General features: G+C 43.3%; 3 protein-coding genes across 4 annotated transcripts; 2 read left to right on the forward strand and 1 right to left on the reverse strand.

The window, feature by feature from the left end:
* The first annotated feature begins 40,976 nt into the window (after window positions 1–40,976).
* On the forward strand, window positions 40,977–56,750 carry klhdc8a (kelch domain containing 8A). The gene is made up of 7 exons (XM_036530322.1): window positions 40,977–41,304; window positions 42,153–42,204; window positions 51,601–52,112; window positions 52,467–52,631; window positions 53,154–53,372; window positions 54,947–55,048; window positions 55,862–56,750. The coding sequence occupies exons 3-7, from the start codon at window positions 51,737–51,739 to the stop codon at window positions 56,062–56,064; spliced, it is 1,065 nt and encodes a 354-aa protein (XP_036386215.1). The 5' UTR covers window positions 40,977–41,304; window positions 42,153–42,204; window positions 51,601–51,736; the 3' UTR covers window positions 56,065–56,750.
* Window positions 56,751–70,553: 13,803 nt separating this feature from the next.
* slc41a1 (solute carrier family 41 member 1) lies at window positions 70,554–92,078 on the forward strand. Of its 2 annotated transcripts, none has more exons than XM_036530896.1 (11): window positions 70,554–70,796; window positions 72,359–73,534; window positions 80,959–81,066; window positions 87,702–87,773; window positions 88,115–88,259; window positions 89,192–89,338; window positions 89,864–90,011; window positions 90,198–90,277; window positions 90,480–90,614; window positions 91,187–91,335; window positions 91,845–92,078. In XM_036530896.1, the coding sequence occupies exons 2-11, from the start codon at window positions 73,076–73,078 to the stop codon at window positions 92,028–92,030; spliced, it is 1,629 nt and encodes a 542-aa protein (XP_036386789.1). In that variant the 5' UTR covers window positions 70,554–70,796; window positions 72,359–73,075; the 3' UTR covers window positions 92,031–92,078. The 2 variants fall into 2 exon arrangements, with proteins under 2 accessions (XP_036386789.1, XP_036386790.1); XM_036530897.1 differs by having other exon boundaries at window positions 70,601–70,627.
* Window positions 92,079–97,447: 5,369 nt separating this feature from the next.
* si:ch211-112f3.4 (EF-hand and coiled-coil domain-containing protein 1) lies at window positions 97,448–106,480 on the reverse strand. Its single transcript, XM_036530762.1, has 8 exons — window positions 105,848–106,480; window positions 104,444–104,981; window positions 101,122–101,234; window positions 100,801–100,936; window positions 100,152–100,296; window positions 99,531–99,689; window positions 98,914–98,983; window positions 97,448–97,784 (listed from the first exon to the last, which is right to left on the reverse strand). The coding sequence occupies exons 1-8, from the start codon at window positions 106,440–106,442 to the stop codon at window positions 97,645–97,647; spliced, it is 1,896 nt and encodes a 631-aa protein (XP_036386655.1). The 5' UTR covers window positions 106,443–106,480; the 3' UTR covers window positions 97,448–97,644.
* Window positions 106,481–121,046: the final 14,566 nt, after the last annotated feature.

Here is a 121,046-nt window from a genome sequence, read left to right on the forward strand (position 1 = left end):
ATGGTCTCAATGGGTCCTTTGTTGGCAGAGGCTGAGGAACAGCAGTGAAAAAAACATAGCACTGACTGACAGTAATACCTGACCCCCCCCCCCCCCGCCTCGGTGACTCAAATACCTCAGTCATGCACTGGATACAATGTCCACAAACAGCGTCTCTGTCCTCCTCTGCTCTCGCCCGCTCCTTCTGCCTTTGTGTGGGAACAACCGAGGCTTTTTCTCCCTCTCTCTTTTTGATTTCACCCCCTTTTCACACGCAGGCTCTCAGTTTACCTGTGGACGGCGCACAGGAGAGGCTGTGTATCAGGCAGGAGACGACAGGACAAATGTGGGGGGGGGGGGGGTGGGGGGGATTCCTTTCTGTCTCTGTCTGTAGTGGCAGGAGGCTGTTTTCGATGTGTGGGTTGCTTGTAAAACTGTGGAAGAGGCTGAGGGTTTGGAGGTGGCCTGGATTGGAGGCAGAGCCAGGTTTATGTCATAGGGCTGGAAAAAAACTGCGCTCTCTTCTGGACATCCAGAGAGAGTGTATGTCTGTATGTGTGTGTGTACATGCGCATGTGCACATATGTGCATCTGATTTTTTTTCCATCTTCGCCATGTGTTTGCAGGAGAGCTGTGTTTAAAAGATCCGTTGATTATCTTGTGCCTCCTTCTGACCATAGTGCAACAACACCAAACTCTCATTCTTTCATTCGATCCATCATTCAGCCTCTGCTGCTAATTTCAATTAAGTATGTTCTCAGACATCAAGCACTGAGTTTCATTTGTTAAATATTTTAACACCATGTTTGCTGCAGTGTAAACAGTAGAATCTGCTGTTAGTATTTAATCCTCCAGCCTCTGCATTAAACAAGAAAGAAAAAAAGACTAAAGAAAAAGGGGGCAATGGTCCAGCTCTGGTAGCGAGGTGTTTAGATGCAGGGCACTCCACTCTCATAGCAGATTAAGAAGCAGAAGGAAAAGGTAGATTGTGCACCCCCCCTCCAAAGCAATCTCACCTCAGACAGAAATTGTTTTCATTCGTATGATTGAAGCGCTCGGGCCAGCGCAGCTGGGGCGGTCGAGTCGCTGAGGGTGCGACTGCTTTTTGAGTTTTAACTTTAACCCGGCCGATCGGCTCTTGCTTTGCGCTTTTCTTTTTTAAACACAGAGGGAGTCAGCCGGTCTTAAAAATGACAGCTCTGTCACGCACTCCTGAAGCGTTTCTGCATCGCCGCAGAGGATAAGTTGTGATGGGCGACGCGCAGATCCGGTCAGGAGTCGGAGGGGAGATTGATCCACGACGCTGATCGATGGATTTTGCGGCTCCGTTCTAATGAGGTTGCTTGCTTCATTAACAACTTGGATATTATTTTGGCCAGAAACACCCCCCCCCCTCTCCTCCCCTCCCCTCCCCATCCACCCCCACCCCCCTTCCCACAATGGTGAAATCAATCAATCAAACGCGGCAGCGAGTCTGAGCGGCTGCATCCGCGCGGCCCCTTCCCGTTTGTCTTCGTTTGCCGGGAACGGGCGTGCGGCGAAAAATAATGACATATTTATTTCAATCAGCTATCCATCGCGTTCGTTTTCTATAGAGCCCTCCACAGTGGCATTGTCATTGTCACAGACTGTTTGCAAAGCGCAACGCGGAGCTGTGATAGCAAGAAATTAGATAATTACCAGGCATTACCTCAGCATGACAGCATTTCAGACAGGACCAGGATGTGACGATCCGGGGACTAGCGTGTCGGAGTGAGGACCGAATGGGAGTGGAGGATATTTGATACCGTGCGTTAAAACCAGGTATAATAATAACCTGCTAAAACAAAAGGCTGTCTAAAAAGCAAACTTGCAAGGCCTTATCAGCGGCAGTCATGTGTGCAGATTACCATCCCATCAAACAGAGGCCCTGGGGATTAAACAGACGGCTTTAAATAATAGAGGATGCTTAAGAAGCTTTGTGTTCAAAGTTGCTTTGTTGTTGACTACCGAGATTAACTTTGGATTTTGTCCTTCACGTCGACGGATGAGGAATCTTCGCTTATCTGCTAGTCTCATTAAAAGAACACTCCATCTGTCTGTTTCCACAAAGATCTCGGTAATTACACAAATCTGCTTACTTCCCCTTGTCCTAATACTGAATACAGGGAGCGTTCTTAAATCTTTTTTTGTCTGCAGTTCAAAATGTCAGAATGAGGGCTCAGCTCAGAGTGGAAATCTCCATTCTCACTGTGGATTTAGGGTCTACCAGTGCGTTCCAAGTACGAAATATTCTTTTGACTTGCGTAGCACCTTTTTGTTTGTATTTTTTTTTTGTTTGTATGTTTTTTTTGTCCCAGGTACTGGTGGCTTATCAAGGCCTTTCTTTGTTTTGTGTGCAGCTGTCTGTGTGTGCGTGTGTGCGTGTGCGTGTGTGTGTGTGTGTGTGTGTGTGTGTGTGTGTGTGTGCGCGCATGCAAGAGGCCTCTGGGAATTCAGACCAGTGTAAATATCCCCCAAGTGAAGCGCTGAAAGGGGGCTCTCAATGAGGAGGCTTTCCACAAGTCAGAGACGCTCTGCTCTTTGAGGGGGAAGTTGAAAAAGAATAACAAGCTACAAATTTGCTATCACTCGCAGGGTAGCGGAAAGCTGAATCATACATATTCTTCTGGTGTATTATTTATGCAGTCTTGGATTCTGTCTTGTCCATTGCCTGCAACCTGCCCTAAATAATTGCATTCCTCTCCTCTGGCAAAAAAAATAGCAAAGAACCCCCAAACGAGAAAGAAGCAGAGGAGGCAGAGAGTTGCTCTGACAGCTCACCGGCTGACCTTCCAGTCTGCCAGAATGCTGAGTGCTCATATCCTACAGGGATGTAGGTAGCAGTGCTGTCCCTGGAGTAGCTTTGGGACCCAGCTCCCCCACTCGCCGCTTCCCCCCCAAAGACCTGCACTTCTCTGCACGATTCCAACAGTACTTTACTTTCTAACTTTAGCTTCGAAGAGTCAGCCCCTGAGGTGTTCATTTCTGCTGCAGACAGACAAATTGGCCCACTTGCGTTTGGCACCCGGGGCTCGGTCTGGTTCGCTCACTGATTCTGGGGACGCGCGGGCCACCGGTGTGAGTTACAGGGCCATGGGCTTGGATGGATGGGCGTCTCCGGGGACGGCCTCTTTTTTTTCCCTCCACTGTCACTGCTGTGTTTTATGGCTTTCTATTCCTATGTGATTTTTCTGCAGTATCTCACGTAGGGTTCAAAGCCATTAGGTACAGAGTGGAAACGCAGCCAAGAGGGCCCGGGGACCTGACGAAAGAACACCGGAGTGGGAGTGGGGGGCGCGAATGAACGGATCGAACGGGCTCCTCGAGACGGGGCAACACGACGGCGTAGATGTCGGTAGCCTAGCAACGTGCGTTCCCGCTCAATACTCCACGCGACTCAAGCCGCACTTCGTGAGGCACGGCCGTCTCGGATATTACCGGCTAAACCACATTAAGGGCTCTCCAGCCGTCAGATGTCGCCTTAATAACATACTTCAGATCGGAGGCTTCAGCCATCGAGCAGCACAACAAAGGCCAACTGTTCATCTGACATCAAGGCGCTAAGTTTGCTCTGTACTCTGCCTCTCTCTCTGGGGAGGCTCTTTACTCTTCAACTTGTACTAGATGGCATCCTAATGAGACATGAAGATTTTCAGAGCTGGAGCACAATGCCACAGAGAGTAGCGCAATACAACATCTGAGGTAAAAGATATGTGGAGCCTAGGTTTCCTGTAAAGCCTTTGTGCTTTTAGCAACTCTCCCAAACATGGTGATGTCCAGATGGGGACCTCCAGGTCTCTCTTAGCGACAAACGTGGGCGAACAGGAATGTGGTGGACGCATCTTCCTGGAACGCCTTGCTACAGTAGTAGGAACCAAAAAAAGATCTACGCCCACACTTGTGTAAGAACACTGCAAATTACTCCTAAGCAGAGGCTGCAATGCGTTTAATTAATGTGATTCATTCGTGGGTTTTTTTTTTTTCATTCAAACACAGGGGCTGCGTGAGGCAGCGAGGGTGGTTCTGTGAGAAAATAAAACCGAGGGAGAGCTTTTGGTTGGACGTACCGAACACTCGCTAATCCACTGTGAATCAGCCATTTGACGTGTACATGATGAGTCCAACTGAACACTCTCCCAAGGGTTAATTATCCGAAGGTTTTTGTTTTTTTGTTTTTCCCTAGAAACCTTGCTGATTTCAAGCTTCAGTTTGACACGTAGTTTGACACGTACGCTAAATGATAATTGTAAGGTAAATTACTAATTATTTTCTAGAGAACAACCCAGAGGGTGCCCTCTAAATAAACTGTGATCTAGTTTTCGCCCAGTACTTAATGAATACAGTAAGTTCAGCATTTCCCAGTAGGGCTTTACTGAGGCATCTCAGAGAGGAGTTTCTCCCTCACAGAAAGGACTTCTCCTCCCGCAGTCAGGCCAGATCAGGTGGTCTGCCTTTGACTGTCTTCCTCCCGCAGCTCCGGTAGACAGATCTCTTTATCCAAATGTGGCAGTGCTGGAAACAGGTGCTCCTCTGGGGCGAGCTCTTTAATTAGGCCTGTATCGCTGTCGCTGTCAGCACATCGGTGTGAGCTCGTTCCTGAGGGTTTTTGTGGCCGTGGTACCCGGGGAAAGGCTAGCAATACGAAATGAGTCTCCCCCCTCCCACGCCGAAGCACTTTGTCTTTTTTTGGATGTGCTCTTCAGAGACTGTGCCTGTAGCTGAAACCAGTACCTGCACTTGTACACGGACACACACACATACACACACACCCTCTTCCAAGCGCACATACGGTGCACACATTCACCCACATACCATACGTCCCCACACACACACACACACACACAATCACCAGACACATTTTCATCCAAACACACACACCTTCCTCCACACACACACACACACCCATACACACACAAACACTAGTGCAGTTTGTGCCCTGGGGTACCATTTGTGCTCTCAGGCATCTTAGACACTGCAGCTGGTAATTGTTTCAGTAGCAGCCAAGTTAGCGGCGTGTTGAAAACTCTGGTCTCGGAGGCGGGAGCTGCTGAGTCAGGCCTTCTCTCTTTAATGAACTCCTGCGTATTTATCACCCACCCTGCTCTCTTAATTAGACTCATCGGGAGCGACTGATGGAATCTGAAATGCGATCGTTTCTTTCTCCCGGGCGGTAAATCACCTCCGGGCACAGCAGTGCCGCAGGGCCACAGCTACCGGAGCCACAGAGACGAAGGAGCCGGCTACAGCCGAGCGCCAATCTGACTGTGGGGTGTTGGGGGGTGTGTGTGTGGGGGGGGGGGGGGGGGGGGGGGCACTGCAGAGGGGCCTCCACCGCAGGTGGAATTCAGACGGGCAGACGGTCGCGGTCGCACGCGTCGCACTCGCACCCCTCCCCCGAACAGTCGCATCATTTGTCAACCTGCAGATGCGATTCTGTCACTGATGGAGCCGAAGCCGCTCCCCCGGCCGCCTCTCTGGCTCAGCTGCCACCCTGTATGTATGTGTGTGTGTGTGTGTGTGTGTGTGTGTGTGTGTGTATGTGTGAGTATGTGAGTGATGTGAGTGTGTGTGTTTGTGGGTGCATCTTGACCGACAGGCTTTTCTGTGGCGTGTGCATGTTGGTGTGTGTGTATGTGAGGTGATTGACAGTGAGGCATCTTGTGCGTGTGTGTCCATGTGCATTAGGAGCCAATGGCTGCGAAGAGGAACTTCACGCGGCAAGTGTTGCTGTCCTCTGTCACGCCTGGACTGGTGCACATCATTGAACCAATGTCATTGGAAGAGCAGACCTGTTACCGATGCAAAAAGAGTAACTGCTTACTGCAAAGTCAGCAGCAGCACCCCCCAGCTCTCTTACACTTGGGGCTGTACATTTTTGAAGTCGGCTTCAAGCGCAGTACATGGAACTGCTGCGAATGGAAAAGCCTTTCAGCTCGCCATCGGCATGGCTGGGGGCCATGGCAGTGCGTGACACTTACACAACTCATGGCCGTAATTACTAAACCCGTCTCTCTCACACACACATACACACACACGCACACACGCACACATGCAGGCACACACTCACAGATGTGGTAAGGCTTTGATTCAGTTTGCATGCTTGTTCTACAGATTCAGCCATACTACTGATTCAACCCTTCGTCCACGGCCTAAGCCTGGCTGCCATTTTACGACAAATTCATTCACCGCACACAGTATTTCACGTTGCTGCACCCATCAGAGGGCAGCTTTCAATAGGCTTGGATTCCATTTTAAAATGAATTCAATTTTTTACACAACAAAACTGTTAAAAAATCAGAAGATGGTTAATAATTTTAGAAGTTTCTAAATTCAGCCAAGTAAAAATGGTAAAAAAAAAATTCAAATGCTGTTAATTAATCATCAGTGAATATTCATTTACACTATAAGCTAATAAGTATTGACAATGAATGATCTATCAAGAAATATCTGCTATTGATGCATTTCCAGGTAATAAATTGTCCCTCAGAACACCCCCAATAGCATTACTGAAACTAAACATAATTCACTAAAATATCCAACCCCCCCCCAAAAAAAAAAAAATCTATAATCAGTCAGTTCAGGCCTAGTCACATTAACTAATGTGTATTTGTTAATAAAATTAACTTATAGCTTATAAACACTTGGTTAAGAGGTAATACATGGCTTATGAAATGCATGTAAAGTATTGTAATTACAAGAGAGCATCTGCGACAACATGAACAAAGTTGGCTGAATTGATGAGATAATGTTGGCCCAACTTCACTTTCAGTCTCGGGAAATGCCACCTGCAAGCGTCTGCCAGATAAAAAATCGGCCAGATGAATTTCTCACCATAGCGTTTCCACTTCAGACGGCATTCCCAGTAATCTCATTTTTTTTGGTTAAATTTTTACTTGCTGTCGACTACACTGACTCCTCCACGCTCACAGTAATACAGTACGCAAAATGTGCATTTCGAGCATGTCAAGCATTTTATGAAATCCTCAGCTTCTTCTCGCTCTGAGAGTTGGATTTTTAGCCCCTCGCTTGTGGGTGGCTAATGCGTTTCCGAGCGCAGTACTGGAGCGGGATCCCTCAGGTGTTTCGGATGAAATCGTACCTGGGTCACGGAGGCGAGCCCTGTGGGACTCCCTCCCAAAACCAGCGCACCACGTAGTGCCGCGTTTACCGTGGAAACGCTCCTCCATTAGCGCCGACTGCCTTAATGGGCCCGCAGAGCCTCCCGAGGTATTTACAGCCGAATTCACGGCACATCAGGGCTCCCCGCATTACTCTCTTTCATCCTGGCAACTTTTATATATTTATATACGTCCCTCCCACCCACCCACCCAAACAGCAAGCGCCGGTGGGCTCGCAATAACTCAGTCATCACCCGGTGCGAAGGGCTTCGGAAGCGGTGCCGACGGATTTACGCAGTGCTTAAAAAAAATGCTGTGAATTATGTAATCATCCACAAAGGAAAGCAGGTCACTTTAATACGCTTTTTATTATACCTGGGGCCATTATGGAATCTAATGAAGTACAAAGACATTCATCAGATTTTCTCCTCTCTCGTTGTTTCCTTCACACCCCCCCCCAAAAAAAACCTTGTTTTGACTGTGATCAAATCAAAACGACAAGCCTCCCCCAGTCCATCTCCAAACCCTCCCCCACCCCCACCCACCTTGATCACCTTTAGTTTTTTCCCCTAAAAGTGCTTCAGATGGTGGTGTTACTGTGTGCCTGGCATGTAATTCAACCTCTCTGATAAGGAGAACGTGCCTGGGATTTAGGACGGTACCCTTACGCCCACACTGTGAGAATGCTGGAGAACGATGCTGCTGCTCTGAAGCGCTTTGGTCCACCTTCCGTAACCCTTCGGACGCCTGTCATGACGCTGACCAACAGCCCGGAGACGCAGCCTTTTTTGCTTTCGCCAGCTGTGTGGTTCTTCAGCTAATTGTGGCCTTTGGCCTCATTTTTTTTCCTTGCGGGACTCAATGTCTATGATTCATCTGCACGCAGTGAGAACACTTATTAGCGCTCGAGTGCTAATATGTGCTGCTCAGATCCACGGTCTCGGCTCAGAATCCTTGAGGCACTGTGAAGCCTGGATTGGCTAAAGCTGGCTATGCAGTCCGATCCTCACACAAGCCTTTGGACCCTGCAATCAGTGTCCTTCAGTCCAGACTGTCTCTTCCTTCCCCAGAGCTTTATTGTTGTTATTTCATGCATTTAGTTTCCATGTAGTTACTCGTTCTCATAAATGTAAGGGGTCATCATACACTGAGAATTAAACAGAACTCTACAGTCTATTCTTACAATGCACAGTATAGCCCTTTTGTAAGTGCAATGGCAGTGACAGTGCTGCCATTTAATTGGCTGGGGTCATCATTTTTTCCCTCAACAGGTTTAAATCAGTATTTCAAATTGTATTTCCAGGTTTCATCCAATAGTACCATGGATTATTCCTAAGAAGGCAGAGCAACAACATAGAAATCAGTATAATTGATAGCAGTGTCTTACAGCCATGAAAGATTCATGCTATTCAGTGCTCTCTTTCCCTCTGTCTGCAGGAGATTAGGCCATCGGATGCCAATAGACAGGTAGGCAATGCCTCAGTTCACCTTCGCCTGCTTCTGCGGCCTCCACGGCTTCTGCCGGATGAAGAAGAAGAAAAAGAAGAAGGAGGTGGAGGAGAGGCGACGCGACCAAGAGACGGAGGTGTGACGAGGCCAGGCAGGGCCCCTGGGGGCCACGAAAAAGCCCTAGGGGGGCCCTGCCCTGCCTCCTCCTCCTCTGAGGAACGCCTTGCCCATCAGCTATTAGCTGACATGTGGGCATGTGCTCATGACGGGCGGGGCCTGTGGGGGGGGGGGGCTTACTGGCTCCAATTCCCAAAGGGCCCGCTTTCTCGCTCTGTCAGGGTTTCACCCCTGCGTGTCCAGGCTTTCTGTGGTACACTGTACAAAGCCAAAAGCCCTGTTCTCTTTGCGTCAGTGTTTCCCAACCCTGGTCCCTGAGGTCGCCTGAGGTACCGTTAGCTGGGTTATCAAGCCGGGTGAGCTGAGTGGAAACCAAAGGCTAATTATTTCTGTGACTTTTTTTAGCAGAGCTCTGAGACCTGCTTCCATTGCTGGGTTGAAGCACTCCGGCTCCCCAGGTGAACAGTGGCAGAGGCTGATTCACTTGGTGTAAAGTTGCCGGAACTTCACCTGGCCTGGCCTCCACGTTCAAAAAAGCGCATTCGAGAAAGAATGAATTTTCGGGTAAACAAGTGGCATTTTGAGTTACGGGTAGTATTATGTTCATAGCTTAGTGTTCAGGGTAGGTAAGATCATAGCTGAGATGAATGCTAGCACATTCTGAAGTTCCACACACCAGGGTTGGGAAACCCTACCATTCTTCAGACGTGTCAAAGTGGGCCATGCAAATGACACTGTGTAAAGAGGGAGCTCCCATCTGCTGAAGGAGCTCCTGTTTTTCCTGGGCTCCTCACAGTTCATAAGCAGAGTCCTGTTTTTCCTGGACTCCTTACAATTCATAAGTGAAGCCTGCAACAGCACAATACTTCTAATGATAGGTTTCTTTATCAGAGACTTTAGCCTCGCATTTCACTTAAAGGTGTGGATTCACAGGAACAATTTGAGAGATAAAGAGCACATGCACTCTTTCAATTTTTACTGTAACTACAGTGCACACACATAGCCATCCATTGAAAATAACCATTTGAAATGACTAACCCAAGGCAGTCGAATGTAATATCTGTCTGCTGAGGACTGCTCGAGCTGTGGAATCTGAGGGGTTCAGACTCTGACTATGGTAACACACAAAATCAAAGGTGCAAAGCACCACCAGAGATGACGATAGGTGGACAGAGGCCCTCTTTGCAGATCTGTACTTTTTTTCGCAGACGGGTTTTACCCATGGGTAGTCGGTTTCCCCTGTTCTGTGGCCTCATCTTATGGTCAGGCCGAGAAGGCTCGATCCCTGCATCCGTGACCGCAGGAACTGTAACCCTCATTTACAGCGTACTGCAATCACGGTTTGGAATCCTTCACCAAAAAAAGGAGAAAAATAATAATAATAATAATAAAATAAGCCATTACATACTTAAACCATCACTTTTCCTCACTCTGTGTTTTATAGGTTGTCTGCTGTCGCTCTTAACCCCGCGTGCAAACGTCCTGAAAATAAGCATGTGGCTTTAGGGCTGCTGCAAAACATCAGCTGGCTTACATATATACATTTAATAGCGGTTCTGAGTGGCTCACCATGGCAACCAGTCTGACCGAGTACGTGGCCCTGCAGGCTGAGGTTGAAAGGAATAAAAAATAAGCATAATTGTAGACCTGGGTTGTTCCAGTGGATTCATTACAGCTGCTGATTATGCAGTTCATGCGATCGCTGCGCAAGGGCGCAATTAACCTTTTCAGGGGGACATATCTCGTAAAAATCTGACAGTTTGTTACACAAACAAAGGCGAGATAACCGTGTGGCTGAAATGAACTGATAATCCCGCGGCGTGTTCGCGCCAATGGCTTAATAAGCAATTTAATGCAGGGTTTTTTTTTTTTTTGTTTTTTTTTTTGGGTGGGGGGGGTGGGGGGTTGTTTTTTTCAGAACACACCAATCCACAAAGCCCTAGCAATGAGCAGCATGTTTTACCAAGAGGCTAATTAATCTCAATGATTATTTTTTTCATAGGAAACCATTTTTTTTCTCGGACATCACTGCTAATATCCTACTTTTTTCATATAGATTTTTTTAACAGAGAAGGTGAGCGCATTTTTTTCCTGAAGGGAGAAAGAAATAACAACGCCTTATGTGGCCCAAAGCGGCATTCCAAACTGGTTGAAAGCTGATTGGTGATATTTAAAGTGTCTTGAAAAATAAATCAAATCCAATTTAACGTTGACGAGCCCTGTGTATCTCATCCAGTAATCATGGGCAGGAGAGGAGCGCGCTGTTAAGTGAAGGAGAGCGTTTGATTTAGAAGAGAAGGCAGCTATTTATTCTCCTAGCCTCATTAGTTGGTATTCCTGCTGCTACTGCTGCTGAGTGCGCCCTCTTAAATGGTGCGCGGTTTTAAAAAAAGAATCATTTGTATATCATTAGAGTCAGTAGACCCGCTCAAATGGTATCTCTGCTTGAGCAGTGTCGCTGAATAATATGCATAATAGGTTATATTTATGGGAGGGATATTTCCCTTCCGATGCCTCTCTTCTCATTCCCCAGATCATAGCATTGTTCACAGATATTAAGCCGGGAGCAAATTATGCGCGGCTAAAAATAGGGGGCCGATCGCAAATCCTTTATTAGCGACACCATAAAACGAGTGCTGTCAGGCTCGGTTTCCTCAAAACAAAGGAGTTGAGGGGTTGCGGCGGAGATTTACCAAGCGTTTTGCTCCCACCGCGCGCTCTCACCCTCCCTCCTCGTTCGCTGACGGGGACCTTGGCACGCACCCTGCGTACGCTCCGCCGCCGTCGGTGCCAGTCCTTCTCTTAGGAGACAGTTGCCCTTTTTTCCCTAATGAAGATTAAAGCGGGCTTCCTCCTCTTAAGCAATTCTAATTAGCCAATCGGCCAGCCGGCGAGCGCGCGAGGCAGGGGGATGTCAGGCGCTGATAGAAAGCTGAAGAAGTGAGATTGGTTAATTGCGGACCTAATGGATTTTGTCAGGAGCACCTGTCGGGGACTTGGGTGAGAACAGACAAACGGCAGGAAGAGGGAGAGGTGCGCGCGACGCCAGCCGCAGCCCCTCCCAGACTCCACTTGATTGCTAATTTGTGCAGGTCTACATAGATTAATCTGCAGCGTGCCATGTACACTTCAGGGAGGGAGGTGATTGTATATGTAAACCAAATCACAGAACAGAAAGGCCTTAAGGGGGCTTACCTAATTGGTCTGGAAAACATGTAATTTGCATTCCTCTGCACCTGCCGCTTCGCTGCGGTTGCCACATATCTCGGTTCGAAGTCAGGCGTTAACATCGCCTCGCATGGGGAAAAGACTATTACCGCAATCGCGTTCAGAAGTGCTAGTTTCCATTCATATTAGCTGTTACGTGGGAACCCAGAAACCATTCCGGAAAATGCAGACAATCCCACAAGAGCTAAAAAGCCGAAACATCACTACTTCTCCGATTCTGAAAGCGGTTTAAAATGTACAGTGAATGTTTAAACTACGTTATCACTTCAGCTGCGATAGACTTAGAACTGAAGAGAACACACGGGTGGGTGTTTATCTCATAACACACTCTTTACTGAGTCCTTAAACCTGAAGAGAACGAGACTGTTGGAATTCACTCTCTGAGCGCATACATTACTGCCTTTGAAAATGTCTGTGAATAGAAGGTAGTTAATCACAAGTAGGGGATCATCAAAACTGTGTCAATGACACTTCAGGTTGAAAATTCCAAAGCATTTAATGCCAACCCCAACTCGCAGGCATCATCCTGAAAGTGCTTCAGCTTGCCATTCATGGTGCTCCGTTAATATGAAAGATGAAACATGAAGACTGTAAGTTATGCAATATGGATTGGTTCTGGCAGTATCTGTCTGGACAGGATGTTCCCTAGATTTGACATTGGGCCATTCCGGGAGAAAATAAATCAGAGAGAAAGTGTTTGATTGGATGTGCCAAGCGCTTATGACTCTGGTTTGCAAGGGCTATTTACTGAGTGTATGCTTTTTACATTGATCTAAGCATATTTCGGGGACTTCATGTAAAACTATGTATTGACTTTTTTCAGAAGACTTAAAATATAAAATTCAAAGTCCTGATTACACCTACCAATTGAAAGGCCAGTTTCTTTTAGTGGATTGCCTGAAAGTACCTTCTAAACGTGATGTAACCTAACATGCAAGCCTGTGTACAGCATTGAGCTGTGGTTAATATTTTGCTCCCAAGAACTTTTAATGTGTCTTTTTGTTATGTAAAGTCTACTATTTCTGCACTTTTCACAGTATTGTGTTCCTCAAAGGGGCCAAATCGTGACAGTGCTCAAAGAGGGTGAGCTTGTAGTCTGATTGCACAAGTGTTCTATTAAATATTCCATTGATGTCAGATCCACGGCCGACAAACTTGCACTAGCAGAGGTTCTGAACAACATACTTACTGTACGCCGTGAATGCACAGGTACAAAAAAATTCTATCAAGTGAAAAATAGTTTTGCATGTACTTTATTAATCAAGAGACCGGTTTTACAGATAACAACCAAAGTAGAGTGCTTGTTGTCGTTTAGTGGTCTTGCATTCAGAAAGGCTGCCAGACCAGCCATGCAAGCAGCATTGACATTAAATCTTAATCAGATGTCATTGGGACATGCAGCGTCTGAATGTATCAATAGGACAGGATGATTTAATCAATGGTTTCCAGCACGTGCCCGGGCACTGCGATTGATCAATCGAAGAGGCTGTAACGAGCTTGACGCTCTTGATGCAGTGAACTTTTCTCTGTTTCGGAGTGGGTGTCCCCTTACGGCGGATCATACCCAGATATGAATTAATGACCAGAAATGCTCATTATGCGGCCGAATTAGGCAATGGGAGAAAACGTGGTGGGCTGTGTCAATTTGTATCTATTTGTTTCAGCTGCTGATGTTCCTATCTGACAATTATTTTATATTAATATAAGGTGATATGTCCAAATGATTTCTGATTATGCCTGTGGGCGCACATGTCTCCAGACTCCATTCATTTATCACTGCAGAGACTGGACTGGAGTTTTTCTAGTGTCCATTTTTACAGATAGATGGAGTTTGGGGTTTACAATATGTGATTACATAGGAGATGTACATTGTTACAATTAATGGTGGAATATATTTTAAAATACCTTTTTGTACCTGTCACAACTGTCTTTATTACAATCAACTATATAACTATATTTTGTGCAATTTAAAGCAAAGGTTACATTGATGTATTTTTGTATGTGTTCAGACAAAATTTCAGTATTTCTATTTCCTATGTCTTATTATTGGGTAAATGCACACCCATGAACTTAATCATTTGAAAACATGAATATTGTATACGAGAAATGATAAGTGGTGAAATGTATTTCTTTAATGTGAGGTATTACAGGCTCACCTTGGGCTATCCATTCAAAATCAATAAAACCCCAAACCATAGTGCTGTCTTCATCCATTACTATTAATATTGTTGATAATTCTAATTATAATAATTATTATTAAGAAGTAAAAGAGGGGTGCCACTGTATGAGCATCTTTTTATGTTATTAGAAATCTTTAACGTCTTAGATTTAGAGACCCTTTCAGCTTTTCCAAAATGATGACGCTGTGATTTGTGACGTTTTGATTTAAGCCCCAGCCCCTCGCCCACCTGAATGTGTAGGTGCGAGTTTTGTTAATATTGATAAATTGACCTGCTCTTTGCCTGCCTGTCACCACCTCTCTGAATGGGCAGTGGCAGACCCGTGTAAACTATTTCACTTCAGTGACAGCAGCGTTTGCATTATTCATGCCACTGGAGCAGGGAGACAGCTCTCAGGCCGCTTCACCGGGGCTTATTGAAAGGGAGACGAAGCCAGAACTTTGGACATGTTTGGGGCAATGTAATATTAATTGGCAAAGTGAAAGTTGTTCAGGTGCCGCCGGTCCGTTTTCGGTGATGGTGCACACAGATACCCCTTCAACGTGTCGTGTCGAGATAAAACCTCTGTCAAACTGCTCCGTTGGAAGCAAACCACCACCACCATCACCAGGAGAGGTAGGCGCCACCAGTGCACAAAAGTATTATTCCTTCCCCAAGGTGTGCTTTAAAACATTGCATTGTTACCTCACAATTATAAAAATCTGAGAGAAATACAGGATGGAGTATTTTTGTATCAGGTCTTAGTGATATTTTTCTACGAAAAACCTGTTGATACTTTCAGGAGAGGAATTTAAACATTATGTGTAACGTTCCGTGCTATTATCAGTGAGTGACTGGCATACTAAGCTGAAGAAAACAAATTATATTACAGCTTTTTAAGAGGTTTTTGTGGAAAACAAGCTTTGTGGCACCTTCAGAGAGCTCAATACAGGGCACATTCCGTCGCAATTTTCATGGCATTTGGAAACCACTCCTTCACCCTAAACGAGTTGCCGTTTCCGATGTGAATGAAGAAAACAAAAAAGATGACAGTCAACCGTGTCTCACAAATTCTCATTTAGTCGCTTCTGGCGGGAGGGAGAGCCACAGTCAATAAAAACTGCTCCAGACTTGCTGGAAGGTGATACGAGGCGTATCAGACGGTGCCAAGGAATGGCCGTGTCATTTTCACGACCTGAGCCGGGACCGGCGCTTTTTCTAGAACCGAGTACGGCTCGTGTGCAGGGAAGGGAGCAGAAGAAGGGATACAGGCAGCGTGCAAAGTGTAGAGACTGCAGCCTTGTCGGCCAAGTGTCTCGGCAGGGCTTGTCTGTAGGGGTCTGAAATTAATGAATGACTCTGCGCTGTCTGAGACAGGGGTGGAAGGGAGGGGGGCCGTGTTAGCATGCAGCGCACGTAGCCGGGCAACAGATTCCTCTGGACCAGAGAGCCTTATTAGAGTGACTTGTACACCAGCCTTAAACCCGGGATAAGCTTGCAGCCGGGAGCCTGATAAAGGAGCAATGCATCAGAGCCTAACACGGGCGTGACAATAAAGCCATTTAATCCAGGTGGAATGCAAACCCGGCCTTATATCATGTGTTACAACACAGAACCTTAGAGGGTGCACCAGGTTGTTTCCTGTTCACCGATGAGTTACAGGGAGAGGGGGGAAAAAAACTAAGTAATGAAGAAAGGGAAAAGAGAGGTTGTGTGTGGAAGAAGAGAACCATGAGAAAGAGCCTTGCTGGTAACAGGTTAAGGGTAATTGGAGCTGTTTGTGTGCACTTTTCGAATGAGATGTCTCTCTGCGTTCTGCTTGATGATTTTCTAAGTATATGTGAAACGAATGTATCGATCAATATTCTACAATACTTTGTACTTTTCTTGATGATTGTACAGTGCATTAACTTTATTGAAAATATATATGATTTGAAATCGTGTAACATGTTTTTATGTATATTTAATTTCAACCATTATTGTGTTACCTATTTTTTCTTTTTCCACATGTAGCTGCTATTTTAGTAATGTTCACATTTGTTAGATTTGTTAGACATTTGTTAGAAGAGAAAAAGCCATACTACTGAGAAGCCATTTTGATGTTCAATTTTGACTTGTATCTTTGAGAATACAGTATGTGGAGAGTATTGCCATTTGAAGCCAATTGAATCTGCTGCAACAAGAGGTCTTTCTCTATTTTGACATATATTAAGTCATATATTTAAACTGTATGGTTGTATGGTTTTTAAGGCAATTGAAATGTTACTGTTTAATAAAAAATGCAATACATTAAAGAGAGAGTTGTCCTGAATTGCCCGGTGCAGTGTGTGGAGTGTAAGTTGAGAGCATCACGTTGTGAGGGAGGTTTTGTATTGGGGGGGGGGGTGAATCCCCAAATCCCCATCTCCTTAAAGATCAAATCAAAGCAAACGCGGGGGCTGATTTGCACTGTTTACCTTCAGCTTCCTAAGCTCCAGCTTCCCAATGCAAATGCCCTCGCCCTTGCTCTCGCGCCTTCGTGATTTTAATCACGGAAACCTCCTCTCCCTTTCTCTTTCTCACCCTTTGTCTCTGGCCCCCCACCTCACCAGCATTCTCGTTTTATTTCCATTACTCCTCACCTGGCTTGTTTATAACCCAATTGTTTCAAATTTGAATGCTACAACTGATTTGCATGCAGTGTACAGAAGACCCGCACCATTCACGAATTTGCAATTCACAGTTTCAAGTATTTGCATCAGGCCACACTCCCTCTTCCTGGACTGTTATTACATAAATATGCACTTTAACCACTTGTTTATTGTATTCTTTCTAAAACGTACATATAAATCACTTGTTTATCACATCACTGTTTTGTGTACCCAAAATGTGCCTGTTTATGGGCCATTCACAAGTTTCCCCTTTTACACATGAACCTTTAGTAACATCACAACTATCCTGTGTATGTTCCACAGAGCGTGGAGAAACAGTGATGCCTAAGCAGGCATATTGAAAGAAATTCACATTAACACACCACACCGGGGGGGTGTTGAGTAGTATCAGCCCCTCTCTCACAAAAGACAAGGGCCCACATTGTAGCATAGCCGGGATAAAATTCTTTATCCTATCCATGTGACACAAAACAAGAATGTCTCCTTCCATGGTAAAATACAAAGGTATACGTCCTGATGCTAATTTGTGGCACCAGGGTGGTTAGTGCGGGCACAGCACACTGCGGCATTCGAGTAAACCCACCTGAACTTTTCCCATGCCAATATTAATCGTCTCTTGGGCTGGCCCTACTGAGCACCTGTCTCACAAGCATCTGTACCTCCAATAGCTGAGGCGCACCAAACTACGAGGGGTAAGAAAAGGCCTGAGAAGATCTCAGTCCGAGTCTAAAAGCCCCAGTAGTGACAGCTTTGTGGTAATGAGAGGGAACTTCTCTATTTATGCAGGAAAATAGGCTATTTTGGTCCCGTCAGGCTGAGGTAATGGCAGAGTGGAGTCGGTGAAGGGTACTTTGCATGAAGTTACTGCTCCCAGTGAGTCTGGCAGCCCTGGACCATCCTGCAGCTGAACAGTGGGCTCTTTGCACTCTGCTTTCCTGGGTGAACATGGCAGTTCCTGCTGAAACACCATCTACAAGCCTTTCAGCTGGGAGATTTTATAAACAATTGAAATCAAAAGAAAGGACGTCAAGGTTTGTGTTTGTGTGTCTGTGGCCTATTATGGGCCCAAATTATTGATCTGCAGTATTAAATTTTGTGCAGGTCATGATATTTTGCAATGGTAAATATTGATTGATAGACTTACATGCAGGATCAGAAAGAAAAGATCAGTAGTGTTTTTTTGCTGCATACCGATAAGGTGCTATTAAAATGTGCTATGATGGTAGATTTCACTATATAATTATCTGATTATGCCATTCTTTGGGCAAACAAGACACAGACCAGACAAGTAACACTTGTCCAATGTGTTTAACCTATGTATACATTTACTGTAAGCTTTGAAATTCAGGTTTGTGGTTGAAAAACCTTTTCAACATAAAAACCATGAAATAGTAAAAGAAAAGTAAAAAGTAAAATGTACAAATCAGTGAAGCTACCTCAACAATCAGTGCTGTCGAAACCTTGCACCAAAACTGGTCATTTGAAGCATATAATTACGAAGAAATATCGGAGTTGGTTGCACAAACCCATGATGTTTTGAGCATACTTTTTAATTTTACAGGTGCTCCTAGTTCACAGACTGTCACTTCGCTTGGGAAATTGCAATATCTAGCATGCCATTAAATAATGGATGTCCTTTTCTTCAGCTTCAATGGCCTGCCAGGTGCCATAGAACAACAAAGCAGTTTGTCTGCTTTCAGATGTCTTCCGAATGACAGCCCATCTCATTAGTGTCAACAATGCCATGGTGTCACTCCATTTCATGCACACTTTGGCTATTCACTGCTGAGTATCTTGTTGATAATAAGCTCTGTGCAAAGACCACAATGTAACATTTGATCAAAATAATCCGTTACCCTACAAACAGGGAATATTAAACAATGGAAATGTAAAAAGGGAATATTAGGGAATATTAAAAAAAGGACCGATACCTTTATTTGAGCCCATTTTTTTGTAGCCGACAAGCACAGCAAGTTTTTGCCTCCACAGTCGATTTGCTCTGGGGTCCTGAGGTTAAATGGTTTGAGAGGAGACTGATGCGTGTGCCATAATTCCACTTCAAGGTTTTGCACATTGCTTTTCCGGATGGTCATTCCTCTGAAACACCCCGCGTGCGCTAATGCACGCCTGCTGGAAGACTCCCCCTTAGGGCAAGGCAGGAGACTAATCACTGACTTCCTCCATTTCCTTCCTACTCTCTCCCTCTCTCTCTCTCTCTCTCTCTCTCTCTGTCTCTCTCATGAGCACTCAAAGCTCATTTTCAATGTATCTTCCCACCCATACAAAGAGTGCAAAACAATGCTTTTTCCGTAGTTCTGTTGTCAAGCAAGTCAGAAAATATGTGTGTTTAAACTGACCTAACTGAAATATGTCAATAAAGTGAAATCTATCAATATGGTAGATATAGAGATTTCTTATAACACATTTAACAGCAAACGCACAACCCTTTTTACAACAATTTGCATGGAATCTCAGATGAACTTCTCTGGACATGCACAATCAGATTTTATCAGGTTTTATTATGATACTCAATGCTCAAGACACTGTGTCATTGCTTTCTAAGCCAAAAACAATGACATTTTAACCTTTTTTGGTTGTTATCATTTCAGTTATAGACAAAAGAGTGATGTGGTCAGGGTCAGAAATGTAACCAAAAATCAGTTTAATAAATACTAAAATTAAGATGAATGATGTATAACATGTTATTAAATAAGGTGCATTTACCCATAAACCTGTTGGACAAGGCAGGCTCTTGGGATAGAAAAAAGTTAAATGTAATGTATAGCCCATATTTTCATCATTGCTTTGCTCAGTATTGATAAATCTCAGACGTCCTCAGATGTCCACAGTATCGCTAAGGCTAAGGTACAGTCAATCAATCACAGTGTAATCAATGAGGGACCCATAAAAGCAGAATAGCACTTTTATATGAATATACAATACCAGTCTGTTGTTTGAACACACCTGATTAAGATAATGGGAAACATGAATTCAAAGACATTTTGATCTAAAGACTTGTGCTTAAATGCTAGAATTTTTTTTCATAGACAAATATAAATAGTGAAGCTGATGCTAATGTATGAATTTCTTTCCAAAAATGTTTTGGCTACTTTGAAGAATCTGAAATATAAGATAGTTTTGATATAATACTTTTTGGTCACTGCATAGTTTTGATATCTTCACTATTATTCTACAATGTGGTAAATAGTAAAGAAATACCGTTCGATGAGCAGGCGTGTCCTGCAACTTTTGACTGCATATGTATGTACAGTGTGTGTGTGTGTGTGTATATATATGTAGGTATGTGATGTAATAGATTTTTTAATGTTTATATGTGTCTGTATGTCTCCTAGATACCTTCTGTGCAAGTTAATTATGTGGGTGGAAGTTGCACTGATATTTATTTAATGCAGCTGGCAAAATGAAAAAAAAATGTTCTTTGCCTTCTAAGAATAGACATATGAGAAATATGTTATAAAACCTACTGCTTGTGGGAGTGTGCTATTTAGAGTCAAATATGTACAATATGTAGCTAAGTGGGCATGCACTCTTCGAGTGATTGTGTGGGCGCTGTCAGTTTCAAGAGAGTGTTTGCATAGAGATCACATATGCTGTCAGCTTAATATAATTATAATGATATCTGTTTCTCCATTGCAATAGTCCAACAAGCATTATGTCTTGAAGTAATTGTTTTGCCTAGAACTTATGATGGCTGGACTTGACCCACAAAAGGGGGGAGGGGGGTGCTCTTTGGCAAGTAAATGTCATCTTGAACACAATGTTGAAAAACAATATTGAGGTGATCAGGTTTCTGTCAGAGGGATAAGGTGTCCAGATGGTTTCTTGCTGCTGTGAGTAAGAAATTTGTAGCCATGCACTGTTAAGTCTGCCTAACTCCCCCCAAAAAAAGTTCAAGCCACTTCCCACATGTAAGCCCTTATTTCCCCATTGAATGCACTGCCGAGTTAAACCTGAAGTCCCGCTCTGACTTCTGGCCATCTTTGTAACGGTGTGGCAGCCTCAGTGCGCAGTGCATGGGGGACATCTGAAGCCACTGTAACGTCCCCTGTGCGAGCAATCCCGATCAAGCCTGGCAACAAGGAGCAAGAGAGCAGAGAGGATGCCGTTTGATGTCTCCAGAAGAGCCGCGCTGAAAGGAAGGGAACTGGGAAGCAAGAGGGACTAACAACATCGCCGCGGTGTTGTTTTGCTGGGTGGAATATATCTTTTTTAAATACTTCATTACCAAGAGACTCCCTTGAGCATGTGAGGAAGAGGAGCGATAAAGAAATGAATCATAAAGCGCTGCAGGAGGCTCAGTTGTGTTTGTGTGAAATTCGATTCGCGACGTTTTTCGCTGCGGCGCTGCAGAACAGTGGTTCTTGATGGGCTGCCTTCACAGCTGGCACACAGTAAAGAAACTGTTTTTTTTTTTTAGGGGGAGTGGGGGGGTGGGGGGTGGAGTGGCAGGATTTTTGTTTTTAAAACCAAAGAACCATCACAAAATTTTTACTCTACAGAGGATGGGAATGTTTTGAAAGTCCCATATCACTTAAAGTATATTTTTAAAACTTGAAAGTCAATTCACTTTGCAGCTTTAAAAAGCTGAGACTCAATTAAGAGTCTGGGACATTTTAACAAAGGGTGCTGCGTTTCACAGGAGTGTGTTGATTGTGAAGTTGGCAGCCTCAGGAAAAGCAATGTTAACAGCAAGGGCCAATCAGAACAGCAGGCTAGTTGGTGGGCTGCAAGACAGGATTAATATTTGCTTTCTTGCTGAAATGGCGTCCAGTGAAGAGACTGATGCTGGCACTCTCCCTAAGGTCCTGGAAGAGCCTCAGAAATATTTCACTCATGTCACTTAAGTCTTTGAAAAACAATGGAAGTCAGCCAAATCTCCCACAGTCCTGGAAAAAGTCAAGAAAAATTGCAAATACCTGAATATGTCACGCAATGGTGCCCACAGCTCTGTGTCATCTTTCCAGTCGATAAAAGAGAGAACATTCTCTCTAATAGGATTGGCTCGTTTCCACAGAGACTCTTTATTTACTTATGCAACCCAAATCTTGTCGATTTGCATATGACCACCCATAGTCTCTCACAGTCTTCCCTTGTTGTCTTTACTGACGTCATGTCCTTTCTTTGAGGTCCAGACCTAGAGAATGAATGACAGCACAGTCTCAGCAACATGGCAGGACACGTACGGGATGGACCAGTACATGAAGGCTTTGGCTTTTAGCCCCCTTGGTAACTGAACTGAAGCGTAAACATTGACCTCAGTCCCATTCTGTACTCCTGGAAGGGGACACACTCCGCTTAGTTTCAAACAACTTGCTTTGCAGAAAACTTGAATGTGAATTAAAATTCAATTTGTTCATTTTAAATAAGTGAAGGGTGATGGAAAAGCACGGTTGTTCTTTGGAGGGGTCAGTGGCTGGGAGGAAGGGGGGTTATGACTGTGCTGTGGTGATACTTTCATCGTCTTCTTTCTACAGGGCTGGCTATGCTGGCTTTTGTTTTCTTGAGAGATTTGCTTGCTTGTTTGTATAGCGTCATCTTGTCTCCATGTGTGTTTAAACTGACTCAATCCTTGAGGCACTGTAATTACAAAGTAACAACTATGTAATTTACATGGAACAGACTCATTAAAAGTGTAATTGCATGGTAAGTACTGTGTAACGTACATGAAAATGCTGTCTTGTGACTGCCGGTGGTTCTGCACCCCCACGGTTAGCAAAGATGGTATTCATACCAAGCATTTTCCTGCTGTGCTCCCATCAGTTCTCTGATTCATATACTTGGGCGCATTGTATGTTTTCTCTTCGTATAAATACCCATAGTTTTGCCAAGGACACTGAGCTTATTTCTAAGTTTTTTGTTCGGAATAGTTCAATTTGCTGCAGGACAACGGGGAATCCAACAGCCCGCGGCAAGCTGAATTCCTTTTAAGCCTTCTGTTCTTTTTTTTAATAAAATTTTGCACCTTGCCCTGTGTTAGTTTGCTTCCCTGCTTTCACCTGTTTTGAATTCGCTCTTCGTCGGCTCACCAGTTTTTCCCTGCTCTCCTTGGTCCTTTTCTTTCTTCACCTGACTGAAATCGACAAGATTCTTCTCAATCAGCTATTGCTGCACTCACCGTTCTACATGTTTGGGATACATTTAATATCTTCTGAGATATTACATCCATTGGGGACTTTAGGGTATAATAATATCAACAAACAACTAAAAAATATTGGAGAAAATACACCTGCAGTTTGTGCAATTAAACAAATTATTTTAATAACCCTTGCCAGAGCCCCAACCTGAACGCTAACTACAGTGCCACTCCTAACTATTAGCCCAACACTAAACCAAACCGAAACTTTGACCCTGGCCCTTATGTCATCACACCAGTTGTGTAACAATGTGTAGTATACCAATTACACGTTACATGCATGTCAATGGAAACAGTCCCGGAAGTGATTGAATTTGTCTTGGAAAGGATTTTGGGAAAAAATCTTACTTGTGTGGAACACCTGTCTAAACAGTGCTGACGCTGCCACAAAACAAAGCTGCTCATACTTCCGGGCTGTCCTGTAAAAATTAGACAGTGGCATACTTAATAGGTATCATTTATCAAACATATCTATTTGGAGCTAGAAATTAAATATCAAGTGCTCTGGAACAAAAAAAAAATCAATACACTTTTGAAAATGAAAATTGGTGAAAGTGTTATATTGGGCATACCAAGCCAATAGCCCTCACAATTTGTAAGTGATTTGTGTATCAAACCAAACATTTTTTTCTCTGGGCTTCACTATCTTAGAAAAAAAGCATGGCTTCCCCATAAATAAGCTGCTTTCTATCTGGTCAGCTCAAACATTCTCCCTTCAGTAAAGGGCTGCAATAGGATGTGGGTGCCAGGAAAGGAATGGCAGATCTGGGTCAAGTCAAGGTCCGGGACTCAGTACCAAGGCATCGAGTTTGGGCAGCATCCAGAATGCATGTTTTTGAGCTCCGAAAGTAGATAAACCGAACCAAAAGGAATGAAACGCTGTTCTCTCTGTCTGTATGTGCACAGTATGTCATACGCATGCTTGTGGACCTTTCTGAACTGTTTTTTTTTTCTTCATTCATATTTTACCTCTAAGTAGTTTTTCTTCTCCCATGTAATTGTACAACAGTTCCAAAACAACTGTCCCTGTCCTTCACCGTTCTTTCTAATTATCACAGCCTCAAAAGCCTCTTCAGAACTGAAGTGCTTTACTGTGTGCCAGTGCACCGCTCTGAGTGGGATGTCGCTGACGCTTCCCTGTGACACCAACTTGTGTGTCACTGACTCAGCCAGGTCAACTTTTCCCCTGCTCAGTGCTGCAGTATATCTTTGTATCGTTACTCATCGTCCCACTGTAGCAGTGGTGAGACAAGCTGCAATGCAGTCAGTTTTGTTGACAGTACAGCTCCTAAGGGGAAAGGAGCACATTTAACTGGTGATCAATAGAGAGAGCACTGCTTCCTCAATGCATGGAGCACACGGAGGAGCTCAACAGGCTAAACGCAGCGCGATGTTGTTTCAGCAGCACTGATGGCAGTTGAAGTCCACATTGAGAGGCCACGGAGCATGTTTTAACTAGCTGTGGACGCCTCCCATCCCACCAGAAACTGTGGAGCAACTTTGTGCAGTGATTTGCCTGGTTTATGATATCTGGGCTGGTGGGGGTGGGAGTCGGGGGGGAGGGGGGGTGCAGGGGTCACGTTTTAGAAATACAGATTTCAATTCCTGTCACAGTGAAACCTGCTATACTGAGGCTCTTCCAGCCGGGTGGGTCCTGATTGCTGTTTGTTTGTTAGGTTGGCATCCAATGTGGTGCCACAGTTTGCTGTCCTCTGAGGCCCATGTACTCCATGAACTTCCTTCAGGCTGTGCAGGTTAAATGACTATTTCCATATTATGTGTAGACTGTTTAAGGGCTGTCTCTTACATTTCATATCATCCTTGTTGTTATGATTAAGAATAGGGTATAACATAGCCTAGCAAACAATTGTGAAACAACAAATTGCAAATTATGCATAGCAGTTTCAAAAATCAGAAGAGGCTGCAACAGCACAACCTAAACACAATACCGGCACCTAGAATAGTAACATGGACCAGGGGCTTGGAGACTCCTATATATCCAGAGTAGACAGGGAGAGTTACACTAAGAATAGCACCAAACACCAGATATTGCATCAATTATTTGACCATGTGAACATTAATCTTCTTTGATGACTATTCTGATACTTTCAAGAGCAAAAAGCAAGTGACAAAAACTGAGTTTTATTCTGCTGAATCAATACCCACATAGGAGAGAATAAGCACCCTCCATAAATAATTGATATTTGATTCGTTTTTTATTAATATTCATTTTCCTGCCTGAACGTGTGAGCGAATGCAAATCTCTCGGTGAGTCATTATTTACACAGAAAGAACAGGAGTCTCAAACCGTGCTTAGAGAAAAGACGCAGTGGGGGGGAGGGGGCTTGATTGTCAAAAGCATCAGGAACTGTAGAATATTGAAATGTATGATCATTCCAAATGCATATATATATATATATATATATATATATATATATATATATATATATATATAAGAGGTAGGTAAGGGACCTTGGGTCAGGAACCTCCTTGCCCCAGGGCCCCAGCCATTTTATTCACACCAACACGATGGGAGTGCACATCAGAGGTGAGGTGGGTGGTGGTGGTGGGGGAGGGGGTGATGGTGTGAAACAGTCCTGTGAACAGAACCCCCGGTCCCCGTGGCTCAATCGGCGATTGTGGCGTTTGCGCTCTAGTTGCACTGCATTGCATCGCATTACATCCGCCTCTGCCGAAAAAAACCTCACCGGGGACCGGGGCGACGCGAACAAATGCCAGCGCTGTTCGGATGTGGTTGATGGCTCGCTGCGTATCAAGTTTTTTGGAGCCCCGTCCAAATGCGGCAAAGTGGTAGCGCCTCGCCCGCCTGATTATTTCTCCGTCACTTGCCATTAAGTGTGAATAAACAAAGCTTGTGTTTTTGTACACAGGCATTCTCCTTCTCGGTCTTAATGATAACAGGAAATTGCATCACCCGGTTTACTTTCCCTCATAATTTCTGCTTTATAAGTAGGCTTACTTTAAACAAGGCTTATTTTCAGAGTGTGAGCTGCAACATGCTTCCTAGCCTTCCTTCCCTGTTATTTAATCATGAATAGTTAAGAAATTTTTTGATGCTGGAAGCATGAGCTTGGTCCAGCGGCACTCAATGCCGAGTGTTTTCTGTAAAAAAAAAAGGTAGAAATTTTCTTAATGTATTGACATTAAGTGAATTTAATCTATTATTCAGGTGTTCTTGACTCTGTTTGCAGTACCGTTTCTGCCACTCTCTCTCTAGAGAAAGCTTCTGAACATGTACTCGCGTTCGAGTCAAGGTAACATTGTTGAACAAGCTGTTTGGCAGCTTTAATAAAAACAAAGCTTGCAATATTGACAGATGGGGATTGTAAAAGAAGAAGGAAAAACTCCGTAGCTCAGCAAGCGTGATGTGGATTCTGAAGTGGGAGTTTTTCAATTTGGAGAGTACACTGCAGTGGCAAAGAACACATGAAAAAGTATCTGTTTGTCTATAAGTGTGCTGATGAAGATTAAGACAGACATAAGGGTGTGGAAAGGTCGGTTCAATGCAAAAATAATAATGTAATTGCTTTATTCATGTATATTGAAGACGAATGCAGTCCTGTATCTCACTGACTATAACACATCTGCAGCTGAGACACCATCAAAATTTAATGACATAGAGAGGATTGTAGCCTATTGTCAGCACTGCCCTATTTGTGTGTGTGTGTGTGTGTGTGTGTGTGTGTGTGTGTGTGAGTATGTGTGTGTGTGCAGGTGCGTGTGCGTGTGTGTGTGTGTGTGTGTGTGTGTGTGTGTGTGTGTGTGTGTGAGTATGTATGTGTACGCGCATGCGTGTGTGTGTGTGCAGGTGTGTGCGTGTGCGTGTGCGTGTGTGTGCGTGCAGGTGTGTGTGCAGGTGTGTGTGCGTGCGTGTGTGTGTGCGGGTGTGTGTGTGTGTGTGTGTGTGTGTGTGTGAATGCGTGTGTGTGTGTGCGTGCGTGTGTGTGTGTGTGTGTGCGGGTGTGTGGTTGTGTATGTGTGTGTGTGCAGTTGCGTGTGCGTGCGTGTGTGTGTGTGCGGGTGTGTGTGTGTGTGGGTGCGTGTGTGTGTGTGTGCGCACGTGTGTGTGTGTGTGTGTGTGTGTGCGCACGTGTGTGTGTGTGTGTGTGTGTGTGTGTGTGTGTGTGCACGCGTGCAGGAGTCAGTATACGTACACAGAGGATACAGCTGCGAGGAGTCCAGTCTCCAGAGAGGTCTGTGGTTCAGAAGGAGGTTATAACTTCAAACAAGAGGAGTCCTGGTTGAGGGAGGCATTATTTTTGTAGTTTGAAAGTAGTCATGTAAGAGGAGTCTGTGGTTTGGGAGGAGTCTGGGGTCCTGGGGTCTACAGCCCAGGTCACAGCAGGAGGACTGTTACCCCTTTTCCACCAAGGCAGTTCAAGGGCCGGGTCGGAGCCGGTGCCTAATCTCGAACCAGTTCTTCACGTTTCAACAGCCAAAGAACTCAGCCAGGAAAACTGGTTCGACAGCAGCACCAACACTTTGCTGGTCTAGAACCAAGCACCGCTTATGTCAGGGGCTGGGAGCGGGATTATCATGACCAACAAGACCAACTAAAACTTTGTGACCGCCATTTTAAAAAAAAAACAGAGCTAGTTTTTTTTTAGCATTAACATTAACATTAACATTAGCAAGCATAGCTTCTAATTTCTCACATCAATGTTAGCTAGCTACCGTAACCTTGGTAACAGTATCTAACGTTAGCATGCTACTTTCTAACATTGCCATTGACTCACCTACCAACATCACTTAACATTTGGCTTCACAAAAGGCTAACATTGTATGAAGTGTAGTGGACAAGTTTGTTTTTTAAAGCAGTGTTCTCTTGTACAAGCAACACTTGTAAAGAGATGATGTAGTCCGCCATTATTGTTGTTGTGCTTGGCGCTAGCAGGAAAGCGGCGACGCATACAGGCGTATACAGTGACGTAATGACGTGGATCTATGGTGGCTCTCTAGCCTGTGGAAAAGCAAACCGGTTCTCCAGCTCCGAACTGGCACTAGCACCAGCCCAGGACTAGCACCTAGTTCGCGTTGGTGGAAAGGGGGCATGTGTGCATTGGGAGGAGTACCAAGAGTACAGGCCCATGTCACGATAAGAAACATCAGGGTGAGGATCTTCACATGATGAATGGGCCAACTGACAGACTACTAAATTCATTAGAACTAAATCTTCTTCTGTATGCACACATCCATGTTTTTATGTCAGTCAGTAGACATCACATTTTATGGGTTCAAATTCCTTTTGAATATTGTCTGTTTATACTTCAAGCATTTTCTCTGTGTAGAAATATAGCAGTTACTGACAGCTAACAGAATGTCAACAAAAGACAATCATACAATATCACTGTAGACTAATAAAAATTAGATGATATACTCTGACATTGCAACAAACCATGTAACTGATTAGTAGAACAAAGGAATGGATGAGCATTAGCATGAGCATTAGTATGACACAAAAGCAAAGCACTACCATCTGCATATTACATAAAATACAGTAAGAACCACATTACCAGCAGACTACATGCTGTAATATTACAACCATAAACAAGCGACATTAACATTTACAATTTGTTGATTGCTTCCTTTATCTACATATACCTGTGTAAAAGCTACATCTGTGTGTATGTTTGAGCATGTGTTTGTGTGACTGCCGGCACAAGTGTGTGTGTCTTTGTGTGTGTGTGTGTGTGAGACTATCTCTGCCCAGACTCTGTGTAAGGCAGGCCGAGAAAAATGATTGGATTCCATCTTACGGTCCAGTCTGCGCAGCATCGCCCCTACGGTCCACAGCCTCCATAGCAGGGAGGCAGAGCGGGTGAGATATGGAAATGCAGATGCGCTCTTCTGTTCTGGCTTAAAGAGCTGCGCTGCTGCTGTGCTGCCCAGAGCGCACAGTGAGCTAGCCCCGTCTCTTCTGGTCACATTAGGCTCGCAAGGCTGGTATACCTGCTTGCAAAATGAGCCACTGGCTAATTTATATTTCTGTCTCCAATCAATCTGTGACCTTCTGAGTGCAGAATTACGTATTTATTGTTTCTAATATTGCACGTTCTCATATCTTGTTCTCATATCCATTAACGTTTGTTACTGTTTAGTTTGAGTAAATTCAACATGTGTCTTGTCATCTGTAGTCCACTAATGACTGTGAATGCCTGCTGGGTTCACAGGCCCTCCACAGAGATGTGCATGTCCAGTCTGTGCTTCTTTTGGCTGTGTAGATTCAGAAATAGGTCCAGGTTAAGGCAAAAAATTACCTGCGAGTACATCTCCAGGCTGACGTGCAAACCTGGTTCAGCTTTGTTCTGCCAGAGCAGGGTGAGTTTCGTCAACCAGCGGCCTCTCATCCCGTCACTCATTTGTACCCTCTATCGGCATGTGAGATGTGTTGATGACATCATTGGAAATGAACCCATCCTACAGTCAGTATTTGCTCCACCGCACTGACTAATTGATGATGCCAAAAAGGTAAAAAAGGAGAAAATAATAGATAATAAAATTAGATTAAAAAACATGAGATGGTATCCTTTTATACAGCTCTTTACTGAACATTTCTTAAGCTCTTTGTTCAAAGCAAAAAGCATCACACCAACAAATCTTATCCTGCAGTGTGCTGGATACAAGCCAAGCTGCCTTACCACACCTCGGTGATGCCGCCCATTCCAGCTCGTTAACCAGCATGTAAACCTTTGCTGCTAACAAAATGAGAGTGCCGTGAGGTTATTGAGCAAAATTATGCTGGTGGTAAAAAAAAAAAAATCCCGTTTTACAGTGCAATCACAGGCTGAGAGCACAGCCAGCTCAGCCACAGCAGGGGGGGCATGGACCTGGGTAATTAACCAATATCAAGCTGCCCGTGGTGAGGATGCTGACGGTCTCCCACCAGCTTTGGTTTGGGAAACTGTGATTAGCGATGGGTTAAATGTTTCGCCCAATCTGTCCTCTCATCTCCCTCAGAGGCACTTAAGCTCTGAATTGGCTCTAAGGCTGGTACAGGGGTGGGCAGTTAAGCAGGTGTTCTCCAGCTCTGAAATGCCTGAAAATTCTTAGAATAGGGAAGATCTTCAGTTACAGCAAAATTTAGTTTAATTAGGTGCGGATAACGACAGCCCGTAAAGTTCAGAACCCCCACTCCCCTGCCCGTCACCCTCCCCTTAGGAGAATTATACATTATCTTTTTATTTTGACAAGGCCAATATTTTGTGTCCTTCATTATCCCTGTATATGTGGATAAATCATGTATGATTCTGTTTGTACTGCGGTGTGCTGTGTTTTTTTGGTGGAGCATTGCCATCTTGTGGCACTTGCTTGTAACTGTGCATGGTACAGTATGTTGCTGTTTTGGGCTACATGTACTGACAGAACATTCTTTTGCATTTTTAAGTGGATACATGCCGATGGGGGCTGCTGTCTAGAGATACACACTGGGGAATAGGTCCAGCTAAACAGTCAACAGAAAAACAAAGGAGGTTAAATTTTTCAGCATAAGTAAACATATTTATATAAGCATTAATATACTTGGGACGTAATAAAAACTCATTAGGTAGTAGCGCAATAAGAAGATCTAGTTAAAGCTTAATTACAGCCAATGATAACTTATTATATTGAAATTCACAATCCCTGCTGTGGATGTTGAAATGCGTAGAGTGAATTGATTTGGCTGAGCAATTTAAGAACCACAGAATTTTACATGGTATTAATCCCCTGTCCCTATACCCTAGAGTGGGGGAGGAACGCCCCCGCAGTGGCTATTTCTGTCCAAAAGCCCAAGAGTTAGCCCTGCATATGTCTGACTCCACAAGCCTTTCATTACTTTTCTTTATATCTACCTTTGGTGTTTTGGTTCTCTCTTCATTTCACATTTCTCAGATGTGCATTTTCCTTGGATCTGAGGACAGTCTTAATGAGGTTCTGTCGGCCTCCCACAGACCCGCTTACCAGATGCATTCCTCCTTTGGAGAGCGCTTTCTCACACTGTGATCCTGTGCGAGCGCAGCCTCCGTGTGCATCCCCCGGGGCCAGTCATGCCGCCCCCTCCCTCCACCTTCCACCCCGCCACCCTCCTTCTCTCCGAGGACCTCCAGTCAGTGTCACTCAGCTGGAGGAACAGAGGAAGTCTCACTTCCAGCCTCCAATTCCCTCACCCTCGCTAGAACAGCCATGTTCTTTGATTTCCCACTCCTAACCTCACGCTGCAGCCCCCTGACTGCGGTTCGCACATTTTCCCAACTGTTATCAATTAACTTGACAGAGACGCGGTGACCTGAGACTGCTATGGAGATCAGAGATAGACACCCACGGAATGATTTCTGGCAGAATATGCAAGTTACAGTTTATAGATAACTATGAAGGATTTTTTCTTTCAGACTTCACATGCAGATAAGGTGACTCCGTGTACAATTGGGCTTATCGCTGAAAAACAGCACTACTTCAAAGTCATATAAAAGCGAGCACACTGAAGTGTCCTAAAAAAGAGAGCGGATTTAGGCCGAAAGAGTTGGTTTTGACTTCATGTTTACTTTAAATTAGCAGCTTAACAAACTGCCTGGCCATGCTGTGGTGAATATGTGCAGTCGGGATTTTCTGTTTGTGAGGAGATGGCGTTGCGATGTGTATTTGGTAACAGCTTAAAGATGAAGAAGAAGATGACAACGATGATCTTGGCAGTTATGGTAAAGGCAGAGGTGAGATGAGGGGATGATGTTGGTTATGACAACCATGGTCAGGATTAAGATGACAGGGTGTGATGTCAAGCAAAATTCACAAAATCATGGAGGAAAATGGGAGAAAAAAAAACATTCATTCTTCAAGCCTTCATGGAATGGTTTCTTAAACAAATCCAGGAATGACTGAATACACAAATCAGACAGAGGGCTGAATGTGCTGGCTGCCATCATCAGTCTGTTCCAGAGAATTATCTCAATTGTCTCACTGGGATGCACAACCCACAATGGTCTCCACTATATCACTCACAATACCTAACCCTAATCCTTTGTGCTGGGATTCAGACAGTTAAAACAAATGTTAAAACCCTAAAAAGCAGTACGGCAAAGAGCTGAAACATTCTCACAAAATGTAAGCTGTAGTGGGATCTGGTGTGATGCCAGGGTACCATACATACCATATGGGAGGATGCTGAACTGGCACAGATCAAAGAAGGTTATGAAAGTTATCCTATACTACAAGACACCAGTACTGCCCTCCATATTTTCACATACATGGGCTATATGTCCACCCAGTGCCCTTCAATTATTCCCTCTGCCATTTTCCACTTGGAACTTGCAAAGGTATAAACCCAGTGAAACCCAATGAAAATATTTAACAGTGACTAAAACTGTAGGTGAAATATTTTATCATGCCATGTTCAAAATCACTGATACCATTTAGATGGGTCCGGTGGACCTAATGTGCGGCTATGCCGTAATTTGATTTGGACAGTTCCAATGGGGGTGGACCAATGAGTAGAACACATACGTCCTAAAGTTTTAAAACTGTAAGGCAGGTAAATTCATGTTTTTTTTTTTTTTTTGCCTCGTTGCGCATTTCTACAAAGGCTGTTTACAGTCGTTACCTGGCATCTCCTGACAATTCATTCAGCACTATACAAACCAAAAGTTTTCACTAAACCTCTCTGTTCAGACATGAATATTTGATTAATCAGCTCAGTTTCAGAAAACTGCCTAAAACATTTTTCATAACTGGGGAGCTTTTTCTTTGTTTAATGGAATCCTGCTCAGTCTGGCTCTCCTGAAAGCCTCCATCTCTTTTGGGAAATTCTATTTGTATACCTGTTTTTTGTTACACTGACACTTCTGAGGACAGTTTAGCCGTGATATGTAAGTTAGTGGGTTTTTTGTTTGTATCCTATTGATTGAAGAGCAAGTTTTATATTCATTCAAAAACTATGCCCCAGTTATGACAAAATGGCCTATTTGTATATTGCAGCATCTCACTTCTACATCTCGCCTCTAATAGCTGTTTTATTTTAAACAATATATCTCAGTCCTCTGAGAGTGCTATTATCAGCACATTGGGGGCCACAGAGAAAACACAGAGAGTGCGTGGGAGGCAAATTTAAGCTCTAGTCATCTGTCAACCCGTGAGGGTTACCATGGGAACTCCAAAGCGCATGCGAAAGTAATGAAGCAGCCCATAATTGTTCTGGGTGACCTTGCCTATCACATCAAGGTTATAGTTCTACTGTGTACGTGTTGGAGTACTTTTATGAGTGGGCTCTGAAAAAGCCTTGTTGTGTGTCTATTCAGGACTGATGTGTGGAGTCATAGTGGCAGCACTCAGACCAAGGTTTTGAGTCCCAGGGTCGGAGGAAACTTGCCACTGCCGTTTTTAGAGTGCTCTTAACCCTTTACAGCCAAATTGAATTATACTAGAATTCTTCTGTACAGCCCAAGCATTTTAAAGGGAAGCAAATATTTCACCAATTATTTAGTAAGAACAATGCAAACTGTCTGTAAAATTACAAGATATATTGATTCATAAAAGTATAATTGTTCTGCAGTATGTTTAAATATTTGCCACTTGAAAGGGTGATGTGGTTTCAAGCAAACCACACATTTATACCGTATACCTAGCTACCTAGCTGTATAGCTTACCTGCATCTATAAATATTAAAATCTTGTGGCAGCCATTTTTGTTGGATGTAAAAGTATTAAAAATGCTACACACAGCAGTGTCATTCCCGATTTAAGTTTGTTCTTGATTTGAAAAATGTTGGAAAATATTATTAATGGATTAATGATGGATTATTGGTACTGGTACCAGTATCAAAAAAAATCTTAAACCCATCCCTCTTTATGTTTTGTTACTATGGTATCCTCTTCTGACTTCTTTGCTATGTTTCTTCATTAAAATCACAGTACAAGACCACAGTCAAAGCCTCTTAATCTGCTGAGCACACTCTTCAGGCTGTCCCATTAAAAACCTAATATCTCTGAAATTTAAAGTGGTCACATGAATAATTTCCTTTGCCTTGTTGTAGCACAGAATCTAGGGCTGATAATGCAGCATATACAGAGTTCATATGTGTGTGTGTGTGTGTGTGTGCGTGTGTGTGTGTGTGTGTATGTATTTGGTACAAATCACAGACCTGTTAAAGTATTCTCAACAGTGGTTCCTCATAGCTACTTTGGGTGCAAATGGGTTAACTTTAATCTTACAGAATGTGTTGAAGAAGACATTATTCCACATGTTGCTGGATGATGGGATGGTGTGCGCAAACTCCAGCGATCAGTCCTCTTTCGGTATGCCTCTTTTTCAATAAGGCACTGAGGCTGAAGGGTTCAGCCTTCTTCCCAGCGTGTGGTGCCATATTTTGCCTTTCCAGGCCAAGCGTTCGAAGAACATGCCAAACGTTCGGAGTGGTGCTGATGGGAGGGGAAGTCCACTGTTGTAGGTTAGTGGATCATGGTAGATCAAGCTGCCTGGGAACATCAACTCCCATCAGCGGCTGGGCAAAACACAGCGCACAGTTTTAGACTCTTCAAAGCCCTCTCAATCGCTAGGACTTTTCTCTCCGCCCCCCTGACGGTTTTTCAGGCCCCGTCAGCGCTCGGCCCGTCTCCTCCATCAGCGCATCCTCAGTCAGATGTGCTGACGGACGTGTCCCCATCCCACCTGCGTCTGGGGAGATCTGTGAGGCTTTGATGTTTATCAAATGAGGATTCAGGGTGAAGTTTTAAGCATTTCATCACCGCGTCAGACAGATGAAACGCATAGCTTTTTCTCACTTTTGTGAAAGGCTGCAGAAGTTATAAACAATGTGATTTTTTTTTTTATCTGAGCAGGGAGGGATTTATCTGAGACATGCAGTACTGTACGCCTCACAGTCTAACCATGATGAGACCCATTAAGTTAGCTTTCACAGGAACCTGAGCACGACAGACAAACATAGATGCAGCAGACTTGTGATTTGTGAGTCTCTGGTATTTATTAGTGTTTAAGATGAATATTTACCTTTGAAATGTTTTGTTTTCTACATCCCAGGACTGGTGGGACCACAGAGAGTAGAACATCCATGCTGCATCTCTCCTGCTGAACGGAATACTCTGTTTCTCTCAGCACAGAGTATTCCCAGACCTTGCTCTGACAAGCCTGTTATGTAGAACACTCTGTGGACCTAATTTACCCAATAGCTATATTGACTTAAATGTACACAATAGCAGTTTTACCTGTGTTTTCCAAAAGGATTACCACTAATGAGTAGGTATTCCGCTCACAGCTTCACTGAAACGTGAAGTAGCTAAGGGTGAGGAATTCACAAATGGATTTTTAATTGCAAGTTTTAAATGTGTTGCTTTTTCTGATATGGAACACTCACTTGCTGGCTGTTGAGTGCTTGCTAAATGCTGTGGGTTGTGTCTGCAGAAGACAAATTAACACCGCCGTCAGGTCCCTGTCAGTCCAGGGTCAGCTGCTCTTGTTCCGATTGCCGGGGCCTCTGTCTGGTGGCGGCTAATGAGGACGAATCGCCCTTGTCTTGGAAAGGGAACGTGTCAGATCGGCGCTCTGTGAATGAGCACCATTTGAGTGCGTCCATCGTCCTCCCCAGGTAAACTACGACGGTCACGCAATTACACGTAACCCTTCAAATTAAGCTCTGCGGACTCTGCCACGAGCTGTCGGCTCAAATCTTCGTTATTGGAAGCGGCCTGACTTACGTGACTGCATTTCCAATTAAGCTTGTGATTATTTCTGCAGGGGGAAAGTGAAGTCCCCTGTGCTGGTGAAGGGGATAGACACAAAGTCATACGCACCAAATGGTATGATGCTGTAAGTCACAGTTTATGAATATAGACATTCGTTATGCATAAAAAGAACAGTCGATAAGCCACAGGGTGTCCCGGTACCTTCAAAGGGAGAGACGACTACTTATCCCACAAGTCTCCAAAGGATTTCACCCCCGCTCAGCACTACCCCCCCCCCCCCCCCACCACCACCACCCCCACTCCCGCCCCCGTCCCTATTTTCTTACCCTGCACACAGGGAGAAATATGGCAGGCTGCTTTCGTTATCACCTTAATTGGTACAAATCCCCACAACTGGGAAAGAAAGATTAAATAGGAACTGGAAATAGCGCCTAGCTTGATGTGTGGAGTCCTCCCCAGGGACGGAGCCAGCTGTAATTCAGGTGTCTCCTCCACAACACTCCCGACTCGCCTGCTCTACTAACGCGCGAGTGATGACCCACTTAATATCAATATCCACAATTAGAGGGATCTCCTCATGCAACGTATCGCATACTTTTACCCAAGAGTCAATGGCCATTTTTCTCCTATTAGCGGTGCAGCTGATCTTTGTAGATCATGAGGGGCTTTTTGTAATATTTATAATATTCCTATTATTTATTCATGTATTCAAACTACTGTAACACTGCCATTAACAGTTCTTTAGTGTCTTGAGCACACACTTATTTTAGGTAGCTCTGGCTGAGGAGCGATGCAGTTGATTCATGCTTTGGATGAACCTCAAGGAAGAAAGAGAGAGAGAGAAAGCGGAACCCTTTCCTGCATGCCGGAACAGGATTTGGAGAGGCAGTTTCAGATGGATTCCATGAGTCACTCGCTGTGAAGCACAGTCTGTACATATTTAGGCTTTCGTAGTCCCCGTTTCACATTGTGTCAGCCTGTCCGTTCCTTTATTCCACCACGCACCACACTCAAAGGGTAGCATGGCAATCTCTGCAGTCTTAAGTACACCAACGTCCCATCCAACCGCTAGATCCTGTGTAGTTCTTAGGTGCAATGCAGCCTGGGCCCACTCTATGTTCCTGACTCATCTATGTCACTCTGGAATCTAACCTAGTTAATCCTTTCTCCAATAATCCTTGACAATTTCAGCCTTTCAGGAAATTGAAAAACTAACAACCAACCATCAAGCCTTTTCAGAAAAAGAGGATCCAGAGAAAAATCCTACAGATTTCAGCTGTAGATTTAAGCACAGAATTGAAATGTAGTGAAATAATAATAAATAAAACATTAACTCAAGTAACGTAAACTGCTATGTGTAGGCATTATTTATTGATTATACTGGATGGTTCAGTCTTTGATTCATTCCCCTGTGAACCCAACAGGTCATCTTTAATTAAAAATATAATATAAACGCATAGCTGTGTGGTGCAGTGATAAGGGATATTGGATCCCTTGAAGTGCTCAGTTTCAATTGATTAAGTAAATATCCAGCTGTGCAAATGACAAAGGTGTAAAATATGTTTGCGCTTTTTTAAGGGCTTCTGCTGCGCAATGGACTATTCAAATATTACAGGCAGCCTTTACTAGCGTCTCATGTTTTGCTTTTCTTTTGCCCTCCTTTTCTCACTGTTCAGGTTATCCTTATGCCAGTTAGTCCAGTTCATACTTTACCTGTGGAGCCATTCTTAAGATTGTTACCACCATTCACAGGACTGAGACAGGACCGGCTCTGCAAAGCCACATCAATACATCCCAGACAGCTGTTTGATTGCAGTGCCCATGTTGAACAGGTTTCCTGTCACGTCAAATCCAAAGGAGTGTTAGATTTGAAGGGGAACTCAGTGGTCCCAGGTGCAAAAGTGCATTTCAAATCAAGGGGATGAGTGTCTGCAAGAGCTGCGTGAGAGATGCTCCCACTTCAGTCTTCATTAAACCGGAGCTTCTCCAGGTGACAAGATTGACTGCAGTTGATTTTTGGTTCTGTTTGGCCAGTGTTCAGTTTACTTTAAACATTTCTGTCTTCCTCTTTTTTTTGAGAAGTGAGATTTTGCAAACGCTTTTTGGAAGAGAGGAAACAGGAGCAGCAAGCTCTTATTAAACAAATGCCAACCAAATTAAAAAAATGGATAAAAGGATACAACTACACAAAAGCTTGCTTACCTTGCGTGGATGATTTAGAATTAACTAGGTTTTTTTTTTTCTTAATCTGTGAATTGTCACAGTGGAATCTGCCCAGCACTCCCTCTGAGAAATGACAATTTTCCACCATTTTCCACTAACAACAGGCTGCTGTCAATCTCCAGTCTGCATCGGCCAGGATAAGTGGGGAGGAATGACTTTCACAGATGTCTTTGTGCACCTCCTTCTACAGCTATAATGTAGGATGTGATCATGATTGTCTTAATCATTGTTTTGCAGAGTGCGGTTGTTTATTTGTTCCCACTAGGTAGGATTTGTGACTGAGTTCAGTGCCACTCTAGATGTGAAAATGAAAAATCTTTGGGGTTACAGTAACATCCAGATATGTTCATAAAGATAAAAATACATATTTATAAGCTTTTCTTTTTTAATGAAACCAGTCCCGCTTTTCTCCGTGCCTCTTTGTAGTTCCTGCATTGACGATGATTGATGTTGAGCTTTCAAATGTTTTGCATTTTTTTTCTCTTTCCCATAACTGATCAAAGTCTTCAGTCTGATAAGAGGATAGCATCCAGACTTCACACCTTGCCTGCAGCGAACGGCGTTCTGTGCATTCCAAAAGTGTTGTTTTCGATATTCCAGTGAGGTAAAAAGGAGATGTGTAGTCTGTATTGATGATACTGTGGGGAACCTAGAGGCACACTTCCCTGAATCCTTTGAAAGGCATTTTCTGAACGCTGCAGGGTATCCAATACAAGTGAGTTAGCTTTTGTTAGAGGGACCTTACTCTGTTCTTGTAGTTGGCTTCAGTTTGTCATAACTTGTTATAAGTGTGCTGTGAGGCGAGTTGTATGTTGATGTCAGGCCAAGTTACTGTCATAGATTTCAATGGAAATGAATTTAAGATGCCCCGCATTGCATGGACACCAAAAAAATGTACATTTTAATATGATAAACATGGCAAAAACATAAATAAATTTGTGTCACTTTGGTATATACAATTATATTTGCATTGTGAGACTGTTATTCATTCATTTTGGAAAAATGTATACAAATGACGGTAAATGCATAAATTTCAGAGGCTAGTTGAAACAAGAAGCTGACATCAGGAAAATGGTGGGGCCATTCAGTGTCTGACCCCCTTCTTTGCTTTTGTTGCTGTCTCAGGACTCACTGAGTTGCCATGACATCCTTGGTAACCTTACCTCCCGAAAAAGTAGCTTTTATCTACTTATATTGTCCTAATTTATCAGTTAGAACATATCTTAAAACTAAACATAGTTCTAGTATTTTAACCAGAAAACATGGAGTGAAATTTCACTGTCTGTCATTACAGGATAAATCTATGGAAAAATTATAATTTTATTTTTTCCTTGCCTTTAAGTAGTCAGTATTCATATTTCTACATTCTTTCGTGCCTGAAATTCAACACAATAAGTTGGTATTGATACATTTCCTATGCACAGGAATTATATAATAGATAACAAATACAACAATACATTTTACACTGGCTGCCTTAGCACTCCATTCTCGTGGGAGAAAGAGTTGTCTCAAAGTTTTGACAGCTTGAAAGGTTGTGATAATACATATCTCTTTCCGCAGTGGTGGTGATTTGTGTGGTATGCGTGGGACTTGTAGTTTGTCATGTATTTTTAATTTCAATTAAATCAGAGCTTGAAAGCAATGGAACAGTTTTTGAGCAGAGGGGGGAAAACTGACTTCAGTGTTCATTGTGCTTGGAAATTAAGACAAATTAGTCTTGACAATTCATCGAGCTGCTTTGAGAGTGGGTGTTTTGTGTTGGGAGAAGGAAGAAAGAAATGGCTGGACTGTTTTTTTTTTTTTTGGTTTTTTGGTTGGATATTAGACATCTTTTCTCATACAATTCCAGAGTTATAGAATCCCGGGTATCTGTGTCTGATATCCCAGTGCCGTGGTAAACCCTCTGAGAAAGAGCGCTGCTCTCAGTCTGGTTTCCCATCTGAGGTGTTGATGGTTAGATGATGAGGTGGGTGTCTTGAGTCAGATGAAGAACGCGGAGAGCCTGCTATTTTCGGAAGGATTTGGAGGCATTTTAGGGAACCTTTAGTTAAAAAAAGGCGTAGCATTTAGAAACAGTTGCCCAGTTAATTAGAAGTAAACACACATACCTGCCCTGACTTCAATCCAAACTCTGACCTATCCTCTATAACAAGTGATTTATTATCAATAGCTGCTTTGTTTACCTGACAGAAGGGGTTTTCTTTCTTTCTTTTTAACTCTATACCAAACTAGCAAATTTATGGAGTTCTTGTATGCTCTTGTATTTGCTCAATTTGATTTGATTTAATCTGGTGGCCCTTCCTGCACTGTGCCTCCATTATTAAGTATTTGTTGCAACCCCTGTAGCTCCCGCTGTAATTACTATTCTGAAGGTAAGCAGGTGAGGTCCCTTGTGTCCTTGAAGAAATGGGTCTTCTAGTTTAACTGTACAAATCTGGGGCAAATTAGACGCGCGCTCCTTCCGGTGAGGCTACAAGAGTGAATGGAAAAATACAGTGTACTTAATAATGTGACGCATGGTCACTTGCTACTTACAGTATCAGCTTGGCTTCACTGCTGTCCTCCTAAAATCGGAATGGCAGGTCTCAACGAAATGTGGAACGCAAATAAATAGTTGATGCACTGTGTTTTAGAGGGAATCGGTGCTAGATGATCTGACACCGTTTCGCTTTGGCTGCATCTCCCGGATCAGCGAGATTTACTTTGGCTCTAGCGTGTACAGAAAAGCACAATGCGACATGTTCCCTGCGTACGCATAACCAGGATTAAAGAATGGATGTGCTTGTGCTATTAATATTTTATAACCCATACGTGGGTTAAGGCAAAACTGCCGTCAAATCATTTCGTCCTCAAACGCATAGCTCCTGCGTTTTGCGAGGATCTTGTCATCAGGAAAATGCATTGTATTATTTATGTGTCTCCAAATAGCCCTGTCGCGAATTTATGTATAAAGAATTCACTGTAAAACTACATGTAGCTCATAAAGTGTACCAAGGGACCCGCGTTCTTTTAAATAACAACCTAGCTTTGTTGGAAGTTCATAGGACTGAAAGTAAAGCCTAACTATTTTAACTCAAATTGTTAACCCGTGAAATTCCACTGAACACTTCTTTATTATTATTGTCAGTCTAGCTGTGTCTATGATATTTAGGTTACGAAAACAGCACTTGATCCCACTCAGTGTCTTTAAAATCTGCCCGTACGACTGAGAAGTACGAGGGAAGAGGCGTCATGAATGTTTGAAAACTGACCCAGATAAAACCGAAAACGACACTAATATCGGTCAGTTCAGTGTGACATCGTCTGTGGATAAATCCGCCGGCAGTATTCTTGATCACTGCATCTGTAGCCTGACTGTAGCTAAGGTATCGGGCTAGGAAGGGAGTGCCTATTGCACGAGTGGGTTTTTTCTTTTTTTTTTTCTGCACACTGATCACTCGGTGCCGTTTCGAGCTACAGACGGACACGCGCTTTGCTGGTGCTCCACGCTATCGTTAATAAGAGTGTCTCAAGCGAAAAGTAAGTGAACGCATTTAATAAATACATCAGTTCTTAAATTCTGTTGATGCTCGTGCTGCGTCTGCCGCCTGTTTACTTTACGTTGTTTCAGCGAAGGTTGCGTGTTGTCCTGTTTTTAATTGTTAACAGTGAAACGCCGTTGTATTAATTTCGCCAATATTAACAAAATGCGGTGTGGCTCGTATTCGGAAATAAATACAGTACAGTTAATTACAGTTTTAGGGCTTTCTGTGTTGTAATTCGTGCAGCATTTAGTTTGGAGACACACAATGTTGTTCTTTCCGACAATCCCTAGAAATCTGAGGGATGTATATTCTTCAACTTAGGAAACATATCTATGCGTCCAGTTGAGTGTAAAACCTTCTAATATACAGTCTTCTAATTATCATTGACAGAATTGGCAACATATTCTCTTGTTATTTGTGATAACGACAACAACTACAATAGATATACTACACAATGTAGTATATATTTTTACAGTTAACAGAAAACAAGGCATAGCAAAAAAAAGAAAGAAATTGTTACACTCAGTAACTAGGAGAATTTTTCTGGAATACTTTTTGGCCGCAATAGCAATGATTGTTACTATGGTGTCATATTATGCGATTTAAACAAATGAAAGGTCATCTGTTTAGTATTCTGCCTGACTAACCTTCAGCACACACGCGCCTATTCCACAGAGATGAATATCTTGTATGATTTACTCTGTGCATAGAATGTGAAATGACACTGTTTTTCATAACTTGCTTTCTGTGGTTATTTTCAGACCATAAATACTGTTTTATCTGGACCTGTTCGTTCTTAGATCAAATCCTTTCCTCATACTGTTTTTTTCTTCTTTTTTCAAGATCAGTGGGTATCCAGAATTGTAAACAAAAGAACATCACCACCCTGTACAAGGTAGAGTTTTCTCAATAACGAGGACGCTGTAAGATACTCAGACCTACTGCTTATGAATGGAGACACCTAAGAGTATAGGTATTTAACCCATTTTGCACAGCAATGGAAAACAAGTTGTAGGAGAACAAAACAATAGAAAAATCGAGGCAAATTTGGTAAAATCATGAGTCATGCACAACAGAAAATTGTGTGATTTTGTTGTTTGTGCTGCTCTTCTCACCAGTATCCTCCCATCCTGTTTTTATGTCATTGTTTCTCTGTAACTCTATCTTTCAAGGCCCACCAGGCTCTCCTCTGGTCCACAGTTTGACTGCTTGCATCCATTTTTAACCACATTGTTGGTCTTAATTATGGCATTATCTGATGTAGACCATCTTACGCCCGCCTGGTGCCAGATCCAGGGTTGCTATGGAAATGACTGTGCAAATAGATTTGCCAGTAACCGAACAATTAACATTGCAAAGGAGAAACGCAGAGCATGGCGTGGGAGAGGGAAGCGGTTACATGTCGTGACAAAGGGTTTGACTCCCATTAAAGTGGGGTAGGTTACAACAGCGTCATGGGAATAGGAATCAAGGATCAATTTAGGGGAAGTAGATCTGGCTTGAGCTCTGCTCTGCTGACCACAGGGGCAGAAGCTTGCATCATCTGTGGAATTTTGCTGTTCTGCTTCACTGTGTGATTTACCACAGCGAGGACCCATCGGATCTATGAATAATGCCTGAAAATCCACTGAATAAGTTGGCGAGGTTCCAGTAGCAATTGTGAACGTTCAGACGTTCAAAGCCTCCACCGGACAGTTAGGACTGAAACCAGCCAGAATCCTGACTCTGTGGTTCTGAGTGCTGTTGTGCTGTCTCTTCTGTTGGGCTGCATGGCAGCTGTGGAGTGCAGAACCGTGTTGCATCAGTGCTGTAATGAGGCTGGTGCTGACAAACTGGTACGAGCGCCGTGGGTGTGGTTGCCATGTCCACTGTCAGGTGCAGCCAATCTGGTGAGGGGTAGTTATTCATTTAAAAAAATATTCTTGCCAGCATATCAGTAAAAATCAGAAAGCCAAATACAGTGCACTCCAATAATGAGAATTACATACAGTAAAAATCAACCTTTTTTAAAGAACAAGTTATAAAGTTGTGCAGTTCAACTCAGAAAGACCCTTTCTGCTGATGAAAAGCCCAGTGAAAGGAATTCTACAAGCCAGTCCATTATTTTCATTTTATTAAAGGGTTATATAGTAATACTGTACATTCAAATACTTTTTTTCCATGTGTAAAGAATTTAGTTAAGGGCATTTTCAATAAAATAATAATAATTTTTAAAAATTTGCTACATAATTTCCATTTAATGCATTTGTTTGTGCTTCTGCTTTTAAGAATCAATTACCTGTAAGAATCAAATCATCCAGAGTATTTTGTCTTTGATTTATGATCTAACTGACCTGTTAAAATAATAGCTCATTGCTTGTTAGATTGTTAAAGTAGCTCTAAAATGTGCCTACTGTAAATGCTTACTGTAGACACCAACATTAACTCTCACTTTCAATATTTAAATTATCTCCACCTGCAGTTGTGATAAGTAAGCACTTTCTATATATCTAGAACTATTAAGCAATTACTGTAGCAGACCATACAGTAAATGGCTATGTTATGATTCCAGTGAACCATGAGCTCTTGTGTTAGCTGCATGAAAGATGAATACTTTACACCATCAGTAGCCTAAGAGCAGGTGTTCATCGAAGAATAATTCTTCGAAAATGTCATGTACCATGGGGTAGCCTGCCATCTTGTTAATGAAGTTTTATACCTGTCGGTCTGCCCTGACTAGGCCCCGATGGCCCCGATTGGTGGGAGCAGCTCTGTGAAAGGAAGGGCAAAAGAAGCAGGAACCCCCGGTCAGCTTTTCTGTTTGTGGTACATGGCTGCAGTTTTAGTTCTCCAAAAAGTGACTTACGTTCCTTTAGTAGACAATGGGCTCATTTGTCATCGTAAGGCTTTTTTTTTGTTTATCTGTTGAATGATCTACTTGACTCTACCTGTTCTGGATTATGAGTGGATTATACTTTTTATAACGATAATTCATATTTTTAAAACACCATCAGCACCAGTAAGAATGGTTGTGCATGTTGTTCTGTTTTTATATTGTTGTATAACTATTAAAAATCATTAGCAGTGGTAGCTTTGCGCTTACCAATTCTGATATAAGATGCTTCTTTCAGTTTTTGTAAGGTTTAACACTGCCTAGAGTATATAGGCACCCTTTGAGATGTAATATCATTATATCGATCTTGTAAGAAAAGGGCAAATAATATTGCAGAAGAGGAAAAAGGTGTGAATTGGGCAGACTGGAAGGTAGAATTTGAACTGTCTCCTCTGCGAAAACGAACATGTGAGAGGTAGTCAGTTTACTTTGTCGCACTTTGGCACCGTCTGAGGAATCAAAGGCCCCTAATGACCAAATTTCTGAAGCCTATTTTAGCCATAATATGTGACTGCCTCCACCACTGCAGCACATTGCAGACACTCCCTTTGTATATGACGTGTAGCAGGATTTTGATCCACAGCACACGTTGCTCCTCTTCCCCGCCCTGCTTGCGGCTGTCACACATCCCTAAGCTTGACAGTGAAGATGTCTCAGAGGAAGAGGGAAGAACACATCAGGGGATGGCTAACACACCAGCCTCACTCCCCGGAAGAGCCTCTTCCATCAAAACGGCGGCAACCATAGCCATGCTTTCACATACAGTATAGCTCCATGCCTAGCTTTCTGCCACAGAATGCATACATTCCTGCATCTCATCTTCGGGTGATGTTTGGATCTTCCCTCTCCTTAAATGTGCCTCTTTTGGGATAGAACAAAAGACTGACTTCCAACCCACAAACAACACATCTCTTGCCCTTCTGTGTCTGTGAATTCGGATGGCGATATTGATGTCTGCACCTCCTGCATATCAGGAATGCTTAGACCCCTCTCAAAGTTCCTTTCCACTGAGGGATAAACACAGAATATAAACCCAGACATGAATGCATTTTCCCTTTACCCAGCCAGCCTAAAAAAGTGAAGAGTGCTGTTTGCCAAAAATTCTGACAGGTCCCACTTTTCCGGCGCCATTAGAAATACACAGGGATATTTCAAACAGATCTTAAAATATCCTTGTTCCCTCAGAAGAAAACCTTGCCATCACAGGAAATTGAAACCCATATTGAATCTAACTGCAATATGTTTTGGTCTTAACCTGTAATATTAAAACTGAGTCAGCTTTGCATTGCTTACACAACATTGAATTATTATTATTATTTTTTTAAATATTGATGGCAGCAGCAATTGCTTCGTTTCCTTAACTAGAGATAAGGACACAGAATGTTGTGGTTAGTTTGAATCTAGGTCTGAGATGGAACACCCAGACCACCCTTTGTCCTAGCACCCAAAATGTCACACACCCCATCCCTCTGACCCTATTAGGATTCTGAACTTGTGAACCATTCCTGCTGTGGATCCTCAATCTGTAATTCTGTTACTGTTGAGAGGTTCTGTCCAATTTACTCCCGCCCTCAAGGTCAGTGATCAGTGGTATTTGGCTACCCTGTAATGGAAGGCTCATATCCTTGTTCTTTGAATGCCTCAATGCCTTCGACAGACACAGCTCCATGCTAGTTAAGTGGTCTGGCTGTGATGAGCTTTCCTTCATTTTGTGCACTTGGGTCTGAATTTAGCTCTGACCACATACTCTATCATGCCAAAGCGGGGATATCAGAGGATTTCTCAAAACAGGGGTTTTGAATCAACAATAAAAGCTCATTTATATATTCACAGTCAGAGAGGATCTCCCTTCACTACACCTGCATGTACTTCAGCTGATTAAATTAGCACAAGGGTCAAGGAAAGCAAAGCACCATGTGTTTAATTGCTGTGAACATTATGCTTATTTTGGCAAAAATGAATGCGGTATTTATGAAGTCTTTGGCAGAGACATGAAATTCACACTAACAAGTGGACATTTTAACTTATAATAATACACTGTTAAATAATGCTGTGAACATCATTGTCCTACCAATATCATGCAGTGCCAATACATAAAATCAGTCTGCATTTGTAACCACAGTAAATATGGATATATTCAAAAGGAAGAGTATTTTTTATACAGTCTTTATAAGAGTCTTTTTTCAATAGTGGTGGGTTGGGTAGGGAGGATGTCTCCCCGTGGACATCAATCACAAATGTCATTGTTCTATGGGATGAATTATAGGCTGGGGTATAAGTTACATGTGAATACTTACACCCTCCCTGCACTAGACCATGTGTCCCTCAGTGCTGCTCTCAATGATAGGAAATCCAGATGGATGATTGATAGGTGATCCAAAAATGGCACAGTTAAGTGAATCTGGCATTTACGTATGTGGGCTACATTCTATTACTGTTAATGTACTCAAATTTCTAAAAGAGACAAGTCACATTTAAAACCTTTTTGATGTAAATGTTAAATTTCCAAAAAGCTGAGGCTGAAGGACCATGCGGGAACCGTGCATTAAAAAGTTACCACGTCCATCAAAAAATATTAAGCCTGCTGCACACTCAGTTCAGGCACGCTGCATGTATTCATTGTGTACAGGCCAGAGGAGGAGCTGAGTAGTCTACAAGTGCTGTCTGTATGTAGAAATGCATCTGTTGAAATGTGTAAATGTACAAACAGGTTCCCCCATGCACCATTTGGTGGCAGTAATCAAAAAATAAGTACTATATCTGGAAGGGAAAGCTCATCCCAGTTCATGTGTCGATAAAAATAAGGGAAAGTAGATTTATAAGCAGTACTCATAGTGATAGGTATGGATTCCGATGGAAATGTGGGTGAGTTTGTCAATAGCTAGTGTGGATTCTCATGGAGGTATTGATGAATTTGTAAGTAGCTAGTGTGGATTCTGATGGAAATGAGGGTGAGTTTGTCAGAAGCTAGTGTGGATTCTGATGGGCATATGGCTGAATTTTTGTGGTTTTCTTCTGTAGCCATTATGAATCTAAAATCTGAATCTGCCTTCTTCCTACAGTTAAAATGTTCTTCCCATGGTCCCATGAAACATCTGCCCCCCAGTGTATGTGGAGGACAACCTATCTTTGAAGGATCTAGAAAGACATGTTAGAATTTCGGTCATGTTTGAAGAGCTAGGCGTTCTGACATCCCAAGAGCACTGTGATGTCAGAAAACGCAAGCACAGCAACCCCAGCTTTACAATGATCTGGTTCATGGCACACTGTGTTTATGACATTTATAAAAATGGCACCATCAAGTTGTTTCATCATGCAAAATGTAGATTTAAGATGACAGAGAGTCTGAGAAGTAAGAATGAGAGTTAGAAAGTGTTGAGTTAAAAAGTCTGAAAAAGCTTGATTTGTTCCCATTGGGGGTCTTTGTTTTTAGGTTGTTGTGTTGTCTGTCTTATTTTAGTTCATTGTTTTCTTTCAGTGAACCCGTGGGAGGAAGTTTTATTCATTTTTATCCTTTGTGTGTTCATGTTGTCTTCCTCGCCTCTTCAAATTCTGGTCCAAAGACTGATTTGCATCTTGCAATTTGTGTCCTATCTGTACTGTTATATAGTGTTTCTTAATATTAAGTAAGTACACTGTATATTAAGTAAGTAAATTGTGTATTTTAAATATACTTTTTGTCCCATATTTATGTTACCTTTTTGTGAAAAATTTCCAGTGCAAGCTGAGGAATGTCACTGCTGGTTTAAATATTCCTTCTGATTGATCTACATTGAATATGTAGCAGGCTTTAGATCATAACCTGTTAAATGTGCGGGGAGCGGACAGACCATCGACTTGAAGTGGCTGGAGCTTGTATTTATAATGGAGTACAATTGTCATGCTCCTGTCTATCACACTGATGTGGTGGGCTAGGCGACTTGGAATGAATTCCAATCATCATATGAAGCAGCGTGCGCCTGCAGCGAAACGCATCAACCTCGTGTGTACGAATGCATTGAACAGAAGGTTTGAATTTGGCCCTAAGTTATTCAAAAGGAAAAAAAGAGACTTTCTGAAGTAATTAAAAAGTTTGAAAGGGATGCGCACTGATTGTAAATAACTTGACTCCTGTGTGCGCGTGTAAGCCTGCTGTTGCTCTCAAGCTGTTGAGGCAGTTAATTAAAAATACGAAGAGGTGAAGCAAATCAGTTACAGATTGTAATTAATGCGGTTTACAGGCATGCCAGGAGAAAGCAATCTTATTTCGTTAACAAGGGGCTGCCCGCCTGGGTCACCGCTGTGAGTAAAGCGACGATTTTCAATCCATTATTAAAACTAAGCGAGATGAAACGTAGGAATCTGCTCCGCGCATCAGAAGACGGTGTCATTGTTTCCATGGCAACCCACCCCTGCACATTGAAGTTGCGGTTTTAAAAAGAAAGAAATGGAGAAAAAAAAGGTTCTTAAGAAGCGGTTCTTTGCCTTGTGCGTTCTTTCATGTTTCTGTTTCATTGGGCCTGAAAGAATTTGCGGCTTACCGTTAAATGAAGGAGTAAAATAGTACAGTAATGTCGAGAAGGAGACAGACAAATGCCAGGCAACAGTAATGGGCATCAAATCTACCAAAAAAACAACACAAAATGTATTTTTTGCCAGCTGACATTGATAGACGTTTGCAGCATTTCATTGGAAACAAAGCTCTTTTTGTGACCATACGCAGTTTTAACCATTTTTTTAACCATTTTTCTTTACGCTGAAATGACCATAACCTGGACGATGATCTCCTCCTAATGAAAATATACTGTGTTTATAAATATATGCTGGTTTCAGTGACATTATATTGATTTTGGTATGTCAGGGATCACATGCGGTTGTTTGCTCAGATTAACTGGGTCTGAGGTGATTTGTAATCCATCATTCTCGCGGTTTTGTCAATAAAGCCGATCCTTGCAGCAAGCCGTCGCGGAGAACAGCGTAAAGTGGCAGCCGTGGCTGGAACAATACAGCTGTAGCCTTGAGCAAGAGCACAGTGCTCGCAGTAACTTCCTCTGCTTCAGTAGCCACATCCTGCCAATTAAACATGTAACATTCAGTCTGTGTAAGTAATCATGGATAGGACAGTCTGCGAGGCAAACAGCCAAACGGAGAAATGAAATACTGTGGAAGAATAAAGACATGAAAGGTTTTCCCGGATTAGAAGATTTACACACCTATCCTTTTCTTTTCCAAGGTTATGCTTCCATACTCAAGCGTAACTCACCTCCCCGTATTTGGGTAGATTTATTCCAGTGTATGTTGTGTTGCGCTTAGCCTATGTATCAAAGCCTGTATACACTAGTTATCACAACATTGTGTGACACATGTTTGAATATGGTCAGCATGTCCTGGGTTTACAATCTTTCAGGCAACTCTATCAGATGCACCTTATTTGCTTTCTTTGGATAAGACCGTCTGCTAAATGACAAAATGTAAATGTGTCGCTGAGGGGTCTCTGAGGACCAATGAGAATCGGCGTATACATATCCAAATCAGTCTGAGGCCGTGAGAGTTAGAACTGTAAATTAGAGAGACTAGTTCATTTACAGCTTGATTGATTTTGATTAAGCACTTGCCGGTTCCAAGGGTCCCCCATGTACTTAGCATGCTCCTCTCAATCACAAAAGCCCAGAGCGCTGGGCCTCCAACGAGCCAATCAAATTATATTACATTACAGCTAGATAATTGTGACCTTCGGTACAAAAAGCCTAAGTCATTCACTCAGCATGAGGTAGAAATCAATCCTCATTTGACAAACACATTTGCATTATTTGCCATGAGGAGGCTGGCGAGCCCACTGGGGAATAATCTAACGATGTAAAAGCTCAGTCATTCCGGCTGGTGTTTTGAGAAGGGTATTGCTTTACGTGCACCAATCGAACGCTATGAAATTTGCAGCAGCCTTACGTGCTCCGGTTAGGGGACCCGTCTTCACTCAGCGAGAGATATCATTGCTTTGATTACCTCTGCACAGCGTGGGTCGCCCGGGCAAGGAAGCTCTATTTACCCAAGGTGCACCTTGGCCAGCGCGCACCGTTTGAGCGCGTTGGGGTGAGACGGGCGAGCGAGTGCAGAGAGAGAGTGCAAGGGAGAGGAAAAGGACGGTTGCCTGGTTACCGATGGATACTTAGCTCTGGAACAGGGCTCCACTTCAAGCTAATTGTGTACACAGCCAGGGAAGGACATGGCAAAACAGCCGTGCAAAATCAATTCCATCAAGCGCCAGAGAGTTTTCGCCCTTTCCCTCGACGTGCCAGGCGGAAGATTGATGGAGGCAGAAAATGAAAAAATGAGTGTCATCGGCTGTCTCAGGTGGTTCATCAATCCATGCAATCTACCCATTTATATCCACTCAATGAAACACGGACCTATATATGCTTTTACTGGGGGGGGGGAGGTTACCCTGTAAAAAATGCATAGAAATTTCACGTTTTTTCCCCTCAACACAAAATCAGTAGCACCAGAGGAGCCCCGAGGAACTGTATAAGCCGAAGAGCTGACACACTCCACAGAGCCAGGGGAGGGTGAGAAATGGCCTGATAGGATTACAGGAGTATCGCGGTGGAGTTCCTGTCCATTGTGTGTATGAAATGTAGTTCTCAGCCTGTTTCCCACAGCGGAACACAAAAGAGGCACGTGCGCTACATTACTCACGGTAAACTAGCGTGTGAAGAGTAGCAAACCAGTGTTTTTATGAACATGATCAATACAGGTCGCCCCCAAATTGCAACAATCTGCATTCACGAGAGTACAAATTCTACCCTTAATATTCGTGTTCCAGGAACTTCTGGTTTCAGTGTGTGAAAATATCAGTAAGACCCATTTTCCAATTCAGATTCTAAAAGTCCTTAGGCATATAAATATAGGCATTTAGATGCTCATGCATTAAAGACACTGTTGTCTTTGACATTTGGCCTTGAAGATTTTTTTTTTTTACATGAGGTTTATGATTATTGTTATTGTCATTTTAGTCATGCATGCCTCAGGGCAAGGACATGAAAAGGGAAAGTAGGGCAAAAGTTTGGCTGTTGTGATTGGATCATTACTCCAAAAGCTATCCTATCAGTGGTAAGCAGCACTGTGATGATGACCTAGGATGACATGGAGGGACAAATTAAAATAAGGTGACATCTTCCAGACTAAGAAGTGTACTGTGTCTCTGTCTCCTGGGCAGGCTATGTCAAATGACTGCACAACTTTGTGCTGATTGCATTGCAGGCTGGTAAACCCTGATACATAACCATCCTTAAAACAGTAATTTGCTGACATGACCATGTGCATGAACACGCACTGAAGATTCATTCTTCTTTCAAAAAGCCATCATACCAGAACCTGTCCACTGAGATTGTGGATTCTCACTAGAGGGGTTTTCTGGTTGAAATAGCCTCTCTTCCTTTCCAGGACCCTCACAGAGAAAAGGACAGACAGCAGACCTGGCCCTGGGAGAGAAGCCCTCACTCTGGGCCTGCCTGGAAGTGACCCCCCCTTCTCTCTGATGCGGAGCTGGTCCCGGTGAGGACCGCGAGGCCCGGGAGGAATGACGGTGCCGTCGGCTCAGGAGTTCCACTGGCAGAGCCTGGCGCGGCTCTCCAGCGGGCGCGTCTACCACTCCCTGGCGGAGGCCGGGGGACAGCTGTACACCATCGGGGGGTGCGACGAGACGGGCCGGCCCATCAGCGCGCTGGAGCTCTACTCCCCTGAGGTGGATCAGTGGGTCACCCTGCCCCCGATGCCCACCCCCAGGGCCGGTGCAGCCGTGGCAGTCCTGGGGAAGCAGCTGCTAGTGGTGGGGGGCGTTGGGAAGGACCAGCGCCCCCTGAAGGCTGTGGAGATGTACAACACAGAGGAGGGAAAGTGGAGGAAGAGGAGTTCACTCAGAGAGGCTGCCATGGGCATCTCTATCATGGTGAAAGGTCAGTCTGTCCATCACATGTGTTGGGATTAACTAGGATCAGTATGCTTGGATATATGTAGCCACTGCAAACTTTTATTCTTGTTTTGTCATAATATGCATGCACATAATGTACAATGAATCATCTAGTATCACTTTATCATCAAAGTTACTATAATAATAATAATAAGTAGACTATTAATATTTCTCATTCTGTTGTGTACTATTGTCTGATGGTATTATTGTAATATTATTAGCATTAGTATTAATTGTATACTTAGTAGCATAAACTACAATGCACAGTATTCTGTTTATAATCATCCTTCTTGTTCAACTGCCAACACAGGGGTGTCCCTTTATTGTTCCCTCTCTGTAGATGGCAGGGCGCTTGCGGTGGGCGGCATGGGGGCAGACCTTCTCCCCAGGAGTGTTCTGCAGCAGTATGATCCCCGCAAGGACATGTGGGCCCTGCTTCCGCCCATGCCGACGCCCCGTTACGACACCAGCGCCTGTCTCCTGGGCTCCAAGATCTATGTGGCAGGTGAGGCTATGGTGTGGGTCCTTATGCTGGCGGTTTTATAATAGTATGAGTAACTCCCGAATGGGATTTGGGCTGGCAGAGTTTTAAAGGGCATTAAAGACTATTCTCTGAATAATTAGCAGTAGATTTCCCTACGGCGGAAATGTGGCTGGTTTCAGTAACGCAGAAGCTCGTGCTTATTTAATTAAATCAATTAGATGTTTGATGACACAACAGAATTCTTGTTTGATTGAGCAAAATACCTCACTGGTGTTTTTCAGACACCAGAGAAGGAAGTGTTTCCCATGAAACCCTCTGGGTTAAGACCCTCAAGGAACAGGGTTATGACAAGCAGCATATAACCCTTGGTTCTTGATAGGCTGATGCATGCAGTGAATACCTTGAATATCAACAACCAGCCACTTGGTTGGGTTTCTAGTTTCTCAAAAAAACACCCTTGGTGCCTTCTAAACAATGTCAGGTCAAATCCTGGTGGATTCTTTGGATTATCATCATTTGGGTGTGTGTGTGTGTACATTCTAGGTGGGCGCCAGTGCAAGCACTCTGTCAAAACCTTTGAGGTCTTTGACATAGACAGCCGCTCCTGGACAGTACTTCCCAGCTTGCCTTGCAAGAGGTCGTATTCAGGTGTAACATGGGATTGCACAGGGCGTCTCCACTGGCTTGGTGGCCTCCGGCAAGGGGGCCTCCACCAACGTTCCAAATTCACTAAGAATGTCAACATCTTCGACCCCCATCAAGGTGAGTGCTGACTTTCTCCAGCAGGGGGAGCTCCCCTGTGCAGAACTTTTGTGTTTCTTGGCAACTGCCTAAATGATACTGACAGCTTTTGTCAATTTATCAAAAGTTACACATGATGGTTGTACTGTGACCATTTTTGCTTATCTTCACTTCAGTAAAAAGAAAGGGTGTTGCATAAATTTTGACAAGATATAAAATCTAAACAACATAAATTATTTTCCTTTAATCCTTCACTTTGCTCAGATTCCATCAATTTCCTATACACCTCGGCAATGTGCAGGATTATACCTTTTCAGGGCCAGAGCTGATGACTGAACAAAGACAGTTTTTCCAAACATGCTTTGATGATCCAGGACATTTCTCATAATGGTGGTCAGATTTGATTTCCAGGTTTGTTGTGGGCGCGTGTCAGTTTTCCACCCGAAAGTTGCCTGGCATGAATGTTATTTCTGATAGAGGGCCATGACTGGAACAAAACCTCACGTCTCTCAGCAGACCGGGCTCCAGCTGGGTCCGGGAGATAGGAGGCTGGAGGACGAGGATCCCTCCTGCCATCAGACACTCCGCCACAGCTCCGCCAGTCGAGTTTTAACCGGAGTTAGAAACTGAATCGCCTGAGGGTGGATTTAAAACGCCTCCATCTGTTTGCCGTAACCGCGTCATCTGGCGCTATCCCTCCCCGTTTCTTCGAGCATGTTTGCCCGTCGCGGGTTGCCAGGCCCCCAGAAAACAGCGCCGCCCGTCAGGGAGACGGAACATGCTGTTCCTAGGCGTGCGTTTCGATCGCTCCCCACCCCCCCCCCCGCGCTAATTAAACAGCGGTGATATCAGACCGTTAAAACGGGCTCCTCATATCCTCTTCAAACTGAGGAGCGGATTCAGAGGCTCTGGCAACACCTTGGCACGTTTGAACAATATGTCAAATTAATCTCGTTCTCTGGGAGGAAAGGAAGAAAACAAAGCTCTCAAGCAATTAAAGTGTTCCCCCTCAGTGGTTCCGTAAGAAATCATCCTAATTTTCATTGGGTTAGGCCGAGCGGCAGCCTGCCGCCCGTCTCTCGGAAAGAAATTATAACCCCAGGCTCTGAAAAGTCCATTCGATAAAGTGTTTTGAATAAACAAACATCCGGGAGCAGAATGTAAGCTGTACGGGTTACGAGCCTAACTTCACATTAGCGTCGGAGCTCCGAATGCAATACCGACAATTAAATATCTAGCTCTTATTGCTTTTTACAGTCGAAGTCAAGAACATGCCACAGATTAAAATTGACCAAGCGATTGCATTATATAAGTGTTGAATCCTTCGAGCGGATTCGCGTGGAATTAATCAAGGAAGCGCGGCTTGCCAATCACGTGCGGAGGTTATTAAACCGGCGAGAAAGTAATCGCTCCTCTCCGCCTCCCACTCACAGGCGGCTCGCCTTCGTAAATGCGGAGATAATGCAGGTGCGGCGGAGAGAGAGATTCAAGGACGGGGAGACGAAACGAGGGAGGTGAGCCGGTCGCTCCCATCGTTTCCGCCCCCACAGCTTGTCGACATCACTGTTCTCTCCCCCCCTGCTGTTCTCCCCCAGGGGCGTGGCTGAAGTCAGAGGACACGGTTGCCATGAAGACCAAGCGGGCGGACTTTGCGTGCGCCTTCCTGCGTGGGAGGGTCATCGTGGCTGGAGGCCTAGGTGAGAGATCTTCCAGATGTACTTTTCCCCCCATTCCAGTCGGCTTCCCTAATCCCAAAACACAACCGATCAATGAAGTCTAACAAACAGACAAACAAACAATATACAGACCTCCTACGAGTTCTTTCTAGAGATTTCCTAGAAACCTGACATTTCAGTAGTAGGAATCAATCTTTTTTTTTTCTCTGATTGTAAACAGAGGTTACAAATGCTGTGCCATGACCATGAACTCTCGGAATAAACCAAAGTTTGATTTTGTCACTGAATGGCTTTGCTTGTAAATATAAGGACAGAATGTCGATATTCTTTTAAGTAGTAGGATCAGGGATGAGTTCAGTAAGCAGTGTCTCACAGTGGTCCTCGTGGGAGGTGAGTTCCATCGCTGGATTAAAACTTCTGCATGACTTGTAACTATGATCGTCACCTCTCATCGACATTGTTTCATTATTCATCATTTGGTTGCCGGACTCAAATCAATCAAAACTATATTTGTTATAGGGCATTTTTATATTTGAGTGATAAACTGTTGATTACAATGCATGCAACAGGGAACTGAATAAACTACAAAATTGCATCTGTTATTGAAAATATGGAAGATCATTCCCTAGTCCGAGGAAAGACAGTCCTGGGGAACTGGAATGTTAACAAACAGTGGAATGATATGAACTAGCCATCAGTGTATTGCATCAGATCAAGTCCAGAGACTGTTGTCTGTAGGGATGGTAGAGTGGGCTACAATCTCTCTCTGCATGAGGTAACTTTGAGGCCAACCATTTGAATACAGCAATCAGAGCTCTGTGTCTGTTTGTGCAGGTAACCAGCCGTCTGTAATGGACTCTGTGGAGGCCTTTCACCCGGATAAGAGGAAGTGGGAGAGACTTGCTCCCATGGGCACGCCCCGTTGCTCAGCCCCCAGTATTGTAATCCGAGACCGCCTCCTTGTGGTGGGAGGGGTCAACCAAATCCCCAGCTCTGCCCATGAGATTTTATATGTGAAGGAGGAGGAGATTCTTTAGTCTCACCCAGTGGTCTTCCAGCATTAACCTGAGGGACTTCTTACCTGATTACCTTACGTGAAATTTCTGTTTGTATTTACATGCACAAGAACATGTAAGTGCACTGATGGATGTCACAACAGCAGTGCCATTGGTGTTCTTATCTATTTAATTTACTTAATGGAAGGAAGAAAGTGAAGACAATAATCACCCAGTGTAAAAACTAGCAATGAGATTCTCTCTCCTACTCCATGTAACATACAAGACTGCTAGATTGGTTCAAACAAAGGCACAGTGCTTATTTTTCTGTGCCCGTATGTTTTACTTACACAAGCATATACAGTAGATCTAAAGGCACCAAGCCGTTGTTTCAGTATCAAAAAAATCAAAATGCTCACAAGATTTTCGGTATGCGCATGTGTAGCCAAAACTAGCCTTATGTCACTTTAACAATATCTTAACATGGAGATAACCATGAGTAAACAAAGAATTAAAATCCACATTCAGATGTGTGAGATTGTCAGGTCTCTGCATGAAACATAATCCCAATTCATGAGTCTGACACTCAACATGTGTAATGTGTCTGCACACACTTACACAGGTAGACACAATGGGAGAGTGAACTCGTACGGTGAGAATCAGTGCAATGCCATGTATACACATGCAAACAAGTTAGAAGGGCCAGCTAGCCATAATTGTCAATATAATAGTGCCATTTATTTTGTATGAATATAAGATAGCTCTTTCAGAAGAACTGAAGAGTAATTTTTAGAACAGTTTGTAGGTCTGATTTGTAGCATTTCCAAGGCATGCGTAGTTTTTTGCCATTTAGAAACTGTTACATGGTGTACTTAGTTTTTACAATAGATAGGAACTTCACATGCATTCAGGTAAAGTTTCACATGAAGCAATGTTTACATTTTAGTGTAGTCATAGTACACAGAGTACTTTATGCAATTAACAGTAGAACTGTGTGCACTTTGTAAAGGTGACTTCAGAATTGTGTTTGTTGATGCCAAATACCTCAGCCGTCAGTCTGTCATTAATTTCCATATTTAGTTATCTACTATATTATGTAATGTTATTACCATAAGTAATATTAATAACATTCATTGTTTACTGTTTCTGTATTTGTTATTTATAATAGTAATAAATAGGTATTTGATTTACACCTCACTGGTTCAGCGTATGAATATACTGAATAATTATTGTGTTGATTGCTTTTTCTGTCCCACAGGCACGTTTGAATATTCCCATTGTTTGTCTTTTTATGCGCTCGTGCTTGCCTCTCCACTGTTTCCACCATCCACCAATAGTCTGGAGCCGCCATTGGCTGCCAAAGTCAATCGCACAGCCAATTGCCAGTCACGCCGCGGAGCTCTGAGTTGCACCTGACTGGATGTAAGCAGATGGAATGAGTTTCGCTCTGATTCGATCCCATTTCCATGCGCCGCGTATCCAGGACGTCCGTGCCATCACCCAGTAACCAGGGAGGGATGTTGTCCGTGCTCGTGTCTGCCTGCTTCCAGTTCAGTCTGTGGCAATGAGAAACCAATGCTGGGCTTCCACAGTGATGGCAGTTTGTGAATCGTGGCAGGAATTGCAGAGGTGATTACTGTGGAGCCAGTAATGGTCAGGGGTGTGCAATAGTGATGAATGCGCTGATTTAATCATAAGAGTGTGTATAGTACTGATCTGTGATCAGTACATAGTGAAATGGTTGTAGAGAGGAGAAGTTGTGGAGAGGTTATGGAGAAGCACAGTCATTATGTGAGCAGCTGGGAGAAACAGGTGCTGTGCGTGATGTTTGTGGATTAGGGTCCATCGTTTGGGTCAGGTTTATTCTGAGTTTACATAAACCAGAAGAACCAATACAATCTTTTTAGACCAAGAAAGAATGGTTTGTACTAACAATCCCCATCAAAAGCAGTCATGAGTACCTATTTCATAAATTTTCATGTCCACATAACTTATCTTGCATGTGACAACGACAGTATGCCCTTCTTTACCAGTTCCAGAATCGGAACTTGTGAACAGGCTGATTGCAGAAACTGATTGCAGCTCTTGGAATGTCACGCTGCATAATTCTCAGATTCCATTTTGTATTAAAACACACATATTATGGAAGCTCTACAAATCAATAATCAGGATATGAAACGGGAAAAAACTGAACCTTCGATAAATAGTAAGTAAGTAGTGGTACTGTTCATCTACCTATGGGGGCAGCAGGGTGTATCAGTTTGTGAGCGTGAATAGTAAGCAGAACTTTTCGGGTTCAAATCTGGACTGGGGTTATGCTGCTGTACCCTAAATTGCTTAAGTACACAGCTGTTAATAGGTCAAATACACAACAAGAATTAGCTATGGGACTGGGACTGTTTAAGGCTGCCTTTTCAGCGCCCTAGTGTCTGCGGTCCTTCTGAGTCTTTGGTCTATAGTCCCAGCCTGCCACTAAAAAAAGAAAAAAAAGAAAAAATGATTAGTGATGTTATTAGATTTTTAAAATTGTCTTCAGCTGTTCAACTACACCAGCCTTTAAGATATAAATATTTTACACATGAATTTAAAACACACTGACTCTGCTGTTCGTAGAAGCTTAAGCAAAAGAGACTGACTTATTCAGCAAAACATAAGCTTCATGCGCTGTTCAGGCCATTTTCAATTAGGCTAACTTGGAAGAATTACACAGCCGCTGAGCACAGTCACAGCATCTTTCTGCCCATTTTAGGGAAAGCCCAAGAAGGCTCGTGGCAGCGTGTGATGAAAGCTCTTACTCTCGTGTCAGTTTGCTCACATTGTTACCTGACTTTACATAAGTCTTCACATTACATCTTTACATAACTGTGACTACTGATCTTTTCACAGATGTGTAACGCCTGGTGAAGCATTAGCATCACTCTTATTTTTTTAAGCTGATCATTCTCGTGGTGTTCTGGTGGCTCTCTCAGTCACCCTCCTGACTCCTCCCGTGTTTCACAATACATAGGCAGCCCTCTGCCCTCTCCTGCGACACCGACCTCATAACAGCCCACCCGAAGGGCTGTTCTGTACTACCAGGGCAGCTTTCGTCATGTGATGGAAGCTCTACACACGGCTACAGTAGAGGCACCACTTTCTCTCATCTGAGGAGAAATCCTGCAGATACCGGCCTGCTATAACGAGGCATAACCTGACAAGAAACTGACTCTATCTGGATGTGTCTTCTCCCACTCGTGCTTCTCAGGGAGTAAAGACTAGTTACAAATTAGCAAGCCGGTACAGTCTGTTTGCGGTCTCTGTGTCTGTCCTGTTTTATCCCATTCAAGCTCAGCTCTTTCTGCCATTTCCCTTTCAGATGTCTAGATGCCCCTTGGCAGATCACTCATCCCCTCAGGTTTAATGAACCTAGTACAGAGCTCTTGTTCCTCTCTTCTGAGCAGGCGAGGGCAGTTTTTTCCACCAGTTTCTGAGATTGTTCACTCTGGACTCAGCGCTCAATTATCTGAACTGATTCTTCTCGCCCACTGCAGGGGCAATAGAGGAAAAAACCTGCCACAACCGTTTGTGATGGAATGGCATCGGCTGCCATCAAGTGAGCATTGTATTTATTACAAGAATAGCTATATGTACCATACACCATTACTACACAGATTTACATGGCCTTTTGTCCACAAAATATTTGCCTTTCTCTGGTATTGGGTGGACCTTTGTGTTGCTTGTGTTTCAGGTACCTTTATTTTGGGGGTATGATCCTGATGTTGACAGATTCAATGTGACTCCCAGAGCAATCCTTGTCAAGAGCTACTGGTAGCACTGCAGTTACATGTTCGAACCACCAGGGGGTTCCCTCACACAGTACAGTATCAGAGAGGGGGGAAATGGCTGTAACGTACCACACCTGCATACCAATTAATTCCATATTCAGCCAGACTGGACAAAAAAGGCTGATTGCTCGTGATTTGTTTCGTACACGTTCTCTGCTGCAGCTCTCCTTTGCCTGTTGTTGCCTCCATCTTCCTTGGGAGAGTAATGTCATCTCCTCACGCAGAAGCATTTGCCACTTTGTGGGTCTTACTCAGCACAGACACTTTGAGAGGCAGGAGTCCCAATTCTGTCTTTGCACTGATGAATGTGTTTTTCCCCACAGCTGCGGAGTGTGTGTTTGTGTATGTGTGTGTGTTGGGGGGCGGGGGTTGGGTGGGGGGTATAAGGCATTGTAGGATTGAGGAGGAGTGGGGCATGCTAGAGGGGGCATGAGGATAGGGACCGACGCCCAGAGGCAGCTCCAGACTCACCAAACGGTGCCGTTTGGCTCAGCCTACCTCCTCATTGGTCACTTTGTTGGACCAATGAATGAGCATGTGAGACTGAAACTTGGGGGAGACTGGTAAATTCAGAGTATTGGAGCACCTTGGCTGAGCGGTGTAAACAAAAATAAAGCCTTGCTTGCACTGACAATTCTTTTAATGTTATTTAATATGTCCCTTGTCCCTCAGGGTTCGAGACCACCCCTGTATCTTTTCAGGAGTGGTCTTGAACCCTGAGCTTCTGATTCTTTGACCCTTTTTAGATTTTGGTGCTTACAAATATTAGGTTTTCAAAATATATCATTAAGGAAGTGTTCAAAAGGAAATATTCAAGAGCTTTTTCGGAGGGGGGGATGTTCTGTATAATTCATTTCATTTAGGTTTGTTTTCTTATTTTTTGTAGGTTGTCCCCTTTTTTAAAATTGATGAATGATAATGTCCGTTGAGTTATTAAATAAAGGAGGAGGTTTAAATGTCAAGTCAACATTCAAGAGCAGCAAACTCTGAGCTCAAATATTTGTCATGCACATATTTGCCAGGAGAATGTACAGAAAACCTCTTACATAAGGAACTGAACTCTTACATCATTTTGGGGAATGATTGGCTCAACAATTAGGTGGAAACCTGAAAATTTCTCTACCATATGGACACACACATTGGACAATTGCAGTGGTCCAACCAGCACGATGGGCCGGGTGGCCACTCCCCTCCCTGCTACATACTCTGGAACTGATTCATCCCTGGCTATGAAGTAAGTCACTGTGGAGTAGCCTGTGCTCTGTGTATCTTTGCACTTTACAATGTGAGGTTATTTGTAACATCCATTACATTATTTTTCTTTTTCCAAACATTTTTTTAATAGTTTCGATTACTGCCAAACTGGAGATGTTGAGCATATGAGAACAAGACTCAGGAGAACAATGCACCATGGTGATGTCTATTAAACTGTCTTTCTGTAAATTGTAATTCTGTCTATTAAATCTTCCCCATAGTGGACTGAAGAAATCAGGTTTAATCCATTGCTGGTCAGTGCCTGCTATAATATTGCCTGTCTTTCAGGTCATCTCTGTGCTTCCCTAGTATGACTTTATGTCATGTATGACATACTGGGTGACTAAGAGCATAACATCGTATTATTTACCTGTTTATTTATTAATTTATTGATTCAGTTATTTACCCAATGACCTTATCCAGGGTGGCTTACATGGTTTACACTGCACATACTCACATATGCTCCATTTATGCATAACTTGCTATACTGCGGTGCCCCATGCAGGATTTGAACTGCAGTCTCCTGCTACAGTAGTGAATAGCTGTCAGTCACAATTTACTCTGCTATTGCCTTTTTTTGCTATTGCCATTATTTTGTACTACTTATTACTACTTATACTACTACTACTACTTTTACTACTTATTTTTTACTACTTTACTACTTATTTTTTACAATCTTATATTTTAGAGTCTTCAAAGTAGCCAAAATATTTTTAAATATTAAATTTTTGGAAAGAAATTCATACGTAGGGATCAACTTCACCGTTTATAATTGTCTAAGAAACAAATTGCAAGCATTTAAGCATAAGTGTCTTAAGCATAAGCAAAACGACTTTGAATGCATGTTTCCCATTATCTTAATTAAGTGTGTCCAAACTTTTCACTGGTACTGTATGTGTGTGTGTGTGTGTGTGTGTATGTGTATACTGTATATATATATATACTTCAGTGACAGTAATTAGGATTTTTTAAAAGTGTGCTGTAAATTATAACAAATTATGCGCAATTATAATTGATACTTCAATTGTGTTGCAGTCATATCACATATACAGCACAAAAGGCTGTATGTGGCTTCACCTGCAAGACCCAAACTGATCGTTGTGCAACAGTCCTGTCCTACTTCTGTCCCTGCATGGCAGAATGTTCCGTGCAGTGTCACTCAGCACAGACAGCCTGTCCGTGACCTAAAACCGAGTGCAAAGTTTGACATTTGAAGAAATGATTAATGGTTGATGGCTGTGATGATCAGGGTTACGTATAAATTGCATTATGGTGGGGGGTAACATCCGATGTCGGTTAATAGGTGAGGTTCTTTGGTTATCCATGAACGTGCTGCATGATACCATGCGGGTTGATGTTTGCTTGATAAAACATCTGCGGTTTCTTAATTTCTTAGAAAATCATTTTGGAATGCAGCTATTTACCCTTTGCATGCCATGTATGCAGCATCTCCATGCCCCTAAATGAGTTTAAATTACCATTAGCGATAATGTTGGTATTATCAGTTGTAGTGTTGTTATTATGCAATTTAGGAAAGTCATTTGTTTGCACCAGTAAATTTTCTTTTATCCTGTAATAATTCCAATTGATTCATGATCAAAGAAAAACCTACAGGTTGATAAAATGACTTTTATCTGGATACATCAAACACATGTAACACATTGAAACAGAATTTAAATTAATATGCACAAAATTTCATACACCTCACATATTCACACACATTGCACTGACAGCATATTGCACGCTGATTGGCTCCGACTCCCAGCTTTTTAGAAGTCTGAAACCTTTTCATATCAATTCTAACGGCTCTGATTTAAAAATTCTCTCAGATCAGTTCAGCTTCCCATGAATCAAGTGAACACCAGCAAGCAAGTATGTGAGTGTCATTCACCTCAGAGATAAAATAAAGGCTCCATGTCCCTCACAGCTCAAAGATCTGTTTCAGAAGAATGAACTGTGTAAGAATTGCATTTCTTGTGAATTCTCTTCCTGTTACTAGAAATGGATGAAAATCAGTTGCAGGCCATCAACAAAAAATGCAAAGAAGGGCTCATTTCCGCTGCAAAGACAGTGTATCATTAAATGTAGAGCTACATCGGATGTAGTTAATTGCATTTTGTGGGCCTCTCTCTCTGGCTGAAGGGAGGGGGCGAAAGAGGGGTGGCAGTTGGGCGACAAGCATTCAGACTGGCTCCCCGGCAGTCCAAATCCGCCCCAACATTCTTCTGGTGAAAATAATCACATGGACAGAACTGGCAGCCATTTCCTGGACGTTGCCAGGGACAGCAGCTTTCCTGGAGGTTGCCGGGGAGAGAGTTGTTTTGTCTCTCTCCGCGCTCCTTCTTGCCACCTCTCTCGCCACCTCTCCCAGGAGCCCCCCGTCACTTCCTGTCTGAGCCAAGGCTGCAAAAAAAAGGAAAAAATCGCTAACTCAGAGTGTCCGCAATGGCTAATAAGGCACAAAACAGTCAGTGTTTTACGTAGTTATAACACCCCGAGTTACCCATTTTCCTGCCTTGGCTGAGAGAGATATTCTATTTTTATAAAGTCAGATATTGATAAACTAGTTTATCAAACACATTGAGAGTGAGCTCTCCATGCTTGTCTGCCAAATCCACCAAAGGTCACATACGTGGGCAAGCTTCTGTGGATGGATAGGTCAGAGATGGATGGCGAGGTCAGAGTTTTCAGTGTCATTGATTCCTTTTCGCTTCAGCTACGCTGTAACTGTGGTGCGTCCCTGGCTCTCCTGCATCCCCAACGGCTGGTGAAACGACTGCGGAACACCTGCTTGCCCCACTGTGCCGTGTGGCGGGAACCCTGGGGGTGGCCCACCCACCCCCTTCTCTGAGGCACTCCTGACAATCTCGCGGCCTCCCCTGTTCCCCATTCTCGTCATGTTCACAAGGCTTCACCCTAACTCCAGTTGGCAGCGCCGGTGCTGTGGGCTGATGTAATGTTTCCCCATTTGCTGCTGAGAGATAGAGAGAGAGAGAGAGAGATAGAGAGAGAGAGAGAGAGAGAGAGAGAGGAGGTCTGATGGGATGCAGCCAGAGAGGAACGCTTACAAACACTGCTGTGCTCACAGCTCCCTCATCTCCCGCTGGCCGTCATGTCTGCAGCGGCCCCTGCAGCTTTAAAGCCTGCTGTTCCTGAGCGAGGGAGAGGGAGAGAGACAGAGAGAGAGAGAGAGAAGGAGAGAGGCATTTGGAACCTAACCATTCCAATTGCTGCCTGAAGTCCACTGGCAGGAAAAAGTGCTGTTTATGAAAGGAAGAGTAACACTTTACCATAGAGGCTGGCTGTAAGTGCTCCCCACATAAGGACTTTGTAAGTGCCATGCAAATCACTTTTATGTATTTATAGCTTCATCCAAAGTGGTTAAAAAAATAGTGTCCAAACAGCAAGTAAGCAAATGCAATACTACAAGTATCAGCATGTATCTTCAACTTACAGCACACATCTGGCTAAAAGATAACACAGAGCCGTCTCATGTAATTTAAAACTGTAGTAAAAGTGTGGTGTGATGACTCCAGTCTAAATCTTCCTCAGGACTAGTTGCCAGTTATCAGTGCAAGTCAAAATGTGAGAGGTTTGTTTTAGATCTCAGTCCAAATGCCTTCCACCACCAGTGTCCATTCCACCACCAGGGGGCGAAAGCTGGGAATGAGCAGGCCGTCATCGTGAAGGGACAGACAGTTGACCAGAAGAGTAGAAGTGCAGGGCTTGGGCCAGCCTGTAGGGAGAGATAAGAAACTTTAAATAAGTGAGGGCAGTGTGGTTAAGTGGCCTGGTACGCTAATATTGGGGTCCAAAGTGGATACAGGCCATAGCTCACAACCAGTGGATGGAAGTAAAGAAAGGGTGAACCGAGAGTGGCTAATGACAGAAAATTCCAGTTAGCAACTGCTCTTAACCATTGCAAATTAGCATCATAGGTAATAAATGGCTAAATAAACATACAATTAACTAAAACAATTTTTATCTGTGGAGCTTATGAAATTCAGTGTTACCATAAAGAATAACTGGGGGGTTCTGAGTGGGTCAGTCAGTAAGGGGTTCATCTTGAGTGTGCAGGCTATGCCCCACAGCCTCGGTGTGACTGATTACATGCCTGCGAGTTGCTCAGATGACATCAGTAGAATAACTTCTATCCTCTAATTAGCTTCAACTTCACAATAGTGCACTGTACGACATGTAGTGTGACATATAGGTTTCACTGGTGTGTGGATTTGTCAGAGACCAGCTTTTGCTTTGTATTCTTGCAAGTAGTGGTCGTTGGGGTGAGGCAAGCCTAAAACAGCACAATTTGTTACAAAAAATGTTGAATGGGTGTAAAAGGGAGAATAATATTTTTTTAAAGTGTAACCAGTTACATTTTCTAAACAATAACATAACATAATGTTATTTATTCATAAATACTGAATTAGCATTCATAAACAATGATTGCCTATATGAATGCTCATATAGTCCATATGCATATTACATTACATTACTGTCATTTAGCAGACACTCTTATCCAGAGTGACTTACATAGGCGGCAATTCTTCCATGTTATCTATTTAAACAGCTGGATATTTACAGAGACAGTTCTGAGCCCAAAGGTACAGCAGCAGTGCCCCAGCGGGGAATCCAACTAACAATCGAACTCTGGTCCTTACTACTATGCTACATTGCTGCCCCAGCTTATTATGTAGTAAGGACCTTCACTGGAATTGTTGTCGAGCAACCTTATGACGCAAACAAACCATGTGTCCAGTATCATAATGTTTAATGTATATCTGTAAACATTTCATAGATGTTGATCCATAACTTGTGAGGGGCCCAAGCATGCCCAGGATTAACTGGTTCATAGGACTGATTTGCATTATTTCCACTCTCACTCCCCACTCTAGGGTCATAAGTCATGACCAATAGGATTTCAAGCAGGAGCTGTTCCTGTTTCATCTGATCCAGAATTTGACATTATCGAATAATCTGTAAAGGTTAGCTGAAGCAGAACAATAACAGTCGTGGTAGCGCCAGGCAGTTGTCTTGAATGGTCTGGCAGACAAAGCTGGTTTACTTTTTTACTTGATATAGGTCAGGAAATTGTGACGGAAACCTTTTTGACTATATCTATGACTAGTGAGGTGGTCCGTGCATCATGCCCCAGATAGACCAGCACTGATTTACCGCCCAGTTGAACTTTAAATTCTTTGAGGAGACAGTGCAATTCATACCTTCAGGGAGTATCACTGCATGAACCAGCTCCACATAGGGTATCTCCAGTTACATTTCACTAGTCCAGCATTATCTGTGCTTTATTTTGTCTATTCATTTCTTTTGTATCCACCAATCTATGCTTTCTGACATGTATGAGGTTTCATTAAAATTCCTAATTCCCAGAAACCAGCATTGTTTTCCTTGGTTTGTGTCTTGGATGTGATTTCCTGATCGAGAACAATGCTTTGTATCAGGTGGAGTTACTCAATGCAACCTTTAAAGTTCACCAGGGTTTAACATCACAAATGGTATATGGAATCTCTCTAGTTTGAAAATATATTGTTCTCCAGAGCAATTCTGTAAAATTTGTTCAGTTATGAAGTTCAGTTACAATTAAAGTATAAACTTGGCTGACTGCTATTTGTGATACTAATTTTATGTTTTAAAACCATAAATATGCACTACTAAAAATAAAGGATGATTACCAATTCAAAAAATTAATATTTGAATCATAATCATTTATGTAGACTACAGAGTGACCTTGATAAATAAAACTATATCATAATGCATCCATATATATAATACATTAAAAACTTAGTGATAAGCATGTGAATATTACTTGAACGTATGATAAATACTCTCAAGACCAAACTCAAAAAATCTTCTCATTCTATAATTCTCTAACCCTTTTAACTATTGTTTTTTTTATTTTACAAAACCCTAAGGTAATGTTAAGTGCACGTCAACGGTAAGATCAACATCACAGTTGCCAGTCCAGGAAGGTGACACTGCAGATGTTCTGGCTGGCTTCCAATCAGCAACTGCAACAACAGATATTCTTATGTGTCAGAATGGATTAAAAAAAAAAACGCTCAATGAGATCTATCAGTGTTATGCTGTCAGATATGGGAGGCTCATCTTTGTAGGTTTTCAGAGCTCATAATAAAACAAGCCCTACAGAAGATATGACAGACAGGAGGACATTCACTAGATGTAGTAGTGTTGACAGGTGTGAACACTATGGCCCTCTGTTGCATTAGTGCTACGTGTTCATCACAGTCAAGCGTTCATTAGAAAATCCTTTCAATGTGGTGTAGCAGTGTTTTGGAAGCTGCCGTACTTTCTGCTCGTATTCGAAGGTGGATGTTTTATGAATGTGTCTATGGGAGGTGAGCGTTGTATGATCATTTCCTCTTGAAGTCTCCGTGGTATGGCCGTGGTTTCATTTTAAGTGAGGCGGTATGACTGTTTTAATGAAGTCCTGGTGGTATGATCTTCTCTTCGCGAAGTGCTGGTTAAATGGTTTTGTCTTCGTGAGGTGGTCTAGGACAGATGCAAGACCAGCTTTGTATCACGAGGACATGTAACAGTCACAAAGCTGCTGTCGGGTGGCTGTCAATAATTTGTCAATTATTGGTCCCCCGGCAGTTTGTGGTTTTCTTGAATTGTGGTCATGAACTTCAGTTGTTTAAATTAACATTATTTGACTTGGATCTTTTATGGTGAGATTAAAAATGTATGACCCCATCCAACATATAAAAAACCCATGAATGTGATGTGGAAGAGGTATAAACAGCAAGTGGTTCCACCTTGAAGGATGTTTAAAAAGTGTAGGGTCAAAGCCTCCTAATATGTGCTTGTTTCAAATATTGTGATTCTTGAAAATCACAAGAGAGTGTTCCGTGAGAGAACCTGACACATATTGCTACAGGGCTACTGTAGAGTCAGGACAGGTGCTGAAATGCCACCTCAGGGCGCAACAACAATTCTAGAGCCATAAGGCACTACACATTAGTCAATGATCCAGCAACATTACATTATGAAGCACTTGGCATCCACAACACACCAAGTCACAAAGTGGTTCAATCATGCTATTTCTCACCACTTATCGTGCCTCAGCCGTTTGGAGTAGTAGCTTCTTTTGAACAGATTCAAAACACCCTCGTCATCTGTATGTATTTTGGCTTGATATTTGGCTTGATTTTTGCCTTCTATCTTATTTTTCAGTGGCTGTTTAGAGTCTTTCATTGCTAGTGAAAACAAACCCTGAGCTTGGCATGTAATATGGCCTAAGGCTTTACGCTGTGGTATGTTTTCAGCACACGTTTGTCTATGGTCTACAAGGATGATTAAAAGGTGTCGATTGGGGATAAAGTTGCTATGTGCGTACTTGTCATTAGATATTCTTTGGACCTTAAAAAACCTTGGCACTGCACAGTGGCATCAACATATATTTTAAACTTCTATATTTATGGAAAATGACATTTTAGTGCAATTTCAACATTTTTTTTTCTTACAAGGATTCATGAAAGTGAAATCAAGGATGCCTTGAATAAGAAGATTGCGCACTGAAAGGGAAGAATTCCACTCATGTATGAGTTCATAATTCAGGAACTCTGCACTAGTCAGTCTCACAAGTGCTATAGATCTCATCAGGATTATTAACAACAGTTTCCAGTCCCCATTGTTAAAGGACTTTTACTTAAGCAGCGACCTAAGATTGTACGTGAAAGGTCGTAGGAAAAATCTGACGACACGGAGTAACCTGGGTTTGAACTAAGCCTCTTGAAAAAACACCAGTTTCACAAAAGCCTCCAGTGCAGGGTGTTTTTCCCTAATGCCCGCCTGAGCCGTCAGTACGACCCTGTCCTTCATCCGTTCCTATGACGCTTTCCCGTCACCTGCTAATGTTCCGCGGAAAGCCAAACCTTGTGACGCTATGGTGCTTATTTAGTCGCTTCTTCTCATAAACCACGAGCTCCTTCAACGGTAAACGTTACTGTTGGAAATAGTCAACATCTATCTATCTAGCTATCTTTCAGTTTTCCCCGTGACTTTGCTTCGATCTTTAAGTTCATGTTCAGTGAAGTCATAGTTGAGGGAATAATATTGTTTTTTCTGTTCTGTAACTGGAAGTGAAGTCTAATTCCGTAGGGAGGAACACAGATCATGTTGCCAACTTTCCAGAGCAGAAATTTGCCGGTCTTTTCTCCTCCCAAAGTCTGTTTCTGTGGACAAAGGTTGTCATGAGTATGACTGGAGCTTATCCCAGGGGATAAGCTGTAAATTTTCTAATAATTTGGTAAAGAGAGGTTAATATCTTATTAATTCTAAATCAAAACAAAACCTGGTCGCTAAATTGTCAACATTGGATTCAGAGTGGCTTTACGAGTGAAAGGTCTGTTTTTTTTTTTTTTTTTTTTTACTTTAGGCCGTGGTCCTTCATTAATAAATATCTCGAATATTGTATCCATGGTGCTGAGGTGTCATCTCTCTCTCTCTCTCTCTCTCTCTCTCTCTCTCTCTCTCTCTCTCAGAATGATCCATAATTTTGATCGACAGACTTGCTATCGGGGGAAACACGTAGATGCCCTCACGTCGTCTCTACAGGTTAATTTATCACTTGAGATGCAGATGGAGACGTATCTTACTTCGCGGCTCTGTTTAGACACGCTCTCGAGAGAAGCGGCTTGCCTTCTAGTTAATCAGTAAGAAGGCCACCTGGGGTCTGCGGTGTTCAGTATTTTCCACTCTTTCAGCAGTTTTACTCTTTAGGTACTCAATTAAGAAAATGGCTAAAGTATCCAGGTATTACCATTGAACAAAAACACAATTTAGTTTCCTTTTCAACACTTGTAACTAAGTGTAAGCCAAAGTGTTGCTTCACCTCGGAAATCATAGCAGAACATTAACGATGTTATATAACAGTGATATTAGTGTACAGTACTCTGGTGACAGCTTGGCGGCTGAGAAATTAACTAGATGCATAGTCCAGCAGTGCTTTCTTTCATACCTTCAGTTAACATTCAATGTTTGTTCTGTTAAGTACTGCGAATGAAGTACACTTGTTTTATTAAATAAATGTAAATCAAATACGCATATGTGTGGTGCGCTCATACACGACAGACACTGAGTTGCACAACTGGATATCCACATTGTCAGAGTCAATTGGTGAATAAATTACAGCACCGGGAACATTCAAGTCACGGGACAACTATGCATAAAATTTACCGCATTTATATATCACCCTTAGGGGAATTGTTAAATTAAAACCCCTGTTTTTGTTAAGTTGGTAAATTAGTACGCACCGACTGTATTTCTTGGGCACGCAGTGTAGCGAACTGGGCGCAGTCCATGTGCTTGCGGCCAATCACTTTCAATAGAGAGCCGGCGGGACCATTGGTGGCCTCAGAATTCGCAGTGGCTGTCGCGTCAGCTCTGCCCGCCTATTCACTTCCTGCGAGCTGAAGTAATATAGATGCGCAGGACTTTCGGTATGCTAAATGGAACAATGTAACGGATCGGAGTGACAGGCTTAACCGGTGGGTTACTTATTAATCCAGGTCCAGGCCGATATCCTACATAAAGCATGCTAACCAACACAGCTGCCTCAGGCAAACGGAGAGCAGAATCCGGATGGTAATGACAGGTCGATGCAGAAGATTTTAGAGCGGCGCTCTTCCTTTCTTGGGACTTCGGCGTTTACGCAAGGTAGCTGGCTTCATACCTGCAATACGCAAAAAGCTTGCCATTATATTCAGCGGCTTTAACGGCGTTGAAACTTCATTCTGCGCAAATTCTTGCTTCACCGCGCAGATATATGCTTATTGTCGCCTCATATCGTTGCCTAGAATCTCCATATGTGTTAGGTGTCACGCTGTTGGTAATAATTTTATAGTGAATGGATCATGATAAGCACAGGATATCGTGCTCGTACAGTACATTACAGAGCGACTGTCCCGCTTAAGACGATGAACTGAATTTTATTATTATTATTATTATTATTATTATTATTATAACTATAATTATTATTCCATTATTTGCATTTGCTCGCCTGATGCAATTTCTATTTGAAACGTAACTAATATCATTAGTTCAGAAATGTATTAATCTGATAAATCTTTGATATAATATGGTTTTTACCCCGCACATGTTGTAGGATATTTTAAATGATTAGCAGGCAGTGATTGTTCCAACGCGGAAATAGAACGAATTGGCTTTGACGCTTATCCTCTGCGGATGTCGTTCCATACGGACAGAAAATTACTTGTTGCGGCTGCAACTTCGGAAGTGCATCAGTGTCGGCTGCTATTTAGAGATATCAGAGGAAATCGTGTTCAGCCGAACACTTCGTAATACTAGCGGTCTCCTGTCGGAAGGCCGAGTGAATCATGCATCGTCCCATGAAAGTTACATTCATAGTGAGAGAGAGAGAAAAAAACTATATAAAACCGTATTTCTTTCGCAGTTATTTATACACGGGGGTAATTTAGTGTTTATCGATACTTGAGGCAAAAGTATATACTATTGTTAAGCAGCCACCATCTCACCAGTAAAGTGTATTTAGAGTAATATCTCCTACATTTTTGTTGACATCACCTTAGATGAACAACAATTGAATAGTGCTGGACAAACTCGAAACTCCACATTTTTTAGTCTGACATCGGCGACAAGTGCTTGTTGACTAGATAGCCTAGTTTTTGTTTCGTTACGTGCAGACAGACGACCAGGACAATCGTAGTATGAAATTGTGATAATACACTCACACTCTTTCGCAAAAACCAAAATTCCCATCCCAAACCTCTGTGTGGGTTTTAGAGTTTTCTTAGAGGTACACCTACGCTTTTTAAAAAATTTGTACCACACATAATTTGGCATAAAACCAGAACGGCATTACACTAGGTAGTAACACGCTCCCACTTGTACTATTTTCTTTCCAACTTAAAGGAAATTGTATTACATGCAAAGTAATAAAGAGAAGGGGTTTTCTCTTGCTGGTGCTTTTAAAGTGCGAATACAGAGGCAGTGTAATTTAATCCTGACAGTTTTATTACGGACAATTTGAATTTCTTGCACGTTTGCGTGAGGGTACGGTTGTTGTAAGCTTTTTTGTTTGTTTTAGCACATTTGAACGGACTGCATGGCTAGCCTATGAAACGTTGCCCTACAATGACCAATTTATGTAATTAAATTAAAGACGACGGGGCATGTTTTACGTAACGATTATTAATCTGTGATTACAATGTCCATAGTCAGATACGTTCTTCTTTCAGGTAACCCGAGGCCAAACTGATCAAATCTGAAGCCTTCAGTTCCGCTGCTTGTAACACTACCCGAGTACCGCAGACCTTTAAATAAATTGAGGGCGAAAAAAAGTTTACCACGTGGTGAAAGGTGAGACGTTTCCACCACACGGAGACTGTCCCAAACTAGTCTGAAAGAAGCGGTGAAGAGAAGAGCGTCTCTGCCAAGACCCCGGGAGGCGAACACAAGGCGATTATAAGGAGCTGCGGCATTTCAGTTGGGGAACTTACACAGTTATAACTGTTGACAGTGTCTGCACGATTTAAGGAGTTAGTCAACTATATACACCTGAGAGTGACTTGTTTAATGCCCTAGAAAGAGCCGACAAATAGTTACTGGATTTGTTTTCCTTTGAAGGAAAAATTGAATTGTGGCACTTGCTTTTTAGTTGGTTTCCAGAAAAAAACTGCAGTGGATGGAGAGAATTACCCTGACGCTCCATAAATACAGGCCAGATCTCGAACACACCTGGGGAAGGGCCGTTCACCTGGCCTCATAAGCAGCATCCGAGGAGTAAACTGAAAACCCCACTCCTGCATTCAACAGCCGTTTCATTCGCCTGTCAAAAACATACATACTTTAATGGGATAAATTATCTGGAAGGCCATCAGTAGGTGAAAAAGATTGTTCCCTGCTTCCAAAGGCTAACATTTCTCCTTTGTGACATTATCCTCTCAACCATCCGTATGGTACTCTGGTCGAAAGAGCAAGACAAACCGTCAGACATGTCCAGCGGCGCGATAGAAGCGAAGAAGGACGGGGCGCCGCCGGCCTACCACCACGCGAACGGGACAGTGCACCCCATCATCCTGACGGACAGCCCCGAGGAGCTGCGGCCCGAGGCGGGCGACTATGAGCTCACAGAGGTCACCTCCTTCTCGGACCGGACTGAGCCGGAGAACGAGCGGTCCGAAATGGTGGTCATCGACTGCAGGGCCAACGCCAAGGGCCAGCGCGAGGAGGACGCTCTCCTGGAGAACGCCAGCCAAAGCAACGAGAGCGACGACACCAGCACGGACCAAAGCCCAGTGCCTTCTGCCCCGCTCAAAGAGACTTCCTTCTCTATTGGACTTCAGGTCGTGTTCCCATTCCTGCTGGCAGGTTTTGGGACTGTAGCTGCTGGCATGGTTTTGGACATTGTGCAGGTGAGTCTATGCTACCATGAGGTTAACAGGATGTCACACCCAACAAAAGTTTGTTGCATTCAGGAATAGCTAAAATGCTGTTGTGTTGCCAATGAGAAATGTGGTGAAATGAATAATTTCGCTTTTCTTTCCCTGAGAAAACACAGAGTTCTTCAAAACAGGCCTTGTTGAAATAAACTGTAAGTGAAACTAATGAGAAACATGCATACCGTATGCTTGAAGTACTGGGAAACGCGCATGAGATCAGCCCCAGTGTAATGTATGAGATCAATGAGATATCTCGCTCAGATTCTCAAACATGACTCAGTGTGAGTCCAATAGCAGCTCTTCAGCTGTTCCTCTCAGTTGTTGGTCTTTGTGGGGTTTATTTTAGGAGATCTCAGGCCTTTCACAGAAAACAAGAGAAAAATCGTGCAGTACTGAGTACATTTGCCTGAAAAAAATCTGCAATATACAGAGCCTGATCTAGCACAGTGATGTGTTTTACATGTCTCACTGTTATGAATATTAATAATATTAGCACTCGGGTTGCTACACTGTGTAGACTGAGACCTGCTCTTATACTTTTAAGAAGTAAGTATTTGGTCTGCACATGAAGTTAATTGATCATATTTACACCTCACAGAGTCATCAATGATTGCCATTGAATTTGTTTTTGTATCAGAGGTTAGATTTCCACAGGCCTCCTTATTATCATCAATATTATCATATGTGTTAGGGCTGTAGTGGTCAACTTCTTACTCAGACTAATTAATCAACTGAAGCTTTGCTTGGCAGAAAATTTTTTTTCATTGAAACGGATTGTGTTTGATAACAAACTGTTGTTTTGTAATGTTGTGGGGGTTGTCACAGGGGCCAGTGTAGTCCCCCTTTCCTTGTTGTTTCGCTCTGTATGTTTACTGCTGTGGAGGGTGAAGATGGGGTGAACACACTTTAGCTAGCCGGTAATCTATTTCATAAAAGTAAAAACATGCATCTTTTTAAACTTTATGCATTGCAACAATACCAAAGAAAACACAAGAGTGGGTGTGGGTTAATTGCTGTGTTAAATGTATTTGAAAGTAATTGACATTACATAGGTAGCACTTAACATTCCAGGAACAGTGCAAATTCCAAAAGTGGTTTGAACGTCAACATAGAATGTAATCACAACTAAACTAGAACTGTCAGAAACTAAAGCAATGTGGCATGTCAATAAAAAGCTTTGCCAGTTCTGCAATGATGTGTCATTATGCTAGGTAGCATGTATGTTTAAACTGTAAACCCTTAAAAAAACATTGTAAACAAAGGGGGTGCTGCATTCTGAATATCCAAATGCCCAGGACAGCGTAGTAATATAACCAACTTAAAACACGTAACAAATCTGGTTAGTCTATTGATTCATTCAGCGAATAGGAAAAACATGTGCCACCTGTTTACTTATTGATCAGCTGCCCTAATATGTATCCATACAATGTTGTGCTTTCTTTCTTTCTCTCTGACTGATGCTGTTCAGTATTGCAGTTGGTTCTGGGCAGCAGCTATGTTCCTTCACTGAATAATCCACCTGCCTCTTCATTTCAGTTGCTTGTATTTATTAATCTTTTTGATTTACAGCTATTTTCACTGTTTACCTTAAATGATGTTTAACATTTATATGATGACACATGATCTGAGGCAGTATAAATTAATTATGGGATTACTTCAGTGTTTCCCACTGCTGCAAAGGTCAGCTTTTGAGTCACACAAGGGAACTCACTTGGGAAAGCCAGAGATTCAACTGTTACGAGGATAGAAGGTGGCTAAAATTTACCCGAGGACTTTCTGTTACTGACATTCTTGGTCTGGGACATGCTCAGTAACACCACTATGTTTGGAACAAGCAGTCTGTTCAAGTTAGATTTATTCATGTGTAAGTGTATGGAATTTTTTTAAATACGTACTTGCCATTTTGAAAAAAATTGGTTCATAGCCCATTTTCCTATTACACACCCATTCCTTCTTAGCCTACCAGGAGCATCTCTGCCGATAAGATGACATTGGAAATCTGTCTGGTTATTTCCATAGCGTGTGATTGCATAGAAACCTCATGCACATGTTGAGCGACACTGTCCCATTTTAAGGGGTGATGGGCTTCATGAACCCCCAAATGAACCCCCACTATGAACATCATAGTGTACTGCTGTTTAGAGGAAAGTGTTTTGATTGGTTTGTACCAGTTAGTGATTGACAGCACATTGTGGGGCTCATGAAGCCTCGCTCTGTTATCGGTACTGATTTGCCCATCTAAGACAACAGTGAATGTCTGTGTAAAATTGTTTGATGCCATATTTGTATCAGCTGGGTTTGACCACATGGTTCCTGCACATGCTCCTAACCTCTTTTTGAGCGACAGTCACAGATTAACCTGTTGTGGTACATTGTATGCGCGTTTAGCCTTTTATACAGTTTTGTGATAAAAGAAAAAGTAAAAGACAATATTTATTGAAATTGGTGTGATTCACTGAAAATACTCTTTAACAATTATCCATCCTGACCTAATTCAATACACAACATAGTCCACTAACTCTCTTTATATCACCTTGTGTAATAAAATCACCTTGTGTAAGTTTACCTATTTTAATGAACAGTTTTAGAAACCAAGCAGCAAAGCAGCTAGTTAGGTTGGTAGATGTCACCACAGTGCGTTTTAAATGAATCAGCTGTGTGACTGTCAAATACTGTAGATAGCTAGCTCTACAATGTTATAATTCCATATCAAGTACAGGAAAGAATGAAGAAATACTGAGATTTCTTTGCCCTAAACCCGTTTGGTGCCTACCTTTCATGGTAACCATGGTAACAGCCATTTATCGGAGGGATCTGAGGCTCAGCTGCATGCTGTGGTTTCTCTGCTGTCAGTGTACAAACAAACGTGGCGTTACTGTGTGCAGAAGCAGGAGTGAACACGGTTACAATTTCTTGTGTAAATGGCCTATTTTATACATGGAAGATGGCATAATAATAACAGGAAGCAAGCAGTCCTGTCGGTACTGATCATTAGACAGTGTCAGAAAGTTGCCACTGAAGACGCTTGGGCCACAAATACGAATGTTCTTCGAGCTGTAATCACTCGCCTGTGTTCACTCCTGCTTGATTGGTGCTGTCTCTGCGTGTGTGCTGCCTGGCTGTTTAAAAATAACGCCCACTGTCTGTGTGACGGGTCATATATTCTCTAAGGTCAGTACCTCCATACAGATAAAGTTGGAGGTGTCTGGTTGCTGGGAAATGTTGACATTTTAGGCCGCATACTGGCGAATGCCAGGCCATGCTCATACCAACGTGTTTAGTCAGGGCTTGAACTGTTGTCTATGGCCAAGGTTTCAGAGGGTGATACAGAATGTTCGTGGGTTAGCATATTCTAGGAAGCACCCTCAATGAACCTGACATGTTTTCCCCTCTTATAGGTTGTAATATGTACCCTTATCATCTGATCTCTGTTCTCGCTTTTTACATCTGTTCCAGTTTACCTCTGCAGTGTGTAATGTAATGACTAGTTCTGATGATCAAATTCAGATTGGTTAATATGATTAAGCGCAGAGCTAGTGCACCCAGCTTTTTTTGGCATGCAGAAGGAGATTCCGTCCCGTGTCAAGCCAATTCAATTCAACACACAAAGTGGAGCTCATCATTTTCATACTGTCCTGTCTTCTGACCAGCTGCAGTAATGAGCTGAGTGCCTGAGGCAGCCACTTTTCAGGTACACAGTGTGGGGGAGGGGGAAGGGGGGAGGGGGGGGGGTTGCATCACATTGTAATTCCCCGTTCAGGGAGCTAGCGCAGCAGAGTGTAAGCTGCTACGTTCTTGCGAGGAAGCAATTATATTGCTGACAAAAGAAGCTCTCTCTCAGTGTCTGACACGGATTTAAACAGGTGTGGATTCTCGGAAGCGATTACTGTGTCAGTCTTGTAATGGGAGGCACTGTATTGTGAAGCTGCTGCTTGCTTTGGGAAGCTAGGGAAGGAGCAAGGCCGCTCGCTGATTGGGCAGTGTGTTCACCAAGGGTACAGATGATATGGATATCTGTCTGACAGGCTCAATAGGGCTTCTCTGTGAAATGTCATGCCCCCCCCAGTCTTTTGCACTCCGTGGCGTCACACCGCTCTCTAAAGAAGGCGTTGGCCTCATTTGGAAATGGTCACTTGATAAAAATGTCAAGGAGGGAGTCTAGTTATGTGTCAGTCTCACCTAGTCATGTGTTCCCCACGTCACAAGAGGTGTGCGTCACTCATTCACGATCCTTCGTAGTCGAACGAACGCGTAATGAAACGTTTATTGTTTACTTACACATATACACGGCGGCATTTGAAGTAAGTTGAAAGTTGACAGTCAGAGGTCATAGGCTTGCAGGTTTTTGTTTTGTCTGATCGAACAAGACTACACTCATGGCCAGGAGCAAAATATTAGTAAAGCCCGAGGTGTCCCGAGGTCTCTCAGTGTTAGAGATGTGACAATTTTTTGTGTGTGTGTGTGTGCCACCAGTGTTTGTTTGTGAGGTCATGGAGTACAACACTACAGGCATGCTGGGAAACTTGTTTATCATGAACTCCAGAGAATACTTTGCAATTACCACACCACACACTGCCTGGTGAGGTTAAAGCCGTACAACCAGGGGCTAGATCCAGCTGTTCCAAAGCAAAAAAAAATAAATGAATAAGGAAACTGCTGTTTTTTTTTTAGAGAGAGACAGGAAAACAACAACAACATGAAAGCCACTCACCAGCTATTCCATCTGTATACACAGACAGCCATTTTGGGTCTACCACATCCAGACTCCTTCACCCATTACATTACTGAGAAAAATGAGCGTGGGCTTTCTCTCGTAAACCGTCTGGGATCTCTTCCCCTCCTCATTATAGCAGGTCTCTTCTGTCTGCTAACACTGGGCTTTGGTCAGGTCTTTCACTGGGTAATGTTGAATATGTGTGCTCTAAAATTGCACCATATGCTTCAAAAAACAAAAGAGCAATTAGCATTTCTCAATGTGTGATGCACCTACCAGTTTCATATATGTTGTAATGGAAACAAACCGGTTTCAAGGCAGGACCAGTTTGACCGGTTTGTATGATATTTATCTGAGCTTTGACATTGTTTCCAAGGCTTTGATGCTTTCACATTTTTGTCAGTCCGCATAGCACATGCAGGCCTTTGGATAAAGTGGACATATTATCAGGGGTTATTCCAGCAAATACTGTGTTTGATTCCATGACATTGAGCTTGGCCTCCACAACTACTAAGAGAATATACTTTCTAACTAGCAAATTTGAACAGCTTAGAGATTTAGCTGCTTATAAAGTGTTAATATCGGGTTTACAGTACAATCTCTTTTGCTTTTCCCAGTTGAGGACTCAGTGGTAAACTAAGGTTGAATAAGTTAAATAAAAGCAAAGGTCATGATGATTGGTCCATGTTTGGTACAGTATTGCCACATTCCAAGTACTTTATTTTCCAACACTTGTTCCAGGAAAATTAAAACCTGTCTCCAGCTGATACTTCGGTGTAAAATAATCATAGGGGGGTGAACTAGTGATCAGCTGTCAGTGAAATTCTTTTTCAGAATGCCATATTTGCTGTGATTAGTGCTGCACTATTACAGGTCCCATGCAGATCACACCCAGGGGTTCACAGTGAGCGACTGGATTCCACTGTGACCATATATGCATTGGTCTGGAATCAGGAGCACGCTGCCCTGACGAATTGGCAGAATTACACAACTTGGCAACCCGACCCTCCGATCCGCATGCCTTCACTTCTGTCTGCAGCGTTCACGGAACTAAAGCATATGGGGTGCTTGGCTGGGGGCCACCCCTCCCCAGAGACGACATCATATATCTCCCTGGAAAGGGGTGATAGGGGGTGTTGGGTGGAGGGGAAGGGGGTAGGTTTAGACCCAGGCAGCCAAAGGCACGGTGGCCAGAGGCCAACCCTGACAGTCCAAATGGGCTGGATTTAAAAAGGGAGAAGGTTCCCTGCCAAAAATCAAAGAACGAAAACCGGGCTAAAGATGCATCAGTTTCAGCACCTCTGTGCAAAAATCCCGATCCAGCTCTGATCCCTCCCTTTTCTCATGTGTATTTTTAGAAGCACAGTTTTCATGCTTATTGCAAGATGTTATCGGATACCCATAAGGCTTATCCAGCATCATTATCTTTGTGCTGCCCTCCCCCCACACACATACTTCCTCTGCACTTTGATGGGCCCGCTGCATTGATCTAGTTGTCTGCCGTCAGCACTATAATTGCTCTGTGTCTGCCGCGTTAGGTTTAAAGATAAGCACTTTCTCTGGGTATCGATCTCTTTCAAAGGGGGCAGTGTTTCTGCAGCATTCCCCTGTGCCAGCAATAAATTGGAGACCAGCATGTGAATAACTGCAAAGTCATCAGCAGGAGGACCAGCATGGGAATAACTGCAAAGTCATGGGCGAGGCATTTCTGGGCAGATTCACTCAGGTGCTGTAAAAAAGGAGGGGAAGAGGGCACCTAAGGACGCAATTTCCTTGATTTGTAATTTGGGTGCGTTAAATACAATTTGCTTGCAGACTGATCCTCTCTCTGACAGCAGTGTATGCTACCTTACTCTCTCCTTATTCTTGATCATTTTACTGTCTACCTTACAATCCCCTGTTGTCGAAAACCCAGTATTGTCACATATAAATAAACAAAATAATTTCCAAATCAGATTCAGTTAATGCACTGAAGGGGATAACATACAGTGATCAAGTGGCATAGATCAAGGAGCTGTCTTCTGCATTCATTCATTAAATATGTAGTATTTTTGGAGAAATAAATTATCTGTGGATGGTGTTTTCCTGTCTTTGGCTTTGTCTGCTGCAGCCCGTACCAGATTTGGTATGTGAGTAATCACGGGTGGCCTGGTTGCTCTGTGCCCTTAGATTGAGGCTGTGAGTGGGCTGTGATCCTGAGGCACGGCTCAATATGACAGCCGCCCCAGCTGTGCAAATAACCGTCCAAACAAGTGTGTCTTGTTTACCGACTATGTTAAAGGCGAAGATTGTCTGAGAGTCCTGCATTTTAATTCTGGTTCGCCCACAAAATATTTACGCACGGTGTGATATCGTTCCATCGCAGACGGTGGTTTTGTATTTATTTGACCTTCTTGGCTGAGATTTTTTTGTCCTGGGAGGTTTAATGCCGGTTGCCTGTGACAAAAATGAAGCGTACACCGATTTTTATGAACCACAGCTATGTGGGAAAACATGGGTTTGTGGCTTCCATTGAAATTCCAGACTGCCACAGTGCTGTTTTACACTGCCACAATTCTGCTATATGGTTTTGAGAAATGCAAATTGTTATGTTGCCAGTGCTTATTGTCAGTCTCACCCATTAGGAGCACAATATCATGGATGTCATGCGCTAAGTTCTCTCCACACTGTCTGTTGCCAACAGCACTGGACGGTATTCACGAAGGTGACGGAGGTCTTCATTCTGGTGCCCGCTCTCTTGGGGCTGAAAGGGAACCTGGAGATGACCCTGGCCTCCAGACTGTCCACCGCGGTAAGTAGACCTGGACTCCAGACTCACCACAGCCACCACACCCCCAGACCCCCACACCCTTCCCCATCCACTCTCTTATTAAGCGCATAAATAGCAGCCATGGTTGTTGGTCCCGCTTGAGGTAGGGAGTTAAAATAGTTGTTGTTTCCGCTTAGTGTTATAATGAGTATGAACTTGTATGTGTAACCAGGAAGGGTCATTGACCACGGGTAGTAACTGCACAAGAGAAATGGCAGAACTGGCCTTTGTTCGACTGGAAAGCAGATGACTTGTGTTTCTCGGACATGTGGATAACACTTGTCACTCCTGTAATTTATGTAAACACGATGGAGGGACTTCTTGTATGATCCTTGTCAAGCCCTGTCAAGAACTGTGTGTGTAGAAAAATCTAGTGCTTACACAAAGCTGGTGAGGTGTGTCATCAAGGGTACGCTGTAATGTTTCCTTGTCTGTATTCCAGAAGGCCCTGACCTGAAAGTGCTAGAAAGGTTGCCTCACAATAATTTGAGATTATCCTTCCAGGAGGGTCACGGTTAATTTGGAACACAGTGAATAATGTCCACCCAAAAATGCTATTAGCAAAACAAGCATTTTACACTGCAATCTCTGTGTGAATATGCAGAGTATCTCCTTTGCAGATGTTAGCTAGAACCCCATTTTAAGGCACATATTTGGCTGTAATTTCAATTACATTGTGGTTCTGCTTATCTTTGTGCTCAGGTGAGTAAGCCCCCCCCCCCCCCCACCATGTTATGCAAATGGTTCTTAAAGGCTCTGTCCTTTGTGTAATCCTCACCCTAATCGCACATCCCCTGACGTGTTATTCCTTCTGAGCTGTTTAGTGTCCTCCCAAACCTTCAGCGCAGGCCTTTAAAAGCACAAAGGGCCACTTTGTAGGCTGAAATTGTGTTTGTGATTAAGAGTGAGCTATTTGAACAAATGGCTCAATGGCCTCTCCCTGGTGAAAGGGGCAGGTTTTTTTTTCTGCTCCACTTCATTGACTAACACCGACAGGTGAGCTGGAGGTGAACGGAAATTGCTGGTCGTCTTCTTGAGGCTCCGGGGTCATGCTCGAGCAAGCTCATTCCTTTGAAGGTGCTCTCTTTCTTCCTCTGTAATTGTGAAAAATAGTAGCAGAGGGAAGAAACCTGAGCAATGCTGAAATAGATAGGTAGCCTGAGGACCCTCCTTGGAAAAGTTTGAAAATCAGTATTGTTCGCTTACAAAAATGAAATCTGCCCCATGGGAATCTCTTGTTGTAAATTATTTCAACATCGGCAGCCTGCACATGCTGATTTTTTCAAAACTGTTTTTTATTGCAAGGACATTAGAAATGCACACTTCAGTGTTCAACTCAACAACTCCAATATTCACACAGCTGTTGGAATGAAAATGATGTTGTACTTGTGCTAACATGACCACCAAGTGCAGCTGTAGCCATTACTTCACAATACTTATTTTCCAATTTTCACCGCATCTTTTAAAGTGCTCCCAAATGTTGCCTTTGCTTAATGACTCAGAAACTCAGAAGCCAACAATGAATTGTCGTGTGAAGAGCCAGCACATATATTGCACAAGCTGAGATCAGGGTTATCAGACAGCTCTGTTGAGTATGATGGTGTCTGTTAGTTTTGCCCTTGGAGGAAGCGATGTCGTGCATCTGCTGTTTCTGTGCTGTGGATTTAAGGAATTATGAGGATTTGAGAGCAGAGAGCAGGTAGATTTCTCATGACAGCAGGCATAGAATACATTTATTTCCCTGGATTGCTTCTTTTAATATAATCAGTTCAGCTGAAGTCATGCTGATTCAGACCAGTGGTCTGACCAGTGAAGCATGTTGTTTTTTTTTCATACCCAGCGCACATCATTGCTTTTACCATCTTTAACAGATGCATAGAGATCATTACTATTCCTCTGATACCTTGTAATGGAAGCAAACAAATGTCACCCAAGTTCCACTTATTTGCCTCCCAAGTCTCTTGACTAATTACTGCTAGCACCTCTGACCCACAATCCTGCTCAAAATGAATCAAAACCTGCTAGAAGAATGAATTATTTATCTTCATATATTTGTCAAAACAACAAATTTAGTGTTCAACCATGAGGAATAGTTGATGTATTGTCCGGTTCTGTTTCTATGTAAAAGCAAGAGGCATGAGGGCAAGATTAGAAAGGGTGTTTGTTTGTATTGATAGATAAGGACATATTTCATGGGTCTGTTCAGACAAAATGGATTTGCCCACTCCAATTGCCTAGATAACTGCCAAGATAGTTTTGAAGAGGTGACTGGTTAAAAGGTTTCATGTGGTGTTGCAACGCCTCTAAGGACTATATTTGCCTTTTTTATGGTCTCTCACAAAAACCCCTAAGTGATTCAACAACACAAGTGCTTTCTAAGTTGGCACTGAGGACTGCTAAAAGTTTCCTTTCACATGGGGTACGTGACCTCCGTGACAAGGTCTCGACCCAACAAGACAAACAGCCAAGGCCATAATCCTCCACCCCAATCAATCATTCTGTAAACATGGAGCCTTGTTTCTACAGGCCTAGCTTAGCTGCACATGAAGCATATAGTGCTGCTAAAGCTTTGAGATTTACTTATCCTTTTCCAATCATTGTAACTTCCCTAGAAAACTTTCCAGCCCCACACTGCCCCTGTCATCATTAATACCTTTTTGGTTGATTTTTATGTGATAACAACGACCTTGATTGACAATTGCAAAATGCTTGTATTATTTTTCTCGTCATAACACCTTTTTTCTTTTTTGTGGGTCAGCTGGCAAGTGTAATTAGATTAATAGATTATTAACCACACAAAAATTATGTAATTTCACCAAATTGCTGAAATTGCCATTTTGAACGTAAGTAGCAAGGATAAAGCAAACAGAAAACAGAGTGTTCTGTGTGGGGAAATGAAGTGTACCTTTTTCTTGCTTAAAATGGGATTTTCCCTGCACGTCGGATCTTTTCGCTCCTGTTTCCGAATCCACTTTCACCAAGCTTTTCACCACTTTTCAGCGGGGTCTAGTCTTGAAGTGCCAACCTGACCTGTGTACCTGGCTAGAGTAGGACACCGTGTTTTGGACATGGCCTGTCCGGGGTAGAGCCGAAGCAAGAATACAGCACTGGTCGAATGATAGGCGTCGAAAAAAAACAGGTCTGCTGCGTTTCACTCCCTGTGTTTCGCACTGTGCCCTTTCAGCATTTGCTGGAATGTGCTCCAAGACTCAGACCTCTCAAGCAAATTAGTTTTCATGCTTCCACTTCTCTCGGAAAAAAAAGCAAAAAAAAACTGTGGTGGAAAAGAAAATGATTTGCCTTTGTGCTCAAGTCCAGTTCCCAACAGGTGGACTGAAAAAGCATTACCCCTGACATTTTCCCTGCCCAAGGGCCTTTCCCGCTGTAAAATCTGCTGCTTGGCGCAATCTTGGCTTGCCTTCCAGGCCACGTTTTTTCCTTTCCGCTAATTATCTGCAGATTAGGCGAGATGCAAGTTTCTGATGCCCTTATTTAAAATATAATCCTTTGCAAGCTTAGAGGGAATTAAACTCACATGACCACTTTTTCTTTTGCGATACTTTTTTCCACAGCGAAAAAAAAGGTTCTCTTTGTCATAGGGTGGTTAGGAATTTAGATCTGCTTTCATCCACTTTGAATCTTCTCTTAGCTCACTTACAGCTCTTGCTTAAAGGGTGGCAGTTGTCCATCACTGGTTAGGACTCTACCTTTATTGCATTATGAAATCAAATTGGGAAATAATAGCAGATGTTTTGTTATACTGAAAGGTGTGGTCATTTCCACCAGAAATGTACTTTGTCCAGGTTCAGGTAATGTGAACTGGAAAATATTGAAACTGATTCTTTCTTCACACTCCCAGCTTGTGATCTGATTATACCCATTTGAAAAATAATCCTGGTAATTTAAAAGTTATTAGTACCAACAGTACATTATAAATGCAGCAATGGCTTGTGAGATGTATTCACCACCAAACTCACCAGCAGTATTTCTTTCAAGGGAAATATAAGAAATACATTTCTAATGCATTGTTGTGCTAAATAGCTTCACATTTTAAAATGCCTTCTCCTGAATACACTTGGGCAGGAATGTCAAGCTCCTTTATGTTTTGACATCTCCAGTGTAACACCCAAAGGAGTACATGACTGTATGGTAATGCCACGGCAGCTTTGTAATTGACGTTGGGAGTCTAGCCTTGGGGGGAAGGCTGTTGACCCCTTATCTCACCGGCGGCGTGTGACATCAAAGACCCCCGAAAGCTACCCGCTTGGCTAGGGGGCTACGTGTCTCCAGCTTTGGACTGACAGAACCCCTCCCCGCGGCTGTGCAGAGGCGGGAGCCGGATTATCTGCGGGCACTCGGGCTGCGGCGTTTGATTTTCCCCAGCTTTTGCGTGGCATGACATGCCCTGCCTCTTATCTCCCTCGCCTCTGCCTGTCTTATCGCTCCCAGCGGCCGGCCTGTTCCCCTCTGATCTGCTGCGCCGGCCCGTTCCCTGCAGAAGACTGAGCGCTCAGCAGCCACACAGGCAATGCAGTGGAGTCTCTGTGACCGAGTTAGGGTCACCTACCTCCAAGACCGTTTATAAAGAGCAGGCTGTTGGCAGCAGCACAAGATGCCACCCCCCCCCCCCCCCCCCCCCTCGCTCAGCTGCCACCTCCCTCACCACACACACACACACACACACAAACACACACACACATATGCACACACTCACACAAACACACCCCCCCTAAAAACAGCACCTTTTTTACCTTCATCTGTCTCTGGCACTATTGTAGCATTTCAAAGATATTACCATTGTCGTGAGGAGGATCTGAACTATTCAGTCACAAAATTGCGACAAGCCAAAAAAAGGGGGAGCCAACATCTCTTCCTGACTGGGTACCATGGATACAGAGGCACAAAAGCATTTGCCCACAACGTTGCAGCCTGTTCCTTTCTTAAGCACACTGCAATGGCCACTGAACATCGGTAGATAGTTAGGAATTTACAGCATTACAGTTGTTCAACAGTGAATAAAATGGTCAGGGTTCCTACAAAATTCAACAAACAAGCAAACAAAAAGCGTGCCCACCCCCTCCCCCCCTTCTCGAAAGGAATGGGCAAACAAATTAATGTATTTCTGCAAACTAGTTCGAGCCGGCTCGCCCCTCGTCCCAACACTACGGTAAGGGACGTGGACGGGCGCCAGCTGCTGCCCGCAAACGTCGACGTGGTCTAGGCGATGGAGAACGTGCTGGCCGCTTCCTGTGGGAGTGGGGCCGCCGCTGCTGTTAACCGCTCGGCTGAAACAGGAGGAGAGGGAAGGGCGAACGAGCTGCCCGGTCGAACTGAACGTCCTATTGCGGTACGGCTGTGTGCTCTGGCGTTCGTTCAACCCCTCTCAATTGAAATGCCCCCCCCCCCCCCTCTCTCAGACTTTGTTACTTGGTCGACCTGTTTCCTTATTTGATCAAAGCTCCTTGAATAAAACAGTTTCCCGGTGTTTTCTGTGAAGACAGCTTGTGAACTGTTATGAACCGAATGATTTGCCGCAGATGATCCTGAAATATTTTTCTCCTCAGAAATAACATCTCAGATAATCTTTATTTATTACTGGTACGAGACAGCATGACGTGCATCCTCAACATTATGTAAACACACACCTGTTGCCCTGGCAATGGCTAAGCAGTAGACTAACAGTTTAAGTAGCGCAATATGTAATATTATCATAAATAATTACACCTCCAATTTATTAGATGCAACAGATAGCAGCTGTATGCACAAAATGGTCGTACTGTTTATGGCCATTAAATAAGGATCAATCCACCCCACAAAACACTTTATCAGATCAATCTTGTACATTCTTAAAGTCTTAAAACTGGATGCACTCTTTTTCAAAAAAAAAAAAAAAACATTTTTTTTCACAGCGGTGCATCCTGAGAAGCATTACATTGTTTTTCAAGCCTTAGTGCAGCGGGCCCAGAGATGAGAACCCTTCATCTGGCTCCGTTGTGTCTCTGCGAAGAGCCGGCCACTCAGATAGAGAGAGGAGATGAGTGGGGACGTGTGGATGCCAGTATGTGCAATAGATCAAACCCTCTTTGTGTAGAGAACTGACCAGTGTTTGTTTGAGAGAACTGAAGCCAGAGGCAAGGCGAGCACACATACTCACAGAAACACTCACACAAGTGCACATGCACAGACATAAACACACAATTACACATGCATGACCACACAGACATGTACGCACCCAAACAATATGCTAGCACAATGGCGAGTGCACACGCATGCACGTCCAAATGTGTGTACATTTTTACGCACACATTCAAGGTTAAGAACAGTAGCGGTAAGGGAATGCTGGCTTTGTACATGAGCTTCCTCTGGTTTTCATGAAATACCTGAAAATGCGTATTTTGATCAGTTGTTACACTGATGGAGTTCAGTGTTTCCCAGGTCCATTTTTATAATGAAATGTGAGATACATTTAGCAGTCTTTTCCATCTGTGCCCCTTAAGGTAAGATGTGGAGCTAATGGAAAATGTAGTAGCTCTTGGCTTGCTTGTTCGGTGCCTGAGTTATTTCTGTGATGCGATCATAAGGGTTGTAAATGAACTTCCTGCCCTCTAATTCCTCAGGCTAATATTGGACTGATGGACACTCCCAAGGACATGTGGAAGATGATCATGGGAAACCTTGCACTCATTCAGGTAAGAAAGGTCACAAGCCCTACAAAACCTGGCAAATAGGAACATGAATCCAGACACCGGAGCCAGATAGTACGCATTGTGTAACATTTGGGCAAACCCACTCTTCCCAGAAGACACTCAAACTCAACAACTTGGGCTTTGTGTAAAGGCTGTGATGAAACGCCCCTAAGCAAACTTGGCATGCAGCGAGCACAGGACTTTGCACCGTGACTGACAGCAGGAAAAGCAGCATGCACGTGCGGACTGAGAGGCGTGCATGCGGGTGACATGCTTGAGGGGACGGGGACAGCGTCAGAGTCGAGCATGACTGTGACATCACAGGATTCTTCCTCCCCACCCAGGTCCAGGCCACCGTAGTGGGGTTCCTGGCCTCCGTCGCGGCGGTCATCTTTGGCTGGATTCCCGAGGGGCATTTCAAGATCGGCCACGCGGTCCTGCTCTGCGCCAGCAGCGTGGCCACGGCCTTCATCGCATCCCTGCTGCTGGGTGAGAATGTCACGCCGCTGCCATTATCTGCTCCTGAGGCTTGGCCAGGGGCCCACGAGGCTGGTGCACGGAATCCAGAATAGGCTCTCAGGCATTGCCAACAGATGCCGTGCAGAAAGAGATCTGCTGAGGAACCTTGTATGGATTGGTACTGGGACAGTTCCAATCCATCAGTAAATCCATCATAAATTTCTTTTGTGGAATGAAAGCTTCAGGCAAAGATATAGCCAAAATGGCTTATTTTCTTGACGGAAAATAAATATCTGGTCTCATACACCTTCGCAGACTGCTGAACAGATTAAAAGCCGGAGTGTGTGAAGAAGCTGGCCAAGGCTTCTCACAAAACAGAACAGGAGGAACAAACTTACCACAAAAGTGAAATAATTTATTTTAAACTGCAAGGCAAAGAAACTCAGCCTGGATCACAAGCTGCACACAACAGTCTCCTAGCAGCACCCACACACCTGTATTTAATGTGATTCTGATTAAGCAGGTGTGGTCCATTAACCAATGGCTGGCTTCACACACACACACACACACACACACACACACACACACACACACACACACACACACACACACACACACACAGGTAATTATAATGACAAACAGTTACACAACTAACAAATAGCAGAATATGGATAGAAGAAAAAGGGCCCTTGAACTTTTAACATTTTAACAATTACCACAAACTAGCCATTAACAAACATTCAGTTTCTAGGGGAGGTGAAGGTTCTCCTTCACAGGGTGATCAAAGGTTTGCCATCTTTGATCACTAAAACCAGGGTGAAGGAGCCCACTGCAGCCATAGGGTGTCAGCCTTTGTAAAATACAATTGTGCTGTGAAAGGGTTTTGTTACATTATGATGCTGTGGGACCATGTGCACCCCCTTCTCCTGTTTTGCTGAAGGAGTCTGCTTTTTTGTGAACAGGGCTCATCATGATAGGGGTGATCATCGGCTCGAGGAAGGTGGGCATCAACCCGGACAACGTGGCGACCCCCATCGCCGCCAGCCTGGGGGATCTGATCACCCTAGCTCTGCTGGCGGGCATCAGCACAGGATTGTACGAACAGCTGGGTAAGAACCCGACCCCCCCACCCCCCTCTCAGCCTCTGCGGGACACAGGCACCCCTCGCGTCAAACAGGGAGGGTGCACGTCTCAGATTGGTGGTTTGAAAAAAAAAGGAAAAAGAGGATCATGTCTGGTATTTAGACACACCCCGGTTGGTAGGTTAGGTCAAAGTTACATAACCGGTACAGGGCGGGTGGCACATGTAAACACCCAAGACGGACAGGAATAGCCCTAGATAGAATTTCTCCCTTGACTGATCCTTCTGGATTTTCAAGTCTGCCATGAATGAAAATTCGAGCATAAACACTTCCATGCCAGAAGAGGTGACAAATGTCCCCTGTTCTGTGGAAGTTGCTGTCAGTTAGATTTTAGCGTTAGTTTGTCTTAGAATTAGCCATTGGGGGGGGGGGGGTTTGTGAGGCTCCAAGGAGTAAGATACAGAGAAAATGCCAACTGCCACTTTGATCTGTCAGCCATTTCTGGTTCTGAGGAATAGTGCCCTCTGACTTTGTGCGTTGTTGGCTTTGCAGAGCACAACGACTATGCAAACCCGCTGGTGTGTGCCTTCTTTGTGGCCCTGACGCCCATCTGGGTGCTGATCGCCCGTCGGATCCCCTCCACCCGAGAGGTGCTGTACTCCGGGTGGGAGCCGGTCATCATCGCCATGGCGATCAGCAGGTACTGCAGGAGGGAACAAACCTTCCCAGCATGCTCTCTGTGCCATCATAATCACCATGATGATGACAATGATGATGATTGGTATTATTGTTATCGTTCTGCTCAAAGTTAAAATAATACTTAAAATACATAATATAATACGTAAGCTATTGCAAAATTTTTGACTTCAGCTGCTTACTCCTCTAGCATTGGAGGGCTTATCCTGGATAAAACTGTGTCCAACCCCAACTTTGCTGGAATGGCAGTCTTCACACCTGTCATCAATGGTTAGTACAACATTCCTCATCCCTTTACATACTGAATGTATCCCTCTATTGGCAGGGTCCTGCTCTAGAGTTGCAACAGGGCTGTTTACCTATGTCTCAACCCCTAGTATAGAGGCTAGCACATGCTCAATGGGTGTGCTAATCTTGGTTGGAGTAAAGCATTGACTTGTGGTTGGCTCATCCAGAGGTACTGTGTTTGCAGGTGTGGGCGGGAACCTGGTGGCAGTGCAGGCCAGTCGGATCTCCACATACCTGCACATGAACGGCATGCCCATGGTGGAGCCCAACCCCACACCGCAGAAGTGCCCCACCCCCTGCACCACCTTCTTCAGCTCGAGTGAGTGCCGTCACACACCTCCAGCCTGCCACGCTGCGCCGTGAGCTTCTCTCACAATCGGAGAAATTCAAACTGGCTTTATGCACCTGTTACAAAGTGCTCTAAACAAATACAAGATGGAACAGGATACGTGCTAATACAATGCTATTAAAAAGGCAATCAGCAGTTTTGTCTTCCTTTGTCCTCTTGCCATATAATCGTTTATTGTATATGTGCTCAAAACTATGTCGGTCTAACAAGTCTACGGAATACTTCTGATCAACAGAAATGAACTCCCTAGGTCATCCAAACATAGGTCATCCAAACAACAACAATTTGAATAACAGTCTACGTTCAGTCAACCTCTCCTTATTTTTCACTTACAGACGTTACTTATTCTATACAAGAACAAAATGTCAGCAAATATTAGAGCTCAGTGAACGTGTCGAACTTATGATTGCGAAGACAAAGGATTACATGTCATTCCGAGCCAAGATTAAGGACGAATGTGCGTTGAGCGCAGGGGTGTGTCTTTGCCCATACTCTCATCCTGCACGCCCCACCTCACCTGTGGGTCCATGTCCTCCCTCTAGATGTGAACTCCCGCTCGGCCCGTGTCCTCTTCCTCCTTGTGGCCCCGGGGCACCTGGTGTTCCTCTACACCATCAACTCCATGCAAGGCGGACACACCACGCTCACTTATGTCTTCATTGCCTTCTATTTGGCTGCTGCACTGTTACAGGTAATGCTGGAGCTCCTGTTGTCCAAATGTGGTCCGACAGGAGCCGACATAGTTACTCTAAATTGCATTTCATCGTGATTCACAAAAGAGGACTCCAGATACAAAATCTGAAAGAGAACAGAACAGAACAAGTAGAAAAAAATATCTTAGATGTTCAAACTACTGAGGGCTTTCATTTTCCTCCTATACTAATCTATCTGTCTCTTTGATACCCTTCTCTTTGAAGCTTTTGATTCTTGTAAGCAGAGCTTTTTATAGCTGCGCACATTGGGTTTGTCCCTAAATGGCCGTCATAAGTGGCTGATTCTTTTACCGGTGATATTTATAAGCAGAGAGCACAGCAGAGAGAATACAAGAGAGAAACAGTATCTCCCAAAGGAAGAAAGCAGTGGTCTTCGGAGAGAGAAGCTTCATCTATTGATCCAAGGCCTGCACGTGGTTACCATTACTGGCAGAACTGTTTTCCAGTCGGTAAATAGTGCCCTCCCTCCCCTTGTCTCTCTCCATAGGTGCTGATCCTGCTGTACCTGGCGGATTGGATGGTGCACTGGATGTGGGGGCGGGGAATGGACCCGGACAACTTCTCCATCCCCTACCTAACGGCCCTGGGGGACCTGCTAGGGACCGGATTCCTGGCACTGTGCTTCCACATCCTTTGGCTGATCGGGGACCGTGACACCGATGTGGGCGACTAAACCTCCCCCCCCTCTTCCTACACACAACACTTTACCCCCCCACCTCCCTCCACCAACAGGACTCTTTATTTATTTTAGTAATTAAGGAGTTGATGTTATTATTATTATTATTATTATTAATATAAATTTTTTTATTTTTGGTGGGAATCCTCATTATTTTTCAATGGGGGTGTTCTCCCTTGGCCAGTCATGTTGGCCACATTTGCGAAAGCTGAGATCGACTTACACTTGAAATGATGAAAAACAGCAAAAAATAAAAACAAAAAACATAGAATGCTCAATCACCAAGTGCTATATTGATAGAAATTAAAATGAATGTTAAATATATATATACGAATACAATGTATTATTTTGAAGAGGAGATACTGTCTTTTGGTGTCCTCCACTCCCCTTCCTGCCTTGCATGACCAATACAAGCCAATGGGAGTTCTGGACCAGAATGTAATGACCTGAATATGCCTAAATAACCTCCTTGTGTTGGAAAGGAGTTGTTTTATTCAACTCTTGGAAGCCAGAACCCTATGTTTAAAAATCGCTGACCATCTTGCACCGTGCCTGGTGCGGTGCTACAGTGGTGGAGAGGTTCAGCTGAGGTCAGTGAGAGCTAATGTCAGCGAGGTCTAGTGTGATGCTGGATCAGGTGATGGGGACCTTTAAAACTGAGATTTAAAGCAGATAGAGATTTTCCTTTAAATTTAGCTTTGGCCCTTCTTAAATTATTTTTATTTTACCATTGCTGTAATTTCCTGCAATGTTTTATTTTTTACGCGCTATGGGGGCCAAGAACAACGTCTTAAAGTACCTTGTTGTTTTTCCTTAAGCCCTGAATAAGAAAATGCTAAGTGCTTAACTGGTATTTCTGTTTACTTTGCCAGCACAAAAATAACCGGGGAAAAAACTGCACAATCCTCATTGAACATCGGCTCTTATTGGCATACAGTTTAATTCAATAAGAGGCCACTCTTTATTGCTTCAGCATAGATGGAATGATTAAATGGTGGTATGTAGCCATTATTGTAACAGCCACTTTCAACCAGGAAAGCACCATCATATGTTCCTTGTAGTGGTGTGTAATGTCATCTAATGGAAGTCGGACTAGGAAGCGGCCAACTACTGTAAACTGCTGGGAAAGGCTTCAGAAATTACGCTTACAGCAACATGGTTTGATAGTTAGTAGCCTGTATAGGATCTGGCAAGAAGATTTTTTTCCCTGAAAGGGGGTGTGCTCTTAGTGTGAGGGGATTTTGATTTTAAAAAATGTTGATTTATTGCTGAAGGTAACAATAAGTGAATAATGAAGCCGTTGATCCTTTTCAACAAGCTGATAACATGTCCTTCTAATACATCTGCTCATTGTTATTCATGAAATATGACAAAAGTAGGACAGTCAATATTATTTTGTTATATATACATAACATATATGTACAGCAAATTTGAAATATTCCTTTGAATAAAAATGGCTTTTATTATGGAGAGACTGGGAGGAAAATGGGAATATTTCAAAAAAAAAAAAAAAACACTAAACCGTGTATAAAAAAATTCTTAAATAGTTTTACACAGTGGTTATCAAAGGGCTATTTACCACTACTTTTCACCATTGACTCCTAACTAATTTAGGATCCCTGAAGGCGATGGGGCTACCAGTAGTCCAAATGGCATGCAAGTAACACTCGCAAGAGCCTCCTGAGCATGTCACATGAGACTTGGAATGTACAGGGTTTTAGTTCTGCATAAGAAGACTTAGACCTTTTAAACATGACACGCTTGACCTAAATTGCGTATGTCCATACCTCAGCATAGGCCACGGGAAAACAAAACGCGTTCATTGGTGACTGTGAAACAAGAGCCTTAATGAAAATCCTCATTAACATGACTTTGCTTAAGCTTTTGTAAATGTACGTCAGTGCGATTACTGTAACTTCCTATTAAACAAAATGAATAGATAGCTGAAGTGCTTTACTGTGCTTTATGACTATTAAAAAACATTAGCATAAAAGCTAAATAATGTCTATTGCCTCCATTACATAAAACTCACAGATGGCACAGTATCTAGATCTGAAAATATCAGGTAATTGTAGTTAACTTGAATGCATATTTTTTTCTTTTTCAGAGGACTGCTTGCCATAATATTCTATATTGTGTATGGGGCCACCAAATTGAATTATGCAGGGCATATTACATTTGATATTCAATGCTTATGAAAGGCATGCGATTTTCTTCTCTTAGAGACAAGTTTTTTCCCAATGTTCCCTATACATACAGTATGGAGACTGTAAAATATGTTCATTTGAAACAGAGCTGATTTTTTTAATTGTGAAGGATTTTTTATCTGTTTTATTCTATGTTTAATTTTTTATTTTGTGTTTTGGGTAGTGGATGATACAAATCTGTCATGTGGTGACCACGCCTGAATGAAATGATCGAACGCATCACTTTGTGCAGAAATACTGTAATATTTGCAAACGGCCACATGAAGGCACTCTTGGGACGGGAAATGGCACAGCTGTTTTGAGACGATAACTGGTTTTCAAAGATGGCATTAAAACATTAAGAATCTGTACTTCCTCTGTTTTTCTGTTTAACAAACCTGGTGCCAAGATTGTATCACACTACGTCTCTTTGGTTGTCAATACTTTTTCAGGGGGAGGGATGTTTATTTATTGTCTAGAAGCATATGAAACAAATTGTACATACATATATTTATTCTACAAATAAGGTGTTTATTTTTAATTTTATTTTGTGTCTCAGTTCTTTGTTCATTTGTGCATGCGTCAGGCCAGTAGAGTAACCACGCTTGCTGCCTTAAGCTTGTGGCAAATCTAACATATCAGATTGGTGCCTAATATCTGACAAACCTCGTGTCCGAGCTGGAACCGTATACTGAACCTTAACAAATCAGAAGTAAAGTGTCATCAAGGAGTAACATTTCTTATGTGTACTTTTTAATGAAATGAGATGATTTAATGAAGGTGATGACATGTGAAGGAGCTGTTGAGAGCCAAATGTACAAAATGTGCTGTGTTGTTATCAGCAGGTGAAGGCTGTGAAACACTTCTAGTCCTTTATATCTCAGTGTACAGACAGGATTTTTAAACTGGAAATGGAGCCGACAGGGGACTACAACTCCTAGTATCACTTGAAAACCTGTAGGTGTTCAATGAGGACTTTGAAACCCCAGACTGAACATCTGTCCCACCAGGATTACTTTTATCCCCTGGGGCCTGGGGCCGAACATGGACAGTGCCTACCTGAAAATGTGTGGGTTAAGGACAATGTGGGTTTTTTGGCAATTAAGAGTGATGCATGTGTCACCAGAAACATCATACAGTGGCTTCTGAGTGTGTGATGATTTATTGTACATCGGAGTAAGTTTGGACACAGATGGGCCCCTCACCACTTGTCTGTTGTCTCTGTTTAATTTTGTGTGCTCCCATCCCCCTTGCAGTCAGCATGGTTTGCACACCTCTCCCCACCTTGCCCTCTGACACAACCGCCCCCCCCCCCCCCCACCCCCACCCCCCACATTCCTCCGCGTCATCACACTCTTCCACCTAACTTCTGTTTCTGGACTCCCATAAACCGATGTATGTGTATATTGCTGGAATAAAGGAATATATTATTTCGTACCAGACCTTGAAAGTCTGAGTCTTCTGTGCTAAAAAGATGGAAATCACTCAAATCAGTCTCGGGCAACCCGTGGCCATATTGATGTTTCAATAAACCCGTTTACACTGTGGAATACCTTGAGCTGCATAGTACTATCCACTGCATTTGCCTCATGGGTATTCTGTCCATGTCAGTTGCTTAAATGTTGGTGTGAACAGATCCTGCAACACATTATCTTCTCTCAGTCTCTCCTTCAATTCATTAGTGTAGCCCACCTGCTAGGTAGATATCACAACTGCACAGTTACGTAAGGGCCAGTGCATAGATCATACAAATAACATCCTGATTGCCATGACTGGGCAGGAAGATACCAGAATGGCATGATAGTGCAAGTGACATAGTTACTCAGAGACTAAAACGCCCTCCTTCTCTCCTGTCCTAGCAACTCCAGACTATTCATGTCATTCCACACCCAGGGCTCAACTCTCAATCAACAGCCATGCCGTCACAATCCTGAGAGTCACCGGGGCGATAATGATTGAAACAAATAGCATAAAGTGTGTCCGGTATATTTACAGGGCCCACTCCCCCTTTAAGGGGAGACAATGAACAGCTTTGTGGGAAGGAGGAGGATGTGTGTCAGGGGCCAGTGTGTGTGGGGGGGTGAGGGGGATCTCCCCCCGCGGTGCTAATGACCTCACCGGGGGCTCATAGTGCAGCCTTACGTGGGCCAAGGGCGAGGAGAGAGTGTCACGTCTTGGCCGAGCAGCGCCTGGGGCCCAAACAGAGTGTGCTTTATCAGCGCGAGAGGCAGGAGACACCCCCATTCCTGTGACAAAACCCATTATTGTCCATGGCCAGATGTGCATTTAGTGTCTCTTACCCCCGAAGGACAAAGAACTCCCTGTGACTCCCACTGTAACTGCAAGCAAGAACATTGTTTCCTTCCCCATACATGCTCACAACTTAATGTAACTGTATGAGTTTGCTCATTGGCTTTACAGACAAAGGTGCGGCAGCTTAGAGGGTGAAAATATTTGCAGTGATGTCATCCCCTAAGCATGTTTAAGATCTCTGTGACAATCCCATTTTTATAGGCATTAAAAGGCAAAAAAAAGACTTATGAAGGTCTAACCCGCAATGATGGTGCCAAGAAGTGGATTTTGTCATCCAGCCATTGTGCGAATTGTAACCTGGCAATGATACAACATACTGTTCAATGAGCTATGAATGAACAGTCAAAAACCGGTAATGAAAAATCTTTCTTTATGATTTGGTCCCATACTCGTACAGAAGGTCTATACGTGAAGGACAGCAAACCTTAGCATTAAAGGTGCTTCATATACATACGGAAGTAGGACTTGCCCTTCAGGAAGATTATCCCCAGTGACATTCACTCAGATTAACTCCCAAGCATTCTCTTTTGTTAACAATTACAAAGTAAACCAGCAGAGGGCAGTGTAGCCCCCAGCTGATAATAAATTTGCTGTACATTGTGTATATTAAAGGGTCTAAATAAATCTCAAGAATATAATATATTGCATGTACATCCAATAATAATAGTCATAGTAATAATAATTTCTATAGCATTACAGATGGATCCCAAAAGGGGATATTTGATTTATAAGTGCATTGACAGCATTGATAGCATATACTATGGGCAATGAGGAAAGTTACTGTGGTCACTCTGACTGGGCAGATAACTGGTAACAACATCTGGCTGCCGAGTGACTCCATCAGACCACTTTTTCCCTTATTTCCTTCGTAAGACATGAGTCCCAGCCAATCTGGTATGCTTCAACAGTGGGACAGAGAGGTAATTACTCAAGGCTTGAAGGCATGGTATCGTTCATGTCCTTTGCTTGTCCCCAAGGCCTGCGTCTACAACCGGCGCTTTGTCCCCCCTGGCTGCACCATCACACCCAGCAGCTGAACGAGCAGCTCCATTAGTAGATCTGGTGTGATTTGGGCTGTCTGACCCCAAGACAGGGGCCAGCGAAGGTTGCTCTCAGCAGGAAATAAGCAGGGGGTTGGCGGAGTTTCGGTGAGGGCCCGCGCTGGTCCGAGACCCCCCCTCCTCTCCCAGCAGCTCACAGGAGAGGAGTTGCGAACACAGAGTGTCCAACACCTGCAGGCCGTGGGAGGGGCCTGGTAGAGGGGAAAGAGAGAGAGGCGGAGTGATTTATCCAATCACCTATTCCAAAAACCCCGTCAAAAGCACACTTACAGTCTGCGACACAAAAGTGGCTATTGTTCACATACTTATATGAACCTTGTATTGACATACAAACTAAAAAATTTTCAATATTTTTGAAACCTTTGCAAGTCAAATGAATTGCAATAATATAGCGCCATCTACCCCATTCAAGGATCTTGAAGTGTATTATAGCTAAGAAGAGGATATTTGGTAGGTGACTCAACCACCATGTGTAGAAGCATGTGTAGCACCCACCTGGGTGATGCAGGCCAGCCATTTTGAGCCAGAACGCTTTGCTGATGTGGAAAGGGAGGGATTTATTCAGCCGATTAAACTACGACTGGGGGAGGATTAAAGTTAGAAGGCCGGACTGAAAGCCAGGCTGGGAATATGGCCAGGAAGCACACTAGGAAACCCCATTTCCTTTGGCATGAATGCCATGGGATCTTTAACAGCCAAGGTGAGTCAGAACCTGGTTTTAAAGTCTCATCCTAAAGTCTCCTACAATGGATCATTATTGGTTCTGATCGGTGCAGAGAGAAGATTTTCCCCATACAGACCTACACACACCATCTGCAACAGCAACTTGGTTTTTCAAGCAGGTCTACCATCCAAGCACTAACCAGGTCCACACCCACTTAGTTTAACCATTTGACAGGAGAATGCTGTAGTGTGGTATCATTGCTGGCTATACTCACAGCAGCATCATCATCATCATCACCATAATTTCAAAAGATGTCACATTGCAATGACTGTTTTTTACACTAAATGATTTGTTTTTCTGAATGTTATGATGCCCCAGATGCCATTTATTAATCCCCAAGTGTCTTTGCACGCCTGATGATAAACCATTGCACACTACTGTTTAGCCAGCATATTATGCAGATGTGTCATTATGATTTATCCAATGTCTCATCTTTAAATTCACTCTCATTAGACTCTCATTAGATTTTTGCGTTTAAAATTCAGATTATTGTCTCCTTTCAGATATCTGATAGCAGTTATTTAAGTTAAAGTTTTATGCTGTTATGAAGGTAACTGCTCCTGAAAGACTTAGAGAGAGAAAAAGGCTTCACTTACCATGCCCATTTTTGCAGCAGACATCTAGCATGTCCATCAGAATCTTCCCCAGAGCTCTGCGGGAAATGTTCTACCAGGAAGAAAGGCAGATGGAGTAATGACAACTCAACATGCACGGTTCTGGTAAATTCCACAAAAGTGCGGTTTACAGTATCTACCACTAGAGGGTAGCATAAGCCAGTGAACCAACTACAGTGTGGCTCTCACATGACTTCACCCATCCAAATTATTTTTGTATTTTTGAGACGTCTTCTCAAAATCATATACTATACACTCATCTTTTGAATGTTCATAATATTCAAATGTTTTTCAAGTGAATTATAGCAAATCCGGTCAGCTCTGTTAATGTCCTCTTCTGAAAAAACAGAACTCCAGTGCACTGAAATGACTCGGCATTAGTAGGCAGTCAGGAACGCTTTAGTTTAGTTTAATTGAGGCAGATCCATAGGAAGGTGGTGGAGAATTCTTTGGTGTAGCTTTATTAAATTATTTCTGCAGGCAGTCGTGGCTCTTCAGTGTAGTTTTATGAAATTATTTCTGAAGGTAGTCAGGACTCCTTGGGTGTAATTTTATGGAATTATTTCTGTAGGCAGTCGGGACTCTTCAGTGTTGGTTACCTTGGTGCGCAGTTGCAGTAGCAATGTCAGTGCATCTGTCAGTTTCTCCTCCAGGAGAGACAGACGGACTCTCTCTGTCTCCACCATCTGAATCTCCAACCTTAGCATCTCCACCTCTTCCTGCTTCAGCTGGAGATCTTTCTCTAGTGAGCACACCATCTTAGAGGCAGAGAGGCAGAGGAATAGAGAGATGAGGGAGAGAGACAGGACACAGAGAAACAAAGAAAGCAGAGAGAGAATGCAAAAAAAAACATTAATTTAGTCAAAGAGCTTTGAAAACATGACACTGGTCATACTCTTGAGAGTTAGCAGGAGAGGCAGAGAGAGAGAGGGAAGGAGAGAGAAAGAGTGCGTGTGTGAGTATGAGTGATTGAGGGTCTACGAGAAGAACTTCCACACATTCAGATTTACACAGCCTGACAATAACTTCAAATCTCACACCAGGGATAGCCTTCAGTGTAAATGATTCTGATCAGTTATATTCAATCATATTTAGTCATAAGTAATTCTTAACTACAATATACAACCCTAGTGAGACCTGTTCAAAGCTGCTTCCTGCTTGGTTGTTTACCTACATGCAATATCTCTTACCGGCTCTCTCCGAGTACCTCTGAATCTCACCTTCTCCAGCCCACTCTCCTCCAGGTGGCCGTAGCCCCTGTGGCCCCGCCCCCTGGTCTCCACTGACACCGAGATGCCACTGGGGACGCTTTCACAGCAACAGGCCCGTGGGGCGAGCAGATGACGAGCAGCTGTGCTCTGACAGCTGGGGAATAAGGGAAGGAACCACGCGGTCAGGGCTGCTTAATAACACTGGAGTGTGGTAACAACTGTGTTTGTGTACACCTGCATATGTGGGTCAAAGCACGTGAGTGTATACATTTGCGTGTATGTGTGCGTGTGTGTATGTGTCTGCGTATGTGTGTCTCTCCCCTGTCTTCTAGATTAATATTTTCCAAATGTCATGAGTGAACATTTGTTATTTTCGTAGTTCTCTGTTTTCAGTTTCTAGACACCAAAATACGTAAAATTCCCTGACTGAATCATCTGCGTGCAAGTTTGTGTGTTCAAGATCAGTTTGACGTCTTGTGTTTGTGTGTGTATATGTGTATGTCAATAATACAGACCTATTTCGGAAAATATGCACCACAACATACACCAGCTGCATTTAAGGACATCACAAGATCACAGCTAAAATAACAATATATTTTCAAAATGAGTGTAAATTATGTGATAAATATTTATACTCCCATGTTAGTGTAGGACATACCCCTTAGAACAGCTGTGCAGCCTGTTGATCAGCCTCTTCAGCTCCAGCAGACAACACTGCACTTCCTCCCCCCCTCGCTCCTCCTCTTCCTCGTCCGATGCTGCTCGGCCCTCTACCGCTCTCTGAAGGCCCTCTTCTGTTAGAAAGAGAGGGAAAAGGTCAAGGGGTCATCCCCTCCTTTGTTGCCGAGTTCTTCATTTCCGACCCCCAGCTAATCAGGGCAATAGAAACACACCACAGTCAACTACATATTGACACAGCTATCAGAGGCCGCATTTCTGCCATATTTGTCAATTGATTAACTGGATGGGTGTGGCTCACCTCCTCTGATGCAGGACTCGTCGTCCGTGGGGAGGTGTCTCAGAAGAGGTTCAAAGGCCATGGCAGGGGGAACCTCTTGGTTTTCCTGTTCAGTTCTACAGGTGCGCTGGTTCCTGCAGGGAACACAGGAAAAAAAGAGCAATGATAAGGCGAGTGCATGGCATGTGTCACTGAAACAAAGCTCCCGTACAGTGCTCTGTCTTCCTCAACGAAAAAACAACACTGCTGGATTATCTCACTGCTTTGTTTGATAGCGCTTTGAAACACGGATGATCAAAATGCTGTCCTTTCATGCTTGACAGCACAAATAATCTGGGATAATGGCTGACAAATACATATCAAGGAAATAGAGGAAATTTCTTTGAAGTGTTAATATTTGCTCTAGCTCCTAGCGGGGCTTCTGTCATGTTAATACTGGAACAAATGAAGCCTTGGATGAATTACATGGGGTGGAAGTATAAGTCATGCTATACGAACAAACTGAAGGCCCGCAGGAAGTGAGCTGGCACAGCTTCACAAAAGGTCCACGTGAGGTCCATCTGAGCCTCAGCCACTGCACCCACTGTTCCGGGAGCAGTCAAAGGGAATTTCTGGGCCATGCTGTTGGGTATCAGTCGATCAGCATTATTCTGTACAGTTAAGCGACTCTGTGTACATGTTAAAGAAATGGATCTACCAGGACCCACTAACAGGGCTCTACCGAGCTAAAAAAAAAATCCATCAAATCAGATGGGTTGCCTATGATGTTAACAAGGTTTCTCAGGGTAAATGCAAGCCAGATCTGTGAAAGCAACCTTCAGAGAGAAAAAAGGAAAGTTCTTCGTTGGACTGAAAATCACATTAAAGCAAGCTGTCTATCGATACCTAAAAGCACGCAGCCACGCTAACTGTCAAGATCACTATCAGCGGAGTCTGTTTATCACACTTTCCAGCTGCAGTCCAGGCAAAACACTGATGAGAGAGAGAGAGAGAGAGAGAGAGAGAGAAACAGAGACAGAGAGACTGTTTTTTCTTTGTCACGCACAGGTGCCCTCCTACCAGACATCCACCTCCTGCGGTTGAGCTTGGTTAATTGGGCCTACGGAGCGGAAGCACAACCGGAACCGCACCGCCGGAAGGGCAGAGACCGACGGATCCCAGGACCCCGACAAGGACCCCTTCCTTTCATCAGCCCAGCGGCCATGAAGGCTGCTCACTCCAGTGCGTTGGGGCCCTCCAGCGCCAGACCTGGGCGGGGATCCATTTGTCACCCGCGGAAGGCTGGCCGAGCGCACATCCCGGGCTCGCCCCAAGGGCGCGTCCGGGCATGTCTCTCCCTCAGCGGGACGAACGCTGTCGTCTCGGTGTCTAATGATTCGCATCGAGCTCCGAGGTTCCCCGCCACTCTCGTAAGCATCCGCCGCTGTAAATCTCCGCTGCCTGCACATGCCATTTGCTTTGACGGCGGCTCAAGGTTTACCAGACATTCCTGTCTCGCTGTCATCTCAGCGCACTGGAGCACAGCTACAGCGTACAGTTGGTGCCAGCTCTGCGGATATCACGCCGAAAAGGGTTGGCACTGCCGATGAGACAGCAGTGGGCAGAGTGGGACAGCCATCTTTTTACCAACAGTCCCTTTCTAGGTTCTTCAAAACGTAAAGCTCCCTTTTTTTATGGCCTAGCAAATGGCCGGTTACAAATCAACTCACAGTGTGAGCTCCTGTCTGAGCTATTGTGTCTGAATCTGAATAAAGCTGAAACTCTAAGCCGTCTTCCCCCATCCCTGAACAGCTCAAAATGTCTCTGTCACCCATTCACTGCGAGTATAATTCACCCTCCTGCACCTGGGGACTGAATTAGTTTTCAAATGTAAAAAGAGGGCAAAGAAAGGGGGGTAGCAGACATTTGGGGAGCGATGGGATCATTAAAAATTGAAATTGAGGACAAACAGTGACTGCACGCTCCCACCCGCCCTCCCCCAAGACTCCCCCATCTTCCTACCCTAAAACACACATACACAGAGTTAAGATATATAACTATAAACATAATAGAGTGCCCCTCCCCAAAGCCTCAATCAGCAGCTGTGTGCCAGGCCAGACAACATTTTCAATGACAACTGTGCTCTAACCTTATATATATCTGCATAAAGAGCTATCAAAAGGAGGGGGTTTTTCACACTCAAACACTCATTCATTCCTGACTCCCTTTCTGTCCACCATATTATTTACTATCATATTTGAAGAGGCAAAAAATAGCCACCTCTTTCACTTCCTCCAAACAACAGTGCAATTTCTAAGGCTCTTCAAACCACAAAGGATATATCCAAATCTGCCAAATATGTAGATCAAATACATTTTAAGTTATCAATGTTCTGACACTCTTCATCATTATGAGAGTATTTATAATCCATGTCAACAGTTCATTAAGAACCTGGTCAAAGTGCAGCTGAGGAATGTTTTATGCACATATTGTATCTAGTTTTATATTAAATTATTGGCATTTAGCAGACACTCTTATCCAGAGCGACTTACATCAATTACAGGTTTGTACAATGTTATCAATTTATACAGCTGGACATTTACTGAGGCAATTGTAGGTTAAGTACCTTGGCCAAGGGTACAGCAGTGGTTACGAGTCCTGCTCCTTAACCAATATGCTACACCGCTGCCTGCTAGTTTACCTAACTGTAGCTTTATTGCCAGTATATATCAACAGAAGCTGAGGTTAACTTCGGAGAATAACTCTGTATCCTCTTCTTTCTGTGAAGAGTTATCCATAGTTAGTCCTCAGGTTTCATATCATAGTTGTATGTGGCAGACAGACCTGGACGGTGGGCTTGGGATTGAAGGACCTGGATCTGTCCCTGCTCTGACAGCCTCACAGAGCTCACCGGGTGGCCCTGCGCCTCCAAGGACTGACACCAGCGAAATGAACTCAGCCTGGGAGAGTGCAAACTCATCCAGTACTAACAGGCCTTCAGCTGATAATTAGATGTTCCTAAATGCACATCCACGATCCGCCTCCCCTTGCACCCCCCCCCCCCCACCTTTTCCTCTGATAGCGCCTTCGGGCATGACCGTGTCTCTGCAGCACACATCCGCAAGGTTAAGAAATGACGCTCAGCTTGCTCTAATTTGCCTCAGATACCACTCTTGCAGAGGCAAGTGTAGAGAACACCGTGATCCTCTTCAAGGCCATAGTTTTGAATTGGGTCAATATCTGTATGTGCAGAGTTCCCACAGGGCTGATGGCAAAGGGGGCTTGTGATGGCAAAATCTGACCTGCTGACCTGAAACTTGAGCATATTAGCTGTGGCTAATGGAAAAATATATTAGATGCCTACCTGAGGCCCTGCAACTCAGTTTCCAGGTCCTGGACCCTGTTCTGCAGTGTGGGGACCAAGTGGGCCAGTCCCTGGATTTCTTTGACCCGGTCCAGCCCCCTGGCAAGGGCAGTCCTCGCCTCCTCCGCCTTCCTCTTGATCTGCCCGTTCTCCCTCTGCAGCCAGGTCACCGCCTCCTCGAGCCTGCGCCCTTCCTCAAAGGCCACACGAAGCTCTTCCTCCAGCCTCTGGTTGAACCTCATGGCCTCCTCCAGCTGGCCGTCACGGGACGCGCGAATAATCTCCAGCTCCCGTTGGAGGCCCCTGGTCCCCCTCGTGCCCCATTCTGCCTTGGGAGGACGGGCTGCTCCGGCTTCCCCTCTCCTCTCCGCAGCAGACCTCCTGGTGGGCACCCCACTCTGGCGACGCAGCGCCACCTCCAGGACCAGGCAGCGGGCATCGCTCCCCTGCAGGGCAGAGCGCAGGTCCTCCACCAGCTCTCGCAGGCTGGCGTTCTCTGTCTCCAGCTGCTGCAGCGCTGCCCCCTGTGGACTGGAGTCTGCCATTGCAAATGAAAAGTAAATTTTAAAAACTACACAGGCAAACATTATGACTGCAGTGAGGAGCATGAACATTTATGTTGAAAAAAGCTTTCAAATAAGTCTGGAGAATGTAAGATATCTTTTAATCTGCTACAATTTAATAGACTCAGGGGTTCAAAAATAGCAACAACATAACATGCTTTAACAGGATGTAACTACACTACATCGTCATAACTCTTTTTTTTTTACATTTGAAAATATTGTTATAAAATGTATGTTAGTAAAATAAAACCTGCAACTTGTCAACCCCAACCCCAAAAACAACTCCTCTGGATTTTGGATATAGACACAGATGCTGAGTCAGCAACTGTGACATTTGTGATGAAAGGCAAATAAATGGATGATGAACCCTTTGCTGAAATAAAATGACTAAACATGTTCCTTTTTAGTCAACAAAACCCCTTTATGCAGCCAAAAACTAAAAATCTCAGGTTCTGAAGCCTGTCATGGGCCAGTTAGAGGATATCTTGTGAATAATATGAAATAGAAACTGATTATATTAGCCACAGACAGTATATAAGAAACAGGTAATACAGAAAACAGGATATTGTTGCCAAAATCATTTTATCAATGTCAGTCCTAGTATGAAGCTCATGTAGTTGAATCACTTGGACTGAATGTATTTAGGACAGAATCAAAGAATATATCGAATGCTAATTTGGGAAAAGATGTAACCTTCCCCAGGGCTCTAAAACAGTTACAGGGCAGTACCCTCCCATTTGTTGACCTTGACAGCAAGCATGTTTAACTCTGTTGCCAACGCCCTCTCTCTTTCTCTCTCTCTCTCTCTCTCTCATACACACAAACAAACACAGGTGGCTACCTGTCTCATCATCCTTCTCTTCAAAGCGATTTTTGGCATTTACCAAAGACCCCGCTCTGCGCATTGGACGCTTCCCCGAGTAAATGTCACCGGACAGGTCGAAACTGACACACTTTCTCCTTCGCACCCGCGGCCATCGCAGCCTGATCTCGCGCTCGACGTGCTCCGTCTCCTCCGCGACCGGGAGGCGCGCGACTGTAGTTTGGTGGGGCGCGCGGACGCTGAAATAGCCACACAGGCGCCTGTGAAACTCCTTGAAACGCAGCTCGCGGGGCAGCCCGGCGCAGACGTCCCGCGCCTCCTCTCCGTCAGCCTTGCCTGGTCCGCCCTCGCCGGGGCTGGAAATTCCCAGGACGGAGCACAGCAGTCTGAAATCCTCCTCAGAAACGAGATCGTCGCCGTTGTAGTATGCTAAATGATGGAAAACCTCCTGCAGGTACTGGTCAATCCCGGTGGCGAGAACCACGATCTCGTTCTCCACGCCGGGGTCCGGGTTGTAGTAGTGGGCTAAGGCACTTCGGAGCCATTCACTTTTGCGCGACGCTCGAATTAACGTTTGAGGTCCATTTGTTTTGGAAATTCGAGAACTATCCATCACTGAAAGAAGAGAAAACCCCCCTTTAATGTAGTCTGTACTCTAATTCTGTTTTCTAATGCTGTAGTCTATTTTTTAAGACGCAGCTACATTAAATAAATGTCTCCATGGCCATATCCAAATGCACAGAAACTTTCAGCGGCGGTCAGTGATTTGGCAACTTGGACACCGATATTCGAGCAATTGCAGCATGTTGCATAGCCTACATATAAAATCTACATGCAGCGCATTAACATATGTTTGTTGTTAATGAAAAGTACGTGTATAAGTGCATTTAAATAGTCAACGAAATTGTCAAAATTGCAGTTGCTTCTCCGTCCGTATCCAGGCATAGACTTTTGAAGAATACCGAATTAACGCACATTTACTGTCAGATAGGCAGGGCGTATCTGTGCACCGGATTCTTAGAGATAATTCATAAGGAATGTAAAATATCCCACTAGTCCTTGATGTACGGTCCCCAGCATCCCACCGCTGTTCTGTCTGTGCTCAAGGCACGGGGCGTTACTACTCCGGGTTTCCCTCTTCCAAATGAGCCCTGGTTCAGACACTGGAAGTTTTTTATTTCCTCCTCAATCTGTCTCCACACACCTCGGCACCACCCACGAGCTGCTGCCGGGTGTTGTCAAAAAAGATTAAAAGAATGCGCTGCAAGTCAGGAATGAATGGAGCACGTTTCCAGTGGGGTCCTAGCGCCGACTAATATTATTACAGGTACAATGATATTTTTACATTGTATCATGTAAATATTGTGTGCTTCAATTAAGTAGGCAGTTTCTTTCGGTCAAGGCTATTTTTCTCCCCCCCCCCCCCCCCCCCCCACATTCAACGACTAAAAATAACGACAATTATTATTATTATTATTATTGTTATTTTAAAAGAATGTGTCTTGTATATGGGTTTTATTGCATTAATGAACAGATTTTTGTAGACCAGAGTAAATTAAACGGGTAAATTAAGTATGCATAAACAGTGCATAAGCATCTGCGCATTACAACAATTTTACGTTCAGTCAAAAAGTCAGTTTGGTGAGGGAAATATTTCATTCAAACCAAAGAAACCTGAGTTTGACGTGATCATTATCACAGAAAACAGAAGTTGAAATGAAACATTATATTCTTTTTTAAATCGTGCCAGCCATTTCTCTACAATACTTTGCTAAATTTTGTACCATTGTGTGTTCATAACCCGTCTCTGTAGACTCAGGAGAAAATAGATATAACAGGCTATATTTCAATGATACTAAAAGATGGTTTGTCTTTCTTCGTCTCCATTCTTTCCAGTTTCAGGACATCAAGACCCTTGGACTTTCTCTTTATTTCTTTTATGAGGACCCTGGCATTACCATATGCCCCAAAACATATTTAGGTCAATATGACCTAAGTAAAGGAAAATTACCATGTTTGTGAGGAACCATATAGTATAGCTCCCTAACTAACCTACTATATTGTATTGTCACAATTTAAATTAAAAACTATTATCAAAAAGGAAAAAAATAAGTACTTCTCACCTATCATATACAGTATTTTTAAAATGTAAAAAGCTATTAATATTAGATTCGTGAATTACAATAACACTGGTGTGAAATGCTCCATTGCAGTCAACTTAGAGCAGATCATCTTTTGTGTGCATGAAAAATAGCATTCTACAAAGATGGATACATTTACCTGATTCAATAAGAACTAATTTAAGGACAAAAAGAGGCCTTAGTCACCTGTTTCAATGTCATGGCTTCAAATAACGGGTGATTCAGACCTCTTCCTATGACTAAATAACACTTAGAGGACATTTAATACTCAACTTTTTAAAATCAAGGCACGCACACAGTCACTCACCCATAGTCACCAGTGGGCATACCTTTCCTCGCCTCTGCCTCCCACAATCTGCCTGTCAATCCGTGACAAAGGACCCATCCTGGAATCACACCTGCACACAATAACGGGAAACACCCAAAACTTCCAGGGCGCTAATCCCCCCCCCCACAACACACACACACACACACACCCACACACCATCACAGTTTTAAACTCTTCCAGATTTCTACGAAGCACTTTCGGAATGAGCTCCACGAAGAGTAGCCATATACTGAAAGTGTGACCAGACAAAACACGCCCTCGCGCAAACCCATATCCCCAGGGCGCTGTGCACTTCAGCACCTGAGAGGTGAGTCACTTGAGCTATGTGAAGTCAGGAAGAGAAACTCAAAGGAATTAGTCTCATGTGTTTCATCTTTATTGAGATACAGTACTTCATTCCCAACAAACAGACCTATTTCTTTTGAGTGAGTTCCCGCTCACCCTGGATGTGACTCAGGATTCCAAGGAATACTCAAGGGTATACAAATCACGTGAGTGGTAGACAGCAGGGGTGAGCCCTAATTCCTCCATTGTTTCCAGATATCCTTCTGTCCACCAGTCTTACAGTAATCTACACGCACACACACACACACACACACACACACACACACACATATACATATATATGTATATATGTATATATGGTATATGTATAAAGATCGATACATGTATGTATGTATAGATAGATATATATAGAGAGAGATAGAGAGAGAGAATGGCATCTGAATTTATTCATTTGACATTTATTTGGAGTGATTTACTAAAGTACATTCAACAGGGTGATGCAATATGCTGCACCGATGTTGAATACATGAAATGTATTGCCTGTGCTGCCAGCAGTGTTTGGGATGAAAACAAAAGGGGAAGAGGTGATGAATATCAAGGAGACACATTAGTGGCTAAAAGTGACTTTGACCTAATTTTTTGTCCATCCTAGAGACAATCCTTTGTCACACTCAGGCACCCCAAAGAAAGCTTCCAAGATAAGACAATTTTTCTTTCTGCCTTTGCAATGGGCGTCCACATCTCAAACACAGGGCTCTTTTGTACTGTTTCTCCTGCTGCTGAAAGCTGAGCTCCCTCCATGCACACACAAGGAAACATACATGCACACAGCAATTCAAACACGCACCCACATGCACAGTTAAACATTAGCCCAAGAGCAGCTCGCTTGAAACTTTCAGGTCTGAGGCACACCAAATTCCTTGCCTCTCCCCTATCCAAAGTCCTGGCTATGTTTTCAGTGCACACACTTTTTAGTGAATTTATGTTGCCTAAAAAGCATTATTTACAGAATAATGTACTGTATTTAGGAAATGAATAATGCTATCTATGACTAATATCTGCTGGTTGCTACACTCTTTTACTTGAACAGTGTAGTGGGGCATATCATTTGACATGTTCAGCTTACTGCACTGTACACTTCACCTGGCATTTGAACCTAGTACCCCCTCTAGGCATGAAATAGGACACTCCCTCGCCACCCTACCCTACCCTGCCCTATCTTACCCCTCCCACAGAAATGCTATGGTAAGTTCGACAGGGTATATATATTCCTCAATGTTTCCAGAACAAGTGGGCAAAAAATGTGGAAAAAAAAAAACACTCTGTCACAACCCCCATCTGTAGACTTCGCCACCCATCAACACTTTTGAAAAACATTTGCTTGCGGACCATAACCCTGCAGTGCTCCCTTTCCTCCACTGTGCAGAAACCATGCTGGGTGACATAATACAGGGATCATAATCACACCTGGGATCGTATTTATATGCGGACGATTTACTGTAGTTTATTCAAACATATCGACACAGTGTCATGTTCCCCTGCCCTGGTTTCAGCCTCGCTGTCCTTCTGGACCCTTCTTCAAAGCCTGTTTGCTTTGAGTGTGAGGGATTGCTTTGAAAGTGAAAGGGTTTTAGACAAATAGCAGTACAATAGAGGCTGAGAGGCAGGTCGGTGTGGCAGAAGGAGTGGGCAGAGGTCTGCTGTCTTTATTTCAGGGGACATAATGGTGTTGGGCCGGTTCTTCTCAAGGCTTTGTGCCCACACCATATGTCCTGCTGGGGATCTGAAGCAGAAAAAAGACAATGACTACGACACACACACACACACACACACACACACACACACATACTCACGCACACACTCAGACATCACACACTCACACACACAAACATGCATGGGAAAAATGCGTGCCAGCTGCTGTCAAAGCTTTTTTCCTCTTCATTTTCATGAAGTCTGAGATGACCTCTGACCCCTCATCACCACCACCACCTCAAAGAAAATGAGCAGTGATAAGAATGGGCTTCAATGTAGAGCTATTAGTAGGTCTAACCCACCTCTCCATAGAGACCTCCTCCCCCACTCTCTTCTGCCATAATCCCATTTCCTACCCACAGCAATGTCAAGGCCCCCTCTTTGCTTTGCAACATGGACTCTGCTCCCATACTTATCACTCTGAAACAAAGACGGTATTCAGGTGATGTTCTGGCAGCCAGTGGCATACTCATGTCAAGGCCACAAATGTGTAATATGGAGACAGCCCCAAATACGTCTTGTGTTATGGTGGGCAGTATATGGGTAGCGACATTTTTATACAAAACAACATTAGTAACAACCGCCTTATTCCCATCAGGAACATACTGTGCTCACATGGTAGTATTGCACTTAAGATCTATTTCATAACTGACCCATAGCTGACTGAAAATATAATTGTAATGAAAAATCACTATGCCTTCAAACCAAATTTGACATAATATAATATATATATAATATATTATATTACATATTATACTACACATATTAGTCTTATTCTCATTTGAATCTAAACCTTTGTTATATCTTTATTATTTGCTGATATTAGTTGTATAACAACCGTGCACATGAGCCATGAAAATGCTGTAGGAATTAAACAACACCTCTTCAGAGATCACTAGTTTTACTGCATTTCAGAAACTTGTGGTTTGGTGCAATTCTTAGAAGAAAACAAGGTGAGGGGAAAAAACACCACCAGATGGGTAATACTAGCTATGACCACTGATAGAGCAGTAACCTATAAAACCTAGCCTCATAACAGTGCAATGGAAGGCATCTACACTGATATTTGAAATATTTGAAATTGTTTTGAGAATCAAAATGATGACTTCCATCCTTTGCTGTGTAGCTCAGAAAAGTTCCTTCCGGTCCAGTGGATGTCCTTCAGCATTAAAGGCTCCATCATAAAACCAGGCCATTGGCAAATGCATCTTTTTTATTATAAGCTAAGGGAAACCATTGCATAAAGCCAAGGAGCTAAAGGCCGTACTGTATCTTGAGGATCCCCCTTCCTGGTTTGTGCTTGGATGTGTCTCCCACAACTTCCAGCACACAAGACTTACAGATCAGAGCTCATAAATGCCCCTCACCCAGTAAATCAGTCCCATTGTTCCCGGGACAGGCAGGGGTGTGCCGGGGGTCGGGTTTTTAGTGGGGTGGGTGTGTGCCTGGGATTTATGGGAGACGTGGGAAGCAAGACAATCTCACAGACTGGACACACTCCAGAACACAGGCAGCAAAAGTAAAATGGGACCCCCTCCCCAACACACACACACACACACACACACACACACACTCACAGACAAGAGATAGCAAGGGGATGGAGGGGGACATAAAACGCACATAAAACCTTTAGGTGAGTTCCCCTTAACTCCAGATGGCTCTGGACATTAACCCCAGTCTCCATAAAGAGCACTGCTGTGCGGTATTCTTCACCATACTTCACAGAAGAGGATTAGGATCACAGACACCATTCAGAGCTGGACTGTGGACATGTGTCAAGTTACAATCAAAGTGGGGATCAAGCTTCCACAGAGCAAGCAAGCTTCTACAGATGAGACTCTCTCCACACATGAAACACATAGGAATAGAACAATGTCCACAGCAATAAGTACCCTTTCACACAGCGGTACAGCTGTAAGATCTGTGTGCAGACTTTTTGTGATTTCATTGTCCTTTCTCTCAATGTGAGGGATGCCTCAAGAAACAGCTGAAGCAGGAGAATGCTGACCTTCTTTTGATTGTACAGGGCATGGCAGGGTCTGTGATCTCTCTGACCTTGATTCATGCTGACTGTGAACCCTCCAATTTCTGTGTCATTGAGTTGGCTCAGGGTTACCGCTGACGCTTGTGTCCTTAGCCTGATTGAAGATTTTGTCATTTTCAAGTCACCCCTTAGTCCCGTACACTGACCAAGAATGAAACTAATGATAATATTCACCATGAGAATAATGGTAATACAACTTGCTAGTAACAAATGAGGACAGTGGCTGTTACCACTGTCATTGGAGAGATCTGAAATAGCCTTGCAGCAAAAAAGAAATTTTTTGCCAACTGTTAGTGGACCACCTGCCATGTCAACCTCCCTATATCTACAGTCCTCTCTGAAGGCACTCTCTGAGTGACTGTACATCACAAATTATTGATTTGCTGGACTAGAACCATGTAATGGCAAAGTTCCATGAGAAGTTTTTGATCAAAGATGAGATCAGCTTCCCTGGTAGCCTAGAAAAAATTGGTTCTGGTTTTTTAGATTTGGTTTCCATTATCAGAGCAGACAGCCTCAGTTCCCCATTATACTGGAGAACTGAGGAGCCAATTTGCAGCAGCCTTAAATTCCTACTGTCACTGTAGCTGTGCCTTGTAAATGCTATCACCCTTGAGGCTGTCTGTATAGTATCTCCACAGTGCTGTTTCCTAGTCTCAGATTGTTCTCGCTTCCTAACACAAACAGAAGCAGAGCCTGCAGACAAAAACCCCCCAAACGACTCTTTACCTCTGGAGGACAGCCACAACATTCCAAAAAGCAAACAAATGCCACATGACCTTTGAATGAGAGAAAAGAAAAAAATGGCAGAATTTCTACAGGTGAGAGAGGCAGGTCTTGACATCAGCAGTTTTGAATGTTTGTGAAGAGCAGAGCTGATGCATTGGGAGTAATCACATCCTGAAGGGTGGAGCCCGCACGGGCACGATTCCCCACTTGTTCAGTCGTTTAAAGAACGGCGTCTCACGTTACGAGCCTTTCCCCCCTCCTTCGCTCATACATCCTCATAACCCCCAGGAAGCTCCACCCCCCTCAGATCCTTCTTAAAACAACATTCCATTCCGCCAAACAATAGGATGGTTCCAGCGAAGAGAGGAAGCAGCAGAACCCGGACAAGCGCCTACAAGTGGAGGAGCATTACATCATCAGACTGTGAAATCCGCATGCATTTATTTTTGCGCTTGGTTGTTGTCCATCTGTGCATGAACGGAAAAAGGTTCCTCTGTGCGTAAAGAGGATTCCTCCGGGTTATCCTTTATAGATCAGCGTTCTCAGGCACACAGGCGTGAGGGCAGACTTGGCACCACTGAATACATTATGCTCTATGAAGTGTGTCTCCCTGCTCATTTTCTCTGAGAACGTAATGCCTTAAGCTATTTCAAGAGCCTGCTGCACCCAAATGAGGCTTAAAAATGCAGGAGTGATTTATGAGAAAGTAATCAGGGAAAAGACACACCTCGAGCTATGACTTTGACTTTCACCAAAAACAGTGAGTCCTACTTTTTCAGAGAACAGCATACTGGGAAGGGGACCTGTTGCAAATCAGGCACTCAGAAAAACTTTGTCTTGGCAAATTGGCTATTTTGGTTGTTGTTTTTCTACAAACCTCACCCTCTTAGTTGAGCACAAACATAGCTTTAAAGAGTGTCATCAGAGTATGTTTGGTAATCACTGAGCTCTAGCCTCACAAAATGAATATTTTAATATCTAATTTAAGCATTTACACGGCTGAAACTTTACCCTGCTCATCAACGCCACAGAGGCCAACACACTGACACATCTGTTTAGTGAAAGTAGCTTGAGGCTAAGACCATGAATGATATCTGACCTCTTCAAAGATGTGTCTGAATTGCATGTCCTCTTTTAAACACTCATATACTGAAAACCAAGGGAACAACAGCTGAAGCTTTATGGAAAAAATGGAAAAGGGTCTGCTAAAGGAGAATGTGGGGCTGTGATTTTGTCACTATTTTGTGTGATACAAACAACAGTCCTCCACGGTTTTGATTAGATAAATTGGACTCTAGCCTGCAGTTAGTTCCATGCACTATCAAGACAAACTTGATACAAAACTCTTTACAAAAGACTTCACTTGTGGTGAAAACTCACATAAAATTACTGAAATCTAGTTTTGTCTGGCATACTGTCATAGATTTGTGACAAATAAGTTGTTTTCAACTTAGTTACCTTGAAAACCCTCACACACACACACACACACACACACACACACACACACACTCAAAACAAGACACCTTTCAAGCACCATCCAAAACTAATGGCCCCTCTCCCCTGGGTTCGTTAGGAGTTTAGTTGGTGAATGCTCCCCTGAATAACAATGAGCTTAATCCTGAAAATATTTACCTTACACATTTCTAATAAGATGAACCAGTTTCTCGTGTTTATTTATCTGTGCGAATACTGATTGTTCAGAAATTCAATTGTGTCCTTGCTGGTTCATAAGAATTCAAATTTTAGCTTTACATCAAAATATACTCTTCTACTCAGATTGCCTTTTGAAAGGGGCTTAAGACCGCTTTGGAGAAACGTACCCTGCATTTTTCTCTATACGAGTCATTCTGACACCTTGTGGACATGGGTGTGTATTACAGTGAATTGCAAAGCCCTAAAGATGACAGGCAACATTAGGATTGTCTCGACCTCCTTCGAGGCATGCAACATTCACAGGCATGCATGCACTGTAAGCTGTTCCTTTATTATTTTTCATCATTTAAAAGTTGCCTGAGTCAGTTACTACATGCAATATTTAAATAATTCCCCCTCTTCATCACTAACAGTGCAATGCTGTGCCTCCAAAAAAGAGAAGTGCAGAGTCAGATGGTGAGGGTGACATTTGACTGCCTCTGGACTTCATCTCCCATCAGGACATTGTGAGAAACATTTGTGGCGCTTTATCAGGGTGTGACGGAGTGCCGTCACTACGGTTGAGTATGCGCTCTGACTGCCATACCAACGAGCCTGGCTCTTTGGCGTCGTGGTCAAAGTGGCATGGTTGGTACCCTGTAGACCCGGGTTCAAGGCCAGGTGGGGTGACTGCTCTCACCCTTTGCTACACAGGGAAAGACTTTTACAGTCACACACTAAACAAGCCAGATGGCCTAAAATTGGAATTTGAATACATGCATTCATCCACACCCTGATATGCCCCTAAGCTTTGATCTAGGTTAACGTGCTCCTCACCATCCATTAGGCTTAACCATATTGAACTTTATATATCAAACTTAACATACATACATACAAACAGAATATCTGTTGCCAAAAGCTTATCTCCATACATTCAAATAAATCTAAAGAGGTTAAAAAATACATTTGAATAGATAGCATTTGTTGCTACCTACACCCATATTGTTAGCAGTTAGCATGGCACAGTGGAGGAAGAGGCTGCAGAATGGACCTGTGGCCTACAGATGGAGCTCAGAACACAGGCTGATGTGTGTGCAGCTTATGTGAGAGTTGTCATCTTTCTGTGAACAGATCTAGATCTGTAAGACTAACCATAGATCCATAACCCTAACCCTAATCACAATGCTAACCCTAACTCCGCACTCTCTCCAAAATGTTTTCCTTTTTCATATTTTGAAGCAGGATGGGGGCTTTCACTTATTTAAATTCACATTGGGTATGACTATATTGAATTTAAAAAGCTGTTAATCTGCAAACAGATGGTCAGCCAAGGCTAATTTATTGAAATATACTGAAATCCAATTAAACGCACAAGTTAGGTTAAATAATATTTTTGAATAGTAACAGTCGCAACGATTTTTCTCATTTTATCATTTTTAGCAATAGTCTCATACAAAAGAGATCAAATAAATAATGTCCTCAGTGTCACCGCAAAACATCCACTACAAAAAGTTGCAGACCTAGTGACATATTTTAAATGGGTGCATACACTGAGTTGTGTTCAAGAAGCATGTATTGACTGATACGAACTACCACTGAAATTAGCTATATAGTAGTATCCATGCATCTGCCGTCTCAAGTTAGTTGCCAAGTTAGTTGGCAAATCCTGTGGCTTACATTTCAAGGCTTTGTTGATTTTTAAACATCTAAATAGTGTTCATGAACTTTATTTTGTTTATGCTGTCTACATTAATGGAACGCCACTTTGACTCAGCAGCGTTATTGATGTTGGGATAACACTCATTAAGGCAGTTCAGTATCAATAATTGATGGCAATGTAACATTACTTTTAAAAGATAAGTACGCTAATGAAAATTGAGTAGAAGTGGGTGTGATTATGATACATGTTCTCTACACAGTTACAAAAAACATTGCACTAAGTTAACTGTGATAGATACATATATGAATACAGAAAACAGACCTGGGTGTTCTGAAAACAATGAATAGGAACTGTGCTGTCAGCCAGACAAAATGGACACAAAGGTAGCCTTTCTCCAGATAAAAGTAAATTTCACACACAGGTAATTGCAAGTGGTTTAAGGACAGCACCGTGCTCAAGGCTGTACCATCTAGCATTCAATCCTGCAGCTTTCTTGTTGTAGGTCCACTCTTTCCACGCTATCATCCAGTTAAGTTAGGTCCCCTCTCGCACATCTATTTCTGTGGCAGGCTACATGAAGAGAAATTTGTAATTTGGCCCTGAAATCTGTCAATATTAATCTCAACTCAAGCGCATGTAAGCATTGAGTCGTGTGACAGCACATGGATGCGGAGGTATTGAAAGAATGACCGGCAGGTTTTAGGGACTTCATTGTGTCAGTGCACATGTAGCTCTGAAAATAAAGGGGGCCACAAAAACGCTGCTGTCTGATCAAAAGCTGTGCCCGTGTGTTTGATGAGCTTCCTTTGTCATTGCACCTTTCAGGAATGCTATGTAAGGAATGTGAGAAATGCAGTGAGAAATAAGTTAGTTTCCTTTCTTTTTTGAAGGGAAAATCTGTTGGTCCCCATGCCAGTGGATTTCAGTGAAAAAACATAAGTTGTTTCTGAATGGATTTCACCCAACTCAAGCTCTTCCTTATCCGCTCCAGTTTGTGGTTCGTCCATAGTTTCCACTCCCTTGTCCTTGTATGTCCTTGTAGTTTTTCATCCAATCACTAATATTACCCTACTTTACAAGTGAGGTTGTCATCATCTGGTGTGAACTGGACATTTTCGTGTATCTCAGTAGGTTTAAGATTTTGCTGTATCATCACTGATCATTTTAGACAATGCTCATTGGCAATTTAGAAAATAGTTTTTGACTGCTGCCTTCCAAACCCTTTCATATGAATCAAGCAATAACAAGCCTGTATTGCATTGCACACAGCCCCATCCAAAAAAAAAAAAAAAAAACAACAAAACAAGGCCTTGGGCTGCTATGTGAGGAACACCCCAAGGATGTGGTGCTCTTTGGGGTTTTCAGTGGCAAAACAGGGCTGTTAGTGTACCAGGAAAATTAGCACAGGAGTTTCCAGGAGCTTTGTGCCAATGTCTGCACCCCCCACCTGCGCACGCTACGGAAAGGCATCTGCTGAGTTCACTTCCTAAGTCTAAATAAATAAGCACTGGAGAGAAAATACACTCTACAGGAAGGGTAGCTAAAGTTGAGCAAGAATGCCTGCAAAAGAGACAACAGACCCCATGCTTCTCAGTCATAATTGTAAGGACAGTTAACTCTGCAAAACAGACATGCATTTCAAATAATCAAATATTTGGATATTCTACAACTTCCATGATGACATATTCTAGTTGCAAACCCTGCCATTTTGGCCTCCAGTTCCTTCCATGTACATATTGACACAAAACCATTTTATGAGCAAATATTTGAATGGTCAAATATTCTATCTCATCCCTACTCAGCAGACTGTAGAATTAGTGTTGCAATTTCTGCATTCTGCATTCATGCAAAAAGCAAATCAGTGCTGTTGGAAAAGTACAACTGGATGGATTGTAATAGTGACTAATTTGATTATCGTGCCCTTAAGCTTTTAAAAGATTGTGTATGCTGTGTAACTCACAATCAATATGCAAATGGAAGAAGGACTGATTTCATCTCTCTGCGTGGGTGCAAATTCCATCCACGGCCCAATGAGCCTGCATATGGACGCACATGACGCGTAAATCTCATTTCAAGGAGAACTTTACAATGAAGACCAATCAGTGAAAAGGACCAGATATGTATTCCACTATACGCAGCACTGTAGTTTATGACTGCACAATGATAGTCACATGGACTTCTAAAGTGAGTGTGCATGTGACTTGCAGGGTATGACAGGTAGCAACAGTCAGGGATTTGTCAAAGTCATATTTACCACTGTGCAACAGTCATTTATTTGGAGACTGTAAAATCAAAGCAGAGCTCTGTGATAAGCTAGTTTAGTTGATGTTTTACATCGTTTCCTCTTCTGCCAGCAATGCTCCACAAGCAATGGTTATTGTCATAGAAAGCCATGTGACCCACTGTCTGTCCATGTTTTAACCACAGTCCTACCTTTCTCCCAGCAGTCATCTCATTTCTTCTAGGGTTTCTAGGCTCTCATTCAGGCCAAATACTCTGCCACTGACTTTTACTTCTTTGAGTGATGAATTTTCTCTCAGTATGTTGTATGTTAATTTTTGTACAGCAGCAGAGTCTTTGTCTACATATGTTGTACTCATATGAATATAGGTTCTGGGGATCACTGGTGAAAGCAGCAAGTTCAATGCGTGGTTGTCACCAGAAGCACTGTCAAGTCTAACACAAAGCTGATAAGCAAGGATATACTGGAAGAGTCAGTGATTCTCTTTTGTGATTTAAACTGACCACATCCCAATCACTAAAATCAACCAATCAAATTTTATATGCCATGCAGCATTTTTACAATGGGAATTGCCACAAAATATTTACCATAATGACAACCTAGGGCCAGCTGGAACAAAATGGTAAATGTTCCCCGACCCTGGGAAAAGGCAGTTGAGTGACTCATGTAGGTGGAACATTAAGTATTGAACAGCATGGAAAATCTTTTTGTTGCATCAGTGTGAGTCTAAAGGCAGTTTGGCAGCAAAGAGCTGGCATGATGGGCTCAGGTGGGCTAGGAGGGGAACCTTCCAACCAACAGCAGCCAGTGTAGGGATGTCATGAGCTTCCCATCACATCTTTCTGGTCCCAATCATATTTACAGTGAATACTACATTGGGAACATAGTGTTCACTTACACACTGTCTCCTGTGTTCGCTGACAATGGCGGGTCAGTAAATCATAGATTACTGTATGCCAGCGAAGACCTAATTCAAGACTAAACAGTTCACCGGTGTGGCAGCTCTGCACGAACTTCATTGGCATTTTAACACCACTCAAGATGATCCATATCGCATGAGGAGTGAAACAATGAACATGGCAGACAACACAAACGCACCATGGAAAAAAATGGGAGGGATAGCTGATGTGAAACTTATATCCATGCATTTTTTAATATTACCATTGTTCTTATTTATTATTCCCAGAACCGAGGTTTACCATTGTTGTTAGTAAATTAAAGATGTAAATTTTAAGACCTATATTATAATTGTGTTTACATTTCCCACAGAGGTTTACACCCTCTTTCTTTGATTGACACACTGGTTGGAGACACTTGGCTGACTGCTGTTCTAGACTCAGCATGATGAACTGGGGGAAAAGGATCCCAATTATGCCCCAAGTGTAAAAACTCCCATATCCTCATCACTGTCAGCAAAGTGTAAAGTGGTCTCAAGACATACAGCTTGTATGAAAATTATGTTCTGGTGAAGTTCACAGGGAGAAGCATTCATCTCAACTAATCCTTCATTTAGCTGCCAGCACTGAAACTGAAATGCTTCAAAACGTAATTAGTGTTTGAGCGGTATAAATCACCCACTGTAGGACACGGTGTGTGTGTGTGTGTGCACGTGCATGCACGCGTGTGTATGTACAGTTCATACTGTACATGAAGTGGCTTTTTTTTCACCCAATGGTCCAGCCACCCCGTCTCTAAGACCTGAATTTTAAGTTCATATCAAGGCAAAACCACAGAGATGAGTCATTAACAACTTTTTTATTTTGCCATTTGCCTGACCTGATCTGGAAAGATTCTTCCAAAATAAGTAAAAGCAATTCAAGTAAATGGGTGCTTGTGTAACGATTTATTTGTCACAATAAATAACACATGTATCCCAAAAAGCCAACAGTTCGGTTAATACTGACTAAAGCGATCATTCGGAGTTCGGTCTTCCATCCGCTAGAGAGCGACAACGGCTTTAGAAACAGAATGTTTTCATCGTAGCAATTTCCCACCTCCACTGGGCCACTCCAGAGATTGCTTTGGGTCGAGATACTGTACTCCTGTCTTATTTCCGTCTTTTCCTTCTGTGACACAGGGAATGAATGAAGTTTGGGAAAGCTAAAATTATTCAAGCAGCGGTTTCACGTGTCACCAAGTGGCGTTGTACAAAACAGCCCGTGAACGTGTCCGCACAGCAATAAGTAGCGGTTGCAAAGCAATGGCTCGATTAAAAAAACTGCTTTGCAGATATTTGTAATTTACGATTAGGCCTATCACAGAGCATTACTATATACAAGCATTTAGATTATCAGGATTATTTTTCGGCAAACACCTACCCTACTGACAATCATGTATACGGTTTAAATATTGAAAACGTAACTGAACCCCCATCGATGGGGCCTCTCCTCCCCTTCCCCGCCCC

Source organism: Megalops cyprinoides, chromosome 6 (assembly GCF_013368585.1).
Source record: "Megalops cyprinoides isolate fMegCyp1 chromosome 6, fMegCyp1.pri, whole genome shotgun sequence".
In the NCBI taxonomy this organism is placed as follows: Eukaryota; Metazoa; Chordata; class Actinopteri; order Elopiformes; family Megalopidae; genus Megalops; species Megalops cyprinoides.

Excerpts from the sequence above, each read along its gene's own strand:
- klhdc8a (XM_036530322.1), top strand. The coding sequence starts at position 51,737 with ATGACGGTGCCGTCGGCTCAGGAGTTCCACTGGCAGAGCCTGGCGCGG. Across the intron at positions 53,373-54,946 it reads CATCTTCGACCCCCATCAAG|GGGCGTGGCTGAAGTCAGAG; the intron begins GTGAGTGCTGAC and ends GTTCTCCCCCAG. Across the intron at positions 55,049-55,861 it reads CATCGTGGCTGGAGGCCTAG|GTAACCAGCCGTCTGTAATG; the intron begins GTGAGAGATCTT and ends CTGTTTGTGCAG.
- slc41a1 (XM_036530896.1), top strand. The coding sequence starts at position 73,076 with ATGGTACTCTGGTCGAAAGAGCAAGACAAACCGTCAGACATGTCCAGC. Across the intron at positions 87,774-88,114 it reads GAAACCTTGCACTCATTCAG|GTCCAGGCCACCGTAGTGGG; the intron begins GTAAGAAAGGTC and ends CTCCCCACCCAG. Across the intron at positions 90,615-91,186 it reads CACCACCTTCTTCAGCTCGA|ATGTGAACTCCCGCTCGGCC; the intron begins GTGAGTGCCGTC and ends TCCTCCCTCTAG.
- si:ch211-112f3.4 (XM_036530762.1), bottom strand. The coding sequence starts at position 106,442 with ATGGATAGTTCTCGAATTTCCAAAACAAATGGACCTCAAACGTTAATT. Across the intron at positions 100,297-100,800 it reads CTGCACAGCTGTTCTAAGGG|CTGTCAGAGCACAGCTGCTC; the intron begins GTATGTCCTACA and ends CTTATTCCCCAG. Across the intron at positions 97,785-98,913 it reads CTGCTGCAAAAATGGGCATG|GCCCCTCCCACGGCCTGCAG; the intron begins GTAAGTGAAGCC and ends CCCCTCTACCAG.